General features: G+C 39.3%; 1 protein-coding gene across 1 annotated transcript; it reads right to left on the reverse strand.

Moving 5' to 3' along the window:
* Window positions 1-11277: 11277 nt before the first annotated feature.
* LOC149249014 (uncharacterized) lies at window positions 11278-105539 on the reverse strand. The gene is made up of 2 exons (XM_089456156.1): window positions 104945-105539; window positions 11278-12445 (listed from the first exon to the last, which is right to left on the reverse strand). Exons 1-2 carry the CDS (start codon window positions 105419-105421, stop codon window positions 11345-11347), a joined length of 1578 nt encoding a protein of 525 aa, XP_089312282.1. The 5' UTR covers window positions 105422-105539; the 3' UTR covers window positions 11278-11344.
* Window positions 105540-144179: the final 38640 nt, after the last annotated feature.

Here is a 144179-nt window from a genome sequence, read left to right on the forward strand (position 1 = left end):
CAGCGCGAATTCTTCTCAAATGGGTTTTTTTTGTGACTTCTGAAACGTCACAAAAAAAAAGTTATAGCGAAAATTCCACGATGACCTGTTTGGAGCAGCGAAACCCTAGAATCCAAAGCTCTGATACCAAATGTTATGAAACCAGCTCAAGAAAAGATAGAAAAGATAGATCAACGCCTTAGAATTCAGCCTCTTCGAGGGGGCAACCTCCTTTACATTACATAAATGAACAATTCTTGGATGATACAAATGACAAAACCTCCTTTCTATATATAGGAGTCTAAGGAGTCACAATATAATCCAGCCGACCTAACAATAATAATATAAAGCCACAAAAATAACAATAGAGGGATTCTATGGGGCACAGAAATAACAACATGGGGGTAATAGGGGCACAACAATATAAATAAGGGGTATAACTACAATAGTAATGGGGTAATCACTAGTATTATAGGGACCCAATAAGGATTTTCGCACTTATACCCAGTAGAGAGAATTCGAACTTGATGAGAAGTGATGTTCCAAATGAATTCAATATCCTTCCTTTTATAGGCTTCTTGTGGGGTCGAATAGGGTCTTAGGCCGACTTGATCTTCCCTTAGGCCGTCATGGTTTGGAGGTTACATAATTCGTATTTGACTCAATACTTAACCTTTTTGCATGATTCAAAAGCCCAAGAAGGGTCTCTTTAAATGTGCAATAATTCTATAGACTCTAAATAAATCCTAGAAGTCCTCAATGGGGACTTTGACCTAAAACATGGTGACCCAAGCATGAAACCCATGATTTAATAAGTCACAACAATAATAATAATAAGAAAATTATTTATTCTTTTGACAAGTACATTACATGATGGCTCAAGTACATTATTGAATACCGAATATAGTTACTTTTTCCAACACTTATGAGCTAAGACGTGCTAAGCCCAATGATTATAAGGTTTCCTAGTCTTTGGCTGAAGAAATGGAACAATGTAGAAAAGCATCTGGGAAATCTAAGATTCTAGGTTTTGATAGGGGTCTAAGTAAGTCTCGTGAATCTAAAGGAGAAGAAGCAAAAGAAGTTGATAATGATCCTATTAAAGAATTGGCGCAACTAATTAAGAATATGGAACTCAATTGCCAAGTTAATATCAAATCACACAAAAGAAATGAGTGTCATGCAAGCTAGGTTGGTTCAAATGGAAAGATGATAAGTGCAGAGTCTCCAACCTAGGAATAACCTAAATAATAATACTTGGCAGAAGAGGAGTGCGTCGAACAAACAAAGATTATCAGTTTTTTCCATATTGTAAACCTTGTGATAATTTTCATGAGGAAGCTACTTGTGCTATTGTGAGAGGAGTTATTGATAACGGAGTGGAGGACATGAGAAATCAAATCAACATTGTTGGTAAAGAATATCACTTGTCTATGGAGGATTGGATGAAGTTTGTAGAAAATAGTCATGATATTAAAACACTCCAATCTTCTTATAATGTGAATACTTTTAGTGATGAAAAGGATGTGATTTCTGAGTTGTATGGCAAGAATCCTTCTCTCGATAAAATCTTGGAAATTGGGAAAGATAAAGGATTAAGTTATCAGTGAAGGGATAAGAAACAAAGCGAGACTTATATTGCATGTATGACTTATAATTCTAGTATTAATATTGATTGGGGAGGATGGATGAATAACGCAAAGATTCCCATTCTGGTAGCAGAACTTATGAAGATCCCATCTCAGTTGGAAATTTTTCTTAATGCTCTTGGAATTAATCAAAAGGAAATAGTGGTTGTGCATCATGATGAACTATAAGATGAAAAAATTATATTAAAAAATATGAATTTCTATATGATGAATGAAGATCATCATCCATTCTTTATTTCTTTGATGGTTAACGATCACCTTCTACATAATTATATGCTTGATTCAGGTGTTTCGACTAATGTTATGACCCAGAAAGTTATGGAACAACTTAACCTAAGGATATCAGGGCCTTATCGCAACATATGTTCCATGGATTCGAAAAAGATTGAAGTAAACGAGTTAATCAAAGACTTACAGGGTTTCCTAGTAGCATACCCTGACAAATGATCACTATGTATATTGTTGTGATATATGTGCTTGATGCATGGGTCATGCTTCTATCTCATAAATTTGCAGCTGACCTTGGAGGCAGTATTCAGTTGGACTTATCTTATGCTACCATTCCTTCAGCTTATGGTGGTATGGTCAGACTTTACAAGGAGCTTGAGAGGAAATATCATGTTGAAGATCCTAGAAAGCCAAATAAGACAACTATGAGGGGATCACTCGGTTCATGATAGTGATGCAATGTTGAAAAATTTCCTATAACCCATGGCATTACAGAGTGAACAAGTTTGGCATAGCACAGAAAACTTGAATACTTTTTTTATGAGAGATTTTTCGGCGTAAATCACATGATATTTCATTTGTCGATGCGTTTCGAACCAACCAGTGTGGCTCATCTTCAGGAAAAGTTGAAGAATCATATCTAGCTTTTCATGTTAAATAGTCAGAACATCCAACGGCTATAATTCTTGACCAAGTAACGGATATATTGACTAACGGCTAAATTTGACCGGGAAACTTGAATACTTCGAATCTTCCACCAAGGAATTTTCAAAATCATGTGGAGAGTTCCATATTCATCGCATCATCATCACCATCGTGACTAACTAGGAAGAAAAGGAAAAAAAAAGATAAAGATAAAGGATATAAAAGATAAATCATCAGTGGCAAGCAATGTCAAACCTCGGCAGGATAAAGGTCAGAAAAGAAAATGAAAGAAGCTTGATAAATTTGATGGCCACATACAACACAACATTGAAATAATTCAGCATCCTAAGATTATTAGAATTGGACAATGCACATCAGACAAACAACCCATGGATCCGCCTATGAGTAGGAAGGTTCTCAAAATGGACTTCACTGAATGCATCGTATGCCATAGGACATCTTTTGTATTGTATTTCTAACCCTACTCCTTGTCATTTCAATTATTAGAGTATATTTCAATTCAGCATTTTAAAATGTCATTTCTATTATTAGAATATATTTTCTATATATAAAGCTTCTATTTCATGTATTTAATATCATATGATGATTTTTGGATTTATATATTTGGATGGATGCTACTAATATAAACTTGTGTGTTGCTTAGATGCAAATTTTGGGTTCTCACAATCCTTCATTGAAGAAATGTGTACTCAAGTGGAGCGAGGTTTTTACCATTCTGTTTCAACTACCCTATAGAAGTACACATTTTTTTGAAAGCATCCCATGATGCTTGAGTAGTCAAACATCCAAAGATCATCATCATCTTACAACATTTTTGCCAAAAATTGTAATCCAAATTCTACAGCCCTGCGTGGCCATTGTAAAAATGATTTAGTGTGTTTTTGAAGCCATGTAAAACACCTATGTAAGCTTAAGATTTTCAGCAAAGAGTTTCACTCTAGGGAGTTTTTTACCCTCCGCCAATTATTCATGTTTTATAAACCCTTATAATTGGCAGAGTTTTTCTCCCAAAAATACCCCAAAGCTAGAGTGGGGCTCGATGGTGATGTCTTAGGTGATTCCTAGTGTATAGAGTCAATGTAAATTATCATACTAGAACATGTCTAAATTCTTATAGAATTTGGTTGTCTAAGTGTCTAATTTTAATTATTAAAATTTCCCACTGGTCGGGATTTTAATAAGTATTTTGATGTAAAATGTAAAATGTAATGTCTATAGAAGTTGATGGGGGAAAAGTACTCATAATTAGAAACTCTACATCTCAAATTTATATTTAGACACTTTTTGAGGGTTCAAATCACGTCTATCCACTCAAATTATTTTTATTTTCTTTTTCCGACAAAAAATGGCTAAATAATTAGCTGGAAAATGGTCAAAAAACAAAAATGAGAGAAAATAAAAATTATCTCCAAGTGGAAAAATGATTTTTTGGAGAAAGCAAACATTCTCGAGGAAGAATAAATTTAAAGGACTAATTTCCAAGGCAGACAAATGCCACAAAGAATTCATTAGGCCAGAAAACAATAATTTCTCAAGGAAAATTGATTTTTCAGTCTAAGTGGTTAAATTGAATGAGGGAATTTCGAGGAAAGAAATTGGAAAATATTTTTGAGACCCTCTATCAAAGGAAAAAAAAAAAAAATTAAGAAAAATCAAACTTTTGGACCATGGTAGTTAATTAAAGGAGGATTTTTCAAGGAGAAAATTTTGAAAAAAAAATGACCGGGATCAAAGCCTTCATTAACAAATTCGAATTTTCTCTTCCTAATCAAGGGACAAGATTAAATTTTGGCATGGATCAAGCATCAACTAGTTGTTATTCTTTGGGATCAAGTCAAATTTATGTACTTCCATGGACCTAGTCATTTTCCACTTGGAGGGGAATCTAAATCTCTCATTTTTCTATAAATTGAGCCTGAGGCACCTTATTGTAATCATCTTTGGATGGTGTAATTGGCTCTGGAAACTCTGTCATATTTCTCTGATTAATAAATGAAAAAGTGTTTGGAGTAAAGCTATGTGTGTATGTCTTCAGCTTGCTATGGTAAAATTATTTTAATGATTTGTGCTTAAATTTCTACTAAGTTTAAACTTGTTGTTTCATTAGCCTATTGGATTTATTGGTCGCTTGTTTTTCACCTATATTTGGATTGGAGAAACACATTTGATTAGGTGGATCTAGTGGATCCTTTCTTGGACAATATACTTCTTTTTTATTGTGTTAACCAATCCCTATTGAAACTAACAATGTCTTTTGAGATTGTGTAGAAAATCTTATGTGATCAAATATCAAGCATTTGGAGTAATCCTTGTTTGAACCTTCATCTCCTTGAGTCAAGCATTTGGAGTAATCCTTGTTTGAACCTTCATCTCCTTGAGTCAAGCATTTGGAGTAATCTTGGTTTGGATCTCCATCTCCTTGGCTCATAGCAACTAAGAACCCATAGTGGGACTCAAAGGCTCATCATAAGATCATCTTGCCTTTTACTCTACCAAGATCATCTATTTATAAATTTATCTCATCTATTTTCAAGCACTTTCATTGATCTATCTGCTATTTCTAGAGCTATATTATCTAATTTATGGGTGGAGGTATCCTCATACCCATAGATTAGACTTGTAAATTATCTATAAATATTTGTAAATAAATCTAACCATTGTATATATTTCAGATCCATATATATATATATATATATATATATATATATATATATATATATATATATATATATATATATATATATATAGTGTGTGTGTGTGTGTGTGTGTGTGTGTGTGTGGGAGGGGGGTTGGGGGGTTGGGGTTTATTTTTATCGTCTTGATTGCAGATCTGAAGAGGATGGCTAGGGTTTTGTTCCTTGAATAAATTTTGCAGGTGGATCATCTCAAGATCAAGGAAGAGATCAAAATTTTGAAGGATGAAGCCCTCACCTGGCCTAGACTGCTAGGGTTTAGGGCTAGCATTGCCACTTTTAGGGTCGTCAACCATCCTAACAAGGTTGCAAGGGTTTGAGGGAATTCTAGGCCTTCCAAAGGGTTCGATTTGAAATTTTGTGGCTATATTCCTCAAGCGAAAATTCTCCAAGGCAATCGCTAGGGTTTTGAAGCCCTAATCTCACTGCAAATTTGGAATTTTTGGCAAGGGTTTGAGATCTAAAAAAATTGCAAAGAATTTTTGAGTCATTTCTCCAATTTTCTCATCAAAATATGACTTGGGTTTGGTTTTGCAAGGATATAGACAAATTTTTGGACAAGTCTAATTGCAAGCCGCTAGGGCTATTGGCTATTCTAGGCCTATTTGTAGGCCTATTGTGGCCTAAATTTCCTTAGTCGCGGGCCTAATAGGGATTAAAATGTGTGCTTCTAATTTTCAAACTAACCCTTGACGTCTTGCACACCTATACTCATTTTTTCCAAGGGTTTTCATCAATTGTTTGAGCTTGTAACTAGCTATCTTTGATTTGGTTATTGGAGGACTCTTTCTAGGGCTAGCAACAAGGCTTAGAAGCCTTATCTAGCCTAGCCGCAAAGATTTTAAAGGTCTGCTCATACCTCATTTGATTTTGAAGGCTAACACTTGTGTTTGCAGGGGTATTGCTCCATCATTTGAAGGGGATTCTCATTAATTTTTGGGCTAGGGCTTTTCCCTTTGAAGTTTTTTTTTCTTGACATATTATCTTTTGAATGGAAGATGCAGGCCTAGGAGGCCTTATCCCTTCTAGTCGTGAGCCTTAAGGAGGGTCTAAAATCCTCTTTGATCTAAAGCATATAATTTTGAGGGTTATTACATCAAAATTTGATAATAAAGGGCTTGAAAATAGATAAAAGTCATCATACATAATTCACAAAAATAAAAATAAAAATCTAGCCTTTATCTTGGTAGGTCGTGAGCTCTTTGTGACTAATATGTCCTGGCCATGAGGTTTTCATAAGGTCTAGTGCAAGTGGTTTATCATTGAAATGCATTGCTTATTGGCTTGTGCATTCATTTTGGCATTTGGTAGCTTGAGATGCAATCATTGGTAATAGAATTGTTTGTCTTCTTGGTAATATCCTCAAGGTATTGGGACGAGCCTCGTCTTATTTTTCTTTTAGTTTAGATACTAACTTTCTCTTGCTCTATTTTGTCTATATTAGCATTTCTTTTCATTAGTTAAATCTAGTCTCTAAATTGCATCTTCCATTAATCATTGTTAGCAATCTCATCTATCATTGATTACTTGTGCTTGTATCATTGACTCTATCTAATTGATATGTCATGTAAGTGATGAACATGCTAATAAGCACTATAACTAAAGGCATTTGATATTGATGTCATCATTGTTATTGTTTCATTGAGTAATCTTGAAATGCTTCATTGGTTGTTATTGCAAACTCGTAATCTTGTGTTTCAAAGTGATCTCTTATAATCTTGGTTATAAGTGGTTTATTATCTCTTACATTGAAGCATCTTGCCATATGCGCATCTCATTCGAGCAATCATATATTGTTGACATTTGCATCATTTTAGTGTTGCATTATTAAAACTTACCTCCAAGCATAAGCTTGGTTGATATAGACATAGGACCACCTTCTTCTCACCAATTTGAGAAGCTTGACCCTTGCTCAATGGTTAAAACAAGTGGCCTTGCAGTTCTCTTGTGGGCAATCCCTTGTAAAAACGGAGGTGCTTGGGTTGTTAGAATTCCTAGGTAGGTATCATTAATGAGGCCTTAGCATCCTTCCCCATCAGTTCTTTCTACAACCTTGTGTAAGACTTGTTTTAAAATAGTTGATGAGAATATTAGGCATTTAACTAAAATTAACCAAGATCCTGCATCACATGTAGTTTAGTCTTTCATTTCATTCATCAATCATTTGGTTATCGTACTTAGAATTGTGGGCTAATTATTTTACTTGCAAGATTAACTTTTACTCATTGTATCTTGAATTGTTATATCATTGTTGAGCATCTCCTTTCCTTGAAGTTCAAATTTACATTTTCTTGCAAGCTTAGTTTATTTTTGGCATGTTCTAGTTACTTTGAATCTCTTGCTTTCTTATATTAATGCTTGTCTTGCAGCACTACTTTATCTTGTAACTTGAAGTATTTTCCATTGTGCAAGTGATATAATCTTTATTGAGCATTGTTACAAGGCACTGGTCTCTAATCTGTTAAGTCCTATTGTTTCCATATTGATCTTAAATTGAATCTATTATTTAATACATACACATTGCTCATATAATAATTACACTTGCTGAATCAATCTTAATTCAAGTTGCATAGAGAGGTAGTTGTCTTTCCCTTAGTCTCCTAGAACTTCTTGTTCCAACAAGTTTCCCCTTTCCATCCATCTTTAGGGACTACCCCCCTTAGCTTGTCTAGAAGAGAGCTTAAACAAAGTGAGTAGGGAATAGGTTACAACCACTACTCTAAGGGTCACGCCTCTAAAATTACACCTAGTGGGGTTGGGATTTTTCCCACATTGAGGTGTACATTTTAGGCGACAACAATTGATTTATTATTTTAGTCGAACCCACAAGGTGGATCTTGTCAAATTGGAATTTTATTCATCCAGTATTTGGGGATTCCCTTTGATAAAAATTTCTCTCCAATGGACATGGGGAAATTATGCATTTAGAAACTATAGAGTAAACTACAATATTAGCGGTTCAAGGATCTCCCCCTAGGAGGCAAGCTAATAATCACTTCCAAAACCCTACAAGCCTCGCACATTTATTTTTGTTCTTGTTGGTTGCCTAGTCATGCACATTTTAAAAGCCTCGAAAAAAATTAAGGGCCTTTTGGGGGCAAAAAATGGTGGTGAGCATGATTGCCTCTAGTCCCACGGTAGGTATGCATTTTTACAAAGGAGAGGAATGGCTTGGAATTGATTGATATGGAATCTTAGGGAAACATCCCAAGAACAAAGCAGATTGTGAGGTGTTTGAAGGGCTCCGCTCCATGGTAGGTAATATTAAGGCATAAGATTTTGTATGGGCAACACATTCATAGGATTGAGGGTAATTTCAAATTAGATATCATATCCTCTCCTTACATGTTTAAGTTCATGGGTCTTTTATTTTTAAGAACTAGAAAACTTTAGCTAAGTTTGTGAATTGGAATTTCTTAGGTAGTAAATGTGGTTGTGACTTGAGCATTGTGCCCAATTTGGAGTTGAAAGAATTAAAATCATTGCATTGTTGAAATTCAAAGACATCAAGCTGACACATTGAACAAGAAGGACATCCTCATTTGGAAAGGGCTAGTGGGATTTCAATGCTTAGTCGTGGTTTGATTGGAGGGTGTCCCTAAAAAGATCTTACTCCAAACAAAGTGACTCTCCAGGAGATCCAAAGGTTGATTCCTTTAGAGTTCTTTAAGATGAATATTCGAATGCAAGGCTCAATTTGGAGGAATTGTTGTTGGTCCCTTGGTAAGGCACTATTAGTTTTCCTAAAACCAACAACTAGTTGATTATTACCTAGCAGATTCCTTCTTGTAAAACACAAATCTACTAAATAAAAAGCACTGCTAGGATTTTAACACAAACAAAATATAACAACAGAAACAAATTAATACATCAATCTCAAACATATGCACACATATATTTATGCCCCTCAAATTTGTTTACTAGGATAATGACCCTCTATGGAAAAATACAAATACAACAAAAACCCGTATGTTATGTCGGACAATCAAACCCTCTATAGATGCGGCCTTAGATCTTGCTTGGTTGGTCTAGATCCTTCTCCCTCGCTGCCATTTGCACTCTTCCTCAGACTCTGCACACTTAGATGAAAGTCTTTCTTCACCCAATAATTGAGATCTCAATATCTCACGATGTCTTGTGTTCAAAGATGTGTCTTCTCCCTTCACCTAGCCTACTTTTTATAAGTTTGAGTTATTGACCAAATCCACAACCCTAATCTCCAAAATTTCAATTTCACTTGAAATCAATAGTTGAGATTTATCTAATTCATTAATGCAAATAACTTTTGCATTTCAGTAGATTAACTTACTTTTTCTTATAAGAGTTAATTACTTGAATAATTCCTTTTATTAAAATAATAAGATTAAAGGTCCGTTCGAAGACTTCCACGTGTCTAAACACATAGACTTCTGTGGAAGTACCTGTCTAATGTTACTATATCAAAAGCCACTTCAGAATTACAATACAAAAAATCTATATTCCTTGTTGCATCAAAACCTTCCTTTGTCTCTAGGTTTTTATGTGAGGTGGGCCTAGATGAACTGAGACTGCAACATATCATCTTTTCACATTTCTTATAAATTATAAATCTTTGCTTGGTTGGTCATATATCAAGGATCACCAAAAATGCTCGTTTAGCAATAATTGGTTTTAGGAACGTTTGATTTGTTGTAAATCGGACTCTCTAAGCACATCTTATGAGAGTGTCAGATATCCAAGGATTCTTGCCAGCAGGTGAAGGCGCAGGTTACTTCCATCTTCTAGGGGACTGCCCATTTGTGGATCACTCTGTGGGGTGACTCTAAATAATTAAGTCTCAATGTTTATGGGTTCTCGGAAATGTCTTGGAGCTACTGCTTTGCTTTCTATTTAGAAACTAAGTTGTAAACATCTCTTCAACAATGGCAGAAAGGGGTATATTTTTGGCTTCAAGTGAAGGGTTGCCTACATATCAGAGGATGCCAAGAATGGATGCTTTTAGTTAATGTGATCACATTTCAGTCTAGTAGCACTAAGGAATAGGTTTTGAAATTTGTTTCTGCACTTTGTGGGCGGTCTTCCTTGCATATATTTCTGTTCTTTGTAAATAATGTTTGTTTAACATAAGACGTATTTTCTCCAAAGAAAGCGCCTTAGTGAATGAGTTGGCATGCTTCCAAGCTATTCCTTAACACGTTTTTTCTCTTATGCATATGTTTTAGGTGTGAAGCATTGTACCCTTGTGCATCCCTTGACATAATAATCCATTTTATAATTTATGTGCTTCAAAGAAGGAAAATTCAACTCATAAGTCATAAGCAATGTATAGAAAGCATATATCCTGCAATGGATTTCAGTAAGACTAATGTTATACAAAATAAGTAAAACCAAATCAAAGTTCTGCTGATGGTAGAACACAAGGATGATGGATTCTCTTTTCATGTTTTGGTTGTATAACTTCTGAAAACTGACTGCTTCTGATATTCCAGTATGGACCTCACAATTTGGTTAAAGAGGCAAAAGGTTTATTATTTCTTTACTGATTATTGTATTATTGCTTCAGAGTGCCTGGAATTGCACAGTTATTGAAATCTCCAAAGATGCACGGTGGATTTTAGAAGGGCCTTCACTAAAAAAAAGTAAACACAAACAGATAACATGCACTGCCAAAAAATTGGTAGATAAATATTCACAATGCTGAAACATGTTTGCAAAAGCTTCTAGAAATCAGTGTCCTCAATATGCATGCAGTTTGTAATACTCAGTCTATAATATTTGAACACGTCCACCATGGATCAAAGTTTTTCGAATAATCTTTCCATTCAAACTTTATACTCACAAGAAGGCCAAATCAACATGTTCTAGAGGCTGCAGCATAAAATGTTAATCACTACACTCTGATCCTCTCAGAAATGTAAGTTCAAAATTATTTCAAAATGTAACCAGCCTCCAGCATGAGTAGTACCAAAAATCATGCTTAAATCGGTTCCATTTTCCATGGACAATCACAGAAGAAAATCATGTCTTTTCTCCACTGTTAAAACTAAAAGAGAATGAATTTCTTATTACCTCCGATGAATATGTAACAGAAATGAGGAAATTTTCCGTTAAGCATTCGACAAGGAATAAGTTTATTAGTAGAAATATTTGTTAATGCTTGGTTATAAGCATATTTTGCATTTTCTTTTTTAGCATTACAACCTTTTCAAGCATGCCTTCACTTGAGTAAGCCTTAATCATTGTCCCAAATGTTATTTCGTCAGGTTCACATCTTCTGTCCTTCATTTGTTGAAACGCTTTCTCCATTTCCATGAGATTTCCTGCCCTTTGGTACGCATTAATTACAGAATTGTAAAAAGGAGCATCAGGAACTATATCAGAATTCTCTACTTGCCGTAGAAACTTTGTGATCTTATGGAACATCCCTCCTTTACTGTATGCACTCACAAGAGAGCAGAGAGTTATACTATTGGGCTTAACACCTTCAGATATCATTAAATTATACAAATATTCCATCTTTTCAATTTCACCAACCCTCCCATATGCATCAATTACAGTATTATATGTTACATTTGTCCATGAAAAATAGCATTTCTGCATGTTCTCCATCACTGTAGTCATTTTTTCAAATAAACATTGTTTACCATATGAATTGATTATCGTATTGAATGTCCTTACATCAGGCTGAAGCCCAATGCTGTAGAACTTTTCATACCATCTCTCCATATTTTCAATTTGTCCTCTATCACCAAATGCCCTGATAGTGGAATTCATAGTCCACACGTCAGGCTTACAGTTGTGATTCTCAAACATGTGTGAGAGGATATTCTCCATCTGTTCCAACATGCCTGCTTTTCCATAACCATCAACAATTGTATTATAGGTGACTATGTTAGGCCTCATTCCAGCACTTGAAATTTCAGCAAGCAGCCTATCAACATGGTCAAAATGGCCCAGTTCAACACAAGACTTTATAAATATAGTGTAGGTAAATATATTAGGTTGACAATGAGGAATGGCCTTCATTTCATCAAGAATAGCAAATGCCTTGTCAAGGACACCACTCCTTCCATAAGCAGCAAGGAGAGCAGTGTAGACTTCGACATTCATATAACAATCTTCTTGAAGCATTAGTTGGAAAAGACTATATGCTTTCTCGTGTTGCCTACACCTCCCAAGCATGACTAGAAGTTTCAAGTATACTTCAGTCTTTGGTCGATACCACTGCTGTTCACGTAGCAATCCAAATATCTGTCAAATACAAAACAACTGTCAAAACTTATGTTCAAGAAAATTCCATACAAGTGGTGTGACCGTAGCCAAGATAGTTTCCATCATTTGTCATGATGCCTTCAAATATACAAGATTCCAATTTTGCGTATGCATTTACTAAAATCCATAGAAGTCCTTCCAAAATGCTAACATGTATCAATTCAGTTCTATCTAAAGTGCATACATGTGCTCAGAATGTTGCTTGTTCAGAATGGAACTGCAGGACTATTTGGCTAAGCAGAGTAAAATGTCAAAGATGTAATGCAAACTAGTCATTTTACACGTGACCATCTTCTCAAATATCTTCATAATATCATGTGACTGGTGCCAAGATAATGTCCATAATTTGTCTTTATGCCTTCAAATATCCAAGATTCCAATTTTGCATACAGATTTAATAAAATCCATTAAATCCTTCCACAATGCTCACATGTATCAACTTTTGTTCTATCTAAAGTGCATACATGTGCTAAGATAGTCACTTGCTCAGAATGGAAATACAGGATTATTCGGCTAAGCAATGAGTAAAATGTCAAAACATAATGAAGACTAGCCATTATGCAAGTGACCATCTTCTCAAATAACTTCACGAGTCCATTAGAGAAATTTTGAGGTCAAAAAAAGGTCTCAAAACAAAAATTTACAACAAAAATCAACTTTATAAGAACCAAAAGGATTCAATATGATGATGTCAATCATGGGGGATGATTCACCATTTTTGGAGTAAAAAGATAAAAAAATAAAAAACTACTTTTTCAACTCGTATTTTCAACTTATCTCCATACGATTTTACTCAATTTTTGAGCAGCAGTATTCGTTGAATACAAAATTTAATTTTGCATCCAAGGAGTACCCACGTTGCATACTTTGGATAGACCCTACTACACGAAAAATGTGAAATACATGAAAAAACGTGATTGCAAATTTGCAATCACGTTTTTTCATGTATTTCACATTTTTCGTGTAGTAGGGTCCATCGAAGGTATGCAGCATGGGTGCTCCTTGCATGCAAAATTAAATTCTGCATCCAACGAGTACTCCCGTTCGAAATTTGATTTAAATTCATAGGAAGATAAGTTGAAAAAAAAAAATAGTTTTTTCTTTTTTCCCTCCAAAACTTGATGAGGTAATCTAATCTTATTTTATTATTTTATAATATTCCTTAGGAAGCCCATTTTAGACCTCAATTTCTCTAATGCATGTCATATCATGCTACACAAAAGGTATTGTGTTTCCTCAAATAGATAGTTTAATACAATCAGTATAATAGGAATCCTCCACTCTGGTATATCTTTAATCCATGAGATATCACATTTACAAAACATTCATTAATATAAGGAATTTAACAAAACAGAAAAGGAATTCAACGAGTATGTGGGGAGAAAGAAATTACCATTAAAATCGATCTATGAACAAGGGGAAACTATTGTATAGTAGAGCATCAATGAGAACAATCTAGAGCATTTCCATCCTATGCCAATACTAAATAAAGATGTAATACGAACAAGCCTAAAAGCAGTACTCCATGAGAGATATATTAAATAAGTACGACAAATGCTACTTATTTTACAAGCGACTATATTATGAAATATCTTCATAAGCCATGTCAATATTTTGCTACACAAAAGGCATTATGTTTCCTCAAAGAGAGTTTTGATTACAATCAGTATAGTAGAAAATCCTCAACTCCGGTATGGCTTTAATCCATGAGATACACATTTAAAGAATGCTAACTAATATCAGGAATCTAATAAAAGGGGAAAGAAAATCAACGAGTTGCATGGGAAGAAAGAACTACTGACAAAATTAACCTATGAATGAGGTGAAATTATGATAAAGTAGAGCATCAATAAGAATAACCTGGAGCATTTCCAACCTATGCTAATACTGGAAAAAGATGTAATATGAAAAAGCCGAAAACACAATACCCCATGAGTGATATATTAAATAATTACAACAAATGAAACTGATAACGGGTGCTCATATGTCCATGGTGGCAAAGCTGCAAAAGTATGGACTCTGGAGAAGTAGTGTGAAATATAACATTCATTCCAAGATGGAAAAAATCTAAGGAAACAATAACCAGCATTCACGTCTTTAAGGTCACAAGATTACAAAACTATGTTCTAAGTGGGGGCAATGAGGATGCATTTGATCCTAAGCTGACATTAGATTTGGCCCCATCATAATAAAGTTTCCAAATGTCATTGGAATCCAATCTACCTACGTCAATATTACCTAGAGTATCCACAAGACGAGTAGTTACACCAGCCTAAGAGAGAGCAAGGCTCCTAGGTTGTTTGGGCATGCTGAGGGCACGTCTAGAAAAAGTGTGCCAAGACCAATCTTGATGTGCATAATGGGTTCATCTTTCTATCTCAAGTCAAATACAATATATCCGTTGGCCTTTCTCATTAAATTCAGGTTCGATTGGGCTTTCCTTCCATGGAAGACATGGGCAAGACCAATAGATCAAAATTATCCCTTAAGACTCTATGAACAAACCCTATTAAGAAGCATACCATAGACCACAAGGATGTCAACTACCACGATATCAATTATTTGATGGATCCTTAGGTTGGAAGCTATCCAGACTAATAGATATCCAATTCCCCTACGACCTTCACTTCAGATTTGTCTAAGTGATCTACAAAGAAGATTTGACATGTTTAGCATTTAGCTTTTGACAAACCGAATTTGTAAATGACAACAGCAGAAGCCCCTAAATCTACTGAACAATTATGGAGATTCTGTTTGAAATGGTGAAGGTCTTTGCCTTAGACTGCTTTCTAAACATAGCATTTAAGGAGGAAACTTTCCTTGGTTGGGGGAGTATCCTCTAAGGATTTTCGAAGCTCATGTTGCTCGCTAATTTTTTGTATCTCAAGTTATATTGTCCTTGATCCTCTTCATATCTTCAACAACATTATATCCAGTTTCCAAGGAGCAGGCAAAAGGTAAGCATTTGTTTTTGCTGTAGCAAAATTTGGAGGAGCATCATAAGTATCGTGTTGTTTTTCCTTATTGCCTAAGGGGTACTTCTGCTCTGCTGTCCCTACTGAGGTTGTACTTCCTTTGTTTTATTATCCTCTCTATCATTCTCTTCATGAGGCAGTTCTTGGTGCGATCAGCACCAATATTCCAAAGCTATGTCATCAAGATCGCCCTAGTTGTTGACAAATGAGCTAAGTCACCTGACACGGGGATTCGGGATTCGTGGTGTCGGATTCGGACATGTTGACCCCCCGGAACAAGACACGTAGGATTCGTTATATATTATTTTATTAAAAATATATATATATATTATATATATATATATATATATATTAAAAATTAGATATTTCTTACAAAAATTTTAATTAATGATACAAATTTATTGATTTCAAACATAGATCTTCATCTATCGCTATTAGCATGCATAGTACATACAAAATTCAAATACATGTCAATGGTACTGGTCACATAAATCATGATTCATAATTCATAACTGAAAGACAACTTACAACTACAAGATAGTAAGATAAACACACTGACAATTGTAGTTTTCTCATTAAGTCATCAAATCAAAATGTGTTACATAGGTAGTGCTGGTGCAATGCCAATGGCAAATAGAAATAGAAAATATAAAACAACTACAGGTATACAAGCCTCAAGGCATCAATCAGCATCAGAATCAGCATCAATGTCCTCATCATCATGGTCCCCACTGCTCTCCTCTGCATCCTCCTCCTCCCCTGTATCCATAGTCGCCTCTGCATCTGCTGGTGTGGAGGATGACCCCTCTAAGTCATCAAATCTAACAGGCTCTAGCACTGGATAATTGAGATCCATGTTGGCCAATGCCAACTCAACACTGGTGTCCAGACCCATATCATCAGGAACAATGTTACTTGGGAGCGGGAGCGAAAGCGGGGAGCGGGAGCGAAAACGGGAGCGGGAGTGACATTTTCAGAAGCTCCTGGTTTGGTGCTCTTGATTAAATACGAGTTCCATACCCTAATACATGACAAAATTCAATGGAAACATTGCAATCCCCCAATCCTAAAATCCTGAAAAACTGATAAGTCTGCTGGATTTTGAATGAAATCTAAAATTCTACTTTCTCCATATGAAATCCAATGAGGCCGAAACCACTCTCAAACATCCTGAGTCATTTCATGGTAATGTTAAAAATTTAAGTAAAAGTGACATTCTCCTTAATCTTCATTTTCATGAAGATTAAGGAGAATGTCACTTTTACTTTAAGAATTTAACATTACATTGAATAGCATATCAATATTAGGGCCTAGACTTGATCATGAAGCTGCCAAAACGCTTGCCAAATGAAAATATGCGTAGTTGTAATGACCAAATGCAGTCTTTTCATACCCGCGCAGGTCACTTTTTGAGCCTAGCGAGTCCTGGAAAACAAGACACGATTCCCAAAATCGTGACACGCAGTCAGATTCGACGTGTTAAAAAATGACACGACGTGTCATGGGTTTTGGACACGAATCTGGAGAGAATCGCTTCGGACACGATGGATTTGGGATTCGTGGGGCCTATAGGACGAATCCGGTTACATAGCAAATGAGGGTTCTATCCTCAAGATCGAATTACTACTATTAGTATTCTGATAAAGATTTATGTTATTTGAAACATATCTTTGTCTGCAAATTGATCAAGGCATTAGATAACTTTTATAGAACCCTTTGCATCCTTTCTATCTTGGGATGGGGTTACTTATCTTTGTGTTAACGTTAGCCACTTGCTTCTAAGGTGACAGTGCGTAAAGTAGATAGAAACGCCTTTTGTTTGCGACCAGTTGGAGGATTATTTTCTCAGAAAGATAAGTAATCTAACTATATCATGAAATGTCATGTTATTATATTTTTATTCTGTATTTTATTATTTTCTAGTTGTGCAGTTATACGTATGGATTTAATTTGCATAATTAATGATGAAAGCATTATAAAACTGGATTCATGTCTTAAGATTTAAATTGAATTTAAGTTTACCGTAGCTTTGATTCTGCTATTGAATTCTACAACCAACTAGTGAAATCAATTTTGGTATCAGAGAAAATTTTATGGTGTTTTTGGGATACCCCATAGCCTTGATGGTATACGGAGGTCGTTGGATATGAAACGGTATGCTATCAAAGCACAGAATACTATCAAAGCCAACAGTTATAATATTGAGGCTATATGGGCCAAAATTAGACTCCACAAGAAGAAATCTTACTTTGCATACAAGTTGTTTGATAAAAATCCTCAATGCATGTTGAATAAAAACATATGCTAGATCAATGGGATCAATGATCTAGACGAATCCACCTCAAGATTAACGTGGATGGGCATATGTTGCAGAGCTTATTGTTCACCTTGTTGGACATATGTGCTGGAAGTTAACTGCACAAGAAGAGTTGTAGTTTGCAAGTTATATTTTTGACAAAATGCGAAGGAAACAAGGAGTATAAAGCCTCTAAAGGAGAGATTTGTGGCTTTGAAATGCTCAAATTGTGCTATAGACAAAGCATATGGAGGGTTTGAGGGAAACATTGTTGGGTATAATCAGGGAAATTGTAGAGCTGGCTCCATGGTACGTTAGTTTGTGTAGCTCGAACAGGTGTTCTAGTCTCAGATTGTGTCTATGAGGCTAGGGAACACATTTTCTCCAATACCTAGAAAAGGTTTCGCAAGAAAAGGCCTTGATTAGAATTAATTAGCCAGTTAATTAATTTTCCTAAGTCTAACTTAGGGAAATGGCTTAATTAATCAATATTAATTGAGGTAAATCAATTTTCCTCTAGTGACTTCTAGAAGAGTCGTGAGAAGGGGTCAAGATGATCTTAGCCATCGATTGAGACAAGATCATGGCCATTTGTTCACCAACGAGAGATTATAAGAGGAGATCGATGGGTCATTTGGAGAACACACAAGATCAGTGAGAGATTGAGACACAACATTGCAGTTAGAGCAAGGGTGCAGAGGCAATGCAGAGACACCAGCAGAAGGGTTTCAGCAAAGATTGAAGATCAAAGTTCCGGGGAGGAAATATTCATAATGATTTCCAATTTCTTAGTGATAGAGAGAGATCGATTTTCTACAAAGGCACCGAATCAAGGAGGTCGAGTTGCCAGAGGAAGGACAAAATTCCCAAAAGAGGATCAATTTGCCTATGGAAGTTCGATTTGCGAGTGAGATCATATTTTCCAGTGGAGGCCGAGTACATTTCCCAGCCAGTGTGAATTGCCAGGTGGGTCGAATTTTTCTGCTAGGCTACACAGGTGAGCCATATCAAATAGCCAAAGGGAGGCCGAATTTGATCTAAGGGGATGAGTTGCTTCCAGGAGGTCAAATAGACTTGCAAAAGTGAAGAAAATATTTTGCCGAAGGTTTGCTATTTTACGACAACCAATTGTAATATTTTTGCTAAAAAATTAATAATAAAACCCTCATTTGCAGAACTAGATTTCCCTTCGAGGTTTTTCCATGGACATTTGTCTGAAAATTTGGTGTTCATTATTTGTGTGTGTGCATAATTTTTCTCAATTCCTATGGTTAATTATTTTTTAGTGAAGTTGCAATTGTGTTTTATTCAATATTTGCCGCAAATAATTTTCAAAACACAAATAATCTAAATTGATAGGAGAATAATAACCAGTGATTGCAACAGTAATCAAAATTTCACATGGAATCAGAGCAGATCTGAGGGAAGAAGGAGAATCTGCGCAGGAGCAGGAAGAGAAAGTCGAGGGTTTTAAGCCAGTTCGAGTTCTTCAGTTTATTCTCCATATTTATTTGGGTTTTGTTGTATTTCCAGAATTTCCAAAGATGGCCACAACAAGTTTGAGAGATGAGGACAGATTGGATGGAGCCTCTAACTTTGGCATGTGGAAAGCCAGAATGTCATTCTTATTGGATGAGTATGGACTGAAGGAGTAGCAGAGAATGTGATTGTCGTACCAACAGATCCACAGCAGTTGGCCACCTATAAAAAGGAGAATGTCAAATTGAAGAGGATTATCCTTGATGGTGTCAAGGGCCATATTGTTCTGCATATCATAGAGAAAGACACAGTGAAGCAAATGTGGGACACCATAGTAAAATTGTACCAGAATCCTTCAGAGAATAGGAAGATGATTCTCAAAGAGAAGTTGAGGACCATCAAGCAGCAGAAAGGAGAAGACATGACTTCCTACCTCACCAAAGTTCGACTTGTCAGAGATGAGTTAGCTACAGTAGGAGACAAGCCTAGTGATGATGAGCTAGTGCGCATAGCACTGAATGGGTTTTCCAAGGAATGGAGTATGTTCGTCCAAGTGATTTTTGGGCGAGATACACTTCCAGGATGGGATCGCCAATCAAGTGACTTTACTCAGGAGGAGCTTAGGCTCAACTTGGTCAACGACACCCGCAACAGCGGCAAGGCACCAAAGGTGGAGAAGGAGCAAGAAAATGTCGCCCTAGCAGGAAAGGGAAAGGCAAAGAAGGAATCCAGTGAGCGACAAGGCTCAAAAGGAGAGAAGAAGAATAAGGACCGATCAAAGGTCAAGTGCTATGGCTGTCATGAATTTGGCCACTGTGTCAGCGATTTCCCACAGACGAAGAAGAAAGGCAAGAAGCAAGTAGCAACTTCAATAGTTGCAAATGAGCTCTCCAGCGTGATGGAACAAGAATTTACATTGATCGCTTGCCTATCTAGCTCAACTTCACATGGTGTATGGTATAAAGATAGTGGAGTGTCATTTCATATGACAGGAGTTAGAGAGCACTTCTCCGATGATAAGGAAGAGAACATTAGATTCCAGATTCAGATGGGAAACAAGTCCAAGTGCAACCCAGTTGCTAGAGGGACTGTTCTATTTCAGAGGGAGAATTGCGAGGTAGTTCCTATTCACGATATGTTGCGTGTGCCAAGCTTGGGGATGAACTTTATCTTCGTATCAATCTTTCAAGACAAACAATATGATGTTGTCTTTAGAGGGGCACAGGTGTTGTTGAAGCATAAGGATTGGAGGTCACCTATAGCATTTGGAGTGAGAAGTGGTAGGTTGTATTAGCTGCAAATGGACACTCCTAAGGCACTAGTTAGCAGTTGCAATCCAAGGGATCAAGGGGAGCTATGGCATAGAAGGATGAGCCATATTCATCATGGAACACTCAAACTACTTCATGAAACTGTGACAGGTGTTCCAGAAATGAGCACAAAGCACAATGATGTTTGCAGAGGATGTGTGTTGGGGAAGTTTGCGAAAGAAGCTTTTCCAAGGAGTGACAATAGATAGCAAGGGATACTTGACTTAGTGCATTCAGACATATGTGCATCGATGTCGACAAAATCTCTCCGAGGATACGAGTATTTTGCAACATTTATCAATGATTTCTCCAGGAAGACCTGGACCTATTTCTTGAAGATCGAGAACAAGGTCTTTAGTTGCTTTCAGGAGTTCAACGCTCTAGTGGAGAATGTGATAGGAAGAAAGATCTAAACTCTTTGGTCAAACCACGGAGATGAATATACCAGCAAGGAGTTCCAAGAGTTTTGTACTAGGGCAGGAATCCGAAAAGAGTGGATGGCTCCTTACAACCTGCAACAGAATGGATTTACTGAGAGGAAGAACCACTTTATTTTGAAGGCAGCAAGAGTGATGTTGTATGACTAGGATCTCCCACACTATTTATGGGCAAAGGCATGCAGTACTGCAGTCTATATACAGAACAAGGTACCACATAGAGCGCTTGCCAAGATGACACCTGCGGAGGCATTCACTTGGAAGAAGCCAGATGACATTCATTTCAAGATAGTTGGCAGCCTAGCATATTGTCACATTCCAGGGGAGACGTGTTTGAAGTTGGATCAGACTACGGAGTGAGGTTGCTTCGTTGGCTACATACAGGATCTTCATCCTAGGGGCCAAGAGGATTATATTCAGGAGGGATGTCAAGTTCATGGAGGACAAGTCATATGGCAGGTCTAGCGAATTTCCAGTAGCAGAAGATCAGAGTGAGCAACCAGCGGAAGATCTAGGGTTGAGCAGCAAAATCAAGGGTAGCAAAGCACAAGTACCATTACTAATACGAGCACTAATTCAAGTGCGCCTACTCCTGAGGCTTCGCAGAGCATGGAGCAACAGATGCAACAAATCAAGGAGATGCATTAGGAGGAAATGGAGGTGGAGATTCCTAACTCCACTTTGGCAAGAGGAACTAGGAGGTTCAGCAAACACTCAAAGATGCTCAAGGAGTTTGTGGGAACTCCTAGGATGGGCAGTAGTCAATGGAGACAACCAGAGAGGTACACTGGATACATGGCGTTGGTCAGTCAGTTGATAGATAGCGAGCCTTCCAGCTATCAGGAGGTTGCACAGCAACAGGTATGGCGAGATGAGATGGTTGAGGAATATTCCTCAATCATGTAGAACGATGTTTGGAAGGTTGTACTGAGACCGATAGATAGGGCGGTGGTTGGATCACACTGGATCTATAAGATCAAGCACAGTGCAAATGGCAACATCGAGAAATACAAGGCTAGGTTCGTGGCCAAGGGGTTCTCTTAAAAGGAGGGAATAGATTACGAGGATAGATGGCAAGATTTTCCTTGGACAAGGGAAATATTACATCAAGATCCTGAGGAGATTCGGGATGGACAATTGCAGAGCCATGTCTACTCCCATAATCACTAATTGAAGGAAGATAGATGTATCCAAAAGCTGAAATTTTAGCATCTCAGGGATTAATTTCTAAAAATAGAAAGTCTCAAGTATGACTTTCCAAATATAGTAAATTACCTTGAGGCTTGCATTAATTGGTAATCAAGAGTTGATGGAAAATCCCTTCTGATCATCAATCAATCCTAATAGTTCAATTTTAACTTAATCATCAATATTATCATTAATATTAATATTATTATTCTTATTATCATTATGATACTATTATATTATTATTAAAAAGAAATTCAAGTCTCTCAATCATGGCTCTCAATAATGTTCTCTTACACTCTCATTAATGTTCTTACACTCTCTTACTCACATTAAAAGACCCGTCATAAAATATTCTTCTTACGCATGTCATAAAATATTCCTCTTACGCATGTCATAAAAGATTCCTCTTACAAGGAAAGGGATACAAGATTTCTCTTACACACTCATTAAAGGCATGTCATAAAAGATTCCTCTCACTCTATCATCTAAGGCATGTGTTGCCTCTCCTTAATGGCATGAGTTACTCTTCCATAAATGGCAAATGTAACTCCTCCTCAAGGTATGTGTATTGCTCCTTTATGTCAATAATTCATTGCTCCTCCTATATATGTGTCTCATATCATCTCACCTCACTTACTTATGCATTGTGAATTCGAACTTGAGAGAGAGTTGGAGAGACTTGAAGGAGATTTTGAGAGAGAGAAACTTGGAGAGTAAGAGCAGAACTTGGTGAGCCAAGGTTGATAATGGGTTTGCTTCAGTTGCTACTACCAATGATCTTCATGCTACAACTTGTTCAAATTTGGGTGAATTTTCTCAATCTCTTAATCTCTCATTGTACTTTGTATCTCCATTGAACTATTGACATCTAATAGAAGAAGAATCTGGTTAGGCTTTCCCCTTGTGGGTTTTTCTCTGGTCATTGGACCTAAATTCTTTGCGCCTCATTGTGTTCTTGGTTGTCTTCTATTGTGCATATGGTTTATATGGTTTATGCTATATCTACAATTGTTTAACTAATATTGTAGCATAAAAAAGTTTTGTAATAAGTGATTGTCACAACATAGAACATCAGAATTTCAACACCAAAGAGGAGGTAGACCCCACCTTGTATAGGCAGCTGATAGGCTCTCTCATGTATCTGGTCAACACCAGGCTAGACATATCCTATGCAGTAAAAGTCAGTTCTTGATAGAGCCAAAACAAGTGCATTGGACAGCGGTTAAACATTTGTTGAGATATTTGTGCGGCACTATCGAGTATGGGATCAAATATGCTCGAGGCGATGGTGTCAAGTTGGTTGGCTATACTGATGCAAACTAGGCAAGTAACATAGTGGATCGGAAAAGCACTTCAGGGTGCTACTTCAGCATGGGATCAGGAGTTGTTTCTTCATACAACAGGAAGCAGAAGTTTGTGGCACTGTCTTCTGTAGAGGCAGAGTACATAGCAGTGAGCATGGCTATGTGTGAGGCCATATGGCTTCGGAAGCTGCTAGTAGCCTTGTTTGGTCAAAGAGGAGAGACAACAATGATACACTGCAATAATCAGAGTTGCATTAGGTTGTCAGAGAATCTGGTGTTTCATGACAAGTCCAAGCATATAGACATCAAATACCACTTCATCAGGGACTGTGTGCAGCGCAGGATTGTCTAGCTACAATATATACCTACAGATGAACAGGTAGCAGATATACTGACAAAGGCTTTGGGGAAGGCAAGATTCATCTTCTTTAGAGACAAGTTGGGTGTTATGCAGAACACCTTCCTCGCTAAGAGGGAGTGTCAATTTGTGTAGCTTAGGCAAGTGTTCTAGTCTTAGATTGCGTCTATGAGGCTACAAAACACCTTTTCTCCAATGCCCAGAAAAGGTTTCACAAGAAAAGGCCTTGATTAGAATTAATTAGCCAGTTCATTAATTTTCCTAAGTCTAACTTAGGGAAATGGCTTAATTAATCAATATTAATTGAGGTAAACCAATTTTCCTCTACTGACTTCTAGAAAAGTTGTGAGAAGGGGTCAAGATGATCTTAGCCATCAATTGAGATAAGATCATGGTCATTGATTCATCAACGAGAAATTATAAGAGGAGATTGATGGGTTATTCGGAGAACACGCAAGATAAACGAGAGATTGCGACACAACATTGCAGTGAGACAAGGGCACAGAGGTAGAATAGGGACACCAGCTGAGGGGTTTCAACAAAGATTGAAGATCGAAGTTCTGGAGATAAAATCTTCCCAATGATTTCCAAATTCTCAATGACAGGGAGATCAATTTTCTACAAAGAGGCTGAATTTCTAGTAGTGGTGTGAATTGATCAGGGAGGCCGAGTTGCCAAAGGAAGGATGAAATTCCCAAAAGAGGATCGATTTTCCTAAGGAAGTTCACTTTGCCAATGATATCAAATTTTCCAGTGGAGGCCGGGTACATTTCCCAGCTAATGTGAATTTCCAAGAGGGTCGAATTTATCTACCAAGCCACATATGTGAGCCAAATTGAATAGCTAGAGGCAGGTCGAATTTGATCTGAGGAGCTGAGTTGCTTTCAGGAGGTTAGATAGACTTGCAAAAGTGAAGAAAATATTTTGTCAGAGGTTTTCTATTTTATGGCAACCAGTTGTAATATTTTTGTTGAAGAATTAATAATAAAATCCTCATCTGCAGAACTGGTTTTCCCTTCGAGGTTTTTTCAGGGACATCTATCTGAAAATTTGGTGTTCATTATTTGTGTGTGTGCATAATTTTTCTCAGTTTCTGTGGTTAATTATTTTCAGTGAAGTTGCAGTTGTGTTTTATTTAGTATTTTCCGCAAATAATTTGCAAAAGACAACCAATCTAAATTGATAGGGGAATAATAACCAATAATTGCAACTGTGATCAAAATTTCACATGGTAAAATGGGGAAATTTTTAAAATGTCAATTATGTTAAATGGTAGAAATTTGAAATTGATTGGTCATAATGTTCGTAGGGAATTTAAAGTTTTGGAGGAGACATGAATGATTTAGATTAAATCATCGGATATAGATCTACAAAGGAGATCTTCTCGAGGAGGTTTGTAAAGTGTGAAGATGGTAGACATAAATTTGTTGTGAATGGTCCAAATCATTTTAGAACAGGGAATATATGGCCCAAATCTCATCATGACAAAGGATTAAAAGATATGGACGAGAGAGACTAGAATGTTGTCAATGACTAATATCAACGCCACCAGCCAGATCTACAGGGGAGATTTGCCTACAATATTTTGTAAAAAGCAGAGGCCTCAACAAGAAAAATCCACAAGTGGCTCAGATTAACCCCACCTGCCAAATCAATATCTGAGATTGGCTCACAGAATTCTTTTTCACTAGTGTAAAAGATTGTGGCACAACCTCCACAAATATTCCCTATAGAGATTCCACAAGGGCCACAATGACATGAAGGAAGGTGACACAACATTCACAAGTAATGAACACAGACACGACGGCCACATCTACACACACATGTTAGAGAAAGAAAAATTCTAGAACCAATTCCTTGTTTTAGCCTTAACAGGAGTATACGAACTCCAATGAGGGTGATATTTTTGGTGAACGTTAGTAGTGATGTTATGTAAAAAAATGTCAATGAGGGTTGGTCGTAGATTTGGCTCCAAAATTTTGTAAATAAGAATTAACAAGTTTTAAAGGATCATAGTTGAATATGAAACTTTGAAAATGAGGAATGTGTGCAAGCACCAAAAACCCCAATGGACTATTTGGCCAAATTCAAAAGGGTTTGGAGCAAAGGTGCAAAAACAAATCAAAATTCATTATTCCAAGAGAAGAAAGAAACATGATCCAAGACATCGAAATTGAAAAAAAAAATATTACTCAATATTTAATCTTCTCAATGATCTAGACCATTGTTCCAGGAACTATCCCCCCCCCCCGACTTAGAGGCAAGAACCGCAAACCGTGCCGATCCATGCTTGAAGCGCAAACAAAACTACAAACCCGAAATTTGGAATCGCGCTTCGCATGAAAAAACATGGTTCCTGGACCTATGGGAACCATGACAGTTTCGTGCAACCAAACCATGGTTTTGGCACGATGCTAGAACACTTCCTACATAATTCTAGATGGAACACATAATTCCTGTTAATCTAGGTTGTCATTGATGTCAATATAACAGTGTTTGTGATGGCAAATTCTTTAATACATGATGTTACCTATTGATACCCATTGATCTTAATACTGCTCATGGAGGATCCAAGGATTGAATACAGACGTAATAGAAATAGTGGAACCAAGGAGGAAAGCTATCGGAAGCCGAGGAAAGCCAAAGAGTAAGAGGAAGAAGTCATTGAAAGCCAGCAAGAGAAGAGAAGCAATTTATCGGAAGCAGTTTATAGGGAGGAGTTAAGATATCAGCGCTTTATCAGAGAAATTATATTGTCGCGTTATCGGCGGTTCTATTATATTAAGTTATGTAAACACTGCTCAAACCCCCGATTGCAATATGAGTTACAGACCTAATGGTCCCATTACAACACGCCCTAAAGAAATATCGCATCCTCCATATCGCTAGCCTTAAAGCCTTGTCACATACAAATCCGTTGATTGCGATATAATATGCGGACCCGTTGGACCATTATAATACACCTTAATGAAATATCGCATCCGCATTGGAAGTTATGTATCACAAAGGAATGCCACTTGAAAACTGCGATTGCGATATCATTACGGACCCGCTGCACCATTGCAATACAACTCAATATCATATTGCATCCATCGCATAATCACAAACCAACCATTATATTCGCATAATCATGTTCCATTCAAAACGTCGATTGCGATATAATACGCAGACCCGATAGCTCCATTAGAACATACCTTTATGTAGTATCGCGTCCAGATATCGGGGAAGTTACGCAAATCATAAGAGTTGTCACCGTCAAACCGCCGATTGCGATATAACTGTGGACCCGACAGAGTGCCGATTGCGATGGAGCTGTGGACCCAACGGATCTATTGACGACGATTTAATATTATATCACCTTCGCTTCATCGGCAATATGAATATCGACCATGTTACATCGGTGTGATGTTAAGAGTTGCGATTGCGGGACCTCCAAAAGTTGCGATTGCGATTAAAAGTATGACGTGGCGTGTGGGGACCTCTATTAATGTGGATTTTCATGAAGGTTGCGATTGTGGGGGTAAGGTGATGATGTGGCAAGCCCTCCGATATATTTTTAATATACCACCTCATGCACAAGTCGGCCCCTCCACCTTTGAACGTGTCGTTTCGTTCATTGGCAAAACTCACACGCATATATATATACAAGTTGAAACGCTTCACTTGAGTCAGGGGAATCAGGCATCTATCACAGAGAACAAGGAAAAGTTCACAACTCGTGAACTTGAAGAAACAGAGGAAGTCGAAGGTTTGGCAGACGCAGAAGGTGCAACAAAAGCCGAAGGTCGAGCGAAGAAGGACACTGAAGACAGAGCGGAAGGACAATCTTTTGACCTGATTCATTTTGAAAGATAAGGTCGAAGCCCTTGGGGTTGGTACCTCATAATTGGTAGGATTGGTGTCCTTGGCGTTGGTGCTCCTAAATCCAAGGTTGGTGCCTTGACAAGATAGGGTCGAAGCCCTAGAGGTCGAAGCCTCATCAAAACCAAGTTGGAGCTTGGAACACATTTATATTGTATTTATTATTTTACTCAATAAAATTATACTTATACATTTCTCTATTTAAATTGTGAAGAATTAAACTGGTAATAATAACAATTGAAAGAAAATACTGATTCACCCCCCTCTCAGTATTTCCAACAATTGGTATCAGAGCCAGCTTCTTCATATCAGCCTAACAGCTAGAAGAAGGATTCTTAGTCACAATGAAAAATCAAGAAGTGTCAGGAAGACTTCCTCTGTTCGATGGCACAAATTTTGGTTTTTGGAAAAAAAGAATGTCCTACTACTTAATGTCCCTTGGACCTGAAGTTTGGCATTCGGTTTTAAATGGGTACACAGCGCCTTCCACTCTTCCAATAGATCAAGACGAAAGGAAAGCTTACATTGCAAATGCAAAAGCCTTAAATTCCATCACTAGTGGAATCACTAATTCTGAATTTATAAAAGTCATGAATTGTGACTCAGCCAAAGAAGTATGGGATAAGCTAGTTAGCTTATATGATGGGGACTCCAAAGTTAGGGAGGCAAAGCTTCAAACTCATAGAAGACAATTTGAAAGTTTGAAAATGGATGATGAAGAAGATATTGCATCATACTTTCTCTGAGTAGCTGAAGTGGTCAACTCACTTAAAGGATTGGGAGAAAACGTTGAAGAAAGCACTATTGTTCAAAAGGTCTTAAGATCTCTCCCAGACAGACTTGACTCCAAAGTAAGTGCTATAGAAGAAATGAAGGACCTAGATACTCTCAAGATGGATGAACTTCATGGAATCCTCATTGTCTATGAGATGAGAAAAGGAAGCCCAAATTCCAAAGATGCAGCATTCAAGGCCTCAAAATCAAAAAAGGGGAAAGAATGCAATACCAGTAGTGATGACTCCGATGTTGAATCCGAATTGGCGCAATTTGTACAAAGACTAAAGAAAGGATCCAAGCTAAAAGGTAAGTACCCTCTTATTTGTTTCAAATGTGGAAGAATAGGTCATTATGCTGCAAAATGTCCTCTTAAGCATGATAGTGATGATGAGGAAAATTCTAAAAGGATGGTATACAAAAAAAAAGGTTCAATAAGAAGAATTTCTTCTCTAAGCAAGATGAGTCTGATGAAGATGAATTTGTAGTCATCAAAAATAAATCAACTAATCATTTCCCTCATCGCAAAGGAGGTAATGATGAATCAGATGAAGAAAATGACTATGTTGGAAGCCAAGAAGTATTATTCATGGCATTCACAAATGATGATGATTCAGGTCTAGAAGGAAATGTAGATGAATTGTTAATGAGTGCCATTGAATAAAATGAGAAATTACGAAATAAAATCATTTCTCTCAAGGTAGAAAAGGAGGAAGCAAAAAGAAGGGAAGACCTCTTGAAAAATAAGCTAAAAGAAAAAGAAGAAATTTGTGAAGAACGTGAAGCCGAAATAGTATCTCTGAGGAAGGAATTGGAGCAAGTCAAAAGGGTTGGGAAAGCTCTCAAATACTTGACATTATCCTAAATGCTCAAAAACCTCAACATGACAAATCTGGGATAGGTTTTAAAAGAGAATCATCAAGTACTAAGAATAATGCGAAAAGCCATGCCAACATACTTTCCAGCAACCGAAAAGACGAAAGATTATTTCATTAAAGGCCCATCTCAAATCCAAAGAATGAAGAGAGAGTAACTCCAACGAAGAATGTTGATTCAAATCATGGCTATTACAATAGGTACAAAACTATCTTTTTTGGGCATTGTTTTTATTGTAAAAATTTTGGTCGTCAAGCTAAACATTGCATGGCTCGTAAGGATGAAACACCAAAATTGAAGGATCAAACAAACAAACCATATGGTGTCAAAGGGCAAGGACAAATCAAGACCTGCAACTCTTTTGATCCCTTGGCCAAATTTGATCCAATTTGCTCATTATGTAATGATAATGGACATAATGAACAAAATTGCCCCCTCAAAAGAAGAGAAGCAAAAAATGAGAATCTCAACACGGATAAATGTGGCCTAGCTCTATGTGCTCACAGTGATGAAAATCATTGGTTTGTGGATAGTGGGTGCTCCAGACATATGACAGGTGACAAAAGGAAGTTTGTCTCATTGAACAAAAAGGAAGGAAATGTATCCTTTAGAAGTGGATCTGCCAAAATTGCTGGAAAAGGAACTGTTACCCTTATTAATGGAAAAGGAAAGGCTCAAAATGCTTTGCTAGTAGACAGGCTCAAACACAATCTCTTGAGTGTTAGCCAAATCTGTGATCAAGGACATAATGTTGTCTTTAGCACTAACGATTGTGAAATAATGAACTCTTCCTCATGGGAACTTGTGGCGAAAGGAGTTAGAACATCAGATAATGTCTACATTCTGAACAAAATTCAAAAAGATAAATGTTACTTAAGTCAAACAGATGAAAGTTGGCTATTGCACAAGCGACTTGGACATACAAGTTTCGGTAACTTGATCAATATTAGCAAGATTAATGCAGTACGAGACATCCCAAAGTTATTCAAGCCAAATCAAGGAGTATGTGGTCCATGTCAACATGGAAAGCAAACTAGAACCAGCCACAAGACCAAGGAGTTTTCTACATCAAAACCTTTGGAGATCATCCATGCTAATTTATGTGGACCAACTAGAACTCTGGCACTCCAAGGAGAAAGGTACTTTGCTTTATTTGTTGATGACTATACTAGAATGATGTGGGTATATTTCATAAAATATAAATCCGAAGCATTTGAACGTTTTAAGAATCTTAAAGCTCTTGGAGAAAATGAAAAGGATTCTAAGATTAAATGTCTTAGAACAGATAGAGGGGGAGAATTCACATCAAAAGAATTTGATGAATTCTGTAAAGTACATGGAATCGAAAGAGAATTCTCTACTCCCAGAACACCCAAGCAAAATGGGGTAGTTGAAAGAAGAAACCAAATTGTTCAAGAAATGGCAAGAACAATGTTAATAGCAACTGACTTGTAGCCAAAATTCTGGAGAGAAGCAGTCGGGACAGTTGTTTATACCTTGAACCGAACTTAACTAAGACCAAATAATGAGAAGACTCCTTATGAATTATGGAAAGGAAAACCTGCTTCAGTAAAATACTTCAAGATTTTTGGAAGCAAGTGCTTCATAAAAATCAATGATGACTCACCAGGAAAATTTGACTCTCGGGTTGACGAAAGAATATTCCTTGGATATTCTACAAGGAGCAAAGCCTACAAATGCTACAATAATCAACTATGGAAAATAGTGGAAAGCATTGATGTGAAGATTGATGAAGACCTTCTAGAAAAAGAAATTGAAGATCATGAAGTTGGCCCTCTCATTGAAGAAAACGAAGAAGAACCTGAAAAAGAGGAAAAAGATCAAGAAAAACACAAGGAAAAAGAACCATATCAAACCCCTTCAAAGGTGAAGTTTCTCCAAAAACATCACCCAGAAGAGCAAATTATTGGCAATATAGATGAAGGGATGCAAACCCGAAGAAGGATGACAAGTACACCAAAGAAAAATGATGTTGCTCTCCTATCTATGATAGAACTAGAAACATTTACTCAAGCAAGGATCCTCATTGGGTAAAAGCCATGGAAGAAGAAATGTCTCAAATCGAGAAGAATGAGACATGGGAGTTGGTACCTCGTCCAAAGGATAAAAATATAATTGGAACCAAGTGGGTGTTCAAAAACAAAATGAATGAAGATGGACAAATCATCATAAATAAGGTAAGGCTTGTTTGTAAAGGTTATTCACAAATTGAAGGAATCGACTTTGAAGAAACCTTTGCACCAGTAGCTCGTATGGAAGCTATAAGGATGTTCTTGGCATTTTCTTGCTCAAAAGGATTCAAAATCTATCAAATGGACGTAAAATCAGCATTTTTGAATGGGGAACTCAAAAAAGAAGTCTACATGGAGCAACCAAAAGGGTTTAATCTAGCAGAAGGAAAAGACTTTGTTTGTAAGTTGAAAAAGGCATTATATGGGTTGAAACAAGCTCCTAGAGCTTGGTACGCAAGATTGGATCACTATCTACAACAACAAGGCTTCAAGAAGGGGGTGGCAGGAAGTAATCTCTACATGAAGATGGATGAGGATAAGTTACTAGTCACTCTTGTCTATGTTGATGATCTGACTTTTGCTAGTAACAATGATGAGATGAGCCATGAGTTGGCTCAAAATATGTCAAAAGAGTTTGAAATGTAGATGATAGGAGAGTTATCTTACTTCCTTGGACTACAAGTATCTCAAACCACGGCAAGCATGTTCATATCTCAAGCAAAATATCTTAAAGACATGCTTAAAAGATATGGAATGGAAGACTGTGCACCCATGAGCACACCTATGACCACAGATTGCAAATTAAGCAAAGACAATGACTCTCCTCCGGTATATGCAACTCATTACAGGTCAATAATTGGAGCCCTCCTATACTTAACTACTACGAGACCTGACATTATGCAAGCAGTAGGAATGGTGGGAAGATTTCAATCAGCTCCTAAACAATCCCATTTGTTGGTTGTAAAAAGAATTCTCAGATACTTGAAAGGAACTCCTGATTTTGGTCTTTGGTACCCTAAGAGCTCAACTCTTACTGTGACTGCATACACCGATGCTGATTGGGCCGAAAGTGTCGATGATCGAAAAAGTACTAGTGGAAATGCATTCTTCCTGGGAGATTGTCTAGTATCTTGGTTCAGTAAAAAAACAAACATCCATATCACTATCTACAGCTGAAGCCGAGTATATAGCTACTGCAGATTATTGTACTCAAATATTATGGATGAAGGAAGCTCTGAAAGATGTCAACATAGGTACCAATCAACCAATCACCATCTATTGTGATAACACAAGTGTTATCAGTCTCAACAAAAATCTAGTGATGCACTCAAAGACCAAACATATACCAATCAAGTATCATTTCCTTCGTGAACAAGTCGCTGAATAACTTGGAATATATCAATACTAAGGAGCAGATCGCTGACATTTTCACAAAACCTCTTCCTCGAGAAGCATTTGAACATCTTCGCCAAAAGATGGGGGTTATTTCTCTAGCATCACTTTAAGTTGATTCATAAAGATGTTGCATGACAGGGGGAGCAGTTCGACAAGGGGAGTTCTTGTGCACCTTTTTGCCATTAATGTCAAACAGGGAGGGAAGAATAATATTGCCATCAATGACAAAAGGGGAGATTGTTAATCTAGGTTGTCATTGATGTCAATATAACAGTGTTTGTAATGGCAAATTCTTTAATACATGATGTTGCCTATTGATCCCATTGATTTTAATACTGCTCATGGAGGACCCAAGGATTAAATACAAACATAATAGAAATAGTGGAACCAAGGAGGAAAGCTATCGGAAGCCGAGGAAAGCCAAAGAGTAAGAGGAAGAAGTCATTGAAAGCCAGCAAGAGAAGAGAAGCAATTTATCGGAAGCAATTTATAGGGAGGAGTTAAGATATTGGCGCTTTATCAAAGAAATTATATTGTCGCGTTATCGACAATTCTATTATATTAAGTTATGTAAACACTGCTCAAACCCCCAATTGCAATATGAGTTACGGACCTGATGGTCCCATTACAACACGCCCTAAAGAAATATCACATCCTCCATATCGCTAGCTATAAAGCCTTGTCACATACAAATCCACTGATTGCAATATAATATGCGGACCCGCTGGACCATTATAATACACCTTAATGAAATATTGCATCTGCATTGGAAGTTATGTATCACAAAGGAATGCCACTTGAAAACTGCGATTGCGATATCATTACGAACCCGCTGCACCATTGCAATATAACTCAATATCATATTGCATCCATCGCATAATCACCAACCAACCATTATATTCGCATAATCATGTTCCATTCAAAACGTCAATTGCGATATAATACACGGACCCAATAGCTCCATTAGAACATACCTTTATGTAGTATCACGTCCAGATATCAGGGAAGTTACACAAATCATAAGAGTTGTCACTGTTGGACTGCCGATTGCAATATTACTGTGGACCCGACGGAGTGCTGATTGCGATGGAGCTGTGGACCCAACGGATCTATTGACAATGGTTTAATATTATATCGCCTTCGCTTCATCGGTAGTATGAATATCGACCATGTTACATCGGTGATGTTAAGAGTTGCGATTGCGGGACCTCCGAAAGTTGCGATTGCGATTAAAAATATGACGTGGCGTGTGGGGACCTCTATTAATGTGGATTTTCATGAAGGTTGCTATTGCGGGGGTAAGGTGATGACATGGCAGGCCCTCCGATATATTTTAATATACCACCTCATGCACAAGTTGGACCCTCCACCTTTGAACGTGTCGTTTCGTTCATTGGAAAAACTCACATGTATATATATATATATACAAGTTGAAACGCTTCAATTGAGTCAGGCGAATCAGGCATCTATCACAGAGAACAAGGAAAAGTTCACAACTCGTGAACTTAAAGAAGCAGAGGAAGCCGAAGGTCTGGCAGATGCAGAAGGTGCAGCAGAAGCTGAAGGCTGAGCAAAGAAGGAGGCTGAAGACAGAACGGGAGGACAATCTTTTGACTTGTTTCATCTTGACAGATAGGGTTGAAGCCCTTGGGGTTGGTACTATTAGCCTTGCTGACAAAAGGCCCACAAATGGATCCATAATAGGCTCTTGAAGTCTCCAAATTTGCTTAGAAACGTGCCAATGGGTCCATTAATGCTCGTGACATTTTCAATTTTGGCTCAAAGATCATCTAATGATCAAAATCGATGCAAGAGGAAAGCCCTTGGAAGGGCAGAAATGCACTATCGGGAGGCTCAAAACACTCTAAAAAACATAAAAAAGAGCATTACCGCAGGCTTAAACTGGGCATTTCACAGCCACCATTAGATCTGGCCGATCAACGGCCAAGATCTAGGCGGCAAATCGCATATCGGCTAGGCAGAGGTGACAGGCTTAAAGCGGGCGCATGACACCGCTGATCAACGATCGCCGATGATCGGATCGGCGGGTCGCATCGGCGAGGAGCTATGTTATATATATATATATATATACATACATACATATATATATATATATAAGGCCCGGGGAATGAGCAATTAGCGATTGTGATTGGATCGCATCGCTGTATCGCATCGGCGTACTACCATGGGGCGGGACCTCCGCACATACATACGGGCGACCCGAAGAGCCGGACCCGATGGCATTATAGCTGGGAATGTATATATTTTGAGATCCGCGGAGGGCCGTTTTCAATGGTTTTTGGTGTATTTTCGTTGTATAAACGAAATACAAAGGAAGACTGTGGACAGGGCCGAATGCGACTTGCAATAGTGACAAGGGCAGACCCGATGGGTTTCAGAAATAAAATATATATATATTCAGGTCCGCATAAGGCCAATTTCACATGTTTTTTAGTGTTCTATGCATATTTCACAATATGAGGAAAATACACAGGGCAGGCTTCTTTGCGACTTGCAACAGCAACAAGGGCAGACCCGAGAGGATATAAACCATCTTTGAGGACTTTTTGAAGTCCGAAAGGACAGAGAAGGCGGGATTTAGCAATGATGACTGTGTTTTCTGCTTAAAACAAAAATACACATTGTTTTCAACAAAGATCCACTACAGGGGCAGCGTTGTTCTGCTATAACAGAAACATGCCTTGTTAAATCATTGGAAGGGCCACAGCACGCTGCAACCCGAATCAAACAAGATCAGGGAGCATCAACAGCACAGACAGCGCAACACAGCCCTACCAGTGCAACCAAAATATCTGAATGTAGCTACTCTACTGTCAGAAGAATAATCCTCCAAGCCCATGCTTGCCTAGTCAGGGCATCAGACGGTTAAAGGGATAGAAAGGATAGATTAAGACATCGAGCCTCAGTAGGCTCAGAATCATTGTAAAATGCCTATAAAAGGCTGAAAGCTAAATCTAATAGAGGTTCAACTTTCGGAGATTATTACTCTTTTGTTCTTTCAAACTTCTCATTTTCATTCTAGAAATACAAGCCTTTTTTGCCATTATATGTTCAACATCCATTCTCTTTGATGTTCTATGCTTGCACGTGAACAGTTTGTTCATGTTTCCTTTGTTTCTAAGGCTAGATAACTGTCATCTTATCTCTGCTTTGATAACTTAGATTTGCAAGCTTCTTTGCTACTTGTAGCTAACCATTCATATGTGGTCATATATGCATCTGCCAATACAATCAGTATTCTCTTTTGCTGCCTATAGCTAGTCATTCATTTATGTTTATATATGCAATCTGTTGATACAGTTAGTATTCTCCATCTATCCATTAAATCTATAAACTATTGAGCATTAGTGGTTTAAAGCCTTGTGTTGTTGAGAGTGTTCATGCATGCCTTGAGTGGGAATAGAGCTGAAATGGTCATCTAACTTGATCCAAACCATCATCCATTCCAATAGTTCTGAGAACAATATTGAAGATTATATGTTACTAGGCATCTCCGAGTTGCAACCTAGGAGAGTTTCCTGGAGTGCTAACATAATTGGCGTCGTTGCCAGGGAGAGGAAACTAAAGCTCAACTTCCCTGGGAAACGACATAGATCCAGCTTTGATGATAGACAAAGTCTGGGCACCTTTTTGGTTGTAATCATCTATTTGGCGACTCTACTGGAGGCCGAACCTCTTGGCGACTCCACTTCATAGTTTTGGCTCAGTTTGTGAGGCATACTCGGAGACATCCTCAGAAGCTACAAGCTGACCTAGTACCTGACCCTAAAAAGATCATCAAAGAAAGAAAGTTATTGCAGAAAGGAGCATCACGTTCAGGTAAAACCAAACAATCTCCTATATCTCTTCAAGAAAATCCTGCAATAGAACAAATACATGTTGAGAGTATAGCTTCTAATACTAGCAGCGAAGAAAATATCTTAGAGATTCATAAAGCTCCTTATTCTTTAGGTTCTCCTTTTGTTGTAAATCCAAAGAAAACCTCACCTCCTATCCATCATACTCCTTTAGTCCTATCAATCACTCCTCAGCCCTCTGTCATTCAGACTTCCAGTACCCATATAGCCACCACAGCTATGGCAGGACCACAAGCACCCACCAAAATGGAAAGAATCATAGCTGCTAGGTATGGACCTCTAATACTACCCACTCCTTTGAATGCCATGCCTACTGAAGAATATCAGAAGTATATGCCTAAGTTCACTGGGACTGAAGGTGTTACAGCTGAAGAACATCTTGAATCATTCTATAGCTATGCTGATAACCTGGACATTAGTGAAGATGATGTCTGGATGAGAATCTTTGTTCAAAGCCTAGATGGAGAGGCTAGAAAATGGTTCAAAGAACTGAGCCCAAGATCTATAGCTGATATTGAGGCTTTAGATGATGCATTCCTAAAGCATTGGGAGGATAAGAAGGATCTCCTCTACTACCACACTGAGTTTGGGAACTTACAGAGGGAAAATGGTGAGCTGCTGTCTGATTTTAATAAGAGATTTAATCGCATGTACAGCAAGATACCTGCTGAAGTAAAACCCACCACTACCTCTGCTAGACTCATCTATGCCAGTGCCTTTGATTCTAAATTCTGTTTACTGTTGAGGGAGAGGCGATGTGCTACTTTAGCCGATATGCAAGATGCAGCCATGGAAGTAGAATCAAACATCATGGCTGCAGAAAAGCTCAAAGGTAATGTTGATATAAGGAGACAAAGGGCAAGCCTTCATCATCTTCAGATCCCAAGATCGATAAAATGGCCAAGGTGATAGAGTCATTAGCCTCTGAAGTTTCCAAATTAAAGGTTGAGCAGCATTCTGAGAAAGGAAGGGTTCCTAATAACTTTGCTCCTCCAAATCCAAATCCATATAGAAGGGCAAATGAGCAATTGCAGATTTTGCAAAGAAACAAAGATGCCAATGAAGACCAAAGGGTGAAGACCCCTCTTCAAAATGTAGTCATGGAGGAAGAGCAGTTTGAAGAGGATGATGAGATCCATTGTATGGAAGACAAAGGCAACGCCACTTTTTTAACCAAAGCTGCCTATGAGAAGTCATTATTCAGTGACCAGATCAGCCAAGAATGGGATGGTGAAGTTGTTCTACAAACTGAAGATCAACACCAATATAATCTGAGGTCAAAAATGAATAATGCCAAGGAGACTCATGTTCATTAAGTTGTTGTCCCTGCAGAACAGCGAGCTAATAAGCAAAAGCAACCAGCAGTTGATCCTATCATCCTCAAAGCTCCAGCGATAGAGGTAAGAGGCCTTGACAAGTCCCCTTCTTCTTTCAGTTTTCAATCAGAATTTCAGAAGCCAAGAATACCTATGCCTCTGATTCAACCAGTGAAGAATGAGTCCTTCAAGAAATCTATCCTTGAGGCTCTTAAGCCTAATGCCATCCAAGCTTCCAATGACTATGTAAATCTGCAAGACGACCAGCCAACTGTTATTTTCAGCCCAATGATTGAAAATGGTGAAGACAGCTCCCCACCATTCTATGTTTCTCTGACTATTCATGATGAAGTCCTTCACAATTGCCCTCTAAACACTGGAGCCAGCCATAATCCAATGCCCAAGGTTGTCATGGATAAGGTCAATCTTGACATTACCAAGCCTTATCAGTTGGCCTCTACGCAGCTTAAAATACCAGTTTGCCAGATCACAGAGGAAGAAATCCCACAGATTTGGGACATGTTCTTTGATGGGGCTTGCTCTGAGAGAGCTGCAGGAACAGGTGAAGTCCTTGTGTCCCCCACACAAGAATGCATTGATTCATCTTTCGTATTAACTTTTCAGGTGACAAATGACACAGCAAAGTGGAAGCAGACCTCATTATTCAGTGGGTAAATAAAACTTTCCAAGCTAAACATCCAAGGCTGAAAGCATACGAAGAGGAGGTGAAATATAGACCATCTCTGCCTGATAATGTCAAGTGTTCCAAACTTTTCGAAGTAGAGGATCAAATCAATAGGCTTTTGCAAGTCTTTGATGAATTGGATAATATACACATTGACCGAGAGAAAGAAACCTTTCATGGAAAGGTAGAAAGGGTTAATTTTCAATTTGGTGACTGTTTTCTCAAAAGGGATGCATCAAAGGAAGGATATGTTTTTGATGGCCCATTCAATGGGTAATTCTTCAAACCAGTGTTGTGGGGGAGTGCCTAACCCCCCCCCCCCTTGATCCCACTCCCAATCCGCTCTCCGGGCGGGAGCGACTTGGGAGCAGGTCGAGAGCGCGCTCCCTAAAATGAATTTCGCTCCCTACCTTTTCGGGAGCGTTTTGCCTATTTTGCAACTTTTTTTTGTAGTAATGTTCAAAATGCAATCTTTTTTGAAAGAAACAAATAATTTTTGAGTGGGGCAGCTTAATGATCAAGTCTAGGCCCTAGTATTGATATGTTATTCATGGTAATGTTAAATTCTTAAAGTAAAAGCGACATTCTCCTTAATATTCATTTTCATCCTTTTACTTAAATTTTTAACATTACCATGAAATGACTTAGGATGTTTGAGAGTGGTTCCGACCTCATTGGATTTCATATGGAGAAAGTAGAATTTTAGATTTCATTCAAAATCTAGCAGACTTATCAGTTTTTCAGGATTTCAGGATTGGGGGATTGCAATGTTTCCATTGAATTTTGTCATGTATTAGGGTATGGAACTCGTATTTAATAAAGAGCACCAATCCCTCTATGTACCTTGATGTTAGTGATATTGGTTGTCGAACTCCTCTATCATGACCCTCCTAAAAATGTATGCATCACTCAAACAAAATCTTGACTTGACATGCTATGCTTTTTCTATCTTATGTTAATGCTTAGAGGGTGATATTAATGACAAAGATCCCTATACAGATACAGAGGTAATGACAAAGATACCTCTGGATATTAATGCTTAGATGGTGATATTAATGACAAAGATCCTGATTTTCCAACAAGACTAAAAAATTAGACATTTCTCGTGGTGGAAAGAAGCCCAAGCATAAGAAATAGATAATAGATTTATTTCTCTTTTCTAGTTTCTAGTAGCTTTTATAACTATTGACTCTTTCATATTTATTATGATATTTTTTTAAACAATATATGACAATTTAAGTTTGAAGTTGGCAATTATAACTCATTAGTAATGAATTATGAATATGATGCTTCATGAAAGTTGAAAGTTGTTTCATTTCATTTCATTTTATAACATTTCATTTCATGTTAGATATTATTTGTTGTAATGGTTACACTTAGCTTACAAGTACAACTTTGGTGATCAATGATGATAAATGTTATATATTGAATTTTGAAAGCTTGAAACTTTAAGATTGATGAATCATGAGACTCAATATGTTGTATGTTACTATGTTACTAACTTGTGGACGTGGTTGATGAAGATTATAACTTCTAGATGATTGTTGTTATATGGTTCAATCTATGTTTTTTATATCTAATTCATTATTCTACATGTTTTTGTTGACATATATGTATCAAAATATAAAAAATATATATATTATATAAAAAAACACTCCGAGATTCGCTCCCAAACCGGGAGCTTCTGAAAATGTCGCTCCCGCTCCCAAGTAACATTGGTCAGGTTTCTTACCGGTGAACATTTCTTCAAGAGTTTTGGAACCCAATGCTTGATGAGGGCATCGGTTTTGTACATATACAGTGGCATTCGCAACTTCGGCCCATAGAAACTTCGGAAGTCTTTGATCATGGAGCATAGCACGGACAGCTTCCATAATCATACAGTTCTTCCTTTCCACCACACCATTCTGCTTAGGAGTATAGGGTGTAGTGGTTTCCCTTTGAATGCCAGCCTCTTTGCAAAAGTCATGAAACTCATTGGATTCATATTCAGTCCCATTATCAGTCCTTAGGATCTTGATCTTCTTTATGGTTTGATTCTCGATCAAGACTTTGAAGTGTCGAAACGGATGTGTCACAAGTCATGACACCCAACGGACTTCCGCCGACCTAATATAATGAATCAACTCAAAACCCAAGAGTAAAAGCATCTTTAAAGTTCTTTTTCCATACACGTACCTTGCCATCACTGAAAGCCACCTTGTAGCCTTTGTCTTCCATTGCCGAAATGGACACCAAGTTCTTTTTGGATTCAGGTACATATAATACATCTTGTAAGTGGATGGTATTACCCTGATTTAGTTGAAGAGTGACATTTCCTACGCCTTTCACGGGATATTTTGAATTGTCTCCAAGAACAATTTCCAAGTTGGTTTCTTTCTCTACCAGATTATAGAGAGCTTCTTTGTAACCAATGAAGTGCCTTGAGGCACCGCTATCAATAAGCCAATTTCCCAGCGAGTCCGGGGGAGCAGTAGTAGATAGAGCAGTTGGTAGATAATATTCATCTTGCTTATTGTCAACAGTGTTAGATTCATACCTGGAATTTCTTGCCTTCTTGAATGGTTGTCCTCTTCCTTGATTTCCGGCACTTCTTTTACCTTTGCCATTTGACTTGCCATTCCCTTGATTGCTTTGAGAGGGATTTTGATCATCGTCCCAGTGTGAGTCACTTTTATCAGGGCACTCCCTTGCAAAGTGACCCGTTTTATTGCAATTGTAACATCGTCCTTTTCTTCCACCCTTTGGTCCAGCCTTTCCTTTGAATTTAGCCCGGAATTGTTTCTTCTTTTAGTATGAGAAGAAAAGGCAGAGGGATGACCTTTAAGTATGAGCATTTCTTGCTCTTCCATCCTTGTTTCTTCTTGAATGCATTTGGCCATTAATTCCTCAAATCCAAGAATTACGTTATTGTTGAGAAGAGTAGTCCTGAATATATAACATTCAAATGGTAGTCCTCCAAGAGTAGTGTGTCATTTCCCTGTCAGGAATTACTTCCCCAATAGATAGGAGATCGTTCTTGATCTCGGTGATTCTTAAGAAGTACGCTTGCATACTCTCATCTTTGCCCTTCTTAATTTACTTCAGCTTATTTCTAAGAAACAAGACTTGATTTGCATCATTAACTTTAAATAAGCTCACCAGTCTATCGTAGATTTCCTTGGAGGTGTTCAGCTCGGAAACATAGGCCACCAAGCGTTTGTGATAGAGTCCCAGATGATCTTCTTTGCTTTGACTTCCCCCTTGGTCCATTTGTTCCTAGCAGCAGCGAATGCATTTGATGGAGGCTCAATAATTTCGCCTCTCACATGGTCCAACACTTCTTGTTCTTCTAATGTTAGATCGAGAGACATCTTCCATTCGTGATACTCAGACTTCTCACGAAGTTTGTCTTCAGCAAGAAAGTGTGTTGAGGACCCCATGATTTCTTTCAGATAGCCTTGCTAACCTTCTCTTCGACGATTGCTCTTGCTCTTGCTTGGGCTTTGTCTTCACCTCAGCTCTGATCCCATGTTAAGTTATGGTATGTTCTATGCTTAGAGCAATTTACTTATCTTTCTTATTATTATCCACAGATTAGCAATCACATGTACATTAAGTAAAGTGCAGATAGAACATTTAAACGATCAATAGAAAACAAGCCAAAACAAGAGACACAAGATGTGGCGGCTAACTAGGGACAAACCCCAATATGGGGAAACCCTTTGATCAAATCTTTTTTTATCTTCAATAATTCAGCAGAGAGAAATAGTACAAAGATCTGATTTATATCAGCAACAACAAACCCTAGATCAGAACTCGTCAAGTCTCCACCGATGAGTCGTTCACCATGCACCAGTCCAAGACTTCACCATGCACCAGTTCAAGACTTTGCCACGCATCAATCCAAGACTTCGCCATGCACCAATCCAAGACTTCGCCGCGCATCAGTCCAAGACTTCGTCGTGCACCAGTCCAAGACTTCGCTGTGCATCAGTCCAAGACTTCGTCGTGCACCAATCCAAGACTTCGCCGTGCACCAGTCCAAGACTTTGCCGTGCACCAGTCCAAGACTTCGCCGTGCACCAGTCCAAGACTTCGTCGTGCACCAGTCCAAGACTTCGCTACGCATCAGTCCAAGACTTCGCCGTGCACCAGTCCAAGAAATCTGCGTCCTTCTTTTCACACGTGTGAGAGAGAGAGCCTTTCTGCGCAGGAGAGAGAAGAGACTCTTTTTCTGCGCAGGAGAGAGAGAGATATGATGAGAAGTGAGTGACCAAATGAGGAGGAGTCATCCTGTATTTATATCCAAACGTTGAAGGTGAATAGATGTGTCTATTGGGCATTTGAGCCTACATAAGTTGTTGGCCGACTTTGATAATTTGTTAATAATCAAAATAAATTCATATCTCCATAAACACTTACCGGAATCGGATGATCTTTAGATCAATCCTACACCTCTCGACAAGAGGAATCTAGGAAAAATATTATCAGCCATGAATAAGGTGAGCCACATGGAGTTTGGCCCTAGTTTCCAATTTTAACAATTTTTCCTACTTAGGTTCACATAGGGTTAGCCTCCCCTTTCCCTTGTCCCCACCTTGGATCAGTCTTGGAACAATGCCCCAGAGGTTGAAGCAACTGAAAAGAAAAAGCAAAAGCATAAATGGCCACATTCAATAGGAAAATGTACCACAAGATGCAAAAGATGGCCGGGACAAATATATTTAGCACGTGGGAAAAATGTAATACATGAGCTCTACCCCATATCCATGGCCATCACCCTGGTTCCATAGGCCCTAGATGAGCCTCCTTTATCATTCAGGAACCCATGATTGTCCCAACCCCTAGTGGGCAATGAACCGCCCTACCTTAAGGGGGGTATTCACTGTTATATCTTACACATCATGCTCTTATCCTTTGAGCCCCGAATTCATTTTGGAGCACTCTCTCACTCACTCATAAGTTCGATATCTAGAAGAAAGAGCTGGAAAAGTGCGAAGAAGGAAAGGAGGATGAAAAAAGTGCGAAGTTGGAGAAAGAGGAAGGAAAAGAGAAAATCGAAGTTTTAGGCTATCTCTCTCTCTCGTTTGGGTTCCTCTGGGAGATCGAAGTTTTTCTTGTCTAGTCAAAGTTGTTGTTGTTGCTACTACCATCCGCTGGGTCGAAGTGTTGCTGCTTCAAGGTCGAAATTCTAGGTCGAAGTTGCAAAACGTTGATTTGGTGGTTGGAGGTCTGTGTCTAGGTTGAAGAGTCTCAAGAAAAATATTGAAGGAAGAGATTTTCACTGGGTTTTCCGCTAGATAGGGGTTTTTCCCTAGAAAAGTGCCTACATCTTGTGTCTTTTGTATTTATGATCTTCATACACACATAATTTGGTAATTGCTTGATGAAAGATAATATAACAAATAAGTAAAAGAAGCCAACATAATTCACAAGTCATTACCAAGAAAGAGAAATCTAACCCTAATTCTACTAGCATTGATTTCTCAACAGGTCCAAAAGAAGTTAATTTTTGGAAGTCCCCCACCAAGGGAATATTGGAAATATCAAAAAAATTTGGACCCGTGGACCTTGGTGGATAAGTCAAAGTCAATTTTTTGAGGAAATTAGCTCAAAATAATTATTTTTGAGCTAATAAAAAATGGTTTTAATGAGAAATTCTAATTTCCTCAAAAATAATTATTTTTGATGGCAGAGATTAAAAGTTGATCAAGGATTTATCAACGGTCGAGATTATTTTGACGAGGATCAAGCCAACTAGCCGTTATTTTCCACTTGGAGAAATTTTTTTATAAATAGAAGGCATTAAGCTTTTAGTAGACATCTTATCTTATGATGATCTGGATCTAATGTAATTTTGTAAGCATTGGTGTGAAGCCACTGTTCTGCTGGGAACATTTGAATATCATAATAAAAGACTTTGGGGTGCAGTTCATGGTGTTTTTGTCTCATTGATCTTTCCTCCAACTAGCCGTTATTTTCCACTTGGAGGAATTTCTCTATAAATAGAAGGCATAAAGCTTCTATTAGACATCTTATCTTATGATGATCGAAATCTAATGTAATGTTGTAAACGTTGGTGTGAAGAAACTATTCTGCTGAGAACATTTGAATATCATAATAAAATACTTTGGGGTGCAGTTCATGGTATGTGTCGGGTTATGTGCATTCTTATATTGTTATTTAAAATTATCTGAATCGTTATTTCATTTGTAGATGATAGGAACATTCTATTGGTGAGTTTTGGGCTTATCTTAGGTGATCTGATTCATTGTATGTTCTAATGATTTTTCTTGAGAAAATATATAGAGTTTGCAGGTTCCCCGACCCTTGGGCTCCAAGTTCACAGACTGTGGGCACAGGCTGACCTTGTTTGGACTTTGAATATTTTATATGATTTTCCTAACTTCGCTAAGGTTGTGGTTAAACATCTATTTTTCGAAATACATCTAGCCGTTGTCATATTTTATTTAAAAAATTATTCCTCAAAATCTTTCAAGCATTGTACATTTGTATAATTTGTAAATAGATTTTGTATAATAATTTTTTGTAAATAATTTTTATTTTCTAACCCTTGTTTTGCAGCTAGGGTTTGGGGTTTTGGGGTTTTGAATTTTTTGTATATTTATTGGGTTTTGGGCACTTGTAAATTTATTTGTGCATGTGAGATCCAAAAAGAATTGTTGAATTAGAGCTAGATCTAGGACCTTGAGGGTAAGATCTAGCCTCTAGAAACAAATTTTCAAGGCCAGCAACTGAAGAATTTTGCAGTAAAATTGAAGATCTGAAGCAAATTCGCATTTTGGCAAGGGTTTGAAATTTTTTTAGGTCTCTAGGCCCAGCATTCTCCATAGCCCTAGTCTTATAGCCTCTAGAGCCTCAGCGTCAACCTTTTCTAGGCCCTAAGGCCTCGCCACAAGCCCATAGGGGCCTCGGCCTGCCTCCTTTACCCCTGTCGTGGCATTTTTTGGCCTTGGTTGGCCTGGCCATGACCTCTAGGCCACTTGGCCTCCCTTTTTCTTCTTGCCGCAAGCCTGAAAAGGCCTTCCCTACCTCTGTTCAGCCTTCTCTTACCCTCCTAGCCTTCCGTCCTCCTCTCGGTGGCCTCTCCTCCTTAGGCCGCAACCTTCTTTGGCTTGTGGCAACCTCTTGGAGGCTCCTTCTTGTTGAAAGGTGTAACTAGGTTCGATCTTCATAATGACATGTGTAATTGTGATTTTATGTAATTGATGCAAACAAGAAAAAAAAAATTATTATTGTAATGCTTGTCTCACGGGTTTCATGAGCAAGGAATTTTATTTTTAGGTAAAGCTCCCATTGTGAACCCTTAGGATTGGTCATAAAGTCAAATTGAGTCAATATCATGTATGAAGGACCCTTCTTGGGCATGTTAAATATTTATATGAGCCATTAAAAGATTAAAAAGGCCCTCCAAGACCAAGCTAAAGCATCTCCTTCAAGTCGGCTTCAAGATGGAATAAAGGATCTACATCAAAGGACATGTCGGCTCACATACAACTCATGTCGGCTTATTTTCATGGGCAACCACTATAAATAGGCAGCTCGGCCTCATTTTAGAAGTAAGAATTTCGGTCAAGGTGAAGTTTGCAATAGGAAGTGCAAGAATCACTACGAAAGGAGTCTAATAATCAGCGGAGAGAGAGGATCTGTTAATTTAGATAACAATGGTATGTTCTATGCTTGAGAGCAATTTACTTCAATTTTCTTATTAGCCCAATATCAATTTCCAGATTAGCAATCACATTAACATGATAGTAAAATGCAGATAGAACATAAACAATAACAATAGAAGACAAGCCAAGACAAGAGGACACAAGATGTGGTGCATGCCAGGAACAAACCCCAATGTGGGGAAACCCTTTAATCAATTCTTCTTATTATTCTTCAAAAGTTCAGTAGAGAGAAAGAGTACAATATGTAATATTCACTTGCCCAATCAAAGTGAAGTCTGTCCAGTCAAACAACAGCCACAGAAATCCCTAACCAGAAAGTCAACGCTAGTCAACAGGGTAGATTTCGACCTCCAAAACAACTCGATCAAATTTGGTCAACTCGGCCTCCAACAGCGAATCAAATCAGCCCAAAAACAATTCGAAAATATTATGTCAAACCTAGTCAACAAAATTCAACGCTACAATCAAACCCTTTTGCAGTCAACACTGGTCAAACAATACGGTCTGCCTCGATTTCTATGCCCAGAAATGTGGCTTGCCCAAACAGAGATATCCCTCACAAAAACACAGTCAAACAGGTCAATGTTGTTGGTCAATGCTGGTCAAAACCCTTCCTGCAACTTTGGTCAACGCTGGTCAATGCAGGAACAGAAAAGAATTGTCCTTCTTCGCATGTGTGGAGAGCTGCCTCAGAAATCCATACCCAATCATGAAAGGAGAGAGAGATATGTGAGTGAAGTGAAGTGTCTAAATGAGGAGGAGGCTCCTTCTATTTATATGCAATGTTGTGGGCTTGAGGGTCTAAATTAGATGGTTGGCCGACCTTGACAATTTGTCCATAATAGAAATAAATTTATAATTCCATTTGTACATGTCAGAATGAGATGATCTTTAGATCAATCCTACACCTCTCGAAAAGAGGAATCCAATAAAAATATCAGCTGCCTCATATGAGTTGTCCAAGGTGAAGTTTGGCCCTAGTTGCCAAATTTAACACTCCCTCTCAACTAGGGAGAACTTCACCAGCCAAACCATTTGACAATCCGTGCCATCCCTGTCATCTCTGCTCTGTTAAACCATGAAGAAATGATCAAGAATGTATCATACCATTCTTTGCTGACCCGAAGTCAGTCTCCAATAATCGACAGTGTATCATACCACTCTTCACTAACCCGAAGTCAGTCTCCAATGATCGATAGTGTATCATACCACTCTTCACTGACCTGAAGTCAGTCTCCAATGATCCCAGATCAATATCAAACATCCTAGCATAGGGAGTACGGTAGTACACGATGCGTCCATTAGTATTACTATGGTCCCTATCCTCATTTCCCTACTCATTGGCCAGATGAGAGGTACTTCGCATGAGCCTCAGACTACATGGGTAAGATTTATCAGCAAGAGAAGGTGAACCACTCATCCTATGCATATCTCAACCATAATGGGGTATCACAAGGGAAGGTAAACCACTCACCATGTACATCGCGCACCACTAGGGGAAGGTGAACCACTCACCCTATGGTCGCTCATCGCTCCAAGCAGTACCCAAGCCCCCCGGAGCTCACAGAGCTCAATATCTAAATCAAACTCCACAACTCCAAGTCGTTTGCGGAAGGTTAAGAATTTGTCCTTCCCCAGGCGCTTCGTAAGAATATCCACAACCTGATCATCAGTCCCAATGTGATGGAGCCTTATTGCTCCCCGTTGTACCATATCCCGGATAAAGTGGTACCTGATATCAATATGTTTGGAGCGGTCATGAAACACGAGATTCTCAGAAAGACGAATCCCACTTTGGTTGTCGCAGAAGATCACAGTGGTATCCAGCACATGTCCAAACAGCTCACTAAAGAGCTTCCTTAACCAAACAGCTTCACAGGAGACCATACTAGCAGCAATGTATTCAGCCTCAATGGTGCTCAAGGCAACCGACATCTGCTCCCTGCTCATCCATGATATCAAAGCAGAACCTAGAGAGAAGCAACATCCATATGTGCTCTTACGATCCACCATACTGCTAGCCCAGTCAACATCAGAATAACCATGGAGCCTCACATTCCTGATAGTGTATCTCAGCCCTTAGGTGATTGTGCCCCGAAGATATCTCAAGAGATTCTTGGCAGCAATCCAGTGTGACAGTGTATCTCAGCCCATAGGTGATTGTGCCCCGAAGATATCTCAAGATATTCTTGGCAGCAATCCAGTGTATGTGATGAGGCTCGACCATAAACTGACTCAATGTGTTCATTGCAAAACATATGTCTGGATGGGAGTTCACCAAGAACATCAGGGCCCCCACGAGTTTGACGATACTCAGAAGGATTTCCCAATTCAGGCCCAGCAGCGCTTCCACATAACTTCTTGAAGTTAAGTTCCATCGGATAGTCACGAACTTGTAGTGCACCATCCCAAATATTGCAAGTAGCTTCACGATGTATTTTCCTTGAGAAAGGAAAATCTCACCTGACTTTTGCCAGACCTCCAACCCTAGGAAGTAATGCATCAGTCCTAGGTCCTTCATCTCGAATTTGGAAGCCAACTCCCTCTTACATTGATGAATAAGAGGGTCTGCACCAGTTAGAAAGAGATCGTCCACATAAAGTACCAAGATGAGAGGTCTATCATTCTCAACCTTAAAATAAAGGTTCGGATCAACTTCACTTCTCGTAAATCCCAGCTTCATCAGATAGTTGTCAATCCTCTCATACCAAGCTCGGGGAGCTTGCTTCAACCCATAGAGAGATTTCTTCAACCTGCATACATGTGTCTGACGATCTTGAACTTCGAACCCCTCGAGTTGTTCTACATAGACTTCCTCCTTTTTTGAACCATGCAAGAAGGCAGACTTGACATCCATGTAGTGTAGATTCCATCCTTGCAAGGAAGCAAGGGCTATAATCGAACGAATGGTGGTATATTGAGCAATAGGTGCAAATATCTCATCGTAGTCCACACCTTCCTTTTGAGAGAAGCCTCGAGCAACAAATCTAGCCTTGAACTTTTCAGCACTTCCATCAACTCCATGCTTGATCTTGTAGAGCCATTTCGAGGTGACAACGGATTTGTCCTTGGGTCTAGGGACCACATCCCAGACATCATTCTTCACAATCAACTCATACTCTTCGTTCTTAACATCCTTCCAAACTTGGTGCTTCACAGCTTCTTCGACTCTTAGATTGAACAATGGTGCTCATGGCGATTAAGTACCCTTGGTACCTATTCGGCTTCTTACTTTCACGAAATGTCCCCCTTGGTGCAACATGTCTCTCGGCATCTTCGAGAGTTTCCCTAAGCCATGAGGGTCTCCTTTTTTAGGAGGAGGGCTCATGAGGGGGTGGATCAATGGGATCCATTGGTCCTTCAACATCCGGCATCGGCTCGTCCTGCAGTTCTCCTTGCTTTCCTGAATCTGCTTCTTTGTTCTTCCTTGAAATAGGAAGCTTACTAATCTTTCCAAGGGCAGTATCTTCATCGAAGGTGACGTCATGACTTATCTCCACTTCTCTTTGACCAAGCACATAGATTCTATATGCCTTAGAAGTTTCATTGTAGCCCACAAATGTTCCTTTCTTCCCAGAAGCATCCAATTTGCTTCTCTTTTCTTTTGACACATGAAAATATACAAGGCTACCAAAAATTCTAAAGTGAGAAACATCAGGTTTCTTAGCAGGGAAAACTTCTTCGGAGTTTTGGAGTCCAACGCTTGATGAGGACATCTATTTTGAACATGCGCAGCACTGTTTGTAGCTTCGGCCCATAAGAACTTCAAAAGGTTTTGATCATGACGCATGGCACAAGTGGCTTCTATAATAGAACGGTTATTCGTTTCAGCAACACCTTTTTGCTCAGAAGTATATGCGGTAGTAGTCTCCCTCTTAATGCCATCTTCTCTACAATATTCATTGAACTCATTTGATTCATATTCGGTTCCATTATCGGTCCTTAATATTTTGATCTTCTTTCTTGTTTGATTTTCAGCCGAAGCTTTGAAAGAACGGAACCATGAGAATACTTCATCCTTCTTCTTCAAGAAATAAATCCAAGTCTTGCGAGAGAAATCATCCACAAAGATAGCATAATATAAATATCCTCCCAAAGAGTTCACGAGCATCATACCAGATAGATCAGAATGAACCAATTGCAATATGTCAGTAGTCTTGCTATCACTAGAGGGGAATGGTCCCCTTGTATGCTTTCCTTCAGCACACCCCTGACAAACACCTTCATGTTCTACTTTAAATTTGGGCATACCTGTCACCATCTTCCTCACATCGGGTAGAGCCTTGTAATGTAGATGGGCAAACCTCCAGTGCCATAATTTGGATTGAAGTGATGTGTCGCAAGACATAGCTCCCAATGGACTTCCTCCAACTTGATATAGCCTATCAACCCTGAATCCAAGTGTAAATGCATATTTGAAATTTTTATTCCACACACGTACCTTTCCATCGATGAAATGCCACCTTGAATCCTTTGTCTTCCATTGTCGAGATAGATACCAAGTTCTTCTTTAGATCGGGTACATATAGTACTTCTTGTAGATGAATGGTGTTACCTTGATCCAATTGAAGAGTAACATTCCCAACTCCCTTCACGGGATAGGTGGCATTATCTCCAAGGATAATTTCCAAATTTGTATCCTTTTCAATCAAATTGGAAAGAGCTTCCTTATACCCAATAAAGTGCCTTGAGGCACCACTATCAATCAACCAATTTCCCAAGGTGTCCGGAGGAGATGCAGTAGAGAGGACAGATATAAGATAAAATTATTTTTGCTTGTTATCTACAACATTAGATTCATCATACCTAGAGTTTCTTGATCTTTTGGGAGGTCGACCATTTCCATGTTGAGTAGCGGGAACATTCCTTTGATTATTGTTGCCCTTGAAATTGTTGTGGTTGTGGTTGTCATCATCATGAGGTGTATCCCTTCTATTAGGACACTCCCTAGCATAGTGGCCAAACCTGTTACAAATGAAGCATCTTCCCTTCCTTCCATCTTTGAATCTCGATCTTCCTTGACATTGCTTCTTTGAACCTGCATTGTTCTTCTTTTTAGCATGAGCGGAGAATGCAATAGGATCATTCCTATTTGAAGGCATGTCTCTCTCCATCATCCTTGTCTCTTCTTGAGTGCATCTAGTTAACAATTCATCAAAATCTGAAATACTGCCATTGTTGAGGATAGTAGTGTTGAACACATGCCATTCATGAGGGAGACCTCCAAGGGCAATGAGAGTGAGCTCTCTGTCAACAATAACTTCTCCAATTGAAAGAAGATCATTTTTTATCTCGGTAATCCTCATGAAGTAGGATTGGATATCTTCACCTCTTCCCTTCTTTATGTCCTTCAACTTGTTTTTGAGGAAGATAACTTGGTTTGCATTGCTAACTTTGAATATGCCAACCAACCTGTCATACAACTCCTTGGATGTGTTCATATCAGAGATGTATGCAACCAAATTCTTGTTAATAGAATCCCTGATGATCTTCTTTGCTTTGACTTCACCTTTCTTGTACTTTGTCTTAGCGGCAGCCAGTGCATTTGAAGGAGGTTCAGTGATCTTTCCCTGCACATAGTCCATAACATCCTGCTCTTCCAAAGTCAAATCAAGAGACATCTTCCATGCATGATAGTCAAACTTATCATTGAGCTTGTCATTAGGCTTAAAGTAAGATGCGAAGGCCATTGAGTCTTGTCCTTGTCGAACAAATCTCAGTGATTGCTCATTTCACTCTTGCTTGGGCTTTGTCTTCACCTCAGCTCTGATACCATGTTAATTTTAGATAACAATGGTATGTTCTATGCTTGAGAGCAATTTACTTCAATTTTCTTACTAGCCCAATATCAATTTCCAAATTAGCAATCACATTAACATGATAGTAAAATGCAGATAGAACATAAACAATAACAGTAGAAGACAAGCCAAGACAAGAGGACACAAGATGTGGTGCATGCCAGGGACAAACCCCAATGTGGGGAACCCTTTGATCAATTCTTCTTATTATTCTTCAAAAGTTCAGTAGAGAGAAAGAGTACAATATGTAATATTCACTTGCCCAATCAAAGTGAAATCTGTCCAGTCAAACAGCAAGCCACAGAAAGCCCTAACCAGAAAGTCAACGTTGGTCAACAGGGCATATTTTGACCTCCAAAACAGCTCGATCAAACTTGGTCAACTCGGCCTCCAACAGCAAATCAAATCAGCCCAAAAACAGTCCAAAAATATTCAGTCAAACTTGGTCAACGAAAGTCAACGTTGCAGTCAATGCTGGTCAAACAGTACGCTCTACCTCGATTTCTATGCCCAGAAACGAGGCCTGCCCAAACGGAGATATCCCTCACAAAAACGCAATCAAACAGGTCAACATTGGTCAAAACCCTTCATGCAACTTCGGTCAACGCAGGAACAAAAAAGAACTGTCCTTTTTTGCACGTGTGGAGAGCTGCCTCGGAAATCTATACCCAATCATGAAAGGAGAGAGAGATATGTGAGTGAAGTGAAGTGTCAAAATGAGGAGGAGGCTCCTTCTATTTATATGCAACGTTGTGGGCTTGAGGGTCTAAATTAGATATTGGCCGACCTTGACAATTTGTCCATAGTAGAAATAAATTCATAATTCCATTTGTACATGTCAGAATAAGATGATCTTTAGATCAATCCTACACCTCTCGAAAAGAGGAATCCAATAAAAATATCAGCTACCTCATATGAGCTGTCCAAGGTGACGTTTGGCCCTAGTTGCCAAATTTAACAAGATCATATCGAAGCATTTGGCACTGTTTTTGGGCTAGTATCTTCACACATGTGATAGGAAAAACTCGGGTTTCTGCAGTGATGATATAACAGTCTAAGAGGAAACAATTAAAGGGTCTCCAAATCAACTCTATTGCTAGCCAAGTTCACTTAGAAGAGTCTCCAAAGATAGCGAAGAAGGGAAACACCTCCAAACTTGTTTCTACTCCTCCCACGTGTGAGATTGCAGAAGTAAGAATCGCAAATCTGCGGAAAGAGACCGAAATTTCAGAAGTGCAGACAGTTTGACTTGCGTTGACCAAAGAAGAAGGAAAGAGCAATAAGTTTGATTCAAGAAGGATCTCATCAAGGAAGGCTTGTGACTTGGTCTTGGAGAGGCAAATAGGTCAAGGGTCTTGGTCTTGGTATTCGTCAATTGAAGTCTCTATAAGAAGAAGAATTTGTTCGGGTTTTCCTTTCAAGTGGGAGGGGTTTTGGCCATGGCTAATAGCCTACATTCTGTGTCTCTTGTCCGTTTATTGTTTATGCTTTGGTAGTTGTTTGATGAAGAATAACACTGTAATAATCTAACTAAATAGAAGATCCTAATCTATTGAAGTAAAAAGCATTCACGAGCAGTTATCAATAATAGAGAAATCACCTAATCTTGATGCCCGGGATTTCTCAACACTTCTAGGGTGTTGCATGCCTCTGGGGCCTCAAAACCCCAGGCCGCAACCCCTCTAGGGCCTCTCGGCCCCTCCTTCCTTAGCACAACGGCAGCCTTCCTAGGCTTGTCGTGAGGCCTTTGTGGCCTCTAGACCCTAGCCATAGGCCTACTTGGCCTTATTCCTCTTCTTCTAGCCTTCATTCCTTCCCTCATTTGCCCTCTTCCATCTCTGATTTGAGCATTTGATTTATGGACTGAATAATTGGTGTGTTTTGCAAAGATATTTGGCTCAAGTTTTGTGTTTACAGGTGTTCAAGTCATTGACAAAATTTGGACAAGTTGGGCAAGTGATCTACTAGGCCTAGGGCCTAAGGGTTTGACCTCTAACCCTCATTTTTCCTCACTGTTTGCTACAACGGTCTAATATCTTTCTAACAGTGGTGAAAAACATATATAAGTGGCATAAAAATCATATCTAAGGTGCCTCACACATTAATAAGTCACTGAAGCAATTTGGGCATTAATTATTTGGCCTAGATCTAGTTGTTTTAATGACTGTCATCTCTGCAATAGAAGTCTAGATTTCTAACAGTGGCATTGGTGTCCTAAAGTGGCTAAGAACATTAAAGATATTTTTCATTTTAAGTGCTCTTAAGAAATTGGGTAATTTGGGCTTGTTTGATACACTTGGCGTTGAATAATTCATTGATTATTTCACTGATTTCATAAGTAATCCACTGCTGTCATAAATTCATTTGTTGCTTATCATAAGTGCTCTATTGCTCATAATTAAAGGCATTGTTTCCAATTTAGTGGCTAAATGATTTGACGATTATTGCTAAGAAAAGGACTAACACTTGTGGTTTCATTGTGAGTTTCAAAGTTCTCATAATCTCACATCTAATAAATTCACTCACTCAAGCACTTAATCCATAATTGTATCTCTCAAGTGAATTTGTGAATGTGGCCATTCTTGATTAGAAGCATCTCATAATAACCATTTTATTGTTGACTAATCATTGAAGAATATTGGTTAAGAGAACTTGTAATCTTATTGGCATAGCTTGTTCTAATTGAGCATCATTGAACAATTTGTGATCTTGAGGTTCTAAGAATCTAATTGGTTGGTTGTGATATATTGGCATATAAGTGTTCTTTGCTTAAGGGCTTCTAATCTAATGGAGCATCTCTTGATAATTGGCATTGAGTAATATTGGCATAAGATCACTAATAACCTTGTTGTGAAATCATCATTGGCATTTACCTTGTTGAAATATTTTGGAAGAATTCTAATTGATTGGTATCTTGTATTGAAAATCATTGGCTAAGAGTTGAAAGTGGATACGTGCTCTTATTGTCATTTATTGTTCATGTTCTAAGTGGATATATATTTGTGAATCATTCTGAAGCGCATCTTTCTTATTCTTGAGCAATTGCATCTCGTGGGTATCTCTTGTTTATCATTGGCACTTGATAATTTGGCACATTTTCTTTATGGTTAAAATTGTATTCTATTGCTATGTACTTGTTGGTATAGCTTAAGAATAAATCATAACTAAGAACTTAAACGATCTTACCATAAGAAACACTCATAATCCTTGTATATCATTCTAAGGTAGATTTGCACTTAATAAATTACCTCCAAACATAAGCTTGGTTGATAGACAATAGGACCCCCTTTCTCAGATTTAGCTTGAGGGGCTTAGCACCTCTTTAGTGGTTAACACGGTGACCTTGCAGTCGTTAGAGCCACAGTCTCTGTAGCGCCGGAGGCATCGGGTGGTTGGAACACAGGGGGAGGTATCGTTAATCAAGCATTTGCTTGCTTCCAGCTGGCTTCCATCGCACAACCTACTCTAGGGACTAGTTCCAAAATAGTTAAGAGGGAGGTTACATTTAGAATAGGCATTTAACTTAAAATCAACCAAGTTTTTGCATTTCTCCTAGCTTTTAGGATTTGCACTTCATCTAGGATAATGAAGTATCTAAGCAGCGATTGTTCATCCAATTACTTGGCATCTAATTGGTAATAAGCAAGAAGTTGACTCCATAAGGCACTAGTCTCACTTTTAATCTAATCTAATCTTGAAGTCTTGCGAAAATTAACCAAGTAACTAGGCCATTCAATCATGTCTCCCTGACTCGTTGGTTGCCAACTTGTCCTTCATCTTCACATTTCCATAGGGAGTACCCCCTGCTGAAGAATCTAGGGCAAACAAGTGTAGTGTGATTCTTCGTTACTTGATAGCAATTTGTGGAGTCTTTTTATTTTTTCTTGTTAGCTTAATCTTCTCCTTCTTTTTATTAATGCATGTGTGTGTACTTCATCAAACTGCTACCAAAACATAAGAACAAGAACACAAGATGTTGGCTCTCTGCCAGGGCCAAGACCTCTCTTCTCTTGAGAGGAAAACCCTTTAGTAAGTTTCTCTTATTGAAACTTCTTATTGATTAATGCCAAACCCTAGACCCCTGACTTAAATATACTCCAAGCACAAGTCAAGTCCTTCTGGCACTTCGTTTCTTCGGCACTTCCTCCTTCCGACACTTCGACCTTCTCTAAATTGTTGATAGACCTTGTTGCACTTGCTCTAGAAGAGACACCTTTTGATGAGCCCCTTTTCTTGTGATGATCCCTTCCTTCTTCTTGATCAAATGAGCTCCTTCTTCAAGGTGTAGGTGCAGACTTGCTGTGTTAATTTTAGGTATGTTCTATGTTGAGAGCAATTTACTTCAATTTTTCACGTTAACTCAATATCAATTCCAGATTAGCAATCACATTTAGCATGATAGTAAAATGCAGATAGAACATAAACATACAAGCCAAGACAAGAGGACACAAGACGTGGCGCCAGCCAGGGACAAACCCTAAAGTGGGGAAACCCTTGATCAATTCTTCTTATATGTTCTTCAATAGTTCAGCATAGAGAGAGATCGTATGTATACATCAGAAGTCAACATTTTGACTTGTCATAATAAGAGCAGAGATCTTCTCTAAGAAGATGACACATGAGGTAGTTGATCCGAACACGGGGGATTCCATCACCTTACTGTACCTATCACTGTGCTGCACCATGTTGCACCATCATACCATGTCCATCATCATTGTTCTACACCATCACTGAGTTGTTCCTCATCATATTGTACCCAACATGTTGCTCTTCATCATCATGCTGCACTATGCATCACTGTACTGTGCACTATGTCGCACCTATTCATTGTTGTACCCATCACTGTGCACCATGCTGCACCAATGATTGTTGTACCCATCAATGTGCACTATGTTGCACCCATCATACACATGTTGCATCCTTCATGTTGCACTTCAATACATTCATGTTGTTTTACCCTATTACTATGCTATCCCATCATATCATATTATTGCACCCTATCACTACGTTGTCCCATCATATCATATTGCTGCACCATTCCATGGTTGTTGTACCCAACACCAACAAGTTGTTGCAATATCGAGCTGCTGCTATACATCCATGCCCATCATCATGCTGTACCATAGTGTTGCACCATGCTGCAGCAATAAACCAAGCTGCTGCAATATACCATGTTGCTGCATCCATCACATCACGCTGCACTTCTTTGCATTATGTTGCAGCATTCATCATCATGTTGTCTTCAAACTTTACTTTCATCAAACCATGAAAGAGTACAGACATACACACACACACACATATATATAACTGATATACATTGCAAGAAGGCAGGTCCATATACTGTCCTTGTCTGAATTCTTTCCTCCGAGAGATCATCTTGTTGCGGCTAGGTGTCTTCAGATTGTTGTAGATAACTCTACAGAACAATCATATAGGATTGTTGTAGATAACTCTTCAGAACAATAATATAGGATTGTTGTAGATAACTAGGACAAAAAATAGCCTTCCATTTGACAGCGTCTTAAGGTCTCTTATTAGACCTGCTTTCAGCGTTAGATAGGTTGTATATATGTCTGCTCTTTCTATTAATAAATCTTCTCACAAGCCTGCGGCTAGGGCACATTGACAGCAGATTTAGGGTCTCATAGATCAGCGTCATAGGGTCTCTTAAACTTGCATTTAGGACTTCACCATAACTGTGTTTAGGGCAGCTTCATCATGAACAGTGTTTAGGGCAGCTTCATTGTGGACAGTGTTTAGGGCAGCTTTATTATGGACAGCGTTTAGGGCAAATTTATTGTGGACAGAGTTTAGGGCAGCTTCATTTTGAACAGCGTTTTAGGCCATCATCTCCGTGACTGTGTTTTCGGGCATCATCTCCATGACTGCGTTTTAGGCCATCATCTCCATTAGGGCAGCATTGTCTTCTTAGGATCTCTCCTCCCACCAAAACCCAAGACAAGTGGAGAGGAAGAGATCACAAGAAGTGTGTTTACAAATGACCTTCAAGGCACCTCTATTTATACTAAAACGTTGAGCACAAGTGGAGGCAATTTGGTTGCTGGTCGACCTTGACGAATTGTCCCATAACACAAAAAAAATCATATCTCCATGAATACTTGTCGGAATCAGATGATCTTTAGATCAAACCTACACCTCTCGACGAGAGGAATCCAAGAAAAATATTAGCTGCCATAAATAAGATGACCCACATGGAGTTTGGCCCTAGTTTCCAATTTTAACACTCTCTCTCAACTAGGGAGAACTCCATCCGCTGATCCATCTGCCAGACTGTACTATCTCTGCCATTAGTGCCCTGCACTACTCTGCTCTGCTCTGCTGAACCATGAAGAAGAAGAATTGATCAAGAATGTCTCATACCATTCTCTACTGACCCGAAGTCAATTCCATATGAAGAGAGTGTGTCATACCACTCTTACTGATCCCAGATCAGTTCCAAAAGAGAGTGAGTTATGTCACTCTTACTGACCCGAAGTCAGTTCCATATGAAGAGAGTGTTTCATACCACTCTTACTGATCCCAGATCAGTTCCAAAAGAGAGTGAGTTATGTCACTCTTACTAACCCGAAGTCAGTTTCATTGATCCCAGATCAATATCAAAAGAGAGTGTCTCAAACCACTCATACTGATCCCAGATCAGTTTCATTGATCCCAGATCAATGGAGGTCATCCTAGCATAGGGAGTACGGTAGATACAACGATGCGTCCATCGATAGTACTACTATGGTCCCTAACCCCATTTCCCTACTCATTGGCCAGATGAAAGGTACTTCCCATGAGTCCTAGACTGCACGGGTAGGACGCCTCGACAGGAAAACCACTCATCCTGTCCATAAGTCGCCACGGGGTATCACAGGGGAAGGCTAAACCATTCACCCTGTACACAGCGCACCATTAGGGGAGGGTGAGTCGCCCTATGGTCACTTGTTGCTCCAAGAAGTACCCCAAGCCCCCCGAAGCTCCCAGAGCTCAATGCATGCAACATGCAGGACCCTCATAAGAGGGTCTCTCAACGACTCCAAGTCGTTCTCAGAAAGTCACAAATTTGACCTTTCCTCAGGGCTTTGACACAATGTCTGAGACCTGTACATCAGTCTCAATGCGATGGAGCCTCCTCACTCATCGACGTACCATATCCCAAGTAAGGTAGTATCTGATGTCTATATGCTAGAGCAATCATAGAATACAGGATTCCTCAACATCGAATCCCCCCCTAGTTGACACAGAAGATCACGGTGGTATCCATCATGTGTACAAACAACTCACTGAAGAGCTTCCACAACCAAGAAACTTCACACGAGATCATACTCGTAGCTATGTATTCAGTCTCAGCGGTGCTCAAAGCAGTCGTCTTATGCTTCCTGCTCATCCAAGATATCGAGTAGAACCCAAAGAGAACCAGCACCCAGAAGTGCTCTTGCGATCCTTCACACTGCCTGCCCAATCAGCTTTCAAATAATCATGCAGCTTCATATTTCCGGCAGTGTATCTCAATCCAAGAGAGGTTGTACCCCGAAGATATCTCAGAAGATTCTTGGCACCAATCCAATGAGGCTCAACCATATATGAGCTCATCATGCTAACTGCAAAACATATGTCCAAAAGAAAGTTCACCGAGAACATCAACACGAATGAGTTTATGAAACTCAGAGGCATTTCCCAAATCTGGTCTGGCATTACTACCACATAACTTCTGAAAGTTAAGATCCTCGAGGTAGTCACGGGCTTGCAGTTTACCATTCCAAATCCGGAATCCAACTCCCTCTTACTTTTGCAAATGAGAGGGTCTGCACCTATCAAAAAAAGGTCGTCCTCAGAAGGTGCTGGTATGAGAGGTCTATCATCCACAACCATCAATCAATGGTTTGGATCGACTTCACTCCTAGTGAATCTCAATGTCATTAGACAGCTATCAATCCTCTCATACTAAGCCCAAGGTGTTTTGCTTCAAGCCATAGAGGGCTTTCTTCCACTTGCATACATGAGATTCCCGATCATGAATCTCAAACCCCTTAGGTTGTTCCAAACCTGTGGACCTGCTACATGAGGGGAATGGTCCCCTTGTAAGATTTTCCTTTGGTACATCTCAGACATGTACCTTCATGCTCTTCTCGAATTCAAGCATCCCTAACACCATCTGATTCACATCAGGTAGGGCCCCATAATAAGCATACCTTCGGTGCTATAGATGAGATGTGTCAACTGACATGGTCCCTAATGGACTTCTTGCAACTTGATACAAATTGCCAACCCTGAATAAAAGCATCTTTGAAAATTCCATTTTCAAACACGTACCTTTCCATCGATGAATGCCACATGAAACCTTTGACTTCCATTGCCGAAATGGACACCAGGTTCTTCTTGCGATTAGGTACATAAAAGAGATTCTTGTAAATGAATCGAGTTATCCTCATTCAATTGAGGGGTAACATTCCCTACACCCTTTCCAGGATAGGTGGCATTGACTCCAAGTATAATCCCACGATTGTTTCCATCTCTACCAAATTAGAGAGAGCACCCTTCTATCCGATGAACTGTCTTGATGCACTACAATCAATAAGCCAGATTCTCAAAGAGTCTGGAGGAGAGGGCCAATAGATAATGCTTCTTTATCTTATCAGAAACAACATTTGATTCTCCATACCTGGGGTTCCTTGCTTTCTTTGAAGAGTCAGCGATTTCCTTGATGACCTGCATTACCTGTCATTCCTCCGATCTTGGAATGATTGTTATCATCATCAAGTGATGTGTCCCTACCATTCGGACACTCCTTCACATAATGGCCAAATTAATTACAAACAAGGCATCTGCCTTTCCTTCCACACTTAGACCTGGACTTCCCATTGAAGTGATCTTTAGGTAGGCCATCAGAAGCTTCCGCTGCACCATTCTAATAATGTTCTCTGCTTCGACTTCACCCTTGGTGAATTTGAAGAGGGATGAGGAATCTCTTGATCCTTTTGTCCTTTCCCAACTGTCTTCGGTGATTGCTATTTCACTCTTGCTTGGGCTTTGTCTTCACCTCAACTCTAATACCATGTTAATTTTAGGTATGTTCTATGCTGAGAGCAATTTACTTCAATTTTTCACATTAACTCAATATCAATTCCATATTAGCAATCACATTTAGCATGATAGTAAAATGCAGATAGAACATAAACATAAATCGCAGAAGACAAGCCAAGACAAGAGGACACAAGATGTGGCGCCAACCAGGGACAAACCCCAATGTGGGGAAACCCTTGATCAATTCTTCTTATATGTTCTTCAATAGTTCAGCAGAGAGAGAGAGATAGTATGTATACATCAGAAGTCAACATTTTGACTTGTCATAATAAGAGCAGAGATCTTCTCTAAGAAGATGACACATGAGGTAGCTGATCCGAACACAGGTGATTCCATCACCTTGTTGTACCTATCACTGTGTTGCACCATGCTGCACCATCATACCATGTCCATCATCATTGTGTTGCACCATGTTGCACCATCACTGAGCTGTACCTCATCATGTTGTACCCAACATGTTGATCTTCGTCATCATGTTGCACTATGCATCACTGTATTGTGCACTATGCTACACCTATTCACTGTTGTACCCATCACTGTGCACTATGCTGCACCAATGATTGTTGTACCCATCATTGTGCACTATGTTGCACCCATCATACACATGTTGCATCCTTCATGCTGCACTTCAATACATTCATGCTGCTGTACCCTATTACTATGCTGTCCCATCATATCATATTGTTGCACCCTATCACTATGTTGTCCCATCATATCATATTGCTGCACCATTCCATCACTGTTGTACCCAACACCAACAAGCTGTTTCAATATCGAGCTACTGCTATACATCCATGCCCATCATCACGCTATACCATAGTGTTGCACCATGCTGCAGCAATAAACCATGCTGCTGCAATATACCATGCTGCTGCATCCATCACATCATGTTGCACCTCTTTGCATTATGCAGCACCTTATTATGTTGCAGCATTCATCATCATGTTGTCTTCAAACTTTACTTTCATCAAACCATGAAAGAGTACAGACACATATATATATATATATATATAACTGATATACATTGCAAGAAGGCAGATCCATATACTGTCCTTGTCTGAAGTCTTTCCTCCGAGAGATCATCTTGCTGTGGCTAGGTGTCTTCAGATTGTTGTAGATAACTCTTCAGAATAGTAATATAGGATTGTTGTAGATAACTAGGACAGCAAATAGCCTTCCTTTTGACAGCGTCTTAAGGTCTCTTATTAGACCTGCTTTCAGCGTTAGATAGGCTGTATATATGTCTCCTCTTTCTGTTAATAAATCTTCTCACAAGCCTGCGGCTAGGGCACATTGACAGCAGATTTAGGGTCTCATAGATCAGCGTCATAGGGTCTCTTAGACCTGCGTTTAGGACTTCACCATAACTGTTTTTAGGGCAGCTTCATCATGAACAGCGTTTAGGGCAGCTTTATTATGGACATCATTTAGGGCAGATTTATTGTGGACAGCGTTTAGGGCAGCTTCATTTTGAACAGCGTTTTAGGGCATCATCTCCATGACTGCGTTTTAGGGAAGCATTGTCTTCTTAGGATCTCTCCTCCCACCAAAACCCAAGACAAGTGGAGAGGAAGAGATCACAAGAAGTGTGTGTACAAATGACTTCAAGGCACCTCTATTTATACTAAAACGTTGAGCACAAGTGGGGGCAATTTGGTTGCTGGCCAACCTTGACGAATTGTCCCATAACACAAATAAATTCATATCTCCATGAATACTTGTCGGAATCGGATGATCTTTAGATCAATCCTACACCTCTCAACGAGAGGAATCCAAGAAAAATATCAGCTGCCATAAATAAGATGACCCACATGGAGTTTGGCCCTAGCTGCCAATTTTAACATGATGTGACTGTCCTGCAGCTCTAAATTCTCGCACATGTAGTGGTTTACTTCTTGTTGTGGCCTCTTTCCTTCACTTGAGTGCCCTTCCTCTTCACTTGATTGGGAGGCCTTATAGGCCTTGTTTACTAGTCCAAAATAGAGAGATATGTCACTGCGGGTTTCTGTTGTTATGACTGCAGGCAGACCCTTCCTTTCTCGCACATGTGGTTGTGTTAACCCTAGAAAACAGCCCCTTCCACCTCGACTTCTTTCTCTCTTACTTTGCTGCCCTAGAAGACCTCTTCTTCGTCCTTTTCTCAGCGTCTTCTCTTCTTGGATTTCTGCGCTGATTTCAGAGGTAAGTGAGTGCGTTTTGGTGCAGTGGACAGCCTCTATATATAAAGGATTGTCTCTCCTTTTAGGCCGACTAGAAGGTTGACTTGTTGTGCTTGCTTCGGATGGCTTCTTTGGTGGTGTAACATGCTTGAAGGAGCTTCTTTGATGGTGCCTTTGCATAGGAGGGGACTTGACTTTGCTTGGAGGTATTCTCTTGACCCTAATACATGGTGTAACATGCCCTTAAGGCCTTCAACATTTCCTTTTGACTATTTGACTCACCTATAGCACTTAACATGTGCTAGACCTATTTCAATGAGCAAGAAACTCATTGACATATATTATAAAAATAATATTTTTTTTCTTGAATAAGTACAAATATCAAAAGTACATTTATGAAGACCAAACCTAGTTACATTTCCTTCAACGCCCCCATAGCCTGCTGTTAGGAGACAACAAGAATGGAGTGGACGGGGATTAGAATCACAGCCCCCACCCTGAGTCGTTGTCGCACTGTCCCTGTAAAATCTGAACAAAAACAAACAGAATTGGAGTATTTTCGAGCATATACACACCAAGAAGAGGAATTGTTTGGAAGAAAAAACGATTGAATGACATAGCTTATGTTCAGTGCAATGGTCTACAACCTTAGGTTGGGGCGAAACCAGTTGTTGAACAATACACCTAAATCAAGCAACATAACTTTGGATGAATTTGATCCATCATCAAAGTGGGTTGTGGAGACCCGAGACCAACATTTGACAATGAACATCTTTCTTGGATGGGCTTGGACCCACCTCCACCTTCGAGGCCAAGGGAATCAAGTCAGAATCCCACAATAGATTCTGAGTCTACTAATTCTAAAGATGAAGACGAGGACGAGGACGAGGATGATGATTTTGATTAGTATTGGCAGTATTGTAGTTTAGAACTATGCTTATTTTTGGACTTCAGAGGCCATTTAGAGTCTGTTTCTTAATGTATTTTGTTTCAGATATTTATTGCACTAACTACTATTTTGGTTTTATGCACTCTTACTTGCTATATAAATGAGAAATTTTTCATATTTGTGTATAAATTATTTGAATTCATATGGATGCACATGAATATATATGTTTTTATTTGAAATTTGATTATTTTACGTATTTTTGGTCAATTAGTTTTGTGGGCCGGTTTTTTTATCAGTCCTGATCCAGTTTTGGCTAGTTCTTAGTTTGGGGGGTCTACCAATTTGACTATCAGTCCAGTTTTGATAACATTGCTTGGATTGCACTTCACCAAGAGTGAGGCGAACTCCAACTTGTACCATGTACTTGTTGATGGTGAGTCGCTTATCTTGGTACTGTATGTTGATGATCTCTTTCTAACATGATCGAAGAGGCTCATAGGGATACGCAAGGAGAACCTTGCTTTGAAGTTTGAGATGAGGATATCAGATAGATGCACTAGTTTTAGGTACTAGAGGTGTGGCAATAGCTAGTATAGATTTCCCTAGGACAGGGCATGTATGCAATTGAGACCCTGAAGAGATTTAGGATGGAAATTGAGATCCTGAAGAGATTTAGGATGGAGGATTGCAGGACGATGTCTACACCCATGATTACCAACTTGAGGAAGCTTAATGCTTCTAAGGGTGAGTTGGTGGATCCCATATTGTACATCCAATCAATAGGGTCCTTGACGTATTTGGTCAACACTAGGCCGAATATTTGTTTCGATGTGAGTAGCCGAAGAGGGTTCATTGGGTGGCGATGAAGAATGTGTTGTATCTCTGTGGTACAATGGACTATGGACTTAGGTATGTCAAATTTTGTGGAGTGAAATTGCAAGGCTACACAAATTCAGATTGGGCTGGAGTGCAGTGGATAAGAAGAGTACATTTGGATGTTTTTTTAGCTTGGGGTCAGTTGTGATCTCTTGAAAATAATAGCGAGAAAAGGTTCCTTAATCAAAGGAACCACAACAAGTTTCTCCTTGAGCATGCACGAGTTCCTATGAGTTAGGAGCTAATTCCTAAAAAATAGGACGAGTTCCTAAAAATTAGGGCAAATTCCTAAAAGTTAGGAGTGCAAGAAGCAATTGACTAGTGCTAATTAGTGGAAGGTCGAGTTTATTCCTTCTAGTGTGAGTTATTTTGGGTAAAGGACAAGTTGATTGAGTTAGGCTCCTAAATTATAGGAAGGACGAGTTAACACAACCAATGAGCTTTTGTTAACTAGTCAATCAACAATTCGACTTTCCTCATATAGAACATGGGAGTAATAGCCTAATCGAAGTGCTTATAAAAAGGAACGAGATGAAGGATATCAGATAGATGCACTACTTTTTGGGACTATGGTAGTAGCTAGTAGATATTTCCCTAAGGCAAGGCATAGATGCAGTTGAGATCCAGAAGAGATTCAGGATGGAGGATTGCAAGACGATGTCTACACCCATGATTACCAACTTGAGGAAGCTTAATGATTCTAAGGGTGAGTTGGTGGATCCCACATTGTACATCCAATAGATAGGGTCCTTGACGTATCTGGTCAACACTAGGCAAAATATTTGTTTCAATGTGAGTATACTCCGCCAATTCACGGTGGAGCCGAAGAGGGCCCATTGGGTGGCGATGAAGAATGTGTCGTATCTCTGTGGTACAATGGACTATGGACTTAGGTATGTCAGAGTTCATGGAGTGCAGTTGCAGGGCTACACAAATTCAGATTGGGTTGGAGTGGAGTGGAGAAGACGAGTACATCTGGATGTCGTTTTAGCTTGGATCAGTTATGAGCTATTGAAAATAATAGTGAGAAAGGGTTCCTTCATCAAAGGAACCACAACAAGTTTCTCCTTGAGCATGCACAAGTTCCTATGAGTTAGGAGCTAATCCCTAAAAGATAGGACGAGTTCCTAAAAATTAGGGCAAATTCCTAAAAGTTAGGAGTGCAAGACGCAGTTGACTAGTGCTAATTAGTGGAAGGCCAAGTTTATTGCCTTCTAGTGCGAGTTATTTTGGGTAAAGGATGAGTTGATTGAGTCAAGCTCCTAAATTATAGAAAGGACGAGTTAACACAACCAGTGAGATTTTGTTAACTAGTTAATCAACAGTTCGACTTTCCTCAAATAGAACTTGTCAATAATAGCCTAATCGAAGTGCTTATAAAAAGGAACGAAGGCACAATTTGATCATTGTTTTGGTGAGCTGAGTTGGTAAGACCAAGCAATAGGAAGCATGAGTTTATGTGTGGAGCTTGTGAGAGAAAGAGTGTACAAGAGAAACTTGTGGGCAGGTTGGTAGAGGGCAGCAGAGGTTAGCAGTCTTGCAAGGGTTTCAAGCTTAGAACAAGCCGGAAAGACAAGTGTCTCTTTCAGATTGAAACAGTTGTATTTTGTAAGAGATCAATTGCTCAGTCTCTCTATCAATAAAATTTTCAAGCAAGCAGAGGGTTTTCCCAGTTGGGTTCCATAGACAATTCTGTGTTTTTGAATTGTGTGACTATGCTTTTATTTATGTTCCTATTCTGCTGCATCTAGTAGAGAAATTTTGTGTTTATGTGAGAAGAAATTTTATTTCAAATTGCTCATATTAGCAGTTGCAGAATTTTGTGGATTGTCTACATGGTATCATAGCTTTTCGAATAGATTTAAGATCATCACAAGTGTAACACGTCCAAGGAGAAGGAGATTTGATCAACCGCAGCCTCAAGGAGAAGTGCCAAGTTGAGGAAGAGGGCTGGAGGACGAATTCTGGGCAGTTTTTTGCATAGTTTGAAGTGTTATTTCTCTTAGGAACAGGCTGCAGATTTATGTACAGTTTGAGAAGGAGGCAGAGCTCCTGTAGCCTAGATTGGGAGGGTTGTAAGGCCTACAGGTGGCTGGTATTAAGGGTCAAGTAGTCTCAAAAGTACAGTGCAGGAGTGGACTTGTTAGAAGAGGAAGGAGCGAAGTTTTTGCAGCAATTTGAGGCCAAGTAGAAGGGTTGTAGCAGTTGCTACAGGCAGCCCTAACCAGGGGCAGAAAGTTGCTGTCTTGAGTGCAAAAGACCAAAGATTTGGGATAAAAGTTAATGTCTCAGTTAGAAGGTGTCTTTGGTAACCTAAGTCCAGCATTTGAGAAGGACATCAAATCTGGATGGAGTGGCAGAATTATTGAAGCTCAGGGTTGATCCTTGAAGGGACAAAGGAAGCATCCAACAGGGCTTAGTATTCAGCCCTAGTTCACTATGTAGAGATGGATTTCTACAGTGAGAGTGGGCAGCCTCCATTCCCCTAAGACTTGTCTTTTGTGGAGCAGCAGTGAGGCAAGTAGTGAGCAGGTTGAAGACCCTATGAGTTGGCATCCTTGATGGACAAAGGAGCAGCTAGAGGGCAAACTATTTGGGCCAAAGATCAATGACCTAAAGGAGATACATTCACTGATAGTGGCAGATTGTGGAGCTAGAGATGCATACCTTCAGAGGGAGCAACCTTGAGCAACATGGCAGAAAGTGCTCAAAATAGAGAAGCGATGTACTCGCAAAGTATGGTGTGAAAGAACAGGGATTCAAAGCAGGTTCCACAGAAGAAAGTGTTGATTTTTGGTAGCATCAGATGTGCTCTAAGTCTCAAATTTTGCAAGGAGGCTTAGGCACATGTATTCCAAAGAACCCAGAAATCGTTTTGGGAAATTCCACCCAAAAACAGTGTTATTAAAATAATTAATTATTTTTAAAGGGACCCTAAGTCTAAACTTAGGAAAATAAAATTTTAAATAATTAAAGGGTATTAATCTAACTGTTGGTGTAACTTCTAGAAGAAGGCGAGGATCAAGCAAAAATGATCTTAGCCATTGATTAACTTCTAATCTGGGTCGTTGAATGTCAACGAGGAGATTATTTAAGGAAGCTTGAGGGTCACTTGGAAAAACACAAAGAGAGTTCAGAAGTTCAATTTTCTGAAGCAGAGCAACTGCCGGGATAATTTCGTTAGTGAGCTGTTGCAGAGAGGGGCAGAGAGAGTTTTGACTGGAGGATCTTTTCTGGAGCCAAGAATACTCAACAGAGAGGCAGAAAGACACACAGAGGAAACAACACACTGGGCAGAGAGGGTGACGCAAATCCAGGAAGGGCTCACGCAGGCCCCATGCAGAGCAGCACAGAGGTCCGAATTTGCTGAAGGAGTTATCGTTTCTGAGCTGGGAGGGCTGGAAAAGGCTCTTGAAAGCAGATCAATTCTTAGTTGGGCTAACGCAATGACTTAGAGGCTAACGCAGGGCCCACGTAGGGGCAGTGCAGAAGTAGCCGGGGAACTCGCAGTTCAGTTGTTGGATCAATCAGGATCAGCGGTGTTGAGTGAGGTAATCTCACCATTCTTTCTTGCCAAGTGATTTTCTCTGTAACTGGATTGCCAGTGATCTAGAATTTATCCAGGACAAAGAATTAAAGGTATCACAGACTCATGTGCATGGATGTGCCTATGTTACTTTATGCAACGGATCGATAAGATTGCGAAATACATAGACACTGAAGCAGTTAGAGAAAACATAACATGAAAACATGTAAATACAACAAGTTTAATAAGGAGTTCACCCAACGCTCCTAGGCTACATCTCCTGGTCCAGCCTTCATTAGTGGCCTCTCTATTGTGTTTTCAAAGCAGAGTTTTACAACAGTGAGCTCAATTTGAGTCTCACTCAACAGATATAAATCAGCAGGACTGGACTTGGATCCCCCAAGTCTCTGAAGTACACAGACTCTCCTTTACTGAAACTCGACCTCTAATGGTCACAGTAGTATGAGACTCAATACATGACAGATATTTACAGAGGAGTTCGCTTGAACCTCTCAAGCCTTCTCTGGAGTACACAGACTCTCTGACTCTCTCTGGCTCGATGCTGCCTTCAGGTCAGCTCGGCTCTGTTCTCTGCTCTTAGCTTTCTTACTCGCTTTTCTCACTGCCTTTCTAGCTGCTTGCTTTGTCTCTGTCAGTTTGTGGCTTTAAAGCCAATCTGCTTTCTAACTGTTCGTTTCCGCTTCCCAGCATTCTGGTTCTTCTGCCTCTGTCCGTTTGAATTCCCCTGTTCTGCGTCATCATCACTGTGTAATGCTTCACAGGGAGGTGGCCACCTGTTTCATAACGAACTGAGTGTCAGTTCTCTTGGAAATGTTTGAACTGTCGTTATTTCCGTTTAACTCCTAGATTGCCCGCGAACATGATTCCTCTGCCAACTCATCGTTCATGTCAGACTTCAAACCTTTATACAACTTGGCCTATTTACCCTGTTGAATCCGGTCATCCGTCGGATTGCATGTTTGTCGTCGATCTGGAGCCTCCAGATCTTATGGTCTCTGTCCATATCGGGCGAGTAAGTTGCATGACGTTTACCCGTCCAATGTGAGCGGTTTTCTCTCTCTTCCGTCGGACGTGTGGCACCCAGTGTGTGGCATCGGGCAGGACTCAGTTGAAACCGCTTACCGCTCGAAGCCCTTCCGATATCCTACCGGTTTTCGTGTGGGACCCGCCTCTAACGGAATCGGCGAATTCTGTATGGTTTTTGACTTTTCGGGTCTAGGTCGCTCGGGGCTTTTTCTTCTCTGAGGGGTTTGCCCAGCGAAACCTCCCCCGTTTCTCAAAAAGGCTTCCCGTTTTGCTGTTTTGTGGCAGCGCACGTTACCATGGGCCAACAGTCGGCGCACTTGACCGAGGGTCCTCGTTGCTTGGCACTGCTCACAAATTACAACTGTTCGAGGATATTTCTAATAAACTCGACCTTTGTATGTCTTTGAAACTTTGACATGAATTTTACAGAGTTATGAAAACTTAGAGAGTTCTTTAGGATCCAATTCGGATCAGCCAGGAGGGCATCCAGAGTTATATTCAGAATACTTCTGGATAATTATAAAAACCCTCAGATTTGTTGCATCGGTTTTCCCGCATTGGGTTTTTTCAAGGACGTTTGTCCAAAAATAATTGTGTCATTTGTGTGTATCTTTCTCTATTGTTTTGTTTTGTTTTGGGCAAATTAATTAATTAAGTGAAGGTTGCAGTTGTATTAGCTTCGATATTTGTTGTAGGAAGCAGTAAATAATTTGTTTCAGTAATTAACAAATAGGAGAAGTTTAATCAGTTGTTGCAGTAGTAGATTCGAGTGGGATTCTCAAATTTTCCAAGAAAGCAGGGAAGCCTTTGAGTTCAGAGGGAGCAGTTGCCGCAGCAGAGAACTTGGTAGTGTTGGAGACAAATCCAGGTGGACAAGATTCTTCCAGGAACACCTTCCTCGTTAAGAGGAAGTGTTAAAATAATAGCGAGAAAGTGTTCCTTAATCAAAGGAACCACAACAAGTTTCTCATTAAGCATGCATGAGTTCCTATGAGTTAAGAGCTAATTCCTAAAAAATAGGACGATTTCCTAAAATTTAGGGCAAATTCCTAGACGTTAGGAGTGCAAGAAGCAGTTGACTAGTGCTAATTAGTGGAAGGCCAAGTTTATTGCCTTCTAGTGTGAGTTATTTTGGGTAAAGGACGAGTTGATTGAGTCAAGCTCCTAAATTATAGGACGAACGAGTTAACACAACTGGTGAGCTTTTGTTAACTAGTCAATCAACAGTTTGACGTTCCTTAAATAAAACTTGCTAGTGATAGCCTAATCGAAGTGCTTATAAGGAGGAACGAAGGCACAATTTGATCATTGTTTTGGTGAGTATGAATTGGTGAGACCAATAGGAAGCAATAGTTTGTTTGGGGAGCTTGTGAGAGGAAGAGTGTGCAAGAGAAACTTGTGCACAAATTAGTAGAGGGCAGCAAATGTCAACAGTCTTGCAAGGGTTTCAAGCTTAGAACAAGCAAGAAAGACAAGTGTGTATTTCAGATTGAAACAGTTGCATTTTGTAAGAGATCAATTGCTCAGTTTCTCTATCAATAAAATTCTCAAACAAGCAGAGGGTTTTCCCAGTTGGGTTCCCTAGACAATTCAGTGTTTTTGAATTGTGTGACTGTGCTTTTATTTTTGTTCCTATTCCACTGCATCTAGTAGAAAAAAATTGTGTTTATGTGAGAAGAAATTTAATTTCAGATTGCTTATATTAGCAATTGAAAAATTTCGTGGATTTTCTACATGATCTCGTGGTTTAGCAAAAAGAAGCACCCAGTGGCACTTAGCTTAGAAGAGACCAAGTACATAGCAATGAGTTTGGTGAGTTCTGAGGCCATATGGTTACGCAAAATGCTCTCAGGATTGTTTGGTTTTGAGATGGGGCCTATGGTGATTCATTGAAGTCACATCAACCTTTCGAAGAATCCAGCGTTTCATGACAGGTCCAAGCACATAGAGATCAGGTACCACTTTATCAAAGACAGGGTCTGAAGAGGTGTTGTGAGATTGCAGTAAATTTCCATAGGGGAGCAAGTAGCAAATATTCTAACCAAGCCTCTAGTGAAGGGGAAATTTATTTTTCTACAGAGACAAGTTGGGGGTGGTGAAGAATCCCTTCCTTGCTAAGAGGGAGTGTTGATTTTGTAGATTCATAAGATTTTTTGCATAGGTTTGTGTCTATCATGCACAAGAAGAAGTCTTCTTTAGGTGGTCGTTCAGAAGGAGCAACTAATATGATCTCCTTCCTAAGTTTTTAACATAGGAAAAGTACATCGATTAATTATTTAATTAATGTAGACTTTGGGCTAATGTTTATCAAAGGATAAATATTAAATTATTTAAGTGACTTAAATCTAATCTCCATCATTGATCTAAGAAGGTTGGAATTTAATCTTAGCCATCTATCACTTTGGAGATTAGGGATTTGGCCCATGGAGAAATTATAAAGAGAATCTATGGGAGAGGATGAAGACACATTACATTGTTATTGTTGAGAAAGTGATTTTCTCAAGGAGTGAGAGACTCCAAGACTAAAAAGAAGGGAAAAGGATCGCAACAAGAAAATTTCAAGAGCAAATTTCAGGCATGCCAAGTCTAGGAGAAAGAGGTTGAATTGATGAAGAGGAGGGCTAAGTTTTGGAGGAGAATCGAAATTTCCAGAGCCAATTTTCTCAAGTGTGCAGGGATCATACAAGGTGAGAATAAGGGGCCGAGTTTGCTAGTGATAGAGGCCAAAATCTCCAAGGGCCGCATTTTTCAAGAGAGCGAATTCCTTGAGGCCAATTTTCCAAAGGGGTTGATTTATGTGGGTCTAAACTCTAGTTTTCCTGAGTAATATAAAGTGAAGGAAGACTATTTTGGGCAAAACTTTTTTGTTGTTGTGTGACTAATTTCCCTATTTTATTTCCATTGCAAATTTAATTTCTAAAAGTTAAAATACCAGTGAATTTATTATCCAACAGTTTTTAGATTTTATTGAGTAAATAATTTTTGCATATAAAATAATTGTTGAGGTATAAATAAATCAAATCTGGTCTTGGAGATTTAACACCTCTTAGTCCCCAGTTCAAGATAGCCATTGCTCTTATGGTTGATGCTAACTTCCCCTAGGTGCAATAAGTATGTCGGTCATTTATGACCTGGGTAGATATGTGAGGGTCTTTGGATGGATCTACTAGGACACATGATTTATGAGAACTTCTAGGATCTATCACTTCTTTGTATGTTAAATGTGTCGCTCATGTTATAAAGGGTGTCATACCTATGGAAGCACACTTCTCTTATGCCTAGGCATGGACCCCCCATCTTATGTATTTGTCACACTTTGGCTATGGACTTTTGAAGATGCTTTTGCTAATGCTGTAGAAAATCCATGAAATTATGATCTGCTATGCTATTATGAACAATCTGAAATATAATTTCTTTTCATACAAACACAAAATTTCTCTACCAAATTTTGCAACGGAATAGGAACATAAATAAAAAATAGTTCACACAATAGAACAACACAATTTTTTCTAGAAAACCCAACTGGAAAAACCCTCACTTGCTTCAAAACTTTATTGAAGAAGAATGAGCAATAGATCTCTTACCAATACACTTGCTTCAATAGAGAATACAAATTGATCTCTTGGCCTTAGACCAAGCATGAAACAATCTACAAGAATACTAATATGTTTCCCTCAAACTAGCCCACACTCAAGCCCGAAATCCTCGCGCAATTCCTTAGGAAATAAACCCCTATTTCCTAGCGCATTCGGCCTCCTAAAAAATAGGAATTTCTCCCTATTTTCGTGCGCACTTCCTAAGGGAAATCTCCTCCAATAATTCACACAAGAAAAACCTTGGCTTCTTTCCCACACAAGCTCACACAAACCCGTGCTCAATATGATTACAAATCGCGCCCTCGATCTCCTTATAAGAATATCAAATAGGCTATTGTTAGCAAGTTCTATGTTTGGAAAAGTCAAACTGGTGGTTTTCTAATTCACAACTCTTTCAATTCCCAAACTAACTCACACTAGAAAACAAATAACTCGGTCTTCCAAAAATTCACACTAGTCAAATTACTTCTTGAACTTGTCCTCATCACTAGAACTCGAACATGACTAAGGAGAACTCAAATATGATTCCTTGAATTAAGGCACAAATCAAGGAATCCATTCCTTCGCTACTTTTCGACACTTCCTCTTAGCGAGGAAGGGATTTTGTACAACCCTCAACTTGTCCCTGTGATGAAAAAAACTACTTCTTGCCATTGCCTTGGTTCAAGATGTCTATTATCTACTCCTTTATTGGAATGTATGGTAGCTTCATTATCCCTTTCTGCACGCAATCTCTAAGATGGCGATACTGGATCTTGATATGCTTTGAGCGATCATGAAACACTAAGTTCTCAAAGAGTTTGATGCAACTCTGATTATCACAATGTATCATGGTAGGCTCCATCATTTGCCTGAAAAGTCCCACAAACAACTCCCTCATCCAAATAGTCTCGCATTCTGCCAAACTAGCAACGATGTACTTGGCCTCTACTGAATTGAATGCAACTAATCTTTGCTTCCTGCTATACCAATAAACAGTTGTTGACCCAAAGCTGAAGACACCACCTAAAGTACTCTTCCTGTCTATGGAGGACCCTATCTAATCTGCATTTGTGAAGCCCTCAAGCCTCACTCCATCAACCTATCTGTACCACAATCCATAGTTTGTTGTGCCTCTGAGATATCTCAACACATGCTTTGTAGCAACCCAATGCACTCTGGTTGGTTCCACCATGAACTGACTCAACTGGTTAACTGAAAAATAAATATAAGGTCGTGTGTTGACCAAGTACATGAATGGCCCAATGAGTTGCATGTATACTGTAGGATCCACTCGCTCCGATCTACTAGCATCCACCTTCCTCCAATTTGTGACTAGAGGCATGGCCATGGGCTTGCAATCCTGCATATGAAATCTCCAAAGAATCTTTGTAGTGTACTTCCCCTGTCCCACGAAGATCTCACCATCACCTTGCCAAACCTCCAAGCCAAGAAAATAGTGCATAAGCCCCATATCCTTCATCTCAAACTCCCTTGCAAGGTCCTCCTTGCAATCCTAGATCAAGCTCTCAACTCTAGTCAATATAAGGTCGTTATCATAGAGAACTAGAATGAGCGGAAGCCCTCCAACCATGATTTAGTACAGGTTGGCATCTGCCTCACTCTTAGTGAAGCCCAATCCTTGAAGGTGGCTGTCAATCCAAGTGTACCATGCTCTCAGAGCCTACTTGAGCCCATAAAGAGCTCTCTTCAGCCTGCACATGTGTGTCTCTATTGAACTGCTCGCATACCTCTGGCTGCTCCATATAGATCTCTTCCTCAACTACTCCATTAAGGAATGTTGTCTTCACGTCCATCTGGTGGATCTTCCACCCCATCTGTGTTGCAAGTGCTAGAATAGTCTTGATGGATGAATACCGTGCTACTAGGGAAAAAGTCTCATCATAGTCTATGCCCTCAATCTGTGAGAAGCCCTTGGCCACAAACATGGCCTTATACTTCTCCACACTCCCATCTACACCATGCTTCACATTGTACTCCCATCTCAATTTGACTACTAATTTCCCTTCAGGTCATGGAACAATCTCCCATACATCATTTTTCATGATAGAGGAATACTCCTCCACCATGGCATCCTGCCAAACCTACTGAGAAGTTGCCTCCTTGTAAGAAGAAGGCTCAGTATCCACCAACTCTGTCATCAGTGCCATATAACCTGTGTACCTCTGTGGTTATTTACTCTGCCTAAACATGGTGCTAGGAGCCTCGCCTGCTCTTGAGCCTCCTGAATCAACCTCTCGGCCCACTTGGCATTCTTCCTCTCTGTGGTGGGTGGCTCTGGCTGATCTGTCTGATCTTAGCCTGAGCTCTCCTCCTCATCTAACTTCAAATCATGTTGTGCTACCCTCTTGCCACTTGGTTGTGGCTGAATCTGTGACTGACTCTGAGATATTGGTTGTGATTCCTGCTTGGGAGTGAGGAGCTCCTCCTTAGGTGTTGCAATCTGCTCGCGCTCTAAGGAAACTCTCAGAGCCTGATCCTCCTGGAAACTCACATCTTGCCTGATAACTGCCTTCTTGAATCCTGGAAGATACACCCTATATGCTTGAGTTGTCTCACTATATCCCACGAAAATACCCTTTTCTATTGTGGGCTCCAGCTTCTTCCTACTATCCTTGGACACATGATAATAGGCCTTTGTGCCAAAGATTCGGATGTGTGAAACATCATGCTTCTTGCCTGTGAAGGCCTCCTCTGGTGTAACTCACCCAAGCATCCTGTGTGGACTCCTATTCTGCAAGAATAACGTAGTGTTGCATGCTTCTGTCCACAAGAACATAGGCAATCCCTGATCATGCAACAACATAGCCATGGTCGCTCCAACAATACTGCAATTCTTCCTCTTAGCGACCCCATTCTACTGAGGGTTATGAGGTGCTATCAACTCTTGCCTAATACCTTCCTTTGCACAAAACTCCTTGAAGGCATTGGAGACATATTCTCCACCACTGTCACTTCTCACTACCTTGATTTTCTTCATGGTCTGCTTTTCCACCAAGGCCTTAAACTCTATGAACCCGTCGAAGACCTCATCTTTCTTTTTCATAAAATAAATCCAATTTTTCCGAGAAAAATCATCAATGAAAGTAACATAATACTTGTGTCTCATCAGTGACGGAGAAGAAAAGGGCTTGCACACATCTGAATGCACCAACTCCAAAATCTCTTTGGCTCTGTTGTCCTGATCGTGGAAGGAAGACTTGGCCTACTTGCCAAGCGTGCACCCCTTGTAGACTCCACTCTTGTCAAGGTTGCCTATTGGTAATCCTATGGCAATCTGTTGAATAATTTTCAGCGCCTCATGATGCAAGTGTCCCATGTGCCTATGCCAAAGTTCACCAACATCTGTACACCCTGCCTTGTTGCTCAAGGCTGCACAAGTATCCACCTACAACCTGTAAAGGTTCTTCATCCTCACACCTATCTGCTTCACTGTTCCAGAAGCTAGATGCTTGAGGTAAGCCTTACCTCTGCTGAAGATGACATCATATCCTTTATCCTCAAGGATAGCTACTGAAACCAAGTTCTTCTTCAACCCTGGAACATAGAGAACATCTTTGAGATGGAGAGTGCTCCTAGACTCCCTCTCAAAGCTGACAATACCAACCCCCTTGGTCGCATACTTGCCATTATCTCCAAGCTCGATATGCACCTGCAAATCCTTCTCCTCCAGCTGGCTGAAGAACTCCCCATTTCCAGTCATATGGAAAGAGGCACCTAAATCAATATACCATGTGTTGCTTGTTGTGTGTGGAGCATGATTGTTCAGAGGTCTTTGTTTTCGGCCGGATGTATACCCCAAGAAGTTTTGTACACCCCTCCACGCGGAGGGGTGCGGGGGGGACTTGTCCCCCCCGCGGGGGTCCTGGGGGGTCCGGGGGCCAGCGGTCCCCCGACAGGGGCTCGGGGGCAGCGCCCCCGAAGCCAAAAATAAATGTAAAATTGCCTTGTAAAAGTATAGTAATTTCTAGTCAATCTGGGTCGTTCATTAGGCGGATGATCTGACGGTAGAACCTATGTTTAGTTTAGGGTTTTTTGCCCTAGAAGGCAACCCCTCTCTTTGTATGAGGGCATTGTATTTGAGGCTGTGTGATAGATGTGTATTCTGTGAGCGAGAAACAGAGAGCTGAGACTGTGAGAGAAAACAGAGGATATTACAGCGGATTTGCTGTAGGTTGTGTCTCTTCATTTTGCTGGATAATAGAAAGGAAGGACTGGTTGTTCGGGGTGGACGTAGCCCAAACTGGGTGAACCACGTATATCTGTGTCTCTCTTGTTTTATGCGTTTTCTGTGTTTATATTTCTGCAATATTTTATGTGTTCCATTGCTCCGTAATAAATAATTTTCTAACAACTGGTATCAGAGCCGAAGGTCTATTTGGTTGATAAACTCGCAGGAAAGAAGGGTTCCTGGTTCGAGTGGGAGCAATGGCGGAAGATGGTAAGTTTAGGGTCGAGAAATTTAACGGCCAAAACTTCTCGCTGTGGAAGATGTAGATGGAAGATTATCTGTATCAGAAAGATCTATACCTACCATTGGGCGGAAAAACAAAGATGCCGACGGGTATGAAAGACGAAGAATGGAACCTTCTCGATAGAAAGGCACTCGGAACAATACAGTTGTGCCTTGCTGCATCAGTCGCCTTCAACATTTCGAAGGAAACCACGACAGAGGGTTTGATGCAGACGTTGTCGAAACTATATGAAAAACCTTCGGCCTCAAACAAGGTATTTCTTATGAAACGGTTATTTAATATGAATATGTCGGAAGGTGGATCTGTTGCAAACCATTTAAATGATTTTAATACAGTTACAAGTCAGTTAAGTTCTGTAGGGGTAAACTTTGATGATGAAGTTAGAGCTCTGTTATTCTTGTGCTCATTACCAGAAAGTTGGAATGGTTTGGTAATGGTCATTAGTAACTCCATTTCTGGATCTAGTACTTTAAAGTTTGATGATGTTGTCGGTGCTATCCTTAGCGAGGAAATGCGACGGAAAAGCTCCGGTGAGACATTGGGAAATGCTTTGAGTGTAGAATCTGGAGGAAGAAAAATGAAAAGAGAAAAGAGCTCAGGATATCGCAGTAAATCAAGGAAAGGCAGATCCAAGTCTAGATCGGGGATAGTGTGTTGGAAATGTGGAAAGAAAGGACACCTAAAGAAAGACTGTAGATCTCGGAAGGGAAAAGAAGGAGATGCACAGCAAGAAAACAATCATGAAGCAAATGTGACAGGTGAGGTGTTACAAGATGCTTTGATTCTTTTTTTCGAAAATATTACTGATTCCTGGGTGGTAGATTCAGGGGCTTCATTCCATGCCACACCTGATAAGAAATACTTTCATGACTATGTTCAAGGAGATTTTGGACAAGTTCGTTTGGGTGATGATAAACCCTGTAAAATCGTTGGAATGGGTAAGGTTCTTGTAAAACAGCAGAATGGAAACCAATGGCTATTAAAGGAGGTAAGGCATATTCCAGATCTAAAGAAAAATCTGATTTCAACAGGGCAATTAGGCGGTGAAGGTAGTGTGACAACTTTCACAGATAAAGCTTGGAAGGTCACCAAAGGAGCCCTGGTAATAGCAAAAGGCGAAAAGGTTGGTACATTGTATTTATGCAATGGTATTTCTAACTCTGTTAATGCTTTAACTTCCAAAGGAGCAGATGCAGCATTATGGCATCATAGGCTCGGACACATGAGTGAAAAGGGGATGAAGATTCTTCACTCAAGAAATCTGTTGCCGGATTTGAAGAATGTTGATTTGGACTTTTGTGAGAATTGCATTTATGGAAAACAGAAGAGAGTCAGATTTCTCATAGTTGGGAAAGAAAAGAAGAATGAAAAATTAGAGCTTGTGCATACAGATGTATGGGGACCTGCTCAGGTATCATCTCTCAGTGGCTCTCGTTATTATGTTACTTTTATTGATGATGCAACTAGAAAAACTTGGATTTATTGTATTAAGAATAAATCTGATGTATTTGATACTTTCAAGAAATGGAAAGCTTTGGTTGAGATTGAGACAGGAAAGAAATTGAAGTGTCTTAGATTAGACAATGGAGGTGAATATTGCAGCGAAGAGTTTGATAGGTACTGTTCAGAGCATGGAATTCGTAGAGAGAATACAGTGCCAAGAACACCACAAGAAAATGGTGTGTCAGAAAGGATGAACAGAACAATCATGGAGCGTGCAAGGTGCATGAGATTGCATGCAGGATTGCCTTTACAGTTTTGGGCAGATGTTGTAGATACTGCTCTTTATCTAATAAACAGAGGGCCTTCAAGTTCCTTGGATGGTGGTGTTCCGGAGGAAGCATGGACAGGTAAAAAGGTAAACTACTCTTTTTTAAAGCCTTTTGGTTGTGAGGCCTTTGTCCATATTGATAAAGAAAATAGAACAAAGCTTGAGGCAAAGTCAAAGAAATGTACCTTTATTGGATATGGTGTTAATGATTTTGGTTATCGCTTATATGATTATGAAAATCACAAAATCATTAGGAGCAGAGATGTAATATTCAATGAAAAGGTCTTGTATAAGAATTAGTTGCAGGAAAAGAAGCAAGAAAAAGAAAACAAGGAATACGCAGTTCTTGACGAAATCACTGAAAAAGTAAAGGTGCCTGAAAATAATAATAATCAACAACCACAACAATAGCAACCACCACAACAGCAACAGGCACCCCAAACACCCGAAAGTGGTGTTAGAAGATCTACTAGGATAAGTAGACCCCCTGAACGTTACTCTCCTTCATTATATTATTTATTGTTGACTGATTTTGGTGAACCCGAATGTTATGAAGAAGCAGTGCAGGTAGAAACCAGGAAGAAGTGGGAGCAAGCCATGAAAGAAGAGATGGACTCCTTAGCACATAACCAGACTTGGGACTTAGTCAGGTTGCCTGCAGGTAAAACAGCATTGCAAAATAAATGGGTTTACAGGTTGAAGGAAGAAGATGGAGGAAAACAGAGGTATAAAGCTAGACTTGTGGTGAAGGGGTTTGCACAGAAGAAAGGTATTGATTTTGATGAAATATTTTCTCCTGTTGTTAAAATGACTTCAATCAGAACTATTTTAAGTCTTGTAGCAGCTGAAGATTTGCATCTTGAGCAGTTAGATGTAAAGACAGCCTTTCTCCATGGAGATTTGGAGGAAGAGATATATATGCAGCAGCCACAAGGATATGAGGTGAAAGGGAAGGAGAAACTAGTGTGCAGGTTGAAGAAGAGCTTGTATGGCTTAAAACAGGCTCCAAGGCAGTGGTATCTAAAATTTGACAAGCTTATGTCTGAACAAGGTTATACTAGATGTCACCCTGATCATTGTGTTTATTTGAAAAAGCAAAATGATGGCAGCTATATTATATTGTTATTGTATGTAGATGACATGCTTGTTGCAGGATCTAAAATGCAGGAAATAAATGTGCTCAAAAGAAAATTGGCAAATTCATTTGCAATGAAAGATTTGGGAGCTGCAAAACAAATCCTTGGTATGAGAATAACTAGAGACAGGAAAAATCATAAATTAACATTGTCACAGAATGAGTACATACAAAAGGTGTTGAAAAGATTTAACATGCACAATGCAAAACCAGTTAGTACACCTTTTGCTAGCCATTTCAAACTTAGCAAGGAAATGTGCCCAAAGACCCAAGAAGACATGGATTATATGTCTAAAGTTCCATATGCATCAGCAATTGGAAGCTTAATGTATGCAATGGTCTGCACAAGGCCCGATATTGCACATGCAGTGGGAGTTGTAAGAAGGTACATGAACAATCCAGGAAAGGAACATTGGATGGCAGTGAAATGGATTCTCAGATATTTGAAAGGTACCACAAATCAAGCATTATGCTTTGGTGGTTCAAACATCTCCCTACAAGGATATGTTGATGCAGATATGGCAGGTGACAGAGATAACAGGAGGAGCACTACAAGATATGTATTTACTGTTGGAGGAACAGCTGTTAGTTGGGTTTCAAAAATCCAAAGTGTTGTTGCCCTTTCAACAACAGAAGCAGAGTATGTTGCTGCTACAGAGGCTAGTAAAGAAATGATTTGGTTACAAAGGTTTATGGGTGAGTTGGGTAAGAAGCATGATATGGGCACGTTATACAGTGATAGCCAAAGTGCCATTCATCTTGCAAAGAACTCAGCATTTCATTCCAGGACTAAACACATACAGCTCAAGTATCATTTCATACGATCAGTGTTGGAAGATGGAGAGTTGAAGCTGGAAAAGATACACACTAGCCAGAATCCTGCAGATATGCTAACAAAAGTTGTAACCAGGGAGAAACTGAGAACATGCTCAGTTTCAATTGGTCTTCAAGGATGACGATGAAGATGAGAAACAGCCAGGTCCAAAGAGGAGTCATTGTCCAGCAAATGAAGCAGCGGTGGAGTTGCTACAATCATTCTCCAAGTGGGAGATTGTTGTGTGTGGAGCATGATTATTCAAAGGTCTTTGTTTTCGGCTGGATGTATACCCCAGGAAGTTTTGTACACCCCTCCACGCGGGGGGGGTGCGGGGGGGACTTGTCCCCCCCGCGGGGGTCCGGGGGGGCCCATCCCCCCGGCTGGGGGGTCCAGGGGCCAGCGGTCCCCCAGCGGGGGCTCGGGGGCAGCGCCCCCGAAGCCAAAAATAAATGTAAAATTGCCTTGTAAAAGTATAGTAATTTCTAGTCAATCTGGGCCGTTCATTAGGCGGATGATCTGACAGTAGAACTTATGTTTAGTTTAGGGTTTTTTGCCCTAGAAGGCAACCCCTCTCTTTGTATGAGGGCATTGTATTTGAGGCTGTGTGATAGATGTGTATTCTGTGAGCGAGAAACAGAGAGCTGAGACTGTGAGAGAAAACAGAGGATATTACAGCGGATTTGTTGTAGGTTGTGTCTCTTCATTTTGCTGGATAATAGAAAGGAAGGACTGGCTGTTCAGGGTGAACGTAGCCCAAACTGGGTGAACCACGTATATCTGTGTCTCTCTTGTTTTATGCGTTTTCTGTGTTTATATTTCTGCAATATTTTATGTGTTCCATTGCTCTGTAATAAATAATTTTCTAACATTGCTCCCTACTAAGCTTTCCATGCAAGCTATCAATGAGAAATCCTTCTCAAACTAAGAGGCAAACCCATCTACCTCAGTTGATGCAGCTACGTGCTCCTAGTTCAACCCCTTCTTCTTCCAATTAGGACACTTAGAAGCAAAGTACCCAAACTTGTAATAGTGGAAACACTTGATCTTACTTAGATCCTTTTTCTTCTTGTCACTCTTGTGGTTGTTCTCGCTCTTCCTTTTGTCTTTCTTTACTTTGCCTTTACCTACAAGAGTGAGATTCTCCTCTTCCGTCTCAACCTTGGACCAATTGCCACTACTGCTAGAAGCAACTTATCTCGTCTAGTAACCCCTTGAACAAAAGTAGCCCACTCCCTGGGAAACCCGTTTATAGCAACTCATACTAGCTCTCCAGAGTCCATCCATCTGCTTCTCTCCCACAGCTGCTAGCTCATCATGGACTTATGTATTCTGGTGAGATAGGAAGTTACATTCTCACCCTTCAACATCTTGATTGCTCTCAGCTTCTCCTTGAGAATCATCTTCCGATTCTCGGAAGGGTCTTGATAGAGATTGACTAAGGCATTCCACATTTCCTTAGTTGTATTTTTACCTGCAACATGAGGGACTACGTGATCTCGAAGTCCATCTAAGATCATCCTCTTGGCCTTGGCCATCTACCTTTGGAAAATCCTTAACTCGTCTGGATCTGAAGGTTCTGCAACACCCTGCTCGGTGAATTCCTTCAGCCCAAACTTGTCCAACAAGAACAATATTTGGACTTTCCAAACACCAAAATTTGTGGCGCCATCTAGTCTATCCTGCTCTCTCAACCTTAATCCTACATGAGTTGTCATCTTTCAAACTTGAAGACTGTGTGCTGGTCAATTTTTGTTCACTGCTTTGATACCATGTAGAAAATCCATGAAATTATGATCTACTAATATGAACAATCTGAAACATAATTGCTTTTCATACAAACACAGAATTTCTCTACCAAATTTTGCAATGGAATAGGAATAGAAATAAAACGCAGTTCGCACAATAGAACAACACAATTTTTCTAGGGAACCCAACTGGGAAAACCCTCGCTTATTTGAGAATTTTATTGAAGAAGAATGAGCAATAGATCTCTTACAAATACACTTGCTTCAATAGAGAATACAAACTGATCTCTCAGCCTTAGACCAGGCATGAAACAATCTGCAAGAATATTGATCTACTTCCCTCAAACTAGCCCACACTCAAGCCTGAAATCCTTGCGCAATTCCTTAGGAAATAGGCCCCTATTTCCTAGCGCATTCGGCCTCCTAAAAAATAGGAATTTCTCCCTATTTTTGTGCACACTTCCCAAGGGAAATCTCCTCCAATAATTCGCACAAGAAAAACCTTGGCTTCTTTCCCACACAAGCTCACACAAACCCGTGCTCAATTATGATTACAAATTGTGCCTTCGATCTCCTTATAAGCACTTCGAATAGGCTATTGTTAGCAAGTTCTATGTTTGGAAAAGTTGAACTGGTGGTTTCCTAGGTAACAATAGTTAATACATCTTGTTAACTAGTCCTTCCTAAGAATTAGGAGGTTGACTCCAACAATCTTCCAATTCCCAAACTAACTCACACTAGAAGACAAATAACTCAGTCTTCCACAAACTCGCACTAGTCCTCATCACTGGAACTCGTACATGACTAAGGAGAACTTGAATTCGATTCCTTGAATTAAAGCACAAATCAAGAAATCCATTCTTTCACTACTTTTCAACAAATGCTCATACAATTTCACGCTTCTTGAGGTAGTTTCATAGATCTCGAGATAGGTCATGTATTCCAAGGAAACAGTGACATCATCTGAGGCACTTTTGGGCTATCTCTACATGCAAGGTCTCCTCTTGACATGCTACATTAAAAATCCTTGAGATCCCTACTCTTTCATCACTCTTGGAACTATTATCCACTTGATATGAGGGTCGCCCTCACACATACAGACATCATGCTAGTTGTTGGAGGGTCTCATGACCCATTTTTGACTTTGAGGGTCACTTTCCACCCTTTGTGAAGGTTCTTTCCTTGAGATATGGACATGATCTTACCATGGAGACTTCATTGGAGGACTTATGAGCATGATTAGACGAGCCATCCACTTCTTGGGTCCTTTTTCACTCCAACTCAAAAGGTCATTTCACCTTTGGAGGCTAAACATTGGTTTATTTCTTCTTTAGAGGACTTCTATGCAATGATTTGAGGCTTATACTATACATTTGAAGGGAATGTTGAGCTCACTCACCTAAGTCAACTTCTCTTTTGTAGGATAACCTCCTCTCTTGGAGAGTTTTATGTACATGTGGCATGTTTTACTTGTCTCTTGACTTAGTCTCCTTCAAGGCTTCATGTTATGGATGACAAGTCACCTTTTGTAATTTTCCTAGGCTAGATTTTAGGAGATCAAAAATAATAAAGAATGAAAAGAACGTAGAAGCCTCCTCTATAAATAGAGGTTCTCCTCTAGTTCCAAATTGTTATTGTTGTTGGAAATCATTTGAGAATATGAATTTGTTGAAGATCTACCTACTAGAAGGTTTGGTGTTAATTCTCAAAGCTCTCACTTTCTTGGTTTATTTCTTCGTGCATTAAAGATTTTTTGAGATAATTCAAGACTTATACAAGCTTTCAAGATTGATCCATTTGAGGAATAAGCCTACAACTTGGAAGTACAAAGTTCTAGGATTTCATCCCTTTCTCCTTACTTTGTTAATTTGGATAAGTGCTCAATATTTTGTATTGTTTTTTTTCTTGGTTCAGTGGAAACGGTTCTCATTATTTTATTCAAGCTATAATTGATCTCGTTGGTGAGTGTTCTTTCTCTTGTGAAACCCCCTCATATAAGGCCTTCGTCTTCATACCTTATTTTGATTAGATAAAATATTATTCTACACTAGGGTTATAATCTCTTAACCCTAATCCTTAAGATAAGGAAGACCAATTCTTAGAGGGGCATACCTCTTGACCCCATAAGCCCTAATGGGAATACAGCACTTATATTCTCCCAACAACCCACCAAAAAACCATAAAACCTAAAACTTGTATTTTTTGTTTGTTTAGAAAAAAATCTAACAATAAAAATCAAAGAAAAATCATAATTCGGATTTCTTTACTAATCGAGCATAAAATTCATTAATTATTTCATTTCTTAGACTAGTTTTATCAAAGGGTTTGTACTTAATTGTTTATCTCTAACCATAAATAGGCAACACAACCCTGTAAAATTGTGCTTCAAGGTTTTATCTAAAGTTTTGTGGCTTGATTTAAGGCTTTCTCAAATTTGGAAAATACATAATAGGAATAAAAATTAGATTTGGAGAAACCCTAAGGTTAGGATTTTGTGCTCAAAGGTTCATATTTACTCACACTAATCCGAATTGGATCCATAGAAAGACTGTCAAGAACCATAATTGAAGCAGGTCGAACAAATCTCTAATGAAATCCAAAACAGTATCAAAAACACCCTGAACCAGTGGCCATGGCAGCTGACATGGAATGACGAGGACCTCGGTCAAAGCGCGCTGACCGAGGCCCATGGAGACCGCGTAGGAGGCCAAAGTAGCCTCTGGGAGCCCCGGAATGGAAAAAGGGAGAGGTTTTTGATGCGTTTAGCGCTCGCTAAGCGAACAGGGCCAAAATGAGAAAGCCCGAGCACCCAGAAAAGGTAAAAGCGCTAAAGTACAAAGGCGAGACCCGTGCTCTGGAAACCGGTGGTTTTGATCAGGGCGTCGTTGAACGGTAAGAGGTTTGGACAGGAGCGGAGCGATTCCATACACCGATCGATGAGTGGCAGGCAGAGGTGAGAGAAAACCATCGTTGATCGCGCGCTATCGATCGAGCAAGTCAACCGTGCAAAACGTGTGTATGGCGTCAGATCTAGAGGGCCCAGATCGGACGGCTAAGATTGCGCCCGATGGAAAGAAGCGGAATCAACAGGGAATTAAGCCACGTTCTAAAGGGATTTGGAATCCATTTGACTGCCACAGTGGAGGAAGAACGCATCCACGGCGTAACTGAAGAAACGAACCGACGAAGCATGCTGGCACCATTTAGAGGAGGACAAGTGGCCACTCCCTGAGCATTCATGATGACGCCGAACGCAGGGAACTCCAAGTGCAGCTGCAGAAGGCGAATCGACACAAGCGGAAGAGGAACCGAACAGGCATAGGGATCGAATGGCTAAAGCCATGAACAGAGACAGTCGAACCAGTTAGAGTTGATTTGGAATTCGAATTGAGAAGAGTCCAAGCGACCAAGAGAGACAGTGAACAGTGAACCCTGAGAGGAGGACTGAACACAGAGAACAATAAAGCCAAGCAGAAGAGACAAAGGGCCGAGCTGACCACAGGCAGCATCGAGCACCAGAGAGCTTGAAGATTCAAGCCTTCCCATAGAGGAATCTATCCAGACTGAGCATCACATTTGGCTCTTTCCACTGTAGACCAAGGGTCACAGAGCTGGTAGGAAGAAGAAGAGTCTGTGTACTCCAAGTGGCTTGGGGAATCCAAGAACCACCCTGCCAAGCAAAATCTACTTCAGGAGAACTCATATTGAGTCCCTGTATTGTAATTTCTCTGCTAAAAGACACAATAAAACAAGGCCACCACTGAAGCTGGACCGGAGACGTAGCCCTGGAGAATAGGGTGAACTCCTTATTAAAACTGTTTGTGTCTTTGTGTTGCTTACTGTATTTCTCTGTTGTCTTTCCATTTCATTTCTGTGTATTGGCAATCTTATCAATCTGTTGTTTCAATAACACAGAACACACACACCAGCACATGAGTCTGTAATACCTTTAGTTTAATAAATCTTTAACTGATGGCACTCATAGGGTGAATATCAGATCAAGTGGTATCAGAGCATAAGGTTGTAAGGTTAGACAAGCTTGTGTTGGTATAGCTGTGAATGCTCACAAGATCAAAGCTCAAATTAGGAGAAGGAGAGTTGGTGGAAACTAATCCTGAAATTGGGAGAGTCTATCCTCGAAAGACCATGTCAGAAGAAAGTTCTATGGGGCCAGACCCTAAGCAAGAGAAAGAAGAAGATGAGCCTCACTTCCATGACAACTCCAAAGGAAAAGGGAAAAAGGAAAACTTTCTCACACCTCCTAATAGCCCTGTACATAATAAGAAAGCATCTTTGATTAAGTTAGATGTTAAATTTGATTTGCCTATATATGATGGAGAGCTAAATGCTGAAAAATTGGACAATTGGATTAGACAAATTGATGTGTATTGCAAGGTACAGAACATAAACTCAGACAAGAGTAAGATTCAGCTGGCAAGCCTACGCCTAGGAGGCACTGCCTTGGTTTGGTGGGAAAGTAGAACCCAAGCTGATATGAAAAGCCATGGTAAGACCATCTGTGTCTGGAGTGACTTCGTTTCTGCAATCAGGAAACAGTTCTATCCATTGGCCTACATGCAGCAGGCCATGATGAGTTGGCAAACTCTTCAGCAATTGAAGGGGCAAAGTGTACAAGGGTATACTCAAGAGTTCAGAAAGAGAGCGTTGACATTGGGTATCTCGCTAGGCTCACCAGAGACTCTTTTGAAGTGCATTGGTGGTCTACACAGCTACATGAGGCATACCATCCTCATGTTTAATCCCACTAGTATAGATGAGGTGTCTGTACAAGCTACTCATTTAGAGGCTAGAGGAAAGAATGGCAATCCAGAAGTTGGGGGACAATCCCAACCCACTGTAAGCAAGAGCAAGGAGAAAAGAAAACAGAAGTGGAAAGCAAGGAAGGCTAACACTGCATAGAAAGTCAAAGCTTCATGCACTCAATGTAAAAAGGAGGGGCATGCTGATGAGCATTGTTGGATTCTGCATCCAGAGCTGAGACCTAAGAAGTCCGAGGGCAAGAAGAAGAAGACAGCTACAGCTATTCAGAGAGATTTGGGGTCAGACTCGGGAGATGAAACAACCATAGCAGCCACAGGTATAAAAGGTAAGAATTCTGAAGCATCTACTAGTAATTCTGCTCAATCTGTTATTGATGAAGAAAATGAGAGAAAAAGACATGAGCTTTTCCATATTCGAGTTATTTCCAAAAATCAAAAGATTGATACTTTGTTTGATAGTGGCTCTCAAGTAAATTTGATTTCTGAAGCAATTGGGATTAGAAACCATACCCATTAGGATGGTTGAATGATAAAGCACAACTACAAGTGACTAGACAGTGCAAACTCAAGTTTTCTTTTGGGTCAGCATTTGTAGATGAGGTTGAGCTAGACATAATTCCTTTGGATATATGTGGAATTGTTTTGGGAAGTCCTTACTTGTACGATAGAAAGGCTATTTTCTATAGAGCTGAGAACAAGTATTTACTGGTTAAAGATGGAATCGAATACTTTGTAAGAGCTCATAAGCTCAAGAATAACTATACTCTCATAAACTCAAGGCAGATGAAAAGAATGATAAATTCATGCAAACAATTCTTACTGATGGTTGTAAAGGAAAAGAAACCTGATAAAACCAATGTATTTGAGGGTTGTAATGCTGAACAGCAAGCTGATATAGAAAAGGTTGTTTTAGAGTATGATGTCTTGTTTCAAGAACCTAAAGGTCTGCCACCCAAAAAGGGAATAGTACATGATATTATTTTGCAGCAAGATGTTCCATTGCCTAACATTGGGATGTACAGGTTGTCTGCTTTAGAGAATGTTAAAATCAAGAAGCAGGTGCAGGAGTTGCTCGAGAAGGGCTTCATCAGGCCTAGCACATCACCATGTGGGTCACCAATCGTTTTGGTGAGAAAGAAAGATGGCTCGTGGAGAATGTGCATTGATTACCGAGCACTGAATAAGATAACAATCAAGAATCGTTATCCCCTTCCTCGCATAGATGATCTCTTAGATCAATTAAAAGAAGTTGTTTATTTCACCAAGCTGGATTTGCACAGTGGATACCATCAGGTCAAAGTTGCAGAGCAAGATGCATGGAAGACTGTTTTCAAAACAAAGCAAGGATTGTATGAATCGCTAGTTATGCCTTTTGGCTTAACTAATGCTCCTGCTACTTTCATGAGATTAATGAATGATGTACTCGGACCTTTTCTTGATGATTTTGTTATTGTGTGTCTGGATGACATTCTGATTTTTAGTAAAATGTGGGAAGAACATTTAAAGCATGTTAAGCAGACATTAGATGTTTTGAAAAGAGAAAAACTTTATGTTAAACTCTCAAAATGTGAATTTGACAAAACATCTCTAAACTACTTGGGTCACATAGTAGGGGGAGGTGAATTGAAAATAGATCCCTATAAAGTGGCAGTCATTGTAAACTGGCCTAAACCCAGGTCTGCTACAGAAGTGAGGAGCTTCGTAGGAGCAGCACAATATTGGAGGAAGTTCATCTTTAACTTCTCCACGATTGCAGCTCCCTTACATGCTTTAACAGGATTGAATAAGGTGTTTCAGTGGGGAGGCAAACATCAAAAAGCCTTCGACACCTTGAAAGACAAAATAAGTACAGCACCTGTACTAGCACTGCCAGATTTGCAAAGACCATTTGAGATCCAAACTGATGCCAGTGACTATGCCATGGGAGCAGTGTTGACACAGCACGACAAACCCATATGCTATCATTCTAAGACTTTTAATCCTGCAGTAGTTAACTATCCTACATATGATAAAGAATTGTATGCATTAGTTCAGAGTGTGAAAAAGTGGAAACATTACTTAATGGGCAAAGAGACAGTAATACATACTGATCACCAGCCACTCCAATATCTACACTCCCAAACTAAGTTGCAACAATCAAGACATTACAGGTGGATGGGTTTTCTACAACAATTTCACTTAGTCATCAGATATAAAAAGGGCATACATAACAAGGTTGCAGACATGTTATCTAGACCCATTATAAATGCATCTACCATACTTAAGCATAATTCTGTACTACATGAAAGCTACATAGAACAATATGCTCCGGATTTGGATTTTAAAGATGTATATGCAACTTTGAGTCAAGGCAAAAGAGTAGAAAAATTGGACTATCATATAAAGGATCGACTCTTATACCATTGTGGGAAACTCTGCATTCCACAAACCGAGAAGATAAAGATAATTAGGGAAGCACACACTTCTCTGATATTAGGTCACTTTGGGGTAAGCAAAACAGTTGCACAGCTGCAAAGATTCTGCTATTGGCCGAAAATGAATGAGACAGTTTCTAGATATGTAAGAGGGTGTGCCATGTGTGCTAAAAGCAAGCCCAACAATAGAAAACTAGGCTTGTACACTCCATTGCCAGTCCCTTCTCACCCTTGGGAAAGCGTTTCCATGGATTTTGTAGGAGGACTGCCTAAATCTAGGAAAGGTCATGATTATCTATACGTTGTTGTGGATAGGTTCAGCAAAATGTGCATTTTGATACCTTGTAGTAAACAGGTCACAGCTGAACAGACTGCAAAATTGTTCTTTGAACATGTATGGGTTCATTTCGGATTACCCACTTCCATTGTATCTGATCGAGACACCCGATTTGTGGGGAAGTTTTGGTCTAGTCTGTGGGAACTGATGGACACCAAGTTAAAGAAAAGCACAGCTTTTCATCCACAAACAGATGGCCAGACAGAAGTAGTAAACAGGACTGTGATCCAGTTACTGAGAGGATATTGCAGTAAACATCCTAAGCTCTAGGATGAACACTTGTGTTATGTGCAACATGCTTACAACAGAGCCAAACACTCTTCTACACAAAAATCTCCTTTTGAGACCTGCTTTGGGTTCACACCAAGGTCTCCTTTGGATTTTGTCTTTGGTAAAGATACCATGGTTGATGGGCACAGTGATGTGGATAAGGCAACCAGGTTCATTGAACAGATCTAGGAGATCCATCAGGCAGTATAGGAACAGCTGGAAAAGAGCCAGGCCAAGTATAAGGCTAGGCATGATAAAGATCGGATGGAGCATAGTTTTCAAGTTGGAGACCAAGTCTGGCTGTATATCAGTAAGGACAGGATGCAAGGTGAAGGTAAAAAGCTAAAGCCTATCAGGTATGGACCTTTCAGGATACTTGAGAAGATTGGTTTTGCCTTGATCTACCAGCTTACATGCACATCTACTCAGTCGTAAATGCAGATTGTTTGAGATTGTTTGAACCTTCAATGATTGAGGACCCTGAGGAGCAAAGTCAATTGCCTTCTATTGATGACCTGCTACCTGAATACCACAATGAGTTGCAAGAAGACACAATGCTAGACAGGAAGGTGAGGACAACACGCAGGGAGAAGTTGAATACCTCAAGATTGGGCTCAAAGGTTCAAAGTCGAGCAGCGCAAAGTGGATTGAGATTGGACAAGTGAAGAAACAATATCCTCACTTAGTCGATGCTTGAAAACCAACTTTTGGTGGTCCAAAAGCTTTTTCAGTAGGGAGGCCGTGATCCGAATTGGATCCATAGAAAGACTGTCAAGAACCATGACTGAATCAGGTCGAACAAATCTCTAATGAAATCCAAAACAGTATCAAAAACACCCTGAACCAGTGGCCATGGTAGCCGACGTGGAACGACAAGGACCTCGGTCAAAGTGCGCTGACCGAGGCCCATGGAGACTGTGCAAGAGGCCAAAGTAGCCCCTGGGAGCCCCGGAATGGAAAAAGGGTGAGGTTTTTGATGCGCGATTAGCGCTCGCTAAGCGAACAGGGCCAAAATGGGAAAGCCCGAGCACCCGGTCGCGTGGGGGAACCGGAGGACCGCGAGCGGGAAAAGGTAAAAGCGCTAAAGTACAAAGGCGGGACCCGCGCTCTAGAAACCGGCAGTTTTGATCGGGGCGCCCTTGAACGGTAAGAGGTTTTGGACATGAGCGGAGCGATTCCATACACTAATCGACGCGTGGCAAGCAAAGATGAGATAAAACCGCTGTTGATCGCGTGCTATCAGTTGAGCAAGTCAACCGCACGAAACGTGCGTATGGCGTCGGATCTGGAGGGCCCAGATCGAACGTCTCAGATTGCGCCCAATGGAAAGAAGCGGAATCAACAGGGAATTAAGCCGTATTCGAAAGGGATTTGGAATCCGTTTAACCGCCACGATGGAGGAAGAACGCATCCACAGCGTAACTGAAGAAACGAACCAACGAAGCATGCTGGCACCATTTAGAGGAGGACAAGTGGCCACTCCCTGAGCGTTCATGATGACGCCGAACGCAGGGAACTCCAAGCGCAGCTGTAGAAGGTGAATCGACACAGGTGGAAGAGGAACCGAACAGGCATAGGGATCGAATGGCTAAAGCCATGAACAAAGACAGTCGAACCAATTAGAGTTGATTTGGAATCCGAATTGAGAAGAGTCCAAGCGACCAAGAGAGACAGTGAACAGTGAACCCTGAGAGGAGGACTGAACACAGAGAACAGTAAAGCCAAGCAGAAGAGACAAAGGGTCAAGCTGACCACAGGCAGTGTCGAGCACCAGAGAGCTTGAAGATTCAAGCCTTCCCATAGAGGAATCTGTCCGGACTAAGCATCACATTTGGCTCTTTCCACTGTAGACCAAGGGTCACAGAGCTGGTAGGAATAAGAAGAGTCTGTGTACTCCGAGTGGCTTGGGGAATCCAAGAACCACCCTGCCAAGCAAAATCTGATTCAGGAGAACTCATATTGAGTCCCTATAATGTAATTTCTCTGCTGAAAGACACAATAAAACAAGGCCACCACTGAGGTTGGACCGGAGACGTAGCCCTGGAGAATAGGGTGAACTCCTTATTAAAACTGTTTGTGTCTGTGTTGCTAACTATATTTCTCTGTTGTCTTTCCATTTCAGTTTTGTGTATTGGCAATCTGATCGATCCGTTGTTTCAATAACACAGAACACACACACCAGCACATGAGTCTGTAATACCTTTAGTTTAATAAATCTTTAACTGATGGCACTCATAGGGTGAATATCAGATCACATACCTACCTTATATTTCATTCCTAAATTATCCTTACAAGTTTATTTTATGTATCTAGTGATGAAATTCAACTCTTAAGTACTTATAATTTCTTATCTTTCTTTTTGAGATTTTATTGGTAAATTTTAGTGCTAACGTTGGAAACCCCAAGGGGGATTCACCATACATATTTGAAGTTCTTGCTTATTTCATTGTTATATATCTTTAGAACTTGATTCTAACATTTATTGGGTTGTTATTTCATTACATATCTCTTTCCCTAGTGAATCATCCAAGACATCTTGCTCTCAAGTGCATATTTTCTCTCTTGAGTGTTTCTCTCCACTTCAAATCTCACGTATGTGTCAATTGATCATAAAAACAGATTTAGAAGTTGTGGACAGCCTTAAGCTTGTCAATTTCTAGCATATAATTGATGGGTAATCATAGCACACATTGCACCATTGCTTTATGCTAACTGAGTTCACTCTTTGTGCCCTAACGTTGCTTAAAAATAGTTCATGCTTAATTAGCCTCCCTGAAGTTTCAATTATAGAATCATTTAATTGCAAATCAGAAGTTGTTTGCACTGTTTATCTTTCACATCAAATTTGGCACACACATCTACTAGCTCCCAACCCCCTTAAGTGAATAATTGGTGGTTTATGCTATTATTCTTAACTTGTCGTCTTTGAAGCATTTAATCACTTATTGGAATCATTGTGCATCTAATTGTTATAAAAATTGTGGACTTTTTGCACCTAGGAGTTGGTCTAAATGTTGATTTTTGTGGCTCGAGTGAGTACTTCTGCACAAGCCTTGTGTCTAGGCATGCGGAAGTCGCCCACATTCTCCTTAGAACACTTGCTCTAGTGTGAGCAAGTTGCTAATGTAACCTAGCCTATGTCTAACTTAGGAAAAAAACACACATTAATATGTTGGCTTATTGAGCTAAAATAAACTTAGGAAAGTAGAGTAAATTTCTTTAGTGAGTAAGTTTCAATCTCAGTCGTTGATCTCAAGTGAGGCGAGATCTAATCTCGGCCATAATCACTTTGAGAACAGGGTTAGGGTTAGGGATTTAGCGTGTAAAGTTATAAAAGCAAGGTTGAGGAGAGGAAATAGACACAATACTGCAGCACAAGATTGAGAGAGGCATCTCACTGAGTGGTGTGTTGGGTGTTGATTTCTGGTAGCATCAAATGTGCTCTAAGTCTCAAATTTTGCAGGGAGGCTTGGGCACATGTATTCCAAAGAACCCAGAAAGCGTTTTGGGAAATTTCACCCAAATATAGTTTTATTAAAATAACTAATTATTTTTAATAGGTCCCTAAGTCTAAACTTAGGAAATTAAAATAACACAATGATTTGTAGTGATCACACAGAGAGGGGCAAAGGGAGTTTTGGCTGGAGGATCTTCTCCGAAGCCAAGAATACTCAGTAGAGAGGCAAAGAGACACATAGAGGACGCAGCGCAGAGGCCAGAGAGGGTGACGCTAAGCTAGGAAGGGCTCACGCAAGCCCCACGCAGAGCAGCGTAGAGCCTCCCATGCAGAAGTTTGAATTTGCTGAGGAGGCTGACGTTTTTGAGCTGGGAGGGCTGGAATCAGCTCCAGAAGGCAAATCAATCTCTAGCAGAGCTAACGCAAGGCCCACGCAGGGGTAGTGCAGAAGTAGCTGGGGACTCATTGATTCCACTGCCAGATCAGCCGAGACTTGCAGTGTAGAGTGAGGCAATCTCACTAATTTCTTCTGCCGAGTGATATTCTCTGTAACTAGATTGTCAAGAAGGCATCCAGTAGTTGTATTCATAAATACTTCGACTTAATAATAAAAACCCTCAGATATGTTTCACCGGTTTTCTCGCATTGGGTTTTTCCGGGGACATTTGTCCAAAAACCACTGTGCCATTTGTGTATATCTTTCTCTATTGTTCAGTTTCTTGTTTCGACATATTATTTAATTCGTGTAGGTTGCAGTGTATGTATTTCAATGTTTGTCGTAGGAAACTGCAAATAGCTTGTTCATGTAAATCTAACAAATAGGAGAAATATCATCAGTTGTTGCAGTAGGGATTCTTGGGTTTCATGAATTTTCACATTGGGCCCGAGGAAGGTGCATGGAGCAACGAGGGAGACAGATCCAGATTAGTTGCGGAAGATCAAAGGATAGATCTAGGGCTTGATCAGGTGAATAACTCCAAGTTTATTACTATATATGTAATTCCTTATCTAGGCCATTATCCCGGGATAGGAGCCCAAGCATGTTCAGATTAATTTATTAATAAAGAACTATGATTGGGCAAAAATCTATCATTGTGAATATAACAGTTCTTTAAATTTGCTTTTGTCGAATTTGTTAGGAACCTAGTTATGTGTTTATTCAATGAGTTTTATACTAGATATTAAATATCGAGTGCTAGGTTTGCAGGAAATCTAACATGGTATCAGGGGTTAAACTTTGAACCAATCTCGGATTCACGTGTGTCGGGTTCGTACTGGATCATTGAGGCTTGGTTCGACCCCAATGGCATGAGCGAAAAATTTTAAGGGACCGAAATTGACTGTACAATGGTACGGATGATGCAAAGGTTTGAGTTCAAAAAAAAATTAGTGTGTCCTATAAACACAAGAAAAAAAGGTTGCAAAGAAGTCGACATAAAAAAGGGTGTGTGATGGTTGGGGCTTGGTGACCGATAGCTGCCCAACCACCAACATTGTTTGGTCGGGGGTGGCAGCCAAGGGCCATAGTTTCCAACAGCCACCTAGCTGTTGAAGCTACGAATCAAGGACAAGGGGTGCGAAGTGAACAAGCAGCAACAAGGGTAGAGCAACAACCAGAACTTGGGGTTATCAAGGGAAAACAAGCATCGGCAAAGTGAAACGGCCACTGGACAAACCTAACAAGAGCAATGGTCGAAGGGACTAGCCAACAATCGCCTAACCGCAGCAAGAGAAATCGCAGCATTCACAAGAGAAGGCGATCCAATTAGAAGTTGAGCAACAGTGGCTGCCAGCACCAACAAAAAGGAGCCACTCCAAACAAAACAACAGGCTGAAAAGAGGCAGATCTGTCGGCCAAGCACACGTAGACATGGCAAGAGTAAGCCTAATGGGCCATTGTTTGCAGAGATTCAAGCAGGCTAGTCGTCGTAGTAAGTCTGCACAACAACAGAAGAGCTAGACATAGGGATGTGAGCAGAACTGGCAATGAGGATTGCATGCAAGGTTGTCGTGGATTGGGTCAAATCAAGAACGGAGCAACAAAGTTGGAGGCACAGGGCCCTTGCCAACGTGAATAGTTGTGGGAAGTAAACAACAGTGAAAATTCACAGTGGCCAACAGTGCACATGGATCGTTATTGGGAGCTCGTGTAAGCGACCTAAGCAGACACAACAAGACGGGGCCAACATAGCCACAACCGCTAGAGTGCAAGGGCTGAGAGGAAAGGGTCCACCTAGCAGGATCAGGCACAAATTGTCAAATGGTACCTGCAGAAGACAAGTCGTAGGACGAAGTGACCGACAACCATCACCATCTGTAGGTGCTAGAGAAGCACATGAGGCCAACTCGACACAAGGTGTATGCAGACAGCATAGGGTTCAGTTGACGTGTGTGGGGGTCTAGCTAAAGAGCACCAACATTAGGTAGATACTATGAGTAGGAGCCAAGAAAGTCGCAAAGGAACTCAAACAACAACACAAGTTTGTAGGTGCAATAACTAAGCAGAGGAGGATCATGTCACGAGCAAAATGTCGCGCTAAGCTTGATCAAATAATTATGGTATGCAATGGGCAACAAGGAGTTGTTGGGCAAGGGATCTGTCACAACAAGTTGTGAATAGAGGTGTCAGTAGGGTTTGGCCAGCTAAGCATGGTACGAAGGATAGTACCAGTACAACTTTCCAAAAGGATTAGTGGAGTTCAGCCCTCAGAGGGAGAGGAGACTGTACGGGTCAAGGGATTGAAAGCAGAGTTTGTGGGTGTATCAAAGGACCGAGACAAACCCATAGCAATGTTAGAAGGACTTCGCACAAAATTGATGTTAGTGACGGAGATTGAGCAAGAGGCTCTGAGATTGGGTTGAGACTAGGTACTCAATTTTCCAATCTAGAAGATGGGAAGGAGGCCTCTTGCAAATCTATCAGGACTAGTTGGTATGAGCTAACATTAATGGATGCTCAAGAGCAAGCTCCTAGGAGCATGGTTGGGACTTGGGAGAAATAGACCTTCAATGCAGATTCCAAAGGAGGTACCAGGGAAGTCTTCCAGTTCAAAGGGAGTAGCTACAGCAATGGATGATGTGGTGGGATTAGAGGCAAATCCAAGTGGAGGAGGTTCTTCCAGAAGTACCTCCCTCGCTAAGAGGGAGTATTGATCTTTGTATCTCGGGCAGGTACTTTTGCATAGGCCATGTGTCTAGGCGTGTAGAAGTCACCCGCATTCTCCTTAGAACACTTGCTCTAGTGTGAGCAAGTTGCAAATGTAACTAAGCTTAAGTTTAACTTAGGAAAAAGCACATATTAATATGTTGGCTTATTGAACTAAACGAAACTTAGGAAAAGTAAAGTAATTTATTTTAGTAAGTTTTAATCTTAGCCATTGATATCAAGTGAGGTGAGATATAATCTCAGTTGTTAATCACTTTGAGATTAGGGTTAGGGTTAGGGATTTAGCTCAATGCAAAGTTATAAAAGCAACGCTAAGGAGAGGAAGTAGACACACTACAGCAAACAAAAGATTGAGAGAGGCATCTCAATGAGCAGTGTTGGGCCCAAGGAAGGTGCAAGGAGTAGCGAGGGAGACATCCTAATCGGTCAAGGAAGATAAAAGGACGAATCTAGGGCTTGATCAAGTGGATAACTCTAGGTTTATTGTTGTATATGTAATTCCTCAGTTGGGCCATTATCCCAGGACATGAGCCCAAGTAGGTTCAAATTAATTTATTTAATGAAGAACTATGATTGGGAACAAATCTATGTCATTATGAATGAGATCAGTTATTTAAATTTGCTTCAATTGAATTTGTTAGAAACATAGTTGTGTGTTTATTCAGTAAGTGTTATGCTAGGAATTAAATACCGAGTGCTAGGTTCGCAGGAAATCTAACACTAAAGTGAAAGAGAAATTATATTGAGGTGACAATGGTGCATTTTGTTGAGCTTTGTAGCTCAAAGGGTACTTCTAGTCTTGTATCTTGACTAGAAGGACCTTGATTTTCCTCGTTAGGAGCTTGCATGCGACACGCGGAGTGTAAAAGTGAGTTGTATGCATGTTGATGTGTTGTGTGTGACATGCATGAGATGCACTCGTAAGACAAGTTAAATTTATGACTTGTACTTGAGTTAAAGTAGAGAAAGCTAACGATAGGATAGTTAACTAAAGTAATGTCACTTATCTTCAGTTAACTTGACGAGCTAATTTTGGCTGTCAATCTTAGCTTAGGAAAGTTATAAATTGAGCCTAAAGTGAGGTGCTAAGACACAATAATAGCACAACACTGACAGAGGCTTCTCAGTCAGCGTGTGCTTGGTCCGAGAGAGTTTAGTGAGGCTGTTGATTAGTATTATATTTTCTCAGTTAGGCCATTATCACTGGTACGGGAGCCAAAGTAAGTTTTGTGATTAATTTATTAATGAAGAACTAGTGTTTGGGCCAAAATTTGTTTATGTGTGTGATTCAGATCAAATAATTTTGCTTCTGCTATATTTTTATGAGTTAGGAATCTAGTCGTGTATTTGTTCTACTTATTAATTGCTAGGAACCGAATACCGGGTGTTGAGTTCGGGTCATTTTAACATGGTATCAGAGCCGAAACTTAAATTGATCTCGGAATTATAGGTCAGGGCTCGTATCGAATCGTCAGAGCCAAGTTGGCTCGGATCATATGAACGGAATTTCTTTTTGAAAAGTGGGGAGATCTTTTTTAGGGCCAAGAGAAATTTTCTTTTCTCACAAGCAATTTTTTTAGTTGAAGAAAAAAAAAGACGAAAAGAGAAATAAAAGGGCCCATTTTTTTTAAAAATAAAAAATAATAATAATAGTTTGGTGGTCGACAGTTAGGCAACCAGCTGTCGACCGAGCCACCAACCGCCAGCGAACCAGCTGCTACCAGGCAGCCGGTAGCCAACCCACCAGCTGCAATAATTCACGCGCTAGTGAAGTGGGGCATTGAGTGGAGGAGACCGGCGAAGCACGAACACATCTAGACAGGGAATCAAACAAGTCCACACAACACAAGCAAAGATAGTCGGACCAAAGTGGTCGGAGCAGATACAAGTGACGAGAAGCCTAGCCAGATCGGCCGTCAGGAAACCAATCATCATGCAAACAAGACCAATTGTCGAGAACAAGGAATAGTCAGGCCAGTTGATAGCACAGTCGATAGAAAGACAAGAGATTTCAGTAGACACGATCGAGGCCTAACAAGAACGCGCTCGACAGAGGAGATTTGGCCATGATTTTTTTTTGGTCGACATGACATGAGGATGCAGAGCAAGTCAAGAGGAAGAGCAGCCAGTCGATGCAACAGTGACTCGAGCCACAACAACAAAAAATTGATCATGTCCAACCCACAGCACAGGAGCAATCAACAACTGCTGAGACTGTGAGTAGGAGTCAAAGCCACAAGCAGAGTGAATACAGTGGTATGGTCGTTGGACTTGCCAGCTGATAGGCCCTGTTGATTTAAGAAATAAAAAACAAAAAATAATTTCGCTGCTATAGGTCGAATTGTCTGGGCAACACCGGCGATTTCCGAGCCAAGAGCAAGAAGGCTCCGCGCAGCCTCGGGAAGTGTGCAAGAAATCTCGAGCAGTGGGTAGCAAGCAGAAAGTGAAAAAAAAAAGAGTTAATTGTTGGTTAGTTTGACAAAGATGGCTACTGGGCTATGTTATGAGGACAAGTTGGACGGGGCAGGAGATTTTATCCCCTGAAAGGAGCGGATTGTTCTGTTATTTGAGGAGCAATGTTGAAGAATGTAACTAGTGTTGGTCTTCATAATTGTATTTAAGTCATGTATTTATCAAAAGAAAGAAAAAGAATTTATTATTAAATAAAGTGACTTATTAAAGCATGGGTTTCATGCTTGGGTCAATTGTTTATAAGTCAAAGCCTCCATTGCAGGCTTCTAGGGTTTATGTCAAGTGTCCTTGTCCATGTCATAATATAAAAGACCCTTCTTGGGCTTTATTTGTCAAGAAAGCAATTTATTCTATTGTAAAATAGGCCAATTAGGCCTCCTCCACCAAGTCGGCCTCAATAAGGGAATTCGACCTCACAAACTCACTGTATATTGGAGCAACTCGACTCATTTGGAAGCACATATCTCACCAGTTCAAATTGCATTAGTTGGGAAGCAGAAAAAGTGTGAAGTTCAAGAAGGCAGTTGGAATCGAAGTTTTTGGGTCTCTCTCTCTCTCTCTCTCATGTGCAATGAAATTCTGAAGCTACGTCAAAGTTGTGAAGCTGCATCAAGGTTGAAGTTGCAAAGCTACATCAAAGTCGAAGTTGTGAAGTTGCATCAAGGTCGAAGTTGTGAAGCTGCTAGGCTGAAACTATTGAAGTTGCTAGATCGAAATTGCAGTCCTGAAGCTGGGTCAAAGTTCTGAAGCTGGGGGTCGAAATTCTGGGTTGAAGCTGCATTTGAGAAGCTAGCACTTGGTAATTTTGGAAGAGATCATCTATCAAAAGGAAGAGTTGAATTAGTGGAGGAAGGTATTTTGGTCTAGGGTCTTAGTCTATCTCAATTTGAATCTATTGAAGGAAGAGTTCTAACTGGGTTTTCCCCTATAAAGGGGTTTTAACCTTGGCTAAGTGCCTACATCTGGTGTCCATGATCTTCATGTTTTTGCTTTGATAATCACTTGATGAAAAGAAGATAAAAGAAGAACATAAAGAAGTAAATAAGAACATAACAATATCACAAGTAATTATCAACATAAGAAAATATTTTTGCCTTTCCAATTTTCTAACAAGCAGGAGTTGTGGGACATCATGGAAAAGATTGTCCCAATTCCTACAAACCCTACTCAATTGGGTGCGTTCAATAAGATAAATGTGAAGGAAAAGAGAACAATCTTGGACTCCATTAGAGACCATGTTATACCTCATGTGACAAGGAAGAAGTATGCCTATGAGATGTGGGCATCCTTAACCAAGTTGTACTAGAGTACAGACCAAAATAGGAAGATGGTGTTCAAGGAGAAATTTTGAAACACCAAGATGTTTGAAACTGACATAGTTGCATCATACCTAATTAGGATCACTCAAATTAGAGATGATTTGGCAACAGTGGGGAAACTATTGACAATGAAGAGTTGGTCAGATCAGCCTTGAGTGACTTTCCTCCAAAGTGGGATGCCTTTGTTGATGGGATCGTCGCACAAGAAAATATACCTAGTTGGGATAGATTGTGGGATGACTTCATACAGGAGAAGACAAGGAGACGTTCCAAAACTGCAGGCCAACATGATGGAAAGGATGATGAGGAGAATTTTGCTCTTACTGGAAAGGGCAAAGGTAAAGTAAAGGGAAGTGGGGGATTTTCTTCCATGAGCAAAGTGAAGTTCTTTACGTGTCACTAACACTGATCACTATGCGAGCTAGTGTCCACACAAGAAGGATGAGGAGGAGGAGGAGGATCAGGTAGTTGCATCAACATCAACTGAGATTGATGACTTTACGGAAAATTTAGAGAAGGAATTTTTTCTAGTTGCCTGTGTTTCTAATAGTAGCATTGTTGTGTATGAGGACAGTGGGTTATGGCTAGTAGAGCGTCCAGTGACATGATGGGGATGAGGTTAGTGTTCTGCAGTGTTTCAGAGACAAACTCAGATTGCCATGTGAGTTGTGGAGCTAGCACCACGCATGCAGTGAAGGGGGTTGGATGTGTCAGATTCAAGCTAGAGTCGAGGATTTCTAAAGGTGGCAAGGATGTTGTTTATTTCGGGTTTGATGGTACATGTGCTCTCAGTATCAGCCATGGAGGATGTTGGATATAGAGTTTGGTTCCAAGATGGATAAGTGCTTTTATATTCAAATGGAGTGACCTTGGATGCAGTTGTAGTGCTTGGCATCAGACAAGGGAAGTCATACAGGTTGTTGGGACAACCTGTGGGTATATCTAATGGGATCTTGGATATTGGATCAATGTCAGTTGTTGAGAGGGTGCAGGTGACGAGGAAGAGTGATTCTTCAAGCACTGCCAGGAGCCTCATCCAGTATGATATAACATTGATGGATGCTCAAGAGCAAGATCCTCGGAGCATGGTTGGATGTGACAGGTTCTCAGCTCAAGTTTCAAATTAGGTAGCGAGACAGGCTTCAATGTCAAATGGAGTAGCTACAAATACTGAGATGGGCTTGGAGACAGATTTAGGTGGAGGAGGTTCTTCCAAAAGTACCTCCCTCACTAAGAGGGAGTGTTGAGCTTTCTAACTCAAAAGGTACTTCTAGTCTTCTATCTTGACTAGAGGCAACTTGATTTGCCTCATTAGGAACTTGCATGCGACACGCAGAGTGTGCAAGTGAGTTGCACACACGCTGATGTGTTGCGTGTGACATGCATGAGATGCGCATGTAAGGCAAGTTAAATGTATGACTTGTACTTGAGTTAAAGTAGAGAAAGCTAAAGATAGGATAGTTAACTAAAGTAATGTCACTTATCTTCAATTAACTTGACGAACTAATTTTGGATGTTAATCTTAGCTTAGGAAAGTTATAAATTGAGCATAAAGTGAGGTGCTAAGACACAACAATAGCACAAGATTGAAACAGGCTTCTGAGTGAGTGTGTGCTAGGTCCGACAGAGTGCAGTGAGGCTGGTGATCAGTATTGTATTTTCTCAGCTAGGTCATTATCCCTAATACAGGAGCCCAAGTAAGTTTTGTGATTAATTTATTAATGAAGAAGTAGTGATTAGGCAGAAATTTGTTTATGTGTGTGATTCAGATCAAATCATTTTGCTTCCGCTATATTTTTATGAGTTAGGAATCCGGCTGTGTATTTGTCCCGCTTATTAATTGCTGGGAATCGAATACCACGTGCTGGGTTTGGGAAATTCTAACACATTTCCCATCTTGTGACCTCGAGTTAGCGCTTATGTTGGGACTTTTCACAAGGGTGCTAGTTCAAGCAGAAAATCACAAGAGTTATTTTCATGCAATATGAGGAGTAACAGTACCAAAATCATGAAACCTAAACACTACCACAGTTATAAGTTCTCCATTTCAGACAAAATAGCAGTTGCCTAATTAATGGCAGGCTAGTGTTTATAAACTGCTAGCAAGTAGTGCAATGCTCAGGGAGTTACAATAACTTTGTCCAGGAGTTCAGATTGCAACAGCCTTTCATCTGTGTACAATCTCATGGACCATGGACATTCTTTGCACAGAAAGTAACATTTTCCAACAGTCTCCGATGAATATTTGTTATTAACAAAATAAATTATTTGTTAGAAGTTCTAGTCCATGTAGCAAGATGAAACAAGTTAAATTGAATGGTTAGGGGTTGGAATTTGCCAGCCTATGATTGCAGGAAAGTCACAGCTGTTTCCATAAAACATGTATTGAACCCTGACTGAAGCTTGTCACTTTATAAGCACAATAATACAAGCTTCAAACCACAAATAAACTTTGACAGCGTGTGTAGGACCAGGCCTTGCTGAGATAATGAGCTTAGCTAACGTGATTAGGGGTCACATCAAATAGGCTGATATACTCAAATAAAATAGACTCAAGTATCCCCTTTGCCACAGTAAATCAAAGCTTGCACTTAAAAATAGCAGAATTCAATATAATTTAGTTGCATTTTTTTTTGTTAAAATGGAACATATTCAGATTTTGAGCAATGTTTAGGGCTGTAGCATAATTTTGTGCTTGGTATGCACCAAATTCTCATTGTATTTTTTGAGATCAGTGTCAGCTGCTCATGGATTTTTTATCACCATGATCTTTATGCTCCTAATTTCAATCATAGTGGTCCATGCAACCTTAATCATTATCCAGATCATCTCCCCTACCATAGAAGGATCCAACAAAACCACTACGCGTAGAAAGGTGAACGATAAAAAGTAAATTCATTAGTCCACCTATACATGCACTTAAGAGAATGGGAGCCCTAACCATGCAAGTTTCAGCCAATGGCAATGGTGCTTGTCTATGGACTGAATGATCTCCCCTACCATAGAAGGATCCAACAAAACCACTACGCGTAGAAAGGTGAACGATAAAAAGTAAATTCATTAGTCCACCTATACATGCACTTAAGAGAATGGGAGCCCCAACCATGCAAGTTTCAGCCAATAGCAATGGTGCTTGTCTATGGACTGAATGTAAATTGAACCTGCCCGTTTTATCTACCAGTAGAATTCAGCTCGCCACTTAACAATGAAACAAACATACAGAACGACAGTGAGTAATGAATAAGACCTGGCTCATGGCCTGCTCAGAGTCCAGGAGCTAAATTAAATAATGGACCTGTTTTTTTTATATTTTTAAAATTTTGCATTCAACTCCAATTTCAATTCAGGTTTGGGATAAAAAGAAACAAATTTGGCCAGCTTTATGTTTATACAAATAAAATGGCTCATTCACGAAGATAAAATTGATTCCGTTCTTGTCTGTTGTGGGTGTGTGGACAAGCATGGAAATCAGAGACATAGAGATAAATTTTTAAAAATACCTGAAGAGCAGACTGCCATTCTTTGTTACGTATCCTATCATTCAAAGCTTCAAGAACAGCCTTTGGAAAGAGGTTTGTGGACATCTTAGTTGCGGCTTTCCTCTCAACTCCTGCTTTTGCAGCCTCCATCCGCAAAATGGCTGACATTGTTCTTCTGAATGCTCTCTTTGAATTTGCAGTCTCTCTCTCCACGTCTGCACTTTCTTGAACTTGTTCTGTGGATTTTGTCATGGTCTTTGAAGTATCTCCTGGCGCCTTTTTTGTACGTGCACTCTGTGCGCGTTGTTCAACACAATTTTTTATGATGAATTTTTCATTAACTCCAACACCAACACCTCCTTTGTTCTCTTTTCTCAGATAAAAATTAAAGGAACTGGTATGTTTGCAGGGAGCAAACACAACATCCCAAGTGCTTGAAGGAGGAAGGGAAAAATAGCTGCGTGATGTACCGTGTGTGCATACCCAAAACAAATCCATGACCTTCGCTCTGAAGAATATAATCGGTATCCTCCCATAGATACACAAATCAAACCCAACTGATCTGATCTTTTTTGGGCGTTGTCTAAATCTATTCTGCGTTCCAGAGTATTTAGAGAATTTGGAAATTACAAATGGGGTGAGATAGCGTTTTTTTATTAAAAAAAATAAATAAATAAATATGGGTAGATAGTGTTTTTTTATTATTTAAACTTTGTTTTTAAATGAATAAGTAGACTTAGCATTTTGAAAAGAAAAACAATATTGTAATTTCAATCAATTTCTACGGGATTTTGAACTAGTTTGATCGGAAAATACAATTTTCCTTTTCCCCGGTCTTTCTCCGCCGTTTTTTCGATAAATGGTAATTTTTACTTTTAATTGCTATATTATGCCTATGCAAAATATAATGGTTAATATTTTTATTGTTTGAAATTATTATTATATAACTTAAATTGGTATGTATATATGGTGATTGAAAGGAATTTAAGATGTAAGAAAGAAAGAAGAAAGAAATTATTTTAACGTTTCCTAGGTTAAAGATAGTTTATGGAACAGATTGCTTCTTTATTTGCTTGATGTATTTGGCTCTTTTTCTGTGAAGCTTCACAATAAATGCTCTCAGCTTCTCGACAAACCCCTCGCTAAATAGATTATCCCAAGAGCTAGTTGCCAGCATATCTGCATAACTTTCCATGTTGTCTTTGAAGGCCTCACATTCTAAAATGAAATGTTTTTCTGTTTCCACTTTTCCGGAAGAACAAAAAATGCATACCCTTTCCTCCCACACTTCCTTTGGCCTTTTCCAGCGCCCTGTTTCACAACGAAGTTGATGAGAATTAGTCCTTAACTGAGCAATAAGAATTTTGGCCCTCCAAGAGATATTGGCCTCTATGTATGCTTTTGGTTGATGATTATGAGTGGGATTAAACGCTTCAATATAGTAATTTTTCTTTCTTCCTAGCTCCTTATCCCAAGTATGTTTGTGGAACTTTTCCATAACAAAAGCTTTTATCTCTTTGTTGTTTATGGGACGCGTTCAAGCAAATACCCCATTTACTAAACCATTTGTTATTTTGTTGCATCCAAGTTTTTTTGCTCTTGCACAATCTATCATTAAAGACAACCGTAGGCCATCTACCCTCTTCCATTTGCTCAATTTTTTTTAAATACCTAATGACTTGCACCATAGCAATTGCTTCAATAGGAGCAGGCCCTGTTTCACTTAACAAGATATCATAAGGAACTGCACTTTTAATCTTAAATTTGTTTGTAATCAAACGCTTCTGAATTTTCTCAATTTGTCTCCACTGCATGTCGGAGGTACTGCTAGCCCACAGTTCACAACCATAGAGAATCATCGGAATCACTAGAAGCCCAAAAAGAGTTTGAGTGGTCTTCCAATCCCATAACTCTGCCTCTCTACACTTATTTTGAAAAGCATAAAATGTTTTCCAACCCCCCAAAGTTCTTTTCTTTCTACAACCATTCCAGCTTAGATTTTTGTTGAAGTCAATTTCGAGGTATTTGTAATTGGCAACTTCTTCCAGAATGTTGTCTTCAAAGTAGAACTTATGTTGGTTATGTTTTATTTTCTTAAAGAAGACCACTACTTTCGTTTTGTTGATATTGACTTGCATCCCCACACTTCTACAAAAATGCCCAAGGGATAGTAAATGCTCTTGCAAACCAAGAGCTGATTTAGCAATCATTATAAGGTCATCTACATACAAAAGAAGCCTTATAACAAACTTGCACAAATAGATACCGTCACCCCCTTGCGAATTTAACCACTCCTCAAGCTTGTCGATATATAAACCAAAAAGGGTATGAGACAATGGGCAACCTTGCTTGACCCCGATATCGCTTCTAAAACTTTTAGAAATGCCTGTTGAAGTTCTAATTTTGACTTTCACCTCTTCATACAGCCTATGTACAACTGCTCTCAAATGTTTAGGAACCCCAAGTTCCTCCATTCTCTGCCAAAGTTTATCCCTAGGAACCAAGTCAAACACTTTTCTAAAACCAACAAAGCAATAAAAGACTTCTTCCTTTTTCTCCCAAATTTTTCAATGATGTGCCTTAAAGTTATGCAATGATCAATTGTGGAATGCTTAGGTCTAAAACCTGCTTGCCCTTTAGCACGCTTATCTCTTTCTTCTGCCCACTTGCTAATTTTGTTTTCTAGCATGCTTCCAAATAGCATTGCAAACAAAGGGTTTATCATGATGGTCTATAATTGGAGGGATTATTGACGTCACCGCTCTTGAAAAGAGGTATTGCCAGACTAGTTGTCCAATCTGTGGGGAGCCCTTGTTGTATGATGTTGTTGAAGATTTTTGTAATGTGAGGTGCAAGAATTTTTGAGCCCCACTTTAGATATTCTGCTTGGAGTTCAGCTAAGTCTTTTGCTTTTCCAACACCCAACTTCTTGATACCCATCTCTACCTCTTGTACTGTGTTCAGTATCGGTGTTGACCAAGGGGGGAGGGTCAACCTTGGGAACCTGCTCATAGAGTTGTCTTGCATAGTAAAACCATTTAGTAGTTGTAATATTATTTCCAATTTGTATCTTTTTCGATTGGAGCTCCTTCCAAAATAATTTGGGATTACTTTTCCCCAGGAAGATTAGTTCTTCCCTCCTTGAAACCATGAAATCAGCCTTTTTCTTGCTTAATAACTGCTTGTAAGATTTGAGCTTTATGTTATCCTTGTTTGACTCTTTCCACATTCTCCTTGCCTTTTTGCATTCCTCGTCAAACCAAGCATTAACCGGAAAGCAATTTGTTTCAAACTTCTTAATTTTTGTTCTTTTGCACTTTGCAAGTGCGCATTGAATTAAATGTGTTAATTCATGACTATGAAGGCTGTGAATTGTAATTTTCTCCTTCTCAAAGAGCCTCTCTAGCGTCATTTTGAAGGTATTACAATTTTCTAGGGTCAAAAGAATTCTACCCTATGGGAGATTTTGTTGGACATGCTGAATTTTTGACTGTAATTATTTCTTTCCAATCCAAGAGAAACATAAATAAATTGGCTTGTGATCTGATTTCAAATCCCACAGCTGATCTCCAACCAAAACTTCTTCCATTTTCTCACACAAACCATGTGAGCAAATTACATAATCTACCACACTTGCTCCATTGTAAGTATTGCAAGTGAAATTTTCGGTCTTTGCCCATCTATTCAAGCCATTACAAATGACTAAATCAAAGGCCCCACATAGAGTAAGCAATTGTTCACCAAAGAGATTGCAGCCTTTGTCCTTTGAAATTCTTTCCTACTGATGATTACTTTCTTCTGTAAGCCAAATAGGGTCACAATCATCTTTACAACAAAGAATGCTAGCTTGCTCACTTGCAGTCCTAGCATTGAAATCACCCACTATAAGGACTTCACCTAGCTGCGAATATGTTGCAATATATGCTTTTAAAGCTGCAAATGGATCTTTGTGGTCAAGCCCTCTACCTTTGTAGATTTTTGAAACCTGTGGCGCAAAATAGCATGCTGCAATTCTAATGTGGTTTCCATTTTCTGATATTTTAAACCAAATGAATTGCTTATTTGAGTCTTCTTTTTCTAATTGAATGAGACGACCTTCTTTCTCCCTTACTAAAACCATGATACCCCCGTGCCCTTTGCCATTCCCTGCTACCTTGTTCCACACTGCCATCTTCTAGTATCCTTCAAACAAAGGTGTCTTGCACCCTTCATGCTCATGTGTTTATATGAGGCAAATTATGTCTATATTTTCCGCAATAGGCCCTAACCCAGGTCCTCGTCTCCATGGATAACCTCTGCAGTTCCAACAAACTAATCTTAAGGAAACCTGGGTATGACTTGATTGCTATTTATTTTGACATGCAAGACTCACATTTGAGTCTTTGTCCCTATTTTCCCATACCGACCTTGCTTTCTGATTTCCTGTTGAAGAGTTTGTTGCCTCTTCTTTATTACCATCTTGCTGCTCTGTTCTGGAAGGAGGTCCAAATTGCACTATCACAGCTTTGCCTTTATAAATCCATGCTCTCTTTCCTTCATCTCTTGCTGCCCTAACCTTTAAAATTTCCTCCCTTCTTTCCTCTTGTTGTTTTACAGTTAAATCTTTTTCTAGGAAAAAACGAGAACCCCTCAAGAGATGTTTCTTGCTTAGAATAATATATTTATCATGCAAGCTAGGCATAATGACTTTTATGGGCCTGGCTCTCTCCCCGTTAAACTTACCCACCCTCCATGCTTGGCATATTTGTCCTTGCCATAGCAACTTGTCTTTCAAGAAGTCTCTTGCAAGGTCAAGAGTACATTCATTTTTCCCATAGTCTTTCACCCCTTTAATAATTATGTTTGCTGCCCTATTTTGTCTTTCCTTGCCTTCACTATCTTGCATGTTGTCAACCTAAATATTTGTTTCTCCTTCCTTATTAGCAGAATTGCTAATAACTTGAACCCAAGTTTTGGAAACTTTGGTGGAATCTTCTTTCGTTTCTTCTCTTGCATTCTCTTCATGGTTGTTTATTTGGGCAATCATTTTCCCTTTATCCTGGGATGATTTCACATTCACCACCTCTGTACTTTCCACTACAGATTTCTTTATGTTTTTCACATCCGCCTTCATGCGTTGCCATTCTGTCTTCCCTATCAGGAGAGCTTCTTGTAGCAATGCCACTTGTTCTTTTAAAATTTTATTGCTTTTTGTTAATGCCTTGTTCTTAGTCGTTATTATATGAATTTTATGATCTCTTTCCTGCCCTTTAGCTTCTAAAACCTCCAACCTTTGTTTTGCATTTAACAATTCTTTCACATAAAGATTAGATGACCAGGTGAGAGGTGTGGATGTGGGACTATATAAGGCAGAATCATCAATGACTTTTCCTTTGGACTTCTTGTTGCCACGTGCTTGTGGAGGAGACTTGTTTGAGTGCTTTTTGCGAAGGGCTCGATTACTTTTCTTTTTAGACTGTTTCTTCCTTGTTTGCTCCCATTTTAGACGGGTTATTCTTCGTTTTAAAATGCCCCGATATTGTTTGGCATTGACCCAAACCCACTTCCCAGCTTTGGCGGATGAGGAAATTTTCACTTGTCCTAAATCATTTGTCTCCACATGTTCTAAAATTTTTGGTTCCTTTGTCATGTTTGAATGCATTTTATGCTGCTTGCTCGTTGCTTGATACTTTTGCTGCATGAAAACTCCCTGCTCTCACACTACTCACTGTTCACTGCTTGCTACTCTTGTTGTTGCCCACATTGCTCTGTTCATATTGCTGATCACACTGCTCACCATGCTTCTCTGCTCATAAATGCCCTGAAAATTTCAACTGCATTTTAATTATCTCAGAGGCGGTAAATACTCAGATTGAGAAAAACGAGTGGCCACTTAGTTTTCACGTCTCCCTGTGTGGGGATTTAGTTCAACATTAACACTGATCTCTTTTCCGTATGAAACGATTCATGTAATTCCAGAGTCGGACATTGGAATAATAAGGGTTTCGGGAGGCAGGGGAGCTAAAACCCAGAAATGGATATATCTGTTCTAGCGACCTCTATGTACATAAAGAGCCCTGGTATGGCTTGCACGGGCCTCTCTGTCTCAAATTGCAATGGAAATTACTGGCTTGATTATCGATTGTCAGTAAGCGTGGATTTTTCTGGCTTTATTCACTCCCAATGGGTCCTCTGAGTTTGCCTTCCACTGCCCTTTTCGATCACGGTTGTCTGTTGTCTGTTCAGAAAGTCCAGCTGCTACTACTGTATATGGAATAATGCTTTTAATTTAGTGTGAGGATAGTGTGATATGGTAAGTAAAGACAAGTATTTAGTGTGTGGATTATTTATGAGGTGTAAATTAATTTATTCGTGCGAGGTTTAGTTTTAGTAAGTAATAGGTTCAAATTTTATGGAGAGTGGTTGAGGATGGGAGCTATTTTGGAAGGAATTAAATTATTATAAGGAGTGTCTAAGCTCGACCAAGTTTAGCAAAATTTTGGTGATAGCACCCTATTGGTAAGCAGATCGTTCTTCCAAGCTCAACTAAGCTTCGCATAATTTTGGTGATAGCACCTTATTGGTGTATTGGGGCTGGCCCCAGCCTAGACTCAACCTAACTAGAAAAAAAGTATTTAGTGTGTGGATTATGTGGTATAATAAATAAAGATAATTATTATTGGTATATTTTATAATAATAAGAATAATGTTTTGATTTAAGTTATTAAGAAAGATTTAATGGTTGGTGCACATTGAAGAGACCTAAGGCATTGTGACTTGCACCAATGTTATCTCGGACTCACTTATGTCTATCACCTTAGTATACTTCGCAAGCTCTATTGAGCTTAGTGTTTTCTAAAATTAGTTCTTATTAGTTTCATGCTTGAATTAATTAAAATTTTGGTGGTTGTTAGATAAACTATCCTGTCAAACACATGTTAGCAACGTGGTTGGTGGGATCAGTGACCTTCTTCGACTCAACCTCATTTTCCAAATGAGACAGTTTTAGCTTGTTCTAGTTTTTCTCTCATAGTGTACCTTGGTTCAAGGAAATGCTACTCTCTATCCCAAATAGTGAAATATCTAGTAATTCTTGTTATGGAATATCAAAAAAATATAGTGTGGTTGTTGTTTTTCCTTTTGCCAAAACCCCAAAACTTCCAAGAAAGTTATTTGCTACCATAGAATGTGAAATTTTAAATGAGCGAAGTTTAAGATTAATGTTGGTTGAATGTATATTGTGGTTGTGATCTATGACAATAAAGAAACAAGGCATCATATTATTACTAGAGAAATGTTTTTAGAGGTTGTTGGCATGGCAAAAGTGACAAAATTAGCATCAAGCAAATTCAATTTTTTTCGAACACTTTTTCATAGTTCAAATATTTGTGGAGATAGGCATGTTACTCAATTACTTATGTGCTTTGATAAATAGTGTCTTAAATGATACTTTTGTTAATGTTATAATTTCCAATGTTGCAATGGTTTGTGTGAAGTGAATCTAGAGCTTGTAAAAGGTTTTTATTTTTGTATGTTCTTGTTGTCAATATTGTTCTTCTCCGCAAAATTAGCATTGACTTAAACTCATTTTTGTTTAAGTAATTTTTGGCAATTCAAACATTTGTGGAGATAGGCATGTTTAATCACTCACCTATTTGTTTGATCAATAATGTCTTAAATAATACTTTGGTCATTGGTAAAGTTTCCAATGTTATAATGGTTTTTATGAAGTGAATTTAACCTTGTAGCATTTAATCTCCTATGTCTTATTGTTGAAACTTCAACAAAAGTTACATGCATTAGTCTCCAATTAAATTTGTTTAGTTCTAACATTAAATTAGATTAATATGGCAACCACACACAAAAAAAATATTTTAAGTAAGATAATTTTATTTGTGTAAATAACTAAATGATTTTGACCCTTGATGGGGTGTCAGAATTGAAAAATGGTGAGGGGTAGATTGAAGTCGTCCCACTAGGCCACACTCTTGTGGGATGTGGCAGTGCACCCCCATAGTGATTTGTTAGATCACATGTAGCAGACATGAGGGAGCCTATTCAATCACCTCTGAGATATTTGCATAGATATTGTCTTCATACCCTACAACCGACGTTCGTTGGTGAGAAGTACAGTCAGGTGACGATATTTGAAATAGATACTCGCTCGCCCAACGCGCTTGTCCTTTCGTCTAGTCTCATAAATCATGCATTCATTTGGTGGCATGTGAAGGGGTTATGGTCGGGTTTCCAACTCAAGGAATTCATTATGCATCACTTCATGAGAGGTCTCTAGCCAGACTCTAGTCTCAAGGTGACAACTTGGGGAAAAAATCTCCTCAATGCACCCAATATTAGGGTTTTTCATATCTACTTTAGTGATGGTTCATGGTTATGCCTCTCTGGTGTCTATTGAGGCCTCTCTTCCGGGCTTACGCTTATATTGGCAGCTCCATTGGGGGATTAGGCAAGAAATACAAGCTCACTACGAATGTTTCCTAGTTATTTTTCATACTTTTATCAACTCTTCCAATGCATTGGTTGAGTCTGAGAAGGAAACAACTAAGCCAACCATGTCATACATTTTAAGCTTTGCCTCGCTTACAGGTCATGGAAGGTGACCGAGTCTGGTCACGCAAGTTTGTGGTCTTCTCCATTGGGCAATTTTTTTTACTTGTCATCATCTCTATTTTCGTGTGGTTTGTTGTACATAGACAAGATGAAGGCGATGAAATTGTTTCTGGGAGAGGGCCTTCCTACTCTCCAAAAGCCATTGGCAATCCTCCTTATGTAAGGAGCTTCAAACCTGCTCCTAATAGAGTCAGTTCTCACTGGCTACTCTCATCATAAACCTAATTTCTCCATGAATTTATGCTCCTAGCCTACAAGATTCACAATCCAACTTGAATCCTTAAAAACTCCAAAGTAGGGCATCATGTAATATACCTATGCTCATCATAGAGCACATACTATCATGAACGTGGGCATATTCGGGCCTAGTTTAGGGTTGAAAGTTCAACAACTAAGTTTAGAGAACTGACTCCATAACCAGTGCAAGAGGAATTATCTCAGGCTTAAAGAGAATTAGAGGACAAACATCGCACCGTTATAGACACAGAAGTGTTGGCAAAGGTTGTTGATTGGGTTCCTAATGTTGTTCATACTCGTGGAAGATACAACCAGTACATGTACGTTGTGGATATCTATTGGCACCTCAAATTTCTCCTAGGTAGAATGTTGATAGATAGAAATGAAAGTAAAGAGGACATTCTTCTCTCTTTATATTGCATGCAAAGACAATTGGCAACAATGGATTGAAGGCTAGGTCACATTGAAAAACACATAGGCATCCCTCCTAAACCAAGTTTCTCTTAAGGAAGCAAAAAGAAGCCCATCCAAGTAGAATCCATCAATTTAGATAACTCTTATTAGTTGTCTTTTAGTTTCCTTTGTTTTATTTTGTGCAATAATTTTGTAATTATTAGTTTGTAATAGGACCAAGAGGCCCAAAAAATTTGGTTTTAGATTTTTTAACTCAGAAGATGGGATCAGTTTTTTGTTTAGTGCTTTGTTTAAGAGATTAAAATTATGCATTTAGTTTGGCCTTCCCAACGACTAACTAGATCAGACCTCAGTTATTGAAATGTAATCTTCTATTTATAAGAAATACAAAACTTTAACTTCCAAAAAATAAACAACTAGATGATTTTAAGGAACAAATTAAAGTTAAATTTAATGAGGGAAAAAAACTCTTTTTTTTTCATTTGTATTTATGTGTATTGTTCTTATTTTTTTCAACAGAAAAAAACAAACATCATTCATAATATAAATAGGAGTTTACATAATCATGTCTCGGTGAACAATAAACTTGGTTGCATACATCTCAAACACAACATGGAAAAATAAGCCCAAAACCAAAAAGAAAAGAATGTGAAGATGTCCTTATGCTCTGTACTATAGAGAAAAATAGTTTAGAATGGACCAAAGGGAGCCAACAATGACTAGAGCAACCATTCCTCGCAACTCCAGAATAACTATCTAACAAAAATACCACAAGACAGACTTGGCAAGATGGTTGAAAAAGAAAACACCACTAGAAAAAAAATGATCCACATTTGAAGTAGGACAAAAAGGAAAAACAGAGCAAGAAAGAAAGTTGATCAAGGCTAGGACTCAAATGATCCTAAATCACAAACATCACCATTGAGCAAGAATTCAAAATTCATCAACCCTGACTGAAGAGAAACCCCATGCTTGGAGAGGGCATATACCTCTGAGTTATGCTCTTAATAAACATGTTAGAAGGAGATGACAGGGAAGGAGGGCAATAGGGACTTGATGTTTTCCATTCAATGATATAAGACAGGCATCTTAAGAAAGATTTGTCCCTGAACCCACTCGATGACTGATTTTGAGTCACTAACAACCAGAAGCTTCTCAATGATAGGCCAAGCTGCACACTAGAGCACCCCCCCCCATAGCGCCACCACTTATGCCCTGCAATTTGATCTGGGTCCTCCATACCAAAAAAAGTGAAAGGCATGAGAAGGACTAAGCTTTATGTATACACCACATCTGCACTGTCCAACAGACTAAGCCCTGTTAAAATACCCGATGGGAACATACCAGTAGAAACGCGTCCTTCCCGCACTAGCTTGTCCTTCTTTTGGGACAAAGAGATCTCATCATCGCACAAATGTTTGCAGTAAATATCCCATTCAAACTCAAACTCCACTAAAAGATCTATCTCCCAAGAGTGCGACCAAGTAATTAGAGAGAATAAAAAGGGGTGACGAATGCTAAGACTAGCCAAGGTGAAAAGACCATGTTGATTCAGAAATTAAATAACATGAGGTGAGAGATTTTAGTCCCTAGTAATACCTTTTATGGTGTCCAAACTAATTAAAACATTCTCTCCATTACCCACCTACCAAATAAATTACCACAGAGCCAAGGTTTAGCCAACATCAAGTTATGCCAGATGTATGATGCTCTGCTTTTTGAGGGAGTCTTTGCTGCTACCCAATCCTTAAAACTAAATTGTCGTAGATACTTACCATAAATGATCTCTTTCCAAATGCCTTGTTCAATAAAAACCCTCCACAAATTCTTGGATAACAAGGTAAGATTAAAATGGCTAGTGTCACTTAAACCCCATCTGCTCATCTCAGTTGACTTTGTGAGTGAGTCGAGCCGAATTAGATGATACTTCTTGCTATTCCTAGCACCAGACCAAAGGAACTTCGCTATGATTATGTCGATTCTACTTATGACCGTCAATGGAAAATGGAACAAATGCATCTAAAATAATGATATTCCTTGCAGGACCACCTTAACCAATGTCACTCTTCCACCTAGAGTGAGCCATTTATTATCCCAAAGGGAAATATTTTTATCAAATTTGTTAATTAGCCAGGTTTAATTTAGATTTTCATATTTCCTCGACTTTGAGAAGGAGCCCAAATACTTAATCCACCTGACAAAGATCTAGTTTTTATCCCAAAGAGAGATGTTATATGATGAATTACCTCCGAATCCTCTCCACCCGAGATGATTTCTGATTTATCTTTGTTGATAATGAGACCTGTTAGGATATTCCGACACATAGGATATAGTTAAGTTCAACTTGGTCTAGTATAGAGTTAGGTTAGAGTTAGGTAAAGTGTGTTTCTTTACCGTTGTACTTTTTGTAACTTACAATCCGACGGTCACGATATGTAGTGATCCGACGGTTCACTCTCACCTCGGTATTACCGACACTTGATCCGTGGCTTAACACCCGATTGGTCCATGAGTTCTATTTAAAGCGCATGGAGGGTCATTGTTTGGGTAATCCGTGCATGAGAGAAGCTTATGTAAATTTTCATTCTTTGATTAATAAATTGCCTGTAGTACCCACGTTGGGACAGGTCGTGGACTGTTTCCCTCCTTGCACTTTGAGGGTTTTAACCACGTCAAAAATACGGGTGTATTGATTTGAGATCTGGTTGTGAGCGGTGTCCTTTTGGTATTCTTTCTGAGGAACTTACCCTGTAAATTCCTACATGGTATCGGAGCTATTTGAGGGCCGCGTCCGTTGGTGATCCAAATCTGAAGCCGGTAGAACTGCATGCGGCTGTCATTTCCTAGATCTGTTGTTTCTGACTGCTTTCGGGCCGAGAGGACTGCTCTGTTGCGTTCGGAGCATCTATTCCAGTGAGGAACCCCTTTCGTTTCACACGAAAAGGTTTCTGGTAGCCCTAGCTGCGTCATTTTTCAGATCGTGAGGTATACAGTGTTTTTTTTTGCAGTTTACTGTTATTTTCTCTCTGCTTTTCTCGGTCTTCAAGTCTTGCAATCCCAGGAGGGTATTTTCCTTTCCCAGTCCAAGTATGCTTGTGATATTCTTCGTCATTTTCACATGGAAGACTGTAAGCCAGCCCCTTCTCCCTTTCAGTCTGGAGTCAAACTTTCAGTCTCTTGTACTTCTCCTGAAGTTGATGCTACCTTATACCGTCAACTCGTCGGAAAACTCTTGTATTTAACCCATACTCGTCCTGATCTTTCCTTTGCTGTTGGCCTTGTTGCTCGTTTTATGCAAAACCCCCGTGAAAGTCATTGGAAAGCAACTAAAAGAATACTTCGTTATGTTCGAGGTACAGTACAGTTTGGGATTCATTACAGTGCCAAAGCAGCTCCTCTGTTAGTTGGTTTCACTGACTCTGATTGGGCTGGTGACCATGATGAGGAAGTCTACTGCCGGTTATGTCTTCACTCTTGGTTCAGGACCTATTACATGGGCTTGTAAGAAACAGGCTGCCATTTCTCTTTCGTCAGCAGAAGCAGAGTATCGTGGTGCCGTGGAAGCTAGTAAGGAAGCCTTGTGGCTTCGTCAGATCCTATCAGAGTTTGGCTTTGAGCAGCAGCATCCAACCACACTTTGGTGTGATAATCAAAGTGCCATTCAGCTATGCAAAGATCCAGTCCAGCATCAGCGCAGAAACACATTGAACTACACATGCACTTCATCAGAAAGCTCATTCATGACCATTTTCTTGAAGTACAATATTTTCCAACAGATGATCAGGTTGCAGACATCTTCACAAAGGCTCTCACAGAGGCAAAGTTCACTAAACTTCGATATATGCTTGGAGTTCAGGAAGTTGTCACTAAGGGGGGATAGGCTCTAGTGCCTCCTTCCTTCTCCTATTGTGTCATATTTGTAAATCCTTCAATCCTATCCCAAGTTGTTCTTAAGGGGGGATGTTAGGATATTCCGACACATAGGATATAGTTAAGTTCAACTTGGTCTAGTATAGAGTTAGGTTAGAGTTAGGTAAAGTGTGTTTCTTTACCGTTGTACTTTTTGTAACTTACAATCCGACGGTCACGATATGTAGTGATCCGACGGTTCACTCTCACCTCGGTATTACCGACACTTGATCCGTGGCTTGACACCCGATTGGTCCATGAGTTCTATTTAAAGCGCATGGAGGGTCATTGTTCGGGTAATCCGTGCATGAGAGAAGCTTATGTAAATTTTCATTCTTTGATTAATAAATTGCCTGTAGTACCCACGTTGGGACAGGCTGTGGACTGTTTCCCTCCTTGCACTTTGAGGGTTTTAACCACGTCAAAAATACTGGTGTATTGATTTGAGATCTGGTTGTGAGCGGTGTCCTTTTGGTATTCTTTCTGAGGAACTTACCCTGTAAATTCCTACAAGACCAAAGGCCTTGCTGAAATTAGTGATTACTTGGTGCAATACCTCCCACTCTGATATTTGGGCTTCTTCAAAACAAAGTACGTCATCGATGAACATGAGGTGGGTGGTTGAAGTGTTTCTTGTTACCCTGAATTTGAAAATTGTGACAGTCTCCTTCACTGCCCTAAGTCCTCTGCTAAGTGCATCAATGATTAGTATGAAAAGAAAGGCGAAAGATCACACCCTTGCCACATACCCATTGAGAGCCTAAAGAAATTAGCTGGCACACCATTGATTAAAACAACCATAGTTGCTGAGGTAACATAGGCCATTTTCCATTTGATGCGTCTACGAGGAAAGCCAATTTTGTTAAGGATCATTTAGAGAAATTCCCAATCAACCCTATCATATGCTCTAATAAGATCAATTTTCATTAAACAAGCTTTCAGATTGCAGGATTTAATTGAATGTATGCATTCTTGGGTTATAGACACAACATCCCAGATTCTTCTATCAGGTTGGAAAACCAAATTGTTCCAAAGTGATATTCTACGAGAGGATCTCCTTCACTCTGTTAGCTATAAGTTTAGGTATCATTTTATAAATAATGGTACATAAAGAGATAGGTCTATAATCATAAAAATAAATAAAGAGTTTGACCTTTTGGGGATGAGAGTAAGGAAGGTTGCGTTGATAACACCTAATATATGACTTAAGCAGCGCAAATCTTTCGCCATCTGAAGAAAACCAAGGCCCATTAAGTCATAGAAGAAGAGGAAAAACTCGACTGGCCATCCATTCGGACCTAGACTCTTGTCCTTAGCCATTTCTTTCAAAGTGTTCAGGAGCTCATCCTCTAATATTAGACAATCCTTCTACCCAATGTCTTCATCATTGACCACATGGGAAAACAAATTTGCCAACTCCATTTTATCAACTATGTTGTCCTCCTCTAACTCCCTGAATTACTTATTCAAATATCGAAATGCCTCATTCTCAATATCCTTCAATGAAGTGAATAACCTACCCGCATCATCTCGAATGTGATAGATAGAATTAGCACTCTTCCTTTTTTGAATTCAGGCTTCTGCAATCCATAATGAATTACGAAATGTCTTTCGATAGAAATCACATAACATATTTTTATTTTATTTTATTTCCATTAATTATTTTTATTTGTTATATGATCTTGTCTCCATTAGGGTCTTAACTCCTTTTTATAATTTTTGACTTCCCTCCTTGTTTGGAGTTTGACTTTGAATTTTTTTCTTGTTAGTTATATTTTTCGATTATTTCCCATTAATAGAATTGTTAATAATATTTGATTTTAATAAATTAATTTAAATATTATTTCTCAAAAATTATTCGTTACTTAATAATATTTGTTTTTAATAGATTAATATCATAATTTAAATATTATTGACTTTGATTTTTTAATTCTTAATAGAATTTTTGATAATCTTTTATTTTAATAAACTAATTTAAATATTATTTTTAAAAAATAGTTGTTACTTGAAATTATGGTCTCTACATTGTTCTCTATTTAAGTTGTTGCCATGGTCTGCCTCTTCATCTGGTCCTAATGATGAACCACACTGGTTGGTTCAAAATACGTCAGCCATTTTTATTTTTATTTTTATGTGATTTCTACTGAAAGTATTTTCGTAACTCTTCATTTTTGTTGTTGCTCTATGAAAAAAATCTAGTGTTTTTATCTCCTTCTTCAATCGAGGCCATCCTACTCTTAAGCCTCCTCTCCTCCTCGGGATATTTAGGGATTTTATTTTTCCTATCCACCAAATCCAATACGACCTTCTTGGTTTGTTCTAAAAAATATTTAGAATTCGAAGGGCCCATGAGAGTAGCGATTTCGTGCTCAATAGTAGATAGGTCCCTTCTAAGCTCTTCCTTACGCTTGGAAGTCCAATCTTGAACCTCTAGCTTGAGCCTCTTTAATTTAAGACTAACCTTCTCCATCTGCCTATCATTATCAAACGATGTAGGTTGACCCCAACAGGAGTGAACCAAATCGATGAATTCTAGTTCGTTTAACCACATGTGGTCAAATTTGAAAGTTAGGGTATTAGGATCCTTCTCTTTACTACATTCCAACAGTATAGCATCATGAACTGAGACTTATGAAAAGAAAGATGTAGTCTCAAGCTTCTTCATTCTCGCATACAAAAAGGAGTGGAAAAAGAACCAATCAAGCCTTTTCGCAATTCCATCTGCACCTAAATGCCCTCCAAGTTGGGCATATTAGGTTAGGGGCTATGTCCTTAAGCATCTTACTACTAAAAGGATCTTTAAAAAAGCTTGCTAACAGGTCCATCTTAGCCTTTTGGCCCCAACATTCCCTTGCATTCATTATGAAATTCAAATCCACCACTACTATGAGAGAATGAATGTATAGGATTCCACTAGCATCAATCTTATCTTAGAATGCTTTTTTATTGTTATAGGGATCATATATGTTCAAAACATGAATATGGTAACATTATCCTTTGTAATATCCAGTTAAAATGATTCCAGCACATGAACCGAAGGCTTTGAATATTTAGGATTCCACTTGGCTGCAAGCCCTCCAAATATACTAGAACCACTAGTAGCACAAACTTCGCATGTAGGGCATATTTTCAATAGTAATTTGTGAGCCTTTTCCTTCTCAATCATTGTTCCATGCAAAAGGACTAAGGTTGATCCTTTGATTGAATGTTGTTGATTATATACTTTAGGTTTGGGACGATCTCAACCCTCTAATGTTAAAGGACATAATCTTCATTAGGAGTTAGATGAACCGGGAAGCTCTGCTCTAAGGTCCCAAAATTTGGTAACTTCCTAAGATACATTGGCTTCATTGGATGGGCCTAGATTGAATGGTGGGAATAATGACTCCTCTAGAGTCTAAGAGAAGCGTGAAATTAACTCTAATTAAATGCCTCCACATAATGAAACTTTTTTTATTTTGTTTCCTTCTTTTTTCCTGTAACACCCTCCTCCCACATCTACCCAAGGAACCGGCCAGCCGGGGTAAACATGCGACGAGAGGCCACTATGATAAGATTCAACCTCCTTGGTGACTTTAAGGAAATGGAATCAATAGAACATCACATACAATCATCCAACTTCATCCAAATAACCTTCAGGAGACAAGTCAACCACTCAAACTGCCTATCCCTGGGTCCCAATGTTGTTTGAGAGACTTAAGGGCAGGGTAATGCTCCCTAGACACTGCCTAGGCGAGTTAGTTTCAGGACTAACGCTCCCCAGACACTGCCCAGGTGCTTTATAACACTTCCCAGACACTGCCCAGGTGAGTTAGTCTCAGCACTAATGCTAGCATTCTGGGATTTGAGCCACCTTTTTCAACCCAGAGCCCGGGACACTGCCCAGAATGGAATGATCACTTAGAATTAGTAAGGATGAAAGGAAACAATGATTCAAAAGCAATAATATGAACAAGATCATCACTAGACCCCTACTAGCCATGATAGGCATTTCGTCAAACATATCATCAACATGTAACCTATAGGTGTAAATAACAGAATTAAGTGTAGGGATCTCATACTTATCTGAGAGTCACTGTGAACCATCAGTCCCTCATGCCATTTGCTGCATTATCCTCCATTAACTCATAAACACATTATCCATTCATATAAAATTAAAAACATGCTGAGAGCCATACATAGTTGTTGTCATGAAATGTGCATATAACCAACATAATAGGAACATAAATACAATAAACATATTAGCCATCAAATCCATAAATACATCAGTACCTTTACACATGAAAATCAAGGAAATGGATTTCTCATTAATGAAAGAAATGAACCAACTAGAGATGGGACTACCATGTTCCACCCGACCATAGGATGGCTGAGCCAAATCTCTCTTTAGCCCTTCAACCTCGTGCCATATTCCAACCATGAATGTGGGATCTCATAGAAGATATCAATAAAAAATCGTCCAGGGCTTCCAGAGGCCATCCACCTCAACCCATAAAACAATGATTCCACCTCACGGTTGGACATCACCAAAACCATCATCAGATTGGTCTCCATCCAAGCCTTCGAGGGCTTCCAGAGTATTTGTCCAACCAAGGCTTCCATAAATAGTAACTCAAACCACAACTTATACAGGGCATCCAGAGCATTTTTCCAACCAAGGCTACAAAGACTAGTAACTCAACCCACCAAGGGCATCCAGAGCATTTGTCCAACTAGGGCTTCTAGGACTAGTAACTCAACCCAAGCTGTTACAGGGCTTCCAGAGCATTTGTTCGACAAGGACTTCCAGGACTAGTAACTCAACCTAAGCTATGGAAACATGAGAACCAACCAAAACAAAGCAATGAAAGTAAACCCACAATCACCATGGCTATCCAGGAAATGGCAAGACTATACAATAAACTGTCAATCCCGACCATCCTCCATGCCAATGATAGATCATAACGAGGAAACCTGTTATGAAACCAGCTCAAGAAAAGATAGATCAACGCCTTAGAATTTAGCCTCTTCGAGGGGGAAACCTCCTTTACATTACATAAATGAACAATTCTTGGATGATACAAATGACAAAACCTCCTTTCTATATATAGGAGTCTAAGGAGTCACAATATAATCCAGCCGACCTAACAATAATAATATAAAGCCACAAAAATAACAATAGAGGGATTCTATGGGCACATTAATAACAATATGGGGGCAATGGGGGCACAACAATATAAATAAGGGGTATAACTACAATAGTAATGGGGTAATCACTAGTATTATAGGGACCCAACATGCCCCTCTCCTTCAAAAAAGTGTTGTCCTCAACGCTTGAGTAGTTCTGGATACTTCTGCATAAAATTCTCATCCTCCCATGTGGAATCTTCAGTGGATAAGTTCTTCCACTTGATAAGGTACTCTGAAATTGATCGATTTCGTAGCTGTCGAGTTCTTGTTTCTATAACTGCTTCCGGTTCCAATATAATTTTTCCTTCCTCGTCAAGTTCTCGCAATATTGTTTGAACTGGGAGCTTGTCGCCTATAACCTTCTTTAAGCATGAAACATGGAAAACTGGGTGCAATCGAGAAGCTGCAGGAAGCTCCAATTTGTATGCCATAGTACCAATCTTTTGCAACACCTTGTACGGACCATAATACTTTGGTGATAATTTATTATCCTTCTTAGCTTGCTTGAGGGACATTTGCTTATATGGTTGTAGCCGTAGGAATACCCAATCACCTACATCAAAACTTCTTTCACTGCGATGTTGATCTGCCTGTTGTTTCATTCTATTCTGTGCCAACACGAGGTTATCCTTTAAGAGTTGGAGGACTTGTTGTTGATGTTCGATGTGATGTTCCACTGCCTGAACCTTAGAATTTTCTCTTAAATATGATGTGATGGATGGTGGTTGATACCCATAAAGTGCCATAAATGGGGTCATTTTTGTTGCTGTATGAAAGGAAGTGTTATACCACCATTCAGCCAGAGGCAAGCATTTGACCCATTGTGTCTGTTTATCAGATACAAAGCAACGAAGATATCCTTCCAAACATTTGTTTACTATCTCAGTTTGCCCATCAGATTGAGGATGATAAGATGAGCTATGAGCTAACTGAGTACCAAGACAAGAAAATAATTCTGTCCAAAAATTTCCAGTGAAAATGGGATCTCTGTCACTTACAATAATCTTTGGGTTTCCATGTAGCTTTTGAATTGTTTCCATAAATGCAGTAGAAACTGTACTGGTTTTAATTGGATGTGATAATGCACAAAAGTGTGCATACTTGGTAAGTCTGTCAACTACCACCATGATGACACTCTTTCCCTCAGACTTGGGTAAACCTGTGATAAAATCCATTGATACCTCCTCCCAACGTTGGCTTGGAATGGATAAAGGTTGTAATAGACCCGGTGTCTTAATTGTTTCAACTTTATTTTGTTGGCAAACCAAACATTCTGCCACAAACTTTTGAATATCTGATTTAAGGCCATCCCAAAAAAATTCCTTCTTAACCCTGTGGTAAGTTTTTAAAAATCCTGAGTGCCCTCCGCGATCTTTGTACCATAACGAATCATTTTTCCAGCTAAATGTATCAGATGTACTGGAATCTTGTTGTAGCTTTCGAATAAGTGCCCACACTTCTTCGTCATTCTTCCATTCCTCCCTTGCTTCATTTATCCAATCTGGTTGGATGATAGAAATAGCGCACAACAATGCTTCCACATCCTCATCCTTTCTTGAGAGTGCATCTGCCACCACATTTTGCTTCCCTTTTTTGTAGATGATTTCAAAGTCATAACCCAACATCTTTGTGACCCACTTTTGTTGCTCTTCAGAGGATAATCTTTGTTCTAAAAAGTATTTAAGGCTATCATGATCCGTTTTTACCTTGAAGTGTCTTCCCATTAGGTAGGGTCGCCATTTCTTAAGTGCATGGAGTATTGCCAACATTTCCTTCTCATAAATAGCTTTGCTTAAAAACTTTCCCTTGATTGGACGACTTTCAAAAGCAATGGGTCTTTCATCTTGCATTAGAACAGCACCAATTCCATTTCCTGAAGCATCACATTCCACAATAAAGGTTTTTGTGAAGTCCGGTGTAGCTAAGACCGGTGCTTGGCACATTGCCTCTTTAAGATGTTCAAAGGCCTTTGTTGCTTCCGGAGTCCATGAAAATGCATCTTTTTTCAATAATGTTGTTAGAGGTGCTGCTATTCTCCCATAATTCTTAAAAAACTTGCGATAATACCCTGTCAACCCAAGAAATCCTCGCAGATGCTTTATGGATGTGGGGATTTTCCATTCCTTAATGGCTTTAATTTTGCTAGGGTCTACCTTAACTCCTTCATGAGATACAATATGACCCAAATATTCCACCTCCTGGACTCCAAAGAAACATTTGGATCTTTTGGCATATAATTGTTTCTCCTCCAATAGTTGTAGCACCCTGTCAACATGTTCAACATGATCCTTCCAAGACTTGCTGTAGATTAGTATATCATCAAAAAATACTAACACAAATTTTCTAAGGAATGGTTTGAAAATTGAATTCATCAAACCTTGAAATGTTGAAGGTGCATTGGTAAGGCCAAAAGGCATGACCAAAAATTCATAATGACCCTCATGAGTTCTAAATGCCGTTTTCGGAATGTCTTCAATCTTCATTCTGATTTGATGATATCCTGAACGAAGATCCAACTTGGTGAAGTAAATTGATCCATGCAATTCATCCAGTAATTCATCAATGACAGGAATGGGGAACTTATCTTTAATAGTGAGCTTGTTGAGCTCCCTATAATCCGGACACATGCGCCATGATCCATCCTTCTTGTGCACCAATACTACTGGAGCAGAGAAAGAACTTTGACTTGGTTGAATTATACCAGCCTCTAGCATTTCTGCAACCATACGTTCAATTTCACTTTTTTGGACATAGGGATATCTGTACGGCCTGATGTTTGGAGGAACACTTCCTGGAATCAGATGAATAGCATGATCATGATCACGCATAGGTGGGAGACCTTTGGGAGTCTCAAATACCTTGGAATGATTGTCCAAGACTTTTTGGAGATCTGGAGAAATAGATGATTCTAATGTGGAAACATCTAGCGAACATAATTGTGCAATTACACCCCTTTGCTCCTTTTTTAGAAGCTTTGTCATACCATTAGAGCTGATTATCTTTCCTGGTTTCCCTGCAATACCCCTTAATTCAACTTCCTTTCCTTCCGTAGAAAATTTGATGAAAAGTTCTTGAAAATTAAAAGCTATTGTACCCAAGGATTGTAGCCATTGGACTCCTAGTACAACATCAGCACCTCCCATTGGAATGGAAAGCATTGGGCTAGTCAATACATATTCTCCCATGGATAGCTTGATATTATGGCACTTTCCAGAGCAATTTATTGTTCCTCCATTTGCAATCATCACTTGACACTCTGGTGCTGGATATAGGAAGCAATTCAATTCTTTTGCTACCCTACAATGAATAAAATTGTGGGTGCTTCCTGAATCAATCAACACTATCACCTTTTTCTTCTTGTCCTTCTATCTTGATGGTTTGAGGAGTGGTAATTCCTGCCAATGCATTACAAGATATGGTCGGATTTATTTGTTCTTCATCTAGGCTTTGTTCCTGGAGCATATCCTGCTCTTTTGACCTTTCTTGCTCCTTTTCTTCTTCCTCTTCACAATCTATGTAGAATAATTTCTTCTCAGCACACTTATGACCTTTAGTGTATTTGCTATCACAACTATAACAAAGCCCTTTTGCTCTTTTTTCTTCCAATTGTTGTGGTGTCAACCTTATAGGTTGTGGAAGACTAGGGGCAACAACACTTCCGTCTTTATAGTTGTGAGTGGTATGCTTCCTGGTTGCCATAATTTTGCTTTCCATTTTTCTTGCTAACCTGAATGCCTTCTCTAATGAATCAGGTTCCCAAAGTCGAACATCATGTTGGATATTATCTTTTAAAGACCCTATGAACACATCAATCCTATGCTGCTCTGGAATATCTTTTACCCTTATGTTCAATTTTTGAAACTCCTCAATGTGCTCCATTATTGAACCCTTTTGTTTGAGACTTATCAATTGGCTAAAAAAAGTGTTGCTTTTTGTATCCTCATAATGTGCTATCAATTCTTCCGTAAAAATTTCCCAAGTGATAAATTGTTTACGAGAGCAAAGCCATTGATACCATACAAACTGATTTGGTTCCAAATATAAAGTTGCCATACGTACCTTTTGTGTTTTGCACATTATTGAGATCGAAGAATTGCTCCATCTGTAATATCCATGTGGCGGGATCCTTGCCATCAAACTTCCTCATATCGATTTTTGGAATATGGTGGGTCTTCGATCCAACATTAGAGTCTATGGAATCATGATTAACATTTCTTTTGTTCACATCATGAGTTTCCTTTACAACCTTTTCACCATTAGTAAGTATTTCTTGTAGAAAATTTGTCAAATCTGTCTTCAAATCTGCCATGTCTGTCTTCAAATCTGTCTTCAGATCATCCATCTTAGCTTCCATGCCCTTTATCTTAGATTCCATGCCATTTATCTTAGCATCTGTTAGCTTTTGTGAGCGTGACATTTGTTGCACTTGTTCTTGTAATTTTGATATATCATGTAGCATTTCTTCCTCTTCTTCATGAGTCATGCTAGAGCTTTCAGGTTCCTTACTAGGTGTTTGCATTTTCTTTCCTCGGGGCATCAGTTACCGATAATAATGCTTTACTATGCCCTTTGAATTCCTTCAAACCAAGCTTATGCAAAAATTTAAAAAAAAAACTACACACCTTTTTCTACTTTGTAGAAGCCTGATATTGAATCTGATGTATCTCTGTAATTTCGAATCATCCAGTTCTGAAATTATGATCTGTAGTAGCCTTCTATGTCCTCTTTCCAATGCCACTAGTCTGATCCAAATTGGATTCTCCAAGAAAGAGTTATGCACAATCTCCCGCAGTGACCTGATTATAGACTAGTTCAGTAGAGCGAACTTGTATGAAGTGCCACGTGTCACTGTTTCAACCTTTGACTCTAAAAAATATATAAAAGAAAACTACAGTCCGTCTTCTTTCTTTACCTTCTTACTAAATTTCAATCCGATGCTCAGAAAGAAAGTTATGGCGATTTTCCCCAGGTCACCTGTTTTGAGTGTAATTCAGGAGTCTGCAAAAAGACCAACTTCCTTAGATCATATCTCCGAACATATCGCGTGAAAAGCTCTGAAATTTGGACCCAAGGTTCAGCACGATTTCTTCTCAAATGGGTTTTTTTTGCAACTTCTGAAACGTCACAGAAAAAAAGTTATAGCGAAAATGCCACGATGACCTGTTTGGAGTAGCGAAACCCTAGAATCCAAAGCTCCGATACCAAATGTTATGAAACCAGCTCAAGAAAAGATAGATCAACGCCTTAGAATTTAGCCTCTTCGAGGGGGCAACCTCCTTTACATTACATAAATGAACAATTCTTGGATGATACAAATGACAAAACCTCCTTTCTATATATAGGAGTCTAAGGAGTCACAATATAATCCAGCCGACCTAACAATAATAATATAAAGCCACAAAAATAACAATAGAGGGATTCTATATCAAAGAGATATAGAACAGTTGGTGAAGGAGCGCGCTGTTAAGGCGCTCCGTAAGCAAAGGTCACCGGTTCTAGTCTCGCTGATACCAAAAAATCCAGCATGGTTTCCGCTGGTGCGGCTCAGGCCGGGTGCGATCCCCGGGTGATTTTGACGGCTTAGATGCCCCTGAGTCGTGGCCTCTCAGCCACAGGGTAAGAGTGATTTTCAGGATTCACCCACTTATCAACAAAAAAAAAACAATAGAGGGATTCTATGGGCACATTAATAACAATATGGGGGCAATGGGGGCACAAAAATATAAATAAGGGGTATAACTACAATAGTAATGGGGTAATCACTAGTATTATAGGGACCCAACAAAACCACATGCATGTGCCATGCATGCCAAAACTAGTGAAGAAATCATACATGCAACTCGATACCTGCAAGCAAATTTGATGTAGCTAAGATGTCATGCCCTCTTGCGCTTCCCTACTCTTCCTTTTCCTTCTTGCTCCAAGAATCCAAGTATGCCACACCCTCTAAGAGTGCTCCAAGAAAACTCTAAGTATCCAAGAGTATGAGAGAGAGAGAGAATAATGAGAGAGCTCCAAAACTGAACTGATCAAGCCTTCACCACTGATCCTCAAAAGCCTTTTTATTAATGAGGCCTCTATTTTCTTCATTTTCCATTATTTTCCTTCAATTTCCTCCTCACATGCAACCTGTGACCTTTCACCTTCCTTTTCTCCTAATTTCCATTATTTTCATAAATAAATGTGCCAAAATACCTTTTTGCCTCTTTAATGCCTTAGCTATAGTCTTTGCCAATTTCCTTAACCATAAACAACCAAATGAACACCCACTAGGATGTCCTGCCCACCATTTAGCTTGGAATACATGTCCCATCATCCGTGGTATTTATATATTTTTACATGGAATTTTCACCAGGGTTGTTGCATTTCCCTTATGAGAACCGCTCTTTCTCTGATCCTAGATAGCATTAGAGTATCTTTCTTGGCAAAAGTTTTTCTTGATCGTCATTGGTTCAAGGCCCAACGTTGAGTTTCCAACTAGGTTCTCTAGATCAACATCCGACTATAAAGGAGAGAAATCCTCATTCTGCATGGGCCTATAACAAATAAGTGAAAGTAAGGAGATTCTTGGGGATTTTCAGTCTAAAATTGCCTTATCTTTGGATTCGTGAAAATATGAGGAAATCTTCTGAGGTGAATTAAAGACCTCTAAGTCCTTATTTACATTCATCCTATATTGCGGATCAATAATATGTTCTGGAGCAGTATTGGGATAATTCTAATGGGGATTTTTATCATTTGAAGACTCCTCTAGAGCAAGCCCCTATGGATCAAAATGATGCCTACAACTTCCTTCTAGTGTTTCATGTCCCATAGGATATCGATTAAGTAGCGTTGTATGCCTATCCTTTTGAATACGCCCTCCATGAAACCAAAATGAACATTATTCGATCAAATGCCTAGTTTTGTGGTATCCAAGGCATCTAAATCGAATTCCCCAATAATCCACTTGTTGCATAATAGAGAATGTTCCCCAATATATATCAATAATAGTCAAAAGTCCTCCAGAAAGATCCACTTTTATGAGAAACCACACCACCCTTTTGTCTAGAAGACTAGCACATCCCTCCTCCACATAGTAAATTTTCTCAATCTTATTAGCGATCACCGTGATCACTTTCATTGACCATAACTCAATAGGGAGGCCAGGAAATTTGGCACATACAATCTTCCTTTTGGGGGTCTCCATTATGAGATCAAAACCAACATTCCATTTTTGCAGCACTAAAAAACCATGACCTCTCACCCATGGCAGGTTGTGATCTTAATGGAATCCTCCTCCTTCAAGAAATGAAATCCAAACTAACCATTTACCAACACGCTAACCTTAGGTCTATAACCAAGTAATTAGGACTAACTTTTATGGATCCAATCATTCATTTGTGCTCCATTCAGATTCACATACTCCCATTGGCCCACCAATAACCGCTTCTTCAATCTCACAACATTTTCTCAATATACATCAACTCCCATGATAAGTTTATGAATCTCCTCTTGTGCCTTGGTTTTTTTATTTTTGCTTCTTGTGTTCCTTTTATGGGCTTCATCTGCTGGAGGAACCTTGTCGATACCAACAAAATCATCCGACTAAGGAGATATGTTCATTTTCTTTAAAATCGTAACCATTGATTTAGAATGTATGTTCCTAGAGGCCAACTCATTCTGTACCACAATCATGAAATCAATGAGCTCCTCCATGTATGAGACGTGGCCAAACAAAGATGGTTAACCAACCATGTGGAATTTTGACCTGGTAACTCCTCCAACCACTAGATTAAATAATAAAATCCCGCCTATCAAATAATATATTTTCAAATTTGGGCGTTAAAACTCAGAGGCACTACTAAAGTCAATAAGTAGTAATGAAGCATGGTTGACGTTGATTATAGGACCTGATATTCTTTTCAACACCGCAAGCATTGCCCAATGCAATGAACAAGGACCCTTCTTCTGTTGCTTCTTTTCCAACTTCTAATAAGCATTCAAACAATTAAGATTTATGATACTGGAAGATCTTGATTAGATAACATAATCTAATAAGTTTTTGTTCAAAGAATGAGAAAGATTTAATAGTGGATATTTTACATTTGCTTAGCAATTCCAACACTTGTCACTTAAAGGCGCCTCTCCCAAAATTTTGAGCCGAGAGGCTCATTCTACAGCCCAGTATGATGTGTAACCCTGTCCGTCCGTCATCAAAGTTGAAATTTTACTCATGTCGGCCCAAATAAAAAATTAAAATTAAAATTAATAAACTATACTAAATATTTAAATAATGTTGGTTCATAAAAAAAATTGCAAGTGAAGAAATTGGATCCCTCTCGACTCATGTTAGATCCGTATTTAAGATAGATCTATGCTGATAGAATCTGACGAATCACTCACAACCAAAAGCATTCAGATTATCTCTTCTTTACTATCTGTCAAATTTAAGACACTTTGATGGCACTTTCCTTATAAGGATGAACCACTCGAGCAAACAAGATCTATCTGAGGAAATATTTCCCACACTTGTCGATTTAACTCACTACCTTTATCTCTTGAATGTTATTAACTCCACATTTCAAATGTGTATACCAACTCACCAACTGCATTGATTACAATTAAGAGACTGAATTGTCACTCATTACACCACCCCATCCACCATCCATTGACCATACTATAGAAAAAATGGGAAATTTTCATACTCGGATACAGATTTTCAGAGGAGCTTTTTTTCGCCAATCAACACAGCAACAACTAATTTTATAAAAAAACATCTTCCTGAATTACCATTACACGAATTCCACAAATAAAGCCTACATTAGAATGACGTGTTCAAACTCCCAAGAACTATATAAACCTCTGAATTGCACTCTTGGTTTTACTCTACTCTAAATTGAAGCTCATTATATGCCTCCTTTCTATGCACTTTATCTCCCAACTGATACATCCTAACCCTCAACACTCACTCAAAAACCTATGGATATGAACATACATATTGCACCCAACAACACCAACATTTTTACCAACATAGGTTACATCTAATCCACCTGCCACCACACTTGCAACCAAAATGTCCACCACTAGAGTTCTTATCCTTTTTACTCCCACAATCATCTCTTTTATTTTCAACCTCTAACTCTTGCATGAGTTGTTGTAATGATTTCAAGGGATGCATGATAGTGGATTCTATTATCCCATAATATTCACAGAGGCATGACCTTGCTACTTGATTCAAATTTGAGGTTCACCTGATTCCATAACCTTACAATATGCCTCTTAGTTCAATCTACTAGACTTCCATGGATGATTCACTACCATCACCCAAATGACTTAAAGAAAACGGATTCTACTCTAAACAATAAACAAGACCCTACTTCATTACGTCACCAGACCAAAAAGCAATATGTCTGCTTAAAGAATTCTCCTCTTTGCAGCCTTTTTATGTATAATGCTTTTATTATAAGTCAACAAAATCCATTCAATAATTTTAAATTTTAATCATCACTTAATCAATACTTAAACTTAATTTCATTATAAAATTAAGTAAATATAGAAATCCACACAAAAATGTTATTTTAAATAAAAAATATATATCTATATGTAAATAACAAAATAAAACAAATTACAAGTATAAATATTTAGCTAGATTAAAAGTTTGTTTTAATTTTATATATGATTATGATTATCAATATATTTTTTTAAAATTAATATAATAGTCTTAATGTAACTCGCCTCAATTCAAATCGCTTGATTAACCCGGTGCATGATTGAGAGCATTGCTTACAAAAATTGGGGATTATTATGACAATGTGAAGGATTGACTCTACCTCATATATATGAGATTCTTCATAGATTTTGACAAGTTATTAATTCTTCTATATATATATATATACAATTCAACAAAAACCATTTATCATACTTAAAATTAAATTAAAATAAATAATCGTCTCTTAAAACTTATTATTTTTTGATAGTGTATAAAATTTAAAAATTACAACTTTACAATTAAAAAAGAAACCATTTTAGAAGACAAGGTAATTTTAAATTAAAATGAAAGATTGAAATACTTTGATTTGGATTAAAAAAAACACATCACAAATTAATTCAATCTCTTGAATGAGGGGCAAAATAAATTATAACAATAACAAATAAAAACCATAATAATAATTTATACAACTATATTGTTATTAATTAAGGCTTTTTGTCATGGTTTTGCCTTCTAGAAAAGTTATGTAAAAGGAAATGTTATAATTAAATATGGGAAAGGATATGTTTATCGGAATTATGATTACACCGAGAGGGGTAGAATCGTTGTAATGGTTAATTTATCAATTTTAAACAGTTCATCATAATTGAAAATATAACAGTGCATTAAGAAAGACAATCATCACATCAACACATGAGAACACCAAACATATGTGGAAACCCTTGTGGGAGAAAATCACAAATCATCTTATCTCCTTTAGTGTTTGATTACACCAATTTGTAGGCACCAACTCCCAAAACCATTTTGCAGGTATCAACCTACTAGAGGCACCAACCCCCGATGATATGTAAGCACTAACTTGATGTAGGCTTAAACCTGATGAGGCACCAACCTGAAACCTCTGTTGTAGGATCCAACCTAATGAGGCACCAACCTTTGTTATAGGTTCTAACCTGACGAGGCATCCACCTCGTTCACCAAAATATAGTGGACCACTTTTCACAATCTTTCAAACTAGATCCACAAGCTCCAAAACAAATATATACCCCTTAGAATATGATCACAGTAATGTAACATCAAACATTTCTTTAATCATCAAAAGCAACATCCTTTTTCATTTTCCAAAATGTCTCTAACATTTGATCTCGTACGAAAGCCCGAGAAAAAATCAAAATAACAAAAGAAAAAGTCAGCCTCCTACCTTCAGTAACTCATCTTCTTGACTCTTCATGTTAGTCCTTCAATCATAAAGCCATATCACTTTTTCAGAAGTAATTTGGCCTTCAAAACAAGCCCCAAAACATTATAAAAAATAATAAAAATTAAGGGGTAGACAAAATGTCCCCCGAGTGTCAACATTATACACCCTTTCGATCTACACTCAATAGAATGCACCTTTTCGGTGCGCACTCAACAAAATGCACTTCTCCAATGCACACTTAGTCACACCCAAAAAAAAAAATTTGGACTCAGTGAGTCCAACAAGGCTCAAACCTGTGACCACTCACAACACAAACAACCCAACATCGTCTCATCTACATTGTGTTCCTCGCTATATGTTGTATTCAAATTCCTTTAACATGTATCATGTCATTGTATCACAATAAAAAAATCCCCAAAGGGTTGGTGTGGGACTCGAACCCATGACCACCCATTGCACAACTAAACCCAACACCAATTTGGAGACACACACATATCGTGTTATCACACCACAAACCAAGAAACACAAAATAAATTCCAATGGTACAAGCATGAAACTCAATCTTGCAACCTCTAGAATTGTAACACACCACACTAACCACTATACCACACATATGTTTTGTTTTAATATGAATGCTTGTGTTTTCTCATTACATTTCACCCTATATATATGTGATATATGTGTGTGTGTGGGTGCTCACTGGGGCCAATGTTGATTCAAACCCACCATATGACCATACTTTACACTTAGGTCATGACCATGGTAATCATTAGAGCTTGGGCTTGACCCATTTTCTTCATGTGACCATGAAATATGACCTGGGTCTTAGGTATCCATTGTTAATTGAACGCTGGCATAAGCATGACATTGTCGTGCCATTTCATCACACATCATTTGTCTCGTGTCAACCTGTCATTGGGTGCACTTGTTATGTCATCATCTATGGACCAATCTCATGTCGTGACGTCATTGTTGTGTCATGGCGTCATTTGGTCCACCTGCTAGCTAACGCGTCACATCATCTATCGAGCAATGACATGTCATCCTACAATTGGGTGATGTGGAGGATGGGGTAGTCGGTGTAGTTAGTAAGGGGTTGAGGTTCTAGGTGGTATGGTGTAGGGGTCTCATGGGGGATCTGTAACAAGGGGTAAAGGTTCCAAAATGAGGGGTAGGGTCTCGTGAAGAAGACATAAATCTTTTGTCATTAAAATTTGCACATGTTGGTGCGCCAATCAACCATTGATTTCCCATCAGTGCATAGATCCACCTAGAAGATGCATGAGCTTTAACGAAAATGGGGTTTGACCCCTTTTCACTAATGTGCATTTTCAAATTGGATTTTCTTCTCATTCCAAAGGAGTTTTTCCAAGTGTTGTATATCATTGGAAAGTTCTCAGAGAGGGATATCACACCAAACCTTTCGCATACTCATTTAATCGCCATAACTTTAGTAAAACTCAATGATCTCTAGGCTATCATACCTATTTTAACAATGCTCGATGACCTCCTTTGACAATGCTCAATGATCTACAGGGTATCATACCTCCTTTAAAAATGCTTAATGATCTTAAGGGTATCATACCTCCTTTAAAAATGCTTAATGATTTTAAGGGTATCATACCTTCTTTGACATCAATGACATGACATTGGTTGTCATCAATGACAATACTATGTCCAACAATCTCTCCCTTTGTCATTGATGGAAACAGCATTAGACATTAATGATTATTGATAGAAATGGACTGAACTTCCCTATTGAGTTGTTGGTTTCAAATATGTTTTCTCTCCCATTTATCGATTCCTACTTTCTCTCCCACTTTGACATCAATGGCAAATGGACCCATTGAAAATAATTGATCATCTAGTAACTACTCATTAAAGTTACTTCATATTCTTGTGGACATGCTCCCCCTGTAGATGGGCTCTCCCTCTATGGATAAGCTCTCCTCCTATAAATTCTCTCTGTTAAGTTGTTGCAATCATACTCCACGTGTGAGTAGGTTGGAAGTCAACCCTATACTCCTTTTCCATCTAAGATATCACCTCCTAGTGATCAGAAAATCATCTACACAAATCCCTAATCCAATACAAGTGTCTCAATATACAAAATGTTGGTTCACTGCGCAATTTCCCTGGACTTCTCAACTACTCTTTCTGATAACTACTCCCCCTATGCCTAGGCTCCTTCAATCTTCTACATTCATCTTGCCCATTATTGCTTCTTCAAGTTCCATCCCAATCACACATATACTTGAAGAAGCCTTCACTAATGGATTAGATCTGAGTGATCAGATCTATCCTTTTTATTTTCCAGATCATAGTGATTTTCCTTGTATTAGCAAAGAAACTGTCTTCCTTGGACCATATCATGTTGATTTGGAATCAAAGCTATATGTGCAATACTGTGGCATTTGTAGCATTCTATATTGAACCTAAATGTAAAAAATTGATAAGGTCCCTTGTTGTAACTTCTGATTTGATTTCCCATATATTTATTCTTGGAATTTGATAAAAGCCTTTGTCTTTGACATAGCCATTCTTGGCATAGATCCTGCAATCATTTTCTTTATGTCCAAATCTTGTACACGAAAAATAATGACCAAAAAATGTATTTTGATACATGGCTGAGTGGTGTTACCTTGATGAGGCATTCCTTCAGAAGTTGTTATGCCTTTGAAATGATTCATCTCCTTGTCGATCATCGTATCCAACTCCATTATTGCTTGTAGGTCCCTTGAGAAGATTAGAATGACTTTGTTACAGGTCATTTTGTCACATCTGCTCAAATGGCTTGGAAACCTGTTATACAGCAAAATGACCCCCTCATCAACTCAGAGGAGAAAGACATGATAGCTGAAGCAAAGACCAAAATCACAAGCCTTGTTTCCACACTAACACTGGCTAAACACTGACAACATGCTTTATAAAGCTTCTTTGTAAGCCTAAGGGAGCGTTAGTGACCCTATTAACTCTAGTTGTTAGTTCGGGAACAACGTTAACGGATCCTAATGAGCATCTACATCTAGAGGTCAAAGGAGCGAATTGACTCATAAATATCTCTATATTTCCTCCTAAATCTACTTAGAAAAGCAAGGAAACATCTCAAGTTCGACCTATTTGTGGGATTTCTAAATCCTAATGAAGGAGGCAAATGGGAAAGAGCTGAAAAGCATGGCAACATCATTGCTTTTACCTTAAGAGACTCATGGAGGAACTTGGCAACCCTAACTCAATTGCTACATAAGAAAAGCTAGGGCTATGGTGATAGAGGTCAGATCATTTGAAAGGATAGCTTACTTGATTGTCGAGCATAGTCTCAAATCTAAGCATAAGAAGTTGGTAAGAAGGGGGAGAGAGAGAGAAGCTAGAGGGGTAAGGGAAGGCTGATGCAACAGATGGTTGTAATCACTCTTCCAACATTAATATAGAACTGCAGTTGTACTGTCTACTCCATGGTGTTGGTACTATCATTCATTTACCTCCGTGGTGTCTACTTCAGATTTCTTCTTAAGGAAATATATCCATGTATTCCTTGAGAAGTCATCTATAAATGATACATAGTACACAAACTTACCCAGTGATGGAACCTTCACAGGTCCAAACACATCACTGTGCACTAGCTCTAATATATGTTTCGCCCTCTTACCACCAAAGGGGAAACTCACCCGATTCTGCTTCCCGTATACACGATTTTCACAAAAATCAAAATCCAGAGAGATATTACTCATACCTTCTACCATACCTTTACCATGAAGTATTCAAAGACCCTTCTCTCCATTATGTCCAAGCCTTTGATGCCACAGCATGGTCTTTTCTCCAGAGACCACTATATTTTCTGCTCCACTTTTAGGAACCACGGAATTGTTGCACCCATCAACAACAATGCTACCTTACAGCTTGTACAGAGTTCCAATCCAAACTCCTCGCATCAATACCAATGCTCCTCGAACCATCTTGCATGTATCCTTCTCGAACACTGTTTTTACACCTGCATCATCCAACTTGCTTACAGAAATCAAATTTCTAGCCAATGCAGGAATATGCAGAACACTTGGAAGTGTTCTAACCCTTCCACCTTGTAGCTTCAACTTTACTTTTCCACGACCAATGATTCTAGCCTTCCTGTCATCCCCCAAGAAGACATCACCACCATCATATTTCTCATACTCACAAAACCACTCTCTATGGGGAGTGAAGTGAAAGGATGCACCTGAGTCAATCAACCATGCCTCATGATCTACATGTGTACTTGAAGAAGCCAAGTACACATCCCCACCTTCATCTGAGGTGGTTTTCACCTCTGTAGAAGGAGCCTCATCATATCCCTTTCCTTTGTCAGGAGCTTTAGATTTACAGTCCCTTTTGATGTGGCCTTCCTTTCCACATTTCCAGCACACCACCTTTATAGATTTTCCTGGAGATTTAGATCTCCCACTCGATGACTTATTTTTGTTTCTATTCTGGGACCGTCCTCGTATAGACAAGGCATCACCATTTTGGCTCTCCATATTTTTCCATCTCATCTCCTCTGTCAGCAAGGCTGAGACTATTTCATCAAACTGCAAGGCAGTTGCATTTCTACTTATTGCAATAACTAGACTATCCCACGAATCTGGTAGAGAACTTAACAAACTCATGCACTTATCTTCATCTGAAATTTTAATATCAGTAGACGCTAACTGACTTACCACAGTATTAAATGCATTCAGATGCTCTATCACCGAGTCTCCATCCTTCATCCTCAGGTTATACAGTTTTTTCTGCAGGAACAGTTTATTCACCAGAGACTTAGATTGGTACAAAGTCCCTAACTTGTCCCACAAATCCTTTGTTGTAGCTTTCCTTGATACATTCAACAATACTGAATCTGATACACAAAATTGTATTGTGCTCTTTGCCTTCTGATCCAAATTCTTCCATTCTTCATCAGACACTCCCATTGGTTTGGTACCTGGATCTACCATGATCCATTGGTCTTTATCCACCAACAGATCCTCCATCTTGAGTTTCCACAACTAAAACCTTTGACATTAAATTTCTCGATCTCTATCTTTCCACTGCTCGCCATCTTCTTTCACCACCAAAATTGATCTCGTAGATCTCCCACTAAACAGGGTCTACCACAGGCCCGAGCAAAACCCCTTAGCAACAAAGGCGTCCCCTTGAAGCCAAATCTTCTCTGATACCAAATGTCGGTTTTAACCCCATACAGAAATTACCTACATACGAATTCTAAAACACAGAAAACAAATAATGCGAGAGCAGCACACATAAAACAGATATACACATAGATTTTCCCCTGGATCCCAAAACCGGGACTACCAGCTTGATTTTTCATTATGTTCCTTTCAATGTTATAATACATATTTATACATGCCAAAGCATCCAATACCATGGATCGAAAACCGTCGCGTCCAATACCATGGACCAAAAACCATCACGTCCAAAAAAACATGTGCGAAAATCAGGCACAAAACCATAGGTGGGTCCGCCCAACCTAACATAGGGTCCAAAACCAAAATTTTCTGAGGCGCTGTCCCGGACCCCATAAAGTGGGGTTACGGGTGCCCCTCAAACCCCTTGTTAACTACGTGGAAAGAATATAACACAACCCAACACCACCCACAACAACATCATCACAGACACAATGGAAATCTCTATGAAAGAAAATGACCAAAGAACAAAGAACAAAGAAAAAACAAGAAAAGAGACTTGTTGAGCTCAAGCACATGAGAGATAGTGAGGAAGAAGCAGAGAAAGTGAAAATGGAAACGGATGGAAAAACGTTTCCGTCACCTCTCCCACCATATATTCCACCAAGAAAACCAGATGCAAAACTAGTGAAAGAATCGAAGGATGTGAAGTATGTAACCTTCACACCTTTATTGTTGGAGTCAGTGCGATTTACTAGAGAAACCCTTGGGAAGATTCCACAGCTAAAGTTTGAGGACTATGATTTCAATGAAAAAAATAAATATCTGTAGTTTTCAACAGAAAAATATTTTAAAAAAGTGCACTACTGTGAGAGTGGAGCGACAAGGTTAGAACTGTAGCAGTGGGTGGATTTATTGGTGCAGTCGGGCTTGATGAATATGTTGAATGTGCCATAGTTTTACAGAAGTCCATGAAGCACAACTTGTGTGAGACAACTACTCATGTTGGTGCATGATGGATGCTTGTTTATGGGGAAGAGGATCCCTATCGATCCAATTCTAATATGGAGAATCACAAGACTGCCTTATCAAGGGCTGAACCTTGCAAAGGAGTTTGTTGGGAAATATTAGGACAGAGCCATAGCAGAAAACATGAAGAAGAAGTTTGGACTAACAAAAGGGAAGCAAGGTTATGATATCAACTCAATCAATGACCAGGGAGTTCACTTCATAGCACATATATTGGCTAGAAAAATCATGAGGAAGTGTCGGGCTAATGAAGTCCCTGCACCAGTGGTTTCATTAGCTGTGCAATGCGCTAATGGGCTTCAGTACAACTGGGCCACATATCTTTGCCAAGAGTTTCTGGATGACTTCTCTAAGGATCAAGAGAAAGGTACTCCATTTCATTACGCATGGTTAATTTTTATAATTGTGATGCTTGCATGGAGAGAGCCGAAATATTCGCAGTTCCCTTTGGTGCCCTTAGATATTTGTGAAGTGCGGTATACCTCACTATGGTATACCACTAAACCGGTGCAGGAACAAGATATAATAATGTTTTTACTACCATATGGACTTACACATGTTGGTGAACCAACACCCTTGCATTTCACTGAGCCTATACAAGCAGTATAGCTCTGTTGTGAAGTTTAAGGCTGACTTCCACAAAATTTACATATAGTCTCGCAAGGACACAAGGAATAAATGTCATCCCCTACCATATTTAGTGGCAGAAGAAGATCTCTTAACATAGATACAACATTGTCACATGGAGTGGATGACTGTGCTGGAGACACAAACAGAGAATAGTCTGACAGAGGAGGACATGATACAACATGGGGAAGCTAGTGGGAAGGATAATGATGAGCTAGAGTCAGAACAAGAGGAGAAATATGACGAGGGTCACCAGGATCCTCCTAAAGGTGATGAGTAGAAAAAATAATCTGAAAATACAGAGACATACTAAGCTATCACAAAGAAGAGGAAGGTAGGTGCCAAAGTTGCCACAAGAAGCAAAAAGAAGCAGAAGGAAAATAAGACAAAGGACCTAACACCATTAGTCCTCACTAATGGGGACTTGGATCAGATTGAGGATAGAATTAAGGAAGAAATGAAAAACTTATGAAACAAGTTAGAGGATTGATATGATGCACTTCTAATAGGTGTAGAGGAGTGCATTGCAGAGATGAAATATTTGCACAAATGGTTAGACAACCAGTGTAGGTAGAGGAAAATATTAGAGAGGAAAGACCAGTAGAGCCTACACTTGCATTGTGGATAACATCAATACTTGCTAGAGCCCTGGAGTTTGACTCTACCGAGGTACAACAATAGGCCAAAGAATGGAGGTACGTGAACATGAACATCGCAATGGTGCCACTTCATAGATTACACAAGTTAAATTTAGAGATCATAGATGAGTTGAAGCTGCAAAGAACACACTTTGCAGTTAAACATTTAGGTAGAGAGAGAGTGAGCTTAGTTGCTGCAGAAGCTCGACCAAGTGATCTAGGAGAGGGATCAAGCAATATAGCGACAAGATAATTTGAAGGAGGTCATCGAAGCAACATGCCATGAGATTCTGGACATTGAGGTCTGAGAAGAGGAACCAGTGGAGGACAAGGTCGCGAAGCTTGACCTTGTAGTAAAAAGATACAAGGATAATATTGTAGAAGTGCAATTTTCATATGAGATGAAGATCAATGAGCTACAAATGAAGCTAAAACCAACCAAACCACAGGAAGTGTGAGAGAAGAGGGAGATCGACCTGAAGCCAAAAATGGACAACATCTCTGCAGTAGTGGAAGATTTGCGGGAAGATTTTGGATTAGAGCTTATAGATTTGGCTTCACTGTAGGAAGATCCAAATGTGCTAAAAAATACAAGAGGATATTCAGTAGAAGAAACATCAGTTGCAAGATATTCAGGAAACTATGAGAACCTTACCAATCTCATATAAACTCGCAAATATCAATGAGGGAAATTCCCTCCAAAAGAAGATAGAGGAGCTGAGGAAGGAAGTGCAAATTCTGATAGAGAGAACTCAACCATGGTAGGATGAGGCTCTCCAACTGTCCCAAGCAGTGGATGAGAAGATTTAAGAGCTTTGATAGAAAGAGACAACAATGATTCAGAAGGCTGTAGAACCTATTACAGAAGCATTATTGGAGGATGTGCACAACGAAGAGAAGTAGGTCATAAACATTCTACAGCAGTTCAACAGTGCATACAACAACATTGCAGAAAAGATCAGAGGAAAATCGGTTGAGTGATTCGGGATGAGTCACATGTGAGTGTTGGGGGCCTGTTGGGTGCAACCCAACTTGGCCTAGATTTTGGCAAAGATTCTGCATTTTGTGGAGCGGAGCGCGCAGTGGAGTGCAAAGTGGACCATGTAATGAAGCATTTTGAATATACCACGTGGTGTCGTAAGGGCTTCGAGGTGGGTTGAAGCCCCTCAATTTTGTAAAGACGTACAATTTTTATAAGGGAACAAGGGATTTTGGGCCATAGTTACTTGTTTTAGGGAGTCCATGGTATTTGGACCATGGTATTTTGATGATATAACCCTTCGATGTAATAATATATATAGGGTAAAATAATAAGAAAAGAATCATCAAATCTTGAATTAGATCCAGATCAATGTTATGGGTAAATTATTGTGATCTGTAAATTGGTAGAGAAGGTGAGGCTCTACAACTGAGTGCGCAGAGGCCTGTGTTTGTAGCTAAGTGCACAGACAGCCTGCAACTTAGTGTGTAGGCCAAGAACTGTTTTTTGTTCCAAGATTTATTACACTAAGAAATAGTTCTTGTGGACGTAGCCCTACACTGGGGTGAACCATGGTAAATTAGTGTTTTTATGTGTATATTTGCTTATTATTTGTTGTAGAGTAGTAGTTATTACAGTTGCATTTTATTTCAAGACAGTGATGGTTTATGGGTTTATATGGCATGTCTAAGTGATTAATCTAATGTGTCCAAGTGATTTATAAGTACTAAGAATAAGATAACATAATAACACCACATCTCCCAGTCCTTCAAGGCTATGGAACTTGTTTTTTCATCCTCCCATAGTCACTTCAGGTGAGACTATGATTTGCTTACAGGTCGTTGATGAAAGGGCTAGTGATTAAGGGTTTTGTTGGTGTGAACTATTGATCGAACCTAGGTCAGCCTAAACTAAGCCAACAATCACTCTATTAGCTTCCTATATCATGTTTGTTCTTCCTATGGCAGTGATGTTCCTTCCTGTAGAAACTTTGTTCTTCTTGTAGCAGTTTTGTTCCTTCCTGTAGCACACAACATGAATCCTATAGAAACTAATCTTTGCATGCCAAGAGGTGGTGGGTACACTTTTTTTTTTTTTTTTTTTAACAATATTGTTTTCTTCTCTTTTTTCATTGCATGAAAAATAAAATCAGAGTGTTTTTTATTAGATAAGTTGGCCCTCACTTACCCCTTCACACTCCTTGTCCTCCATCATGACTAAATGATTATAACTCACTTTCTCAAGTCCTCTTCACTTTTTTCTTGTTGCTAGTTCACATCTGTAGCTAAAGTGTCGTTACTGAGATTCCCATGATGTGAGCTTGCATGACGCTGTTGGAACATTGATGAAGCCACTTGGATTCTCTTTGAGGTACAAAATGTCACTTTCATCAATTATTTTTCATTGGATGAAATCTTCTCATTGTTGATTGAAGTTCCATGATTCATATGATCAAAATATAGGTGCCACCATGGATCAAAGGTTGTTGTTGGAGATGAAAAATGATCCTGTAGTAGCTTTGCAAAGGCCTTGTAGCTTCCCAAAATTGAGGAAATGACTCTCCAATGTCTTCATGATGATTGGTTCTTCATTCTGGTG

The sequence above is a fragment of the Pinus tabuliformis genome, chromosome 7 (assembly GCF_031772625.1).
Source record: "Pinus tabuliformis cultivar Carrire ecotype Pingquan chromosome 7, CPIR1, whole genome shotgun sequence".
Taxonomy (NCBI): Eukaryota; Viridiplantae; Streptophyta; class Pinopsida; order Pinales; family Pinaceae; genus Pinus; species Pinus tabuliformis.

Coding starts and splice junctions, on each gene's coding strand:
- LOC149249014 (XM_089456156.1), bottom strand. CDS start 105,421: ATGGATTTGTTTTGGGTATGCACACACGGTACATCACGCAGCTATTTT. Junction 12,446..104,944: donor AATGGCAGTCTGCTCTTCAG/GTATTTTTAAAA, acceptor TGTATTTGACAG/ATATTTGGATTGCTACGTGA.